This window comes from Oryctolagus cuniculus, chromosome 7 (assembly GCF_964237555.1).
Source record: "Oryctolagus cuniculus chromosome 7, mOryCun1.1, whole genome shotgun sequence".
NCBI classification, from domain to species: Eukaryota; Metazoa; Chordata; class Mammalia; order Lagomorpha; family Leporidae; genus Oryctolagus; species Oryctolagus cuniculus.
In genome coordinates, this window is record NC_091438.1 from 28,032,861 (window position 1) to 28,177,039 (window position 144,179).

The 144,179-nt window shown below is 41.1% G+C and overlaps 2 protein-coding genes and 1 long non-coding RNA gene across 3 annotated transcripts; 2 read left to right on the plus strand and 1 right to left on the minus strand.

Moving 5' to 3' along the window:
- Window positions 1-777: 777 nt before the first annotated feature.
- LOC138843112 (ubiquitin-conjugating enzyme E2 D3) lies at window positions 778-2,680 on the minus strand. The gene has a single exon (XM_070076871.1). It carries the CDS (start codon window positions 2,505-2,507, stop codon window positions 2,064-2,066), a length of 444 nt encoding a protein of 147 aa, XP_069932972.1. The 5' UTR covers window positions 2,508-2,680; the 3' UTR covers window positions 778-2,063.
- Window positions 2,681-6,550: 3,870 nt separating this feature from the next.
- On the plus strand, window positions 6,551-33,969 carry NTMT2 (N-terminal Xaa-Pro-Lys N-methyltransferase 2). Its single transcript, XM_002715210.4, has 4 exons — window positions 6,551-6,822; window positions 20,202-20,377; window positions 31,113-31,362; window positions 32,079-33,969. Exons 1-4 carry the CDS (start codon window positions 6,669-6,671, stop codon window positions 32,348-32,350), a joined length of 852 nt encoding a protein of 283 aa, XP_002715256.1. The 5' UTR covers window positions 6,551-6,668; the 3' UTR covers window positions 32,351-33,969.
- Window positions 33,970-67,779: 33,810 nt separating this feature from the next.
- On the plus strand, window positions 67,780-104,229 carry LOC138850387 (uncharacterized). The gene is made up of 2 exons (XR_011390099.1): window positions 67,780-68,175; window positions 99,110-104,229. It is a non-coding gene; the product is annotated as an uncharacterized lncRNA (long non-coding RNA).
- Window positions 104,230-144,179: the final 39,950 nt, after the last annotated feature.

Below are 144,179 nucleotides of genomic sequence, written 5' to 3' on the forward strand. Positions count from 1 at the left end.
TTATTTTGGTGCAAAATTGTTTAGAAATTCATTCATTTTTTCAGAATATGCATTTTCCATGAACTTTTTGAAGATCCGTACCTCAGATGATGTGAGATAGGAATCCAATTATGCCCACATCAGATTACAATTGAAAATATCTTTATTGCAACACTATTAGTGTTTTATATCAACTTACCATGTATGAATAGATTTGTTATTCTATCCCTGGGCTAAAAATACACTTAAGTTTATTTATTTTTACTCATTTGAGAGAGAGAAAGAGAGTGGGAATATCAGTCAGACCAGGAGAGATATTCTATCTGCTGGTTCACGTTCCAGATGCCCACAGCATTCAGCGTTGGGTGAGGCCAAAGTCAAGAGCCTTGAACTCAGTCTGGGACCAACTCCTTGAGCCATCACCAGTGCTTCCTAAGGTGTGCATTAACAGGTTTCTGGAATTGAAAGTGGAGCTGTAACTCCAAACCAGACACTCTGATATGAACACAGGTGTCTGAAGTGGGGACTTAACCATTGAGTTTAATAATACTTTTAATCTTCTACCTGAAGTAGATTTTTTTCAGTTATTCTTCCAGTGAGTATCTGTGGTTGGTAAATTTTCTCTTTGTCTGAAAATATCTTAATTTCTTTTTTTTTTTTTCAATAGCATTTTATTCATTCATGTTAAGTCACCTGAAATGATCTGTTTTAAATGCTCATTAATGTAAATGGCTGAACAAATCCATTTCAATGGATACTCAATATCCCACATAGTTAAGTCACTTCAACACAGCCTCATGACAACTCCCACACCAAAACAGTACTTTATTTTGTAAATTTTGACCCATTATTACTCCCAAGTTATGTTTTTATCAGCTGTCAAGTGTACAAGGTGAAGATAAGTTTTAGTTAGATGGGGCTACACCTGGAAAATAAATTTCTTAAAACTCCATATACACGCTTCAAAACTGCTGGGTCCCAAGTCCATCTATGAACTCCAGGGCTGCCAGTATCACGGTGCAGCATATTAAAGCTACACTATCTGAATAGCTTATTAATTCTGCATAAATCAGGTCAAGCAATGTGTCAACCTGTAACAGACTGTGCACTCTAACTGAACATGGCAAAATATTCATTCTTTTGAACTTTACATCATCATTTGATGTCAAACAATGAAGCAAATCCCAACAGTATATACAAAAAACAGCTTTGCATTTACAAAAGATTGTTTCCTATACTGATTAATCCAGGCAGCTAACTCATTGGTTTATGCAACTTTATTGAAGAAAAATAAATCAATTACTAGCAGAGCTATTAGTTGATCACTCATCCATTGACAACTTGCATCATTTATTCAGTGCTATATTAAACAGTGTATTGGAAGATAGATTAACTAATAGCTCCAAGCCTCCTAACAATTTAAATGAAAATTACAAAATGTTTGAGACCCTATTTTGGAATACAAAGGGTGTTTGACTTTCAATTTCCATTCTCTGTAGAACAAGAACAGGTCATTCCTTTATTGACATGCATAAAATACATCACATTTTCTGTTCTGCTGATGCTATAAATTCAATACCAATTCTCCAGCCACATCAGTTATGAGCATAAAGTATATCATGTAACCTCAAATCTCTAACAGTGGAAGGCTTAAACAAGAATGGATGCTGCTAGAATAATGCTGCTTCCTTTGATGTGACAACTGAGCATCCATCTCCCTCCCTCTCAGATGATTTCTTCAGCATGTTAGAGCAGTGAGGAATGGTTTTAGTCTCATAACCAAGTTAGAGTGAAGACATTGGCCACATAATACACATGCTCCATTTTTTTAAAAAATTCTGAATCTTGGGCAACTGTTCTCTTGTAACTACTTTACAGTTTCTAAAAGCAGTTATTGTCCAAAGCTGGAAGAACTTAAGTCTTCTCAGATGAGCATGTGAATGAATGGAGGGAGGTAAACAAAAAATAAAATTAAAAAAGATGAGGTCTGATAGGGGAGCAGCCGGATAAGAAAATCAAAAAAGGAACAGTAATTTAAAGTTTATTCCAGCTATAATGCAGGTTATTCTGACTTTAAGGTAGCATCACATGGCATACTTCTGAGTCCATTCCCGAGATATTCTGTTGTACTTATCTCTGTCTGTTTTATAGATCCGTGCAATCTCTGGCACTAGGGGGTCATCTGGGTTTGGATCACATAGCAGTGAACAAATGGATAAAAGAACTTTAGAAATAGTTAAAGCAGGAGACCACTGTGATCTTAGAATATCGAGACAAATGCTGCCATTACTGTTAATATTTGGATGATAAATTCTTGTTGTAAATGCAACCTTAGGTGGTTTGAAGGGGTAGTCTGTAGGAAAATGAATTGTCAAAAAGAATACACCGCCTTGATATGGGCTGTCATTAGGTCCCATAATTGTGGCTTGCCAGTGAAACATATCATCCCCAACTGGACCTGCAGAACATTGTGCTGGAGGGTCACGGGCCAAATCACTAAGTTCCTTATTAATCCGTTTCAGCGCCATAGTCTGTGCTTTTAGTCTGGCTCCTCTCTCCCTCTCTCGGTGTATGCTCAGAGGTCCGGCCAAAACTCTTGATTATCCGGGCGGCGGGGAAGGATTGTCTCTTGGTCTCACGCCGGCTCTGCCAGACACAGGCGCTTGGTATGGAGGCGGCGGGTATCGCGAGAACGACGTGGACGGCTCGAAAATATCTTAATTTCATCTTCACTCTTGAATATTGGTTAAAAATGCTGTGGAGTTTTAGTTTGATAGGAATTTTATATTGAGTAAATTTCTCCAAATATTTAGCTTATCATACTACTGAATCGGTATGCTTTCTAATTGATCTTTGTCTTCCTACCTTCTGAGTCTCTTTTCATGACAATTTGTTTTTAACAGCAGTTAACTTCACAAAGGGCTCCATTGTGAGAAAGCAAAGGAAGATGGATAAATTCAGTTTCTACCTTCTCTTGCTGCAGTCATATTTCTTTCTTCTACATTCATTGTTTTCCTTTCCTGCCTGGAAGTTGGGTGCCTGTGGCAGACTTGAGATCTATATCACAACCTTATTCATTCCCTGAAAATTTGGCCAAGAATGGTGTGAGGTGGAAGCAAATAGAGCATTTCAGCTGTGAGAGAAAAATTATTGGCGTAAGGAAACAAATGTAATGAGCCAGAAACTGGATCAAGCTATACCAGCATGAGAAATAGTCACAACATCTAATGTGACCCGCAGAGATAAACAAGATTTGACAAAGGCATTTTGTATGCACCAATCAGTCTTTCAGCTTATTCAGGAATTAGGGCCTGAAATATAGAGATCTTAGAACACTCAGAATCCTTGACCAGACATAAATAATGAGTGCCCATTTACAGTGGAAGAAAATTAGTTCTATAAAACTGAGAGACTTGCCAATATTAGCTGCCAAATTAACAATATTGAGGAGCTCGATTCAGTCATTGCCAGTCTCTCCACCAGGACCAAACATCCTGACTTTTTCAGCACATGAGGGGTTATCAAAGCATTACCAAGATGTTGGCACTAAGAACCAGCCTCCTGTTAGATGCATTAACTCATACAAGTAACAAAGGAGGATTCCTTAGCCATCCTCTTCCATTTAGTTTTCCCTGAAGCAACGAAAATTCTAAAAGACAGATGAATGAGCTCTAATAGCACATTTTGTTTAGATTTATTTTCATTTCAATTCTTACATGCACCAACTACAAATCATCTCCTGCATAGGTGGTGAAATTGCTTGATTATAAGCCAGAAAGAACCAGCTTGCTGTAAGATATTTTGAAGTCCTATGACGTATCATCACCCTTCTAACAGGGATTACAATAATAGCTGGTACTTACTGAATCCATATTGTGGGCTTGGCACTGTGGCATTTAACATAGGGTGTTTGATTTAATCCTCACAACAGTCATACAGCATGTACACTACCATCATCTTCATATTGCAGAAGAGGAAGGTGAGGTTCAAAGAGTCTAAGGAATCAATTTGTCAGGGTTACTCTATGTAAAAGTGGTGGAAATGAATTTATAACAGTCATATCTGTTTGATTGCAGTTAAGAGTCTTCCATGTTAACATCCTGAAATAATTCCATGAGAAGTTCCCTGTTCTGTTTGAGATCATCTGCTGTGTTTCCATTCTCATCAGAATTTATTGAGTAAAAGTGATGCAGGGTGGCGCCTGCATTAGAAAAGACTCCATGTTGCTCGCACAGAAAACCTAACTGAAGCTGGCAGTAACAATAACAGACTTGGATGCTGTTTTCCCACTCCTAAATGAACACTGGAGCCTGGGGAACATCACGTATTTATTGGCTCAGTCCTGGAGGGTGTAACCCTCCATGAACCACACGTTGTGGCAGGGGGAAAACTGATTCAGCCTGCAATCTGGGAAATTCCTGAACCTTGGATGGGGACCAAAATGAATGCCTGTCCCTTCAGATGGGGACGGGGCAAATGGGAAAACAGAAGCATAGGAAAAGGAAGGAAAATATATCAGTTAAGCAAAGGAATCCTGACTTCCTTTCCAGGTAAAAGGTTAATACACAAATGAAACTTGAAGAAAGAGTAGGGTTAAATTTTACATCTTAAACAAATTTCACAGATGATGGGTAAATTAGTTATCCACTGTAGCATAGCCTCAAAATTCAGCTGCTTAAAAGAACAAACACATTTCTGCGGGTTAGTAACCTGGGTGTGGCTTAGCTGGCTCAGGTCTCTTGCAGTCTGGAGAAGGATTTGCTTCCAGCACACGCCCATGCTTGTGGGCAGAATCCACATCTCTTGGGCTCTTTGACTAAGCACTTCAGTTCCTTGGTGTGCAGCCTTCTCCATTAGGTAGTTTACAATGGGTAGCTGGCTGCCCTCAGAGCAAACAGATAAGAGAGAGAGATAAGATGCCCAGGACAGTCTGTATAACCTCATATTAGAAGAGACATTCCACCACTTCTGCTATTTTTAGTTCTTCAGAGATGAGTCAGTAAGTGCAGCCAACACTCAAGAGAATTACAGAAAAGTGAGAATTTGGGGATTTTTAGGACCTGCTTGGACTGAATGCTTATGTCCCATCAAAGTTCTTGTATTGAAATCCTAACTCCTAATGTGATATAATTTGAAGATAGGGCCATTGATAGGGCCCTTATGAACAGGATTATTGTCCTTGTATGAGAGACATAAAAGCTGGATGTCACTCTCTGCTGTCTGAGTATACAATGAGAAGAGAATCTGCAAACCGAGAAAGGGGCCCCATTAAACACGGGGTCTACCAGAACCTCGATCTTGGACTTCCAGCCTCCAGAACTGCGAGAAACAAGACTGCCATTGAGTTTATGGTAACACAGCAGCCTAGACTAAGAGGGTTGGCTCATAAGCTGCCTACCACAACGTGTGCATCTGAGTGTATGTACACGTGTATACGTCTGTTCGGAGGGTCAGTGGCGGCACACTGCATGGGATCAATAGTGTAGGGAGCTGTCATATAGCCTCCTGCTAGGAGCTGTACAGGAGTGAGACAGTAGTCATGCTCCCTGCAGGGCAGAGATGGCGTTCACAAGTTGGGAATTTGACTTGGTTTAACAAAGGGGCTATTTACAAACATAGGGCCAAGTGTATAGCAGTCACAAGGGCTAGGACTCACAGCAGCCGGCAGAGGACTATCCTTGGGCCTCAAGCAGTGAGGGAGAAATTCAGAAGCAGGAAAGGATATTTGTGTGCAGAGACTCCAGACAGCAGCTATTACTTTCAGTTAAGCGTGCAGTCAGCCTATGGCATCTCCACAGGGAAAGAGCCAGGGGAATAAATACCTTGACCTCGCTCTCCTCCAGGCTCCTCCTGGCTCCATCTGTCCATGGGCTGAGCCCAGCTGGAAGCCAGAGGGAAATGGAGGCAGCACAGGTCAACCTCCTGGGCCACACAGTAATGTGGAAGGGCTTATGAGGGAAATCAAATCCACAATAGGCAGAGAGGAAGAAGGAGGCGTATGCCAGCGATCACAGTTTGGAGAAAACTAGATGGAAGAGTTTGCTGGTACAAAAGAGTTTTTAACTTCAAAATGAGTTTTCATATAATTGCATCTCCTGAAGTTCTTTAAAAACAGGAAACATGTATCCATCTCTATGAAATGATTTGAGAAGAATTGTACAGATGAAAGGAATGCGAGTGGCTAAGACGACTTTGAAGGGTCGTTGTAACCTGAGGATTCAATGTTACAGGAGGAGTGATGGAAATCAGGGAACAGGATCTCCTGCAAAATATTCACAACTCTTTGAAATGGAAATTTGGCTATTCCAATTTAAGAATCAAATTAAAGCAAACATTCAGGGTGTTAGCAGGCCATGCTCTGTGCCTGTTTGAAATGGCAGTTGAAGGAGGGAGGCGTGCTTTTTCCTGGATGAAGCAGGATCTAGCTCAGCCTGTTTTCATCTTTACTTAGCACCTGCTGGCTTGGAGTGGTGTCGCCCAAGCAATCAGACGGTGGGTGTGCCAAGAGCCTGACCTCCCCATGGCTGCTGCCCCTCCCCACACACCCCATGACAGCCTGTCCTGATATAGATGGACAGGGGACTGGTTTAAAATGACAGTCTCAAGTTCATTTAGGAAGAGAAGGCTAATTCACAGAAGCAGCCAGGCAAGCTTCCTTTCTCAGTAGGAATATTTCTACCCTCCTTCCCATGGCCCACCTGGGAGCCCATTTTGCCTTTAGATCCCGCTGGCAGAAGACCGACGATGAACTCTGTCGACATAGCATGTCCTTTATCCTGCACAGAGCCATTCGCAATGACTTCTTTCAGAGCTACCTCTACCTGCTGGAAAAGATTCCTCTGGGTAAGTGAGTCAGAGATACCAGATAAGGAGCAAGAAAGGACTGAAAATATTGCATGAGCTTGTGGGGTTTCTGGAAGAGAAGCTAGAACAACGGGCACTTTTCAGACAGAATCCTCAACCAGTGCTGGTGGCCTGAAGGGCTTCAATGGCATTCTTCTAGGGAGAGTCAAAATCAAATGCTGCTTAGCAAGGCAAGATTCTATTTTGGGATTTCCATGCTCCCTCAGGCATAGTGATTTTCTTCTCTGGGTGTCAGTTGCCTATCAGGCATATAGAAATTCACTTCTTGAGCTTAGAAGGACATTTTTAATATTTGCAAAAGCTTAAGGTTGGTCAGGGTTAGTAACTCTAAGATGAGAGAATTAGTGAAATACCATATTAAGTGAGGTACAGTGGTAGAATTAAAACGTAAGACTGCACAATAATAGATCAAAATGGGACTGAGGGGTGTGTGTGTGTGTGTGTGTGAGTGTGTGTGTGTGTATAAAATCTTCTCTGGACTTCTTGAGTCATAAGAACAGTCAAAAAGCCTAAAATGACAGATTTTAGTTTACTCTTTGAATATTAAGGAAAAAAACCTGGGTAGTAGTCTGCCTCTGCTTTCGTTATTTCCTCTAGTTTTCAGGGAATTGGACAATAGAGCAATAAAAAGCTTATCTGGTTTGTCTACTTTTCTCAGCCTCTGTGAAAGGAGTTACTTCAGGGCATTCTAAGCAGCACTGAAGAGGAAATAACTCACAATTAAAGGGTGAAGGACCCCCCCTTAGATTTGTATTTTCCCCAAAAGCAGGAACACTGTGTATCAGGCCCGTCTATTTTCTTAAGTTCACTTCATGTGGCCGTAGTTTCCAGCTGTGTAAAGAGCTACATAATTCTTGGTTATACATTCAAGAAACTGGATGTTAGCAGCCTACAAAAGTCTTTTTTATGAATACATTTCTTTTGCATCTTTAATTCTAGACATACAAATATCTTCACCTCACATTTATACAGCGTTTGTGTAAAAACTTTCTCATCTATGATTTTATTGATCCTTACACCATGTATGTGATAGACAAAGTGTCATTGTTCCTCCCCACCCCTGCCACCCTAATTCCTCATCCAACCATTTACTTTTTCAAATGAGGGATAGAAAATTCAGAGATGATGCTAGCTCATGCAGATATAGTAATCTGAAATCAAGAACTAAAGTCCTGGGCTCTTTCTGGTAGATCAAATTGCCCATAAGTAAATCTTTTAGGACATTTCATCTTTATCAAATGGACAAATTAGAGCAATTTATCTGGTAGGTGATTATGTTCTAGTTGTTCCACACATGGGCAGAGCATTGCTTTTCTGGAAATATTCTTTGGACCATACGTCACTGAGTCGTTTGGTAGTCGTCTTGTGTTAGACTGGATTAAAGATCAATGAAAATAACTGGGAAGAGACTAGGAAGCAGACGACTGACAAACTTTAAAAATAATTATTAAAGAGAAAAGGAACTCCTCCCTGAAAGTCTAAGATGAATTAAAAATTAAGAATAAAAATTAATAAGTGGGGCCGGCGCTGTGGCGCAGTAAGTTGATCCTCCACCTGCGACGCCAGCATCCCACATGGGCACTGGTTCTAGGCCCGGCTGCTCCTCTTCCAATCCAGCTCTCTGCTGCGGCCTGGGAAAGCAGTAGAAGATGGCTCAAGTGCTCGGGCCCCTGCACCCACATGGGAGACCTGGAAGAAGCTCCTGGCTCCTGGCTTTGGATTGGCGCAGCTCTGGCTGTTGCGGCCATTTGGGGAGTGAACCAACGGAAGGAAGACCTTTCTCTCTGTCTCTCCCTCTCACTGTCTGTAACTCTACCTCTCAAATAAATAAACAAAATCTTTAAAAAATTAATAAGTAAGAATAAAATATTTCTTCTGAAAACTCACTTGAGACAAGTAGACTATAATTTGAATTTGGCTTCAAACCTTCTATTATCTTTTCGACTTTGTAGTTCTTTTGATTTTATGTGGTTTTCTCTTTTCTGAATGTGCTAATGGTTTATCAATGATTTATATCTACTTAAAACATTATTGTAAAAGAAAAATCTTTTGACAAACTATTCCATGGATGCCCAATGTAAAACATAAGAAGAAGTGAAGCTTCACTGGGGGCAGGGAACTTTTCTGGGTGTATCCTGTTATCCTCATCAGTGACTCCTGGGGCATTTCCAGAGCACCTACCCAGTTCTATAAACGTGGTGTGGAAACGATTAGTCTATCCCAAGCCAAAGTCCACTTCATTTTATTTCGTTGCAGTTTTCCATAAAGAGGTGCTGCTTATTTTTTCTACCCGGATGATTCAGCCTGGGCCTTAGATTCTCCTGAGAGTCAATGTGCTAACCACATCCACAGTACTTTGTTGTTGATAGAAATCGAGGACTCCATTAGTTGGTACAGACTAAGCTATGCAAGAGTAACAAATAAGGCCAGAAATCTCAATGGCTGAATAGATCAAAGTTTATTTTCTAGTCTTGTTGTGTTGTCTTCTGCATGTGTTATTGGTGGGGGCCATATTCCACATAGGCATTCAGAGATCCAAGAGGATAAGAGTCTCTACCAGTGGAACATCACCAGCCCCCAAGGCAAGGTGAGGGAGCAGAGAGTACTTGGCTCTGAAGGACTTACTTACCTCTGTGTAGAGATCATTGCTCAGCACTATCAGGCCCTGGGTAATGTGAAGGGCACACTTGCACATTTGGTCACTAGTCAATGTTTCTACCACAAGGGAAACACATTGCTTTTCCATCTCTTCTTTCTGATCAGTTTAGCAATATTTCATGCCAGTGACATTTCTGGAATTTCAATTATTGCACTGCAGAAAACCTAAGCCTCCATAAGACAAGTCTATCTTCTTTGGGATTTTATAACCTGATAAAGGAGGTAAATCAACAAATAATTTTTCCTTTATCCTCAGAAGCTTTTTAAGTTAAGGGTGCTGGGAAGACAGACTATCCTCTTCTATGTTTACCACCCGGCTCTTTTGCAGCTCTTTCTTGTCGTGGCAGACACTGAATGTTTAGAAAGGAAACCGCATGTAAGTCTCATCTGCCAGGGTGACTTATTCCCATAGAGGTTCCCCCCAACTCGGCTTACCTCATTAAATTCTTGATTCCTCCACCCCTGGAAGTTATAACATATTTATGCAATGTATTTGCCTGTATTTGTTCCTCTTTTGGAGTCTAGTTCCCATGAGAATAGAGATGCCTCTATTTTTCCACTACCAGAGTTAGTTGTTTAGGGTTTACCATGGTTCCTGGCACATAAAAAGAACTCAATCACTATCTTAAATGAATTAAATGACCTCCCATTAATAAATAATGGCGTATCAGCAAAGTTCTAGTTCAAAATCTTCCATTGCTACTGCTGGAGAGGTGATGTCTGCAAGTTACTAAATGTCTATAAATATTATTTTCCTCAAAATTGTATCAGGGCCAGTTGAGGGAGTAAATGCAGGTATATACGTGAAAGTAAGCAGTCAATTCTCAGTGTGTGTCTTCTTTTCCTTCTGACCTGGGTCTGTGTTAGAGTCACCATGTATCCTCTCTAGACCATGAACTTAACTCAGTATATGAGTTTCAGGCTACAGCAGACACCATGCTTCTCAGTTTGGAGATAATACTCAGCCAGCAGAGACGCTCCCTCTGCAGCTCTGGTGAAGTGCTTTAGAGTTGGCTTGCCCTACTCTTGATGATTTCAAGACTTCATAGAAATGAAGCACTTCTTTCAAAAGCCTTGGGGAACCTTGGTAGGGCCTGCACAGAGAGTTTGTTGTCTGGGGTAATTGGAAGGAAGGGTGACTAACTAGATGCTTTGATTTTGTCTTTCCTTCCTTCCTCCCTCCAACTTCTTGCCTTAGACAGGCAGTTTCAGCCAGCAAGTAGGTTAATATGATCTAGTTACACCAGCCCAACTTCAGTTGGCGGCTTGGAGTGAATGAATTTTCCAAAGGTGACAGTTTGTGAACAAATAGGACACAGACTAGGAAAACAAATCAGTGTAAATCTCCAGTTTATACATCAGTGCTCAAAGTCTGTACACTGCCGAACGGGAGATGATCACATAGGTTAAACCTCAATAATTCTAGGACTATTCATATTTCTGAATACATAGAAGACAATGAATATTTTTAATTATATTTTCGAGAAGGAATCTAATACTCCTGGACATTGTTAAAGGCTTAGCCTTACTTCACATTAGAATAGTGGTTCTATGTAATTTAGCAGAATGATCAAAAGCATTGCATTTGAATAGACAAGGGCTCGCCTACAGCACTTCTTTTCTGTGTGATTTTTCTGATTCTTGTATTACTCATCTGGCAAGTGATGATCATAACTCCAATCTTGCAGAGAAACTGTGAAGATCAAAAGAGGTAATATGAAGAAATGATATGAAAGTGCCTAGGACAATGCTTGATATATAGAAAATATCCACATGTGAGTACTGCTCTCTCGTTGGTCCCTTTTTGGAAGAATCAGTCTCTGGGAAGAAAATTGAGAATAGTGTCTACCTTTTGCCATCACAAGTAAGGCCAGAGTTCATTAAAACATTTCCTCTAAAACATTTGGAATTCCCAGAATGAAACTCACCCTACGGCTAGTGGCATTTTTCAAGTTCATTTCATCCCTCTGGCAGGTTATTGTTGCACAACTCATTGTACATGATGTTTACTGTTCCATTTATAGTGAAAATTCTATAAAATAATTTTTCTTTTAAATAAATAAAGAAGATATAAGTTTCTTTTTAACTTAGCAGATACACACATATTTTCTGGTACCAAATGTGAGATGGAAGAGCTATGAGTACTGGATTTAAATTGGACGACAATCCAGTTACCTTCTTTTTTTCCTGTTTTTTTTTTTTTTTTTTTTTTTAAGATTTATTTTGTTTGAAAGAGTTACAGAGAGAGAGGGAGAGACAGAGACAGAGTCACACAGAGAGAGATCTGCCATCTGCTGGCTGACTCCCCTAAAGCTGCAACAGCCAGGGCTGGGCCAGGCTGAAGCCAAGAGCCAGGAGCTTCTTCCAGGTCTCCCACAGTGGTGGCAGGGGTGCAAACATTTGGGCCATAATCCTCCACTTTTTCCAGGCCAGGCCATTAGCTTGATCAGAAGTGGAGCAGCTGGGACATGAATTAGTGCCCATATGGGATACTGGCATCACAGGCAGCAGCTTTACCAGCTATGCCACAATGCCAGTCTCTTCAGTTAACTTTTCTCTTTTTTTAAAAAAAAATTTATTTATTTCTTTGAGAGGTAGAGTTACAGACAACGAGAGGAAGAGACAGAGAGAAAGGTCTTCCATCTACTGGTTCACTCCCCAAAATGGCCACAGCAGCTAGAGCTGAGCTGGTCTGAAGCCAGGAGCCAAGAGCTTCTTCTGGGTTTCCTGTATGGGTGCAGAGCCCAAGGACTTGGACCATCCTCTGCTGCTTTCTCAGGCACATTAGCAGGGAGCTGGATTGGAAGTGGAGTAGCTGGGACTTGAACTGGCACCTACATGGGATGCTGGTGCTGTAGTCCAAGGCTTTAACCAGCTGTGCCACAGCACCAGCCCCTCAGTTAACTTCTTAATGCCTTAGTTTCTTCTTCTGTGGAAAGATATTTAATGTTTATCTTAGATATGCAGTTAGATAGAAATGCTTTGCATATGTATTGCATATATATGTTTGACCAATGATAATTACATAATGTATTATTTATATATGTTTGATCAAAGATATATTTGCATATATTATGTTTGATCAATGATAATTTTTAATTATTTGGATATGTGTAATTAGGAGGACAGATATTTCATGAACCATACCAAAGGTCTGACTTCCGTGTTCTGTGTTAATTTTCCCTACAATTGTTCACCACTTTGTGGAACCTATATATTATATTCAGAACAAAAAGCTAGCACTTATTACATGAATATCCAAAGAAGTTCTACTTTGAGTTAAGTATAATGGTAAATTCTGAGGTTACAAGGAAAATAAGGTATAACCTTATCCTGAAGTATTTATTGTAGAAGGGGGACTAGTACAGATAATCTGTTTTTAAAATGTAAGAATATAACAGAGATGACCAAAGGATTCGACAGAAATGCAGAGGAGACATGAGGGCTGTTGAATCCGATTCTGACTGTAAGATGCAAAATCTCACCATAAAACTTTGTATCTTGTATTTTGTCTTTGGTAAATTTGATAGTAGATCAAGCAGAGTGTTCAAGAAGCAACAGAGAGTTAGGAAGATACTCATCAAGCAGGTAAGGGATATGATGTGTGGTAGGATTTTGAATGGATGCCTTTCTGAACTGGGGAAATTGGATCACTCTTCTATCCCCACACCCTGTGCACCCCATCTTTTCCTACCTCATCTACATTGAATCCTGAAATGAAGTCATGAACACTGAACTAGTCCTTTGTTGAAACGGAAAATGTGTCCTGCAAGTTCAGGGTTGTACCTTATTATGAAGATGAGAAATACTAGACACCTAAAGTCTGTAGGAAACAAATCAAACATAAAGGGCTTATTTGGGAAATTCAGAGATTTGATAATTAAGAGTTTTCTAGCATCCTGGCATATCCAGATCTTTGAGTTCCACCAGGAAAACCAATACAGTCCTGCCTACCCGCCTAACTCTGTTGGTGAAAAATCAGAGTAAGGGAGGTAACATTTATTGAGCCACTACTCTAAACCAAGTATATTCTCATGCTTTTACACAAATTATCTCTTTCAATAAATGCAAAAATCTAGTACAATAGTTTCATTAACTCATTTTACAGCAGAAGAAACTGAGGCTAATGTGTTATCATACAATTAATTAGTGTTCAGACCTTTCAGGGAACTCCCCGGATGTCATACTCTAAGATACTATTTTTTCCCTCCATTCCTTCTTCCTCTCTCACTTTTCCTTCCTTCCACCCTTTCTCCTTCTCTCTTCCTATTTTTTAAAAGGATTTTATTTATTTATTTATTTGAAAGGTAGAGTTACAAACAGAGGAAGAGACAGAGAGAAAGGTCTTCCATCTGTCGGTTCACTCCCCAAATGGCTGCAATGGCCAGAGCTGGACTGTTCCAAAGCCAGGAGCCAGGAGCTTCTTCTGGGTCTCCCATGTGGATGTAGGGGCCCAAGTATTTGGGCCATCTTCAACTGCTTTCTCAGGTATTATCGGAGAGATGGATCAGAAGAGGAGCAACTGGGACACAATTGGCACCCATATGGGATGGTGGCACCACAGGCGGAGACTTAGCCTACTACACCACAGTGCCAGCCCCTTTCTTCCTATTTTAACTGTTATTAGGGACTTCAAAGTTTGTGAAAAGTTGAATTAAAAGATAATTTTTGGTGAAAAAAATTGAAATGCATGCATAGTTGTTTCATAATTTACATTTTCAATAAACTTATTGATGACTTATTGTACCTCTTTAGTTGCTAAATTGAGAAGTGCCTACTTGCAAATATATTTTTTGAGAAGTCTTGTCCCTTTATAACGTATCTCTTAATTCGGTATTTTTTTCTCTTATAAATAAATGAAAGATCTCTGTGAGTGAGATCCCAGTGGAAAGAACAGGCCATCCAAGAAGGAGGTACCTTTCTCTGAAGGGAGGAGAGAACTTCCACTTTGATTATGGCCTTGTCTAAGTAAGGTCAGAGTTTGAGAACTCAAGAGGCTTCCATAGCCTTGGCAGCTCATGACAAGAGCCTCTGGTGATTACTGACGCCATAAATAAGAGTGTCAATTGTTAAATCAACAACAGGAGTCACTGTGCACTAACTCCCCATGTAGGATCTCTGTCCTTATGCGAATTAATGGTAAAACTAGTCTCCAAATAGTACTTTATACTTTGTGTGCCTGTGTGGGTGCAATCTGTTAAAATCTTTACTTAGTATATACTGAGTTGATCTTCTGTATATCAAGATAATTAAAAATGAATCTTAATGAAGAATGGGATGGGAAAGGGAGTAGGAGATGGGATGGTTTGCAGGTGGGAGGGCGGGCGGTTATGGTGGGAAAAACCGCTATAATCCCAAAGTTGTACTTTTGAAATTTATATTTATTAAATAAAGTTTAAAAACAACAACAACAACAACAACAACAACAAAAATAAATAAAGGGCTAGCTTGACCCAATATCTTCAGCCTCAAATCCTTTAGAAATTGCTGCCTAAAGCTAGTCTAGTCACCTTCTGGAGACTTTCAGATCAGTTTTCAGTGGACAAGCAGATGTAACATCTGGATTAAAGAGGCTGAAGTAGCTCTATCCATCCCATTAAAAAAAAGCCTCCCGGGCTGGCGCAGTGGCGCAGCGAGTTGATGTCCTGGCCTGAAGTGCAGGTATTCCATATGGGCGCCGGTTCAAGACCCAGCTGCTCCTCTTCTGATCCAGCTCTCTGCTATGGCTTGGGAAAGCAGTAGAAGATGGCCCAGGTCCTTGGGCCCCTGCCCCAGAGTGGGATACCCAGAGGAAACTTCTAGCTCCTGGCTTCGGATTGGCGCAGCTCTGGCCATTGCAGCCATCTGGGAGTGAACCATCAGATGGAAGACCTCTCTCTCTCTCTCTCTCTTTTCCTTTGTAACTCTGACTTTCAAATAAATAAATAAATCTTTAAAAAAAAAGCCTTCATTTTATCAGCAACTTGAATAATATTGGCTTGACTTTTGGACCTGTCTCTGGTATTACATCAATATCTCCTTTCAGGTTTATATTAAGACTTTTGCATTTTTATTCTGTTTGTCTCAAAAGTTTTATAAGAAAAGGTAGTACAAATCATCATCACTTCAAGGTAAACTCCATTTCATTTTATCTTAAAGTCAGAAGTTCAGAATTTGAACAGAAAATCTCTTGCTACCTGAAAAAACTCTCTCAAAGGAGACATTTGAGAATTCTCTCAATTTTATCAACATTTCCCCCCCCCCCCCTCTCTCTCTCTCTCTCTCTCTTTTTACTAGCCAAAATCAAAAGCATGCTTCATGGCTCACACTTTTTTGAAAGACTTTCCCTAATGGTTTTTTCTATTTACAGGTATCTGTTGGACTCCCTGGCATTTGTTGTTAGTCTCATTTTTGGGCATGAGTTTAACTTTCCCTTGTTAGGTTTTATCTCTGTGAGAGGTTGTCTTTATGTTTCTTGTTTCTCTCAGTGTACACTCACTTGGATATTCAACTTCCCAAGAACATCCACCAGATCTTTGTTCTCCTTCAGGGAAAATGCTTGTAGTCTGTTTTTCTTTTTGCAGTAAATAGAGTTGGAAGGTCTATAATGTAGGTAAAGAAGTAAGTATCATAATATGTAAGGAACTAATAGAGAATTTAGTCTCTATTAGATTACCCCATGTTTCACAGGGACATCGCTGTTTTATGGGAACAAACCAGTAGACTTATTTCTATAATAAAGACATGGGTTGCTGACTGCTTTATCTGAGTCAGCATGCACCAACGTAGGAGCTATCAGGAGGGAGAGAATCTGGGGCTGGCACACACCTCGTATTATTTTTTAGCGAAATGTTGCTGTCAATTAGGTGAAAATGAGAACTCAAGCCTGTAAACCATAAAAGTCCACCTGTTGAGTCTGACACCTGCTGAGCCTGGCATTCACTTGTGGTCTACATGCTGCTGGCATAATGGACTATTCCTGTTTCCAGATCACAGAGTTTTCATAGCCTACATCAACCAGTTGACCTAAGCAGGTGATGATGAGTGTGGCTGCTCTGTTGCTTTGGTTGGATCAAGGAGAGCACTGGGCTGTGACTTGCCCGTGTTCCCAGAGCAGTATTCAATCCTTGTAAGACTCTGTGATCTGTGATTTTCTAACCTCATTTTCCTAGACATCCAAAAGAATTTAGGACAATCATATATTTGAGATGGTGATACCTGATTTTTGTCACCCTTGTTGAATTTATAAGCATTTGAGTCACTTCCTATTTAAAGACACTTTACTAAGTGTGAAAGTCAGGGTGTTTACCAAGTGGTGTGCATCAGGGCTTTCCAGTGTTTTTGAATGTGAAGATACTACTTTAAATGTTGTGTTTCCTCCATCAGTGTATTATTTGTGTATAAACTGACAAAAACATCTATGTATTTATTAAAACTTTTTAATAATTTGTATTTTGAAAATAATGATCTATATATAATAGTTGGTATGTGTGGGAACATAGTATATAATATTGTTAGTCTTCAGAAACTGGTATACATGGAAACTGATCCTTGAATCCATTTCTGCAAATTCATGATCATTTAAGGTCCAAACACTGACTCTAGTGTCTTCAAGTTGAAGAAGGCATGAGTAACTCTACAGATATAGTCAGTACATGCAGTGATGTGTGTTGGATTTTAAGCTTTTACAATCAAACTACAGTTATAAAATTGCTGTCTAATTTAGAGGCAATATCAGATTTAGAGTTTCAATATCAGAATCTTGATGTTATCTAAAGAAAAACGTTCCTAGTTAAGATTAAATGATTTAAAATGATTCTATCTTTTAGATTCTTTCTACTCAAAATTATGCCACATTTTACTTTTGTTTTCTACATGACATTACCACGTCATATTTGAACCATGGTATTTTTCTTGGAGCTTTGGATTATTTATTTATTTTGGTGGTTGAGATTAAAAATATGTCTAACTTCGAACATTTATAATATCCCCTTGTTTCTTGCTTACTCTGCCTATTGCATTGGATCCAGTTCATTCTACTTTTTGTAGACACTGTTTTTGTAGCCTGTGCTTTCTTTTGTTTTAAAAACTGATTTCTTCATATGTCTGATAAATACTTGTTATTCAGGGATTTCTTTTCGCTGGATTTCTTTGTTAATTGAATCTTCATTAATCATGCATATTCTCTCATTTTCCTATGTTTTCTCTTATAATATAAACTAATTTCTTTCTAGATCTGATAAATAGCTGTCATTTTTGGATTTCTTTTCATTGGATTCCTGTGTTAATTGCGTCTTTTTACATCATGTATCTTCATTGGGCTGGGATATAGCTTCAAGAAGCTTCTGAAGAATGAATCCATGGGAGGTAAATATCTTTGGCAGTTTGGGTATCAAACTCAGCTTCAAAATAATTTTCCATCAGACTATAAATGGCAATATGTCATTGTTTTCCAGTGTTTCTGATGAGATCTGTGTTATCAGCCTGATTACAGTTTTGAATATAGGGTTGCCAGTAAAATATAAGATGCCAGTTAAAACTCAACTTATCATAGTCAACACATAATTTTTAGTATTAGTGTATCTCATATAATGTGTAATATTTCAGATGTACTTATACAAATAAATGAATCATTGTTTATCAGATCTAATTGTGAGTTCTGTATTTTTATTTGCTAAATCTGGCAACCATATCTGAAGGTCAACCACTTCTCCCCCTTGAAATAACTTTATGATCTTATTACTCTTTCTGTTTTGAAATTTCTTAAGGATATGTGTAAATATGATTTTTTAAAAAATTCATGCTGCTCAGTTCTTGTTGAATCTTATGATCCCTTTCAGTTCTGTGAAACTTTCTTCTACTATTTCTTTAATAATTTTCTTACCCCATTATATTTCTTTTCTAGAATCTTGCTTAGCTTGATGATGGACCTCCTAAATTCAGTCTTTATAGGTCTAGTTTTTTTTTTAATACTATTTTCCATATCTGTGTTTTTGTTTTATGTTCTGGAAATTTACTTGGTCTTATTTTCCAAAGTTTTTGGTAATCAAAATGTCAATTTCAGAGAATTCTTTGTTATTTTTTTCCCATCTTTTCAGTGTCTTATCTTTGGTTAATAGATGTACCTGTTCTCATATTTCTTCAAGGATAAATTAGCTTTCTTGTTTGTTTAAATTCTCATCCATTTCCTGAATCATTTCTATTTCCTTTGAGGTCAATTCTGATTGTTTATCTCAATCTTTTCTTTCAGGCTGCTATTTTACTCTCATATTTTGAGATCATTGTTTATCCACATTTAAGAATAAAGGACAAGGTAAATGATTCTAGGTGATGAATAAGGTTTCCTCTGTAATGTACTTGTTCCCTAAATAGAAAGTATAACAATAATCTCTACATGTTCAAGTAGATCTTACAAGGCTCTGATGAGTGTGAGTTCTTGGACTGAGATGTTGGAATCTTCTATATGGCAAAATGAGTAGAGTTATAGGATCTCAGTGCTAATGACCTAGTTCTCCATAGTCGTTTTATTTATATACTTAGAGAAGAGACATATTTTTCTTTTGGGATTGTAAATGTGTTGCCGCTTACTTTCAGAAGGGTGCACTTGTCCTCTTGTATGGTTGTCCTGTAGAAAGACTTTTGTTTGATTTTCTCATTTATTAGACTTCCATTCTCTTTTGTACACTGCCTCCTATTGACTCTAAGTGGAATGTAATTTCTTCTTGCAACTATTGTGGTTCGAAAATATTTAGCTTTGTTCTTTCTTTTTCTTAACTTATTGAAATTTATTGACATCATGAATGTCAATCAATGAGTCTCATTTTCTTCATTGTTATTGGATTTACTCTTCAAAGCATTTTTAGGGAGTATTGGGAGAGAGGGATGACAAATGCATGTCCTTAGCTTATAGTCTTGAACCAGAATATCTTCTTTTTTATCCACTTCTTACCATTTCCTCCAAAGTATTCTTTTAATGAAAATAATTTGTATCTGCATGATGGGTTTCTGGTTATAAACTATAGTTAAATAAACTTTCATTTACTCCTCAGAAGTTGAAATGCATGGTTTTATAAAAATAAATGTCTTAAAATAATTTCATGTTTTGAAATAATGAAATGATTCAGTATATTTGAATATGCTTAGTACACTACAAAATACATAATCTCTACTCAACAAATATTTTGTCTAATTCTTTGTAATACTTTATTTTCAGGAGATAGCGATCAAGTAAATTTCTGTAATATTGGTATAAAGACATTGGAATTTGTTTCATTTTAAAAAGAGATGAAAAATAGCTATCTCTACTTTGTTATTAGAAATAAAAATTAACTTTAAAATCCTCATAAAACATTTGGAGATCAGAAATAAAACTCTCCATGAAGCATGACATTTTTTATTATACTACAGCAAACATTGTTCAACTTTTATACAGTGGTAAACTATAGGTTTACTAAACTATAAAGTTATTAAATAAAAAATGCTACATGACTGTGATTTATAGCTGAGATCCTTGAAGATCAGAGGAGTTAATAAGTTTTCCCAGTATTACACAGTAAGTAAGTTGGTAACCCAGGATTCAAACTAAGATCTTCTGATTTCAAATCATTGCCCTTTCCTCCATAGCACAAGGTTATGAGCTTTTAAAAGGAGATACAATGCATGATAAGATTGAGGTTGTTCTACCATATAAATAGAAATAACTATTAATATTTAATTTGCAGTGAAACTCTATGCTTTAACAAGCCAAGTTATCGATGGTGAAATGCAGTTCTATGCAAGAGCCAAACATTTCTACCAAGAAGTACCAGCCACTGAAGAGGGTATGATGGGAAATTTCATTGAACTGTCCAACCCAGATATCCAGGCCTCTCGAGAATTTCTAAGGAAATTTGTTGGGGTGAGTTATCCAACTGCTGCTTGATGAGAAGACAAAGTTCTTACAAACATTGAGCTCACATGCATCTGTGTAATCACTTAAGTCAGGTTAAAGCCATATGGCTCAGCCAAGAGTTCAACCTAAAAGCCTGTTTTAAGATGTTCAGAAAGGATGGACCACGTCAAACCACTGGTTTATCCCACTTGACATTTTACCCTCCTAGCATCGGCTAGTCTTACATGCTTCAGGGGAAGATGAACTAGCAGTGCTTATATTACCATTTAGGGATTAAGAAGATGTCTCTTTTAGAGTCTCATAGATAAACAGTTGACACCCAGATGACTGATGAGCGACCATGCCCTTTGGGATCTTGAATGATTTATTGATTCCCTGTAATACAAATTAGATGTAGTAAGGAAATGCTTGCTTATGTTCACTATAAAAATGATAGAAATGGTAGAGTCCCTTTATATTATTTAATACATCGCTCAGATTTTGCCTTGAAAGAATGTGATCCTTTGGTGTTGGTGTTGGATGAATGAACCCTCACTTATTACTTTCATGTCATGTGGGAACAGATAGTAGAGTATAGGGACTGAAAACTTTCACTTCAAAGTCATCATTACACTTCTACTTAATGTGTAGGCAAAATTGGGCTTGTTACTCAAATGCAGTAAGACTCAATTTTCTCACCTGTGACTAGGACAGAGTGGCATAAAAGTTACATCATAGGAGAATGTGAAAATCAAAGAGATAATTCATGTTGAGTATCTGCTCTAATGAGCAAAATTACTACCCAATGAATCTAATTTATTGCTACTACTACTCATAATAAGTTTTCCTATAAGAAACTTATTCAGTTGTTGGGATAGGCTTAACTCACATAATAAAGCTGCTGGTGGTCCTACTGAAAACATAAAGTCCTAACTGGCAAAGAGTTTATTCCAATCCATTGTTAAGTAGGTTGTTTTAAAATTGGAGCTTAATTTATTCAGATAAAGGTACATTATAAATATTGGGATTTGGGGTTAGCCTGTCAGCCTGTTTAGAAGTATACTATTTAGAATATCCCTAGTGTTTTAGTAAGGTTCACTTCACATCCAAATTCCTTGGAGCACCCAGTGCCTGAATCTGTAGTCTGACAATTGAGAAAATATGATCAGGTTGGGATATCCACAGAGGCTGAAGGGTCTGGATCTCAACTGTAGTCACAAGAGACTTGGGGGCTCCAGCAGTGTTTACAGGTCAGGTCCTCCTGGAGTATTTCTACATCAGTGTTGCTGACTAATTTCACGGAAAGCTCAAACTGACATTCGCTCTGCTACACACTTTTGAAGTGTTGTTTCATTTGCTCTTCAAAATATTTATTGGAGCTAAGTACTGCTATTAGCTCTGTTTTTATGGTTGTGGAAACTGAGGCTTGGAGAGGTCAAATAAGTTGTCAAGATCCCACATTTGGCAAGAGACAGAGCTGAGACTTAAGCCTAGCCAGGTCTGTCTGACACCAAACTCCTGCTATTAACCATGACATGTTTTTTCCATTTGTCTCATGAAGCAGAAAAATCCCTGCCTTGTGCGTGCCTATGTGTGCGTGTGTGTGTGTGTGTGTGTGTGTGCACCATAGACCTCAACTCTCCTTCAGTCTGGCTCGGAGCAACCCCTCCTACTTGCCTCATGGTGAGACCGACTTTGATCCCAAAGCATTTCAGAAGCTTAGTTAGTAATCCAGCTGTCTTGTCACTCTGTGTGGAATGCCAAGCTGACCACAGGGATGCTGGTCAGACAGAGCTCGTAAGCACGCCCACAGGCCAAGGAAAGGAAGCAGCCCTGTGCTTGCATATTTATGTTGGAAAAGATGCTGCCTGCTCCTTTCAAACAAACGTAAGGAATCCTTCTGAGCAGACAAGGCTCACTTGTGAAGCTGTGACCTCTAACTAAGAACAAACACAGTCTTTTTAAAGAAATGACATTTTGGTTCTTTGACCTTAATAATCTACTAAATTAGTATCCAGGTCAAGAAACAAGGAGTTAAAGAATATGGATATCTGACATGATTTATTCTTGTGTCAATTGGGAAAAGGCAGGTAGTTTAAAGTTTTACCTTCTTGCCAACACCTAGTAACATAGGACAGTGGGAAAAGGTATTTAAACTAGTTGCAAATGTGTGTATTTTAGTAAATAAGCAAATGATACCAAGATGATGTCAGTGGCATAGCAAATAATTTCCTTCGGTTTTAGCAATTCATAAATAGTAATCAATATTTGAAGGTATTTATTTTAGGTTTTTCTCAAAGATTGGATGACTGAAAAATCTGGGCCTATCTTGCCAAATTTCATGGTTTTTAAATAGTGGCATTAAATTATTTTATTTCAGTCTTCAACTCCACTGAATGGGTTTTAATATTGTTCAAAACAAAATAACAGAATAAAATCTAAAATGAAGTTATAGTAATATTTTATATGAACACAAGATTTTATAAATGAATGTGAAGATGAAAAAAATCTCATTTTGGAATCACGCTGGTCACATTAATGTAAGGGCATTAGATTTCAACATAATCACAGCTTCAGCAATCCTGGTATCCAAAAGGCCATAGCTGTTGTCCCTGGGATCAGTCTTTTTTTCTTCTTTTTTCAGATTTTTTTATTCTATGTAAAAGGCAGAGTTACGGGGGGAGAGAGAGAGAGAGAGAAAGAGAGAGAGAAAGAGAAAGTTCTTCCATCCACTGATTCACCCCACAAATGGTTGCAATGGCCAGAGCCGAGCCAGACTGAAGCCAGGTGAGGTGCCAAAGGCTTTTTCTGGGTCTCCCACGTGGGTGCAGGGGCCCAAGGACTTTGTCCATTTTCCAATGCCTTTCCAGGTGCATTAGCAAGGAGCTGGATTGGAAGTGGAGCAGCAGGGAATCGAACTGACAGCCATATGGGATGCCGGTGTCACAGGCAGCAGCTTAACCCACTGTGTCACAGACTGACCCAGAGGGATAAGTCTTTAAATACCCCTTCTTAGAGGAGCTGTAGGTGAATGAGAGACAGGGAAAAATCGCTGGTTCCAGGATATGGAAGATACTGCCAATTTGTAGAATTAAATGGAATGGAGGGAATCAGGCTATAGTGGAGAGAGGCTACAAGTACATAACATTAAGTGAAAGATTTCTTCTGTGTTTTCAAATAACAGTGATTTCAAGAATAACTATAGGCCGGTGCCGCGGCTCACTAGGCTAATCCTCCGCCTTGCGGGGCTGGCACACCGGGTTCTAGTCCCGGTCGGGGCGCCGGATTCTGTCCCAGTTGCCCCTCTTCCAGGCCAGCTCTCTGCTGTGGCCAGGGAGTGCAGTGGAGGATGGCCCAAGTGCTTGGGCCCTGCACCCCATGGGAGACCAGGATAAGCACCTGGCTCCTGCCATCCAATTAGGGTGGTGCGCCGGCCGCGGCGGCCATTGGAGGTGAACCAACGGTAAAGGAAGACCTTTCTCTCTGTCTCTCTCTCTCACTGTCCACTCTGCCTGTCAAAATAAATAAATAAATAAATAAATAAATAAAGTTAAAAAAAGAATAACTATAGACAATTATCACATTTTTTAAACTGGTGAAAAATACTAACTAGACAGAATATTCAAGGAAGTTCTATTTAAAATATTTCACCTTTCTGGACCTCATTTTCTTTGTCTGAAGAGCAAGGAATTAGATATCAGTGACTTAAAAATGCCAGTTTTTTCTGGGACTTTTTCTTAGGATTTGTTTTTATTTGTTTGAGAGTCAGAGACAGAATCCTTCATCTGCTGTGTCACTCCCCCAATGCTTGGACTGGGGCCAAGGCTGGGATCCAGGAACACAATCCAGGTCTCCCACATGGGTGGCACAGACCCAGTGACTGACCCATCACTGCTGTCTCCCCAGGTCTGCATTGGTGGGAAGCTGGAATTGGTGGGAGCCAGGAATGAAACTGAGGCATTCCCATGTGGGACAAGGGTATCTTCAGTGCTGAGCTAAATGTCTTCTTTCTTATTGAGGTTCCTTAAGGGCTTCCTTAAAGAATGATGGAAAGGTTGTGTGAGTGAGAGCCTGCCTCATTTTAACCAAAACAGCTTCAAATTTATTTATTCATTGAGAAAAAGGAGTTCAGCTGTTGTGACCTTCTTGAAGTCATCTGGCATAAATCTCTATGGTCTCTTTGCTTTATTGTTCCATGTTTCTACTTCTAAAACCACTTTCTATACTAACAAGAATAATAGGAGGCTTTTGGGGCCAAGAAATGATAAAAAGAACTTGGTAGGGGAGGGGCCAATATGGCCTTAGAGCAATAAGGTGTTCTGAATCACGCATGGCAAAATAGATAGTTAATAAGGAAAGGGGATAGAAGCCAGTGACAGATCCGTAAGAATTTCACACAGAGAAGCCCAGGAGTCCAACAGAGGCTGAGTGGGTCCATGCTGAGGGAGCAAAAAGTGGCATGGCAGAGAAGCTGAACAGGGAGACTGACCCCTGCCCCCACGTGGACCAAATGAGACATGAGGTTGTGAGTCCACGGAGCTGTAGAGAGCAGTGGGTAGTAGAACCTGGTGAACTGTGTTTGAAGTTCCAAGTGGGACAAATAGGGAAACAAACAGAAGGTTGGGTACACCCCTGTCATCTATGTCTCCCCTCTCCCCCTAACCAGACCTGCAACTGGCTGGGAGAAGCCCTATTTTTTGTTTACATCTTTGAATGTAAGCAGGGGGCTACTGCATTTGCCACCCGGGCACACACCTGTCAATTGTGGGGCCACTTCACAACACCCCCATCCAGGAACAAGGATCACAACATTTCAGAGTAATTTCCACCCCCACCATGAAACCTGTACAAAAAGAAGTCCTAAATATCGAAATCCCGAGCTCGTTTCATGCAGCAGTGAGAAGTGAGCCGGCCCCACTAGGCAGAGCTTAATGCAATAGAGCTCTCTATCTCTATCCAGAAGTAAGCAGGACTCCTGGAGCCTGGGCTGCATGCTTCCACTTGTAACACACAGACACATGGCAGAGGGAAATCTCACCACAAGCACCAAGACACATATTAAAGAGAAAGTAACAGGAAATGCCAAAAAAAAAAAAAAAAACAAAACAAAGGAAAGAGCCTTAATAAGAATAAAGAAGACAGTATGAGCCCCCCAAAGGAATACTACAGTTCTTCTTCAATAATAGAAGCTGAAGAAGAAGAGATTGAGGATATGCCAGAAATGGAATTCAGAAAATTAACTGTCAGATTACTTAAAAACAACCAGAAACAAATTCACAATCTAAATGAAAAGTGTTCCCAAGAAATTGAAATATTAAAGAGAAGTCAGAATGAAATACTATAAATGAAGAATTCTACAGATCAAATAAAGAGTGCAGTAGAGAGCCTTAACAGTAGAATGAGACAGAAGAAAAAGTATCAGAACTGGAAGACAAATTTCTGGAAATAATATAGTCAGAACAAACTAGATCAATTTAGTATATATTAAGTAAAGAGTTCATCAGTTTGCACCCACACAGAAATACAAAGTGTAAAATACTGTTTCAGTACAAGTTATAGCATTACTTCACATTGGACAACACATTAAGGACAGATCCCATATGAGAAGTAAGTACACAGTGACTCCTGTTGTTGACTTAACAATTTGACACTCTTGTTTATGGCTTCAGTAATCTCCCTAGGCTCTAGTCATGAGTTGCCAAGGCTATGGAAGCCTTTTGAGTTCACCGACTTCGATCTTATTCCGATAGGGTCATGAAAAAATGTTCAAGATCACTAGCAATCAGGGAAATGCAAATCAAAACCACAATGAGGTTTCACCTCACCCCGGTCAGAATGGCTCACATTCAGAAATCTACCAACAATAGATGCTGCAGAGGATGTGGGGAAAAAGGGACACTAACCCACTGTTGGTGGGAATGCAAACTGGTTAAGCCACTATGGAAGTCAGTCTGGAGATTCCTCAGAAACCTGAATATAACCCTACCATTCAACCCAGCCATCCCACCCCTTGGAATTTACCCAAAGGAAATTAAATTGGCAAACACAAAAGCTGTCTGCACCTTAATGTTTATTGCAGCTCAATTCACAATAGCTAAAACCTGGAACCAACCCAAATGCCCATCAACAGTAGACTGGATAAAGAACTTCTAATATCAATATCATTCACAGTACCTAAAATAAATCAAATATCTTGTAATAAATTTAACCAAGGATGTCAAAGATCTTTATGACGAGAATTACAAAACTTTAAAGAAAGAAATAGAAGAAGACACAAAATAATGAAAAAAATTCCATGTTCAGGGATTGGAAGAATCAATATCATCAAAATTTCCATTCTTCTGAAAATAATTTACAGATTCAATGCAATACCAATCAAAATACCAAAGACATTCTTCTCAGATCAAGAAAAAAATGATGCTGAAATTCATTTGGAAACACAGTAGACCTCGAATAGCTAAAGCAATCTTATACAGCAAAAACAAAGCCAGAGGCATCACAACACCAGATTTCAAGACATATTAAAAGGCAGTTATAATCAAAAAGCTTGGTACTGGCACACAAACAGATGGATAGACCAATGAAATAGAATGGAAATGCCAAAAATCAATCCAAACATCTACAACCAACTTACATTTGACCAAGGATCTAAAACCATTCCCTGGAGCAAGAATACTCTGTTCAACAAATGGTTCTGGGAAAACTGGATTTCCACATGCAGAAGCATGAAGCAGGACTCCTACCTTGCACCTTACACAAAAATCCACTCAAAATGGATCAAAGACCTAAATCTATGACCTGATGCTATCAAATTACTAGAGAGCATTGGGGAGACCCTGCAATACATTGGCACAGTCAAAGAATTCCTGGAAAAGACCCCAGAAGCACAGGCAATAAAGGCCAAACTTAACAAATGGGACTGCATCAAATTGCAAAGCTTCTGTACAGCAAAAGAAACAGTCAGGAAAGTAAAAGGCAACCAACAGATTGGGAGAAATTATTTACAAACCATGTAATTCTGAAATTATAAGTAATTCTGATAAAGGATTAACAACCAGAATATATAAAGTGATCAAGAAACTCCACAACAACAAAACAAACAACCCACTTAAGAAATGGGACAAGGACTTAAACAGACCTTTCTCAAAAGAGGAAATCCAAATGACCAACAGACACATGAAAAAATGCTCAGGATCACTAGCCCGTCAGGGAAATGCAAATCAAAACCACAATGAGGTTTCACCTCACCCATTCAGAATGGCTTTCATACAGAAATCAACAAACAACAAATGCTGGAGAGGATGTAGGGGAAAAGGTACCCTAATCCACTGTTGGTAAGAATGCAAACTGGTAAAACCACAATGGAAGACAGTTTGGAGATACTTCAGAAATCTGAAGATAGTCCTACCATACAACCCAGCCATCCCACTCCTGAAATCAGCAAATGAAAGAATTATCTGCACGTCCATATTTATTGCAGCTCAATTCACAATAGCTAAGACATGAAATCAACCTAAATGCCTATCAACAGAGGACTGGATAAAGAAATTATGGGATATGTACTCTATAGAATACTACACAGTGGTTAAAAAAAAACAAAATCTGGTCATTTGCAACAAAATGGATGAATCTAGAAAACATCATGCTTAATGAAATAATCCACTCCCAAAGGGACAAATCCCATAGGTTCTCCCTGATCTGTGATAACTAACAAAGCACATAAAAGGAAATATGTAGAAATGTAATTGATGCTATAAGAAGCAATAACTTGAACATCCCTTGTCTTGACTGTTGAGGAACAGTTTATTATTTTTTTATTATTATTTTCTACTTCATACCATTGTTTGAACTTTTACTTAACATAAAATTTATCATAGGTGTATTAAGTCAATTGAAAATAGATCCCAGTAAATAATAAGAGTGGGAGTAAGAGAGCTATATAATAATAAGCTGAATAATAAGCTGTACAGTACACATTCCCAGGAACTTACCCTGAGGGTAAAGCTAAAAATTTGCTGTGGGATTCCAAATCCCATTAAGGTGGGTGGTACCAATGCCATCTTACGTGTTAAAGTGATCATATTAAGTGTGTGATTGATCATATAGATAGGATTAAGTGTCAAAGACCACATAAATAAGCCCAAGTGTCTGGTAATAGCAATAGATAGAATTAAAAAGGAGAGAAAATTCCAACATGGGAAGCAGTCCACACAGCAGATTCATAGAATGACAAACGCCCTAAACAGCACTCTGACCTCAGAATCAGCCCTTAAGGCATTTGGATCTGGCTGAAAAGCCCATGAGAGCATTTCAGGCATGGAAAGCCAAGAAACTGTGTCAAAAATCTTCTACATGAAGGATCTCTATGAGACCCCAGTGGAAAGAAGAGGCCATCAAAGAAGGATGTACTTTTATCTGAAAGGAGGAGAGAACTTCCACTTTGCTTATGGCCCTGTCTAAACACTGATGGAGTATGTGAATTCAAGAGGCTTCCATAGCCTTGGCAGCTCATGACAAGAGCCTCCGGTGATCACTGACATAAAAAATAAGAGTGTCAATTGTTAAATCAACAACAGGAGTCACTGTGCACTAACTCCCCATGTAGGACCTCTGTCCTTAATGAGTTGTACTATGATAATTAAGTGTAAAACTTGCTCTCAAATAGCACTTTATACTTTTTGTGTGTGTGCATGTGTGTGTGTGTAAATTGTGGAAATATTTACTTAGTATAGAGTTGGTCTTCTGTATATAAAGTTAACTAAAATGAATCTTAATGAAGAATGGGATGGGAGAGGGAGTAGGAGGTAGGATGGGAATTGGGGTGGGAGGGCATGTATCAGGGAGAAGAAGCACTATATTCCTAAAGCTATATCTATGAAATTTGTATTCCTTAAATAAAAACTTTCTTTAAAAAACTTGGTAACTAAGAATCTGTTTTTATATACAAAATTTCTTTTAATAAAGTCATTTCTAGTAGCTTAAATGAATTTCCTTACATTTAAATATACTTCGAAGATGGTGCCTTCTTTTCTTTCTCTCTCTCTCTCTCTCTCTTTTTTTTTTTTTTGGTATAGCACTCACAAAATAAACCTTTAGTGTAGGCCTTTATCTGAGTTAATTTAGATTAAATGAGTTGAATGAAGAACTGGCATAGTGTAAGTTATAATGGCAAACATATGCTAGTGAACTACTACTTACCCTCCTCATCATTGAGGCAGGCATCACTAATCAATCACAGATCTCTTTCTTGCTGAATGAATGAAGCTGTAGAATTCCTTTTAACATAGTATGAGACAGACACTACTAAGGAAATCAGACTTGCACTTGCAATGACATCTCTAAGTTAGAACTGGCTTTGGCTTTGAATTCAGACAATTCTCTTTCGAATTCTAGCTCTGCAGCTTGCTATGTATGATTAGAAATCTGAGTTTTTGCATCTCCAAAATGGGGCTAATAATCATTATCCTGTGGAGTTTTATTATTATAATAATTATTTAAGACGAAAAGCACTTACTCCATGTAAGCATTCACTGCTCATGGCTATTGTCCTACTTGAAAAGAAGCCAGAGTTGCCTCTCTTTTTGTTCTTCATGTATCTTTCTAGCATGAGGAAGGCCTTTGGGTGGAATGGAAAGCAGCTTTTTTGATGTTTCCCTTGCTTGTGCTCACCTTTGATCCGCAGCCAAATGTTTTCTTTTTCTTTTTTTTTATGCTTAGTTCCTGAGAAATCAAGAGTAAGCTTTCTCCATAAGATCTTGATTGGCAACTTCAAGTATCTTGTTACTGTAATTTCTAGCACGAAACCTATTCAGCAGCCATTACAATTATGGCCAAATAATTTAGACCAGCTGCATCTTTGTAAATCAGAAAACGTTTTTAATTTTATAGAAGCAAATTTGAGAAAGTTTGCATTGGCTGATTTCTCTCTCTACCAACCACCTCCCTATTCCCTCAGCCCTAGTTAATTCAGTGCACAGACCTACTTAAAATGACAATTTTCAGGGTTTTGAGCCCAGCAAATCATGTCGTTTCTGGTACAAAAAGCAGAAAACAATTTTTAGCATTAAAGGAGATTGCTGAAATCACCATTTATCCATGTGAACATGTTGTGTGCCATCAGGTAAGGATATGAAATAGAGGGCTGGCCCAGAGAACAGAGCAATTAGCATTCCTCAGCTCAGGTCCCCAAATTTACCAACCAGACAAGAGCAGGAGATAATTGAGAGTGCCCAAGTTCTGTTTTGAAAAAATATAATTTCAATTTTCCAAATATGGATTTTTAAAACTCAAATTTGAATGGATTTTTAAAACTCAAAAAAGTGTGACTGGTTATACATTTTTAGCTATGTTTTAACATACAGTACAGATTCATTTAACTGTGTATTCAACCCAAACTTACGATCACCAGTTTTACTTTCATAGGGTTACCAATGGCCCATTTCTTGGAGAAATTTTCCAAGTGCTTGAATCTAAGATACTATTTTTAAAAATTATTAGTTTACAGTTCTTTCAAAGACCTATATTTGTATAAAATAAGGTAGGTGGAATGAGTTTTTTTTATGTTTTTTAAAAAGGTGATTGAATGTGGAAGTGGGTACATGTCTGTAGACATTTGTCCAAACATTTAACTGTACATTTCAAATGGTGCATTTCATTATTGAAAACCGATGTAAATAAAGTCGGCTTACAGAAGTAATTGGAGGGTCCAAGACTCAGGGAGGGCTTCCGTGCTTGAAGTGCTCCACAAGGTACCTTTCTCCAGGGGCCTGGGAAAGCTGGAACAGACTGCGCCTTGGACTGTGGCTCTGGTATAGGACGAGTCAGCAAGAACGTGCTGCTGCCTGTTTTCAACAGTGTGGAACTGGTGGACATGATGGAGTCCTTCCTCCTCGAAGCCCAGAACTACCTGCAGGTCGAAGGTGACAAGGTGGAAAGCTACCACTGCTACAGCCTGCAGGAATTCACACCCCCCTTCGGGAGATACGATGTCATTTGGATTCAGTGGGTTTCCGGTTAGTCCTGCTTGGCATCCCTCTACCCTCTCCTCTTCTTAGCTAGAGAAGACAGCTGTGGGGTCTGCCAAGGACACTGGGGGAGATTTAGGTGGAGATGGGCTTAGAACAATTAGCTGGCCTCTGGTGTCACTGCCCTGGTCCAGTTCCTCACATTTTCCCCCTAACAGCCTCTGTACAAACCTAATTCTCACCCTAGTGAAAGAGTGAATACCTTTGGACCAACCTAAATCCTTGAAATTATGTAAATACTTGGTAAGAATTTAAAAGGTGGGGCTAAAAGAGTTTCATCCTCATTTATTGACAGAGCTAGATGTTCTTATATTTAAATCTCCAGGAAACGAAATGGCAGGGAAGTAGGTTTTGTAGTGTGTGTGTGTGTGTGTGTGTGTGTGTGTGTAAGAGACATAAAGGAGTATTATAATGCAGTTGGGTTATCCAGGGGACATGAAGGGACTCCTGGGCCGACAATCATTTATCTCGTGCTTGTGGGTAGATAATGCTGGCAGTGTATCTATTTCACAGACAGGGCACTGAGCCTCCTCAAAGAACATTCACGTTCTCTTATCTAAATTCTCAAAGCAACTAAAACAAGACCATTACTTAATTTGCGAATGGGTGAACACCTGACCCCTGGATCCTTCCCTCTGTGTCCTTCCCCACTCCTTTCCCCTCTGTCTCATCCTGTTCCCCCGTCTACTTGGCCCCGTTTGTAGGGTACCTAACTGATAAGGACCTTCTTGCGTTTCTTTCCCGGTGCCGAGATGGCTTGAAAGAAAACGGCGTCATCGTGCTGAAAGACAATGTGGCGCGGGAGGGCTGCGTCTTCGATCTCTCGGACAGCAGTGTCACTCGGGACATGGACATCCTCCGGAGCCTCATTCGCAAGAGTGGGCTGGTGGTGCTGGGCCAGGAGAAGCAGGAGGGCTTTCCAGAGCAGTGCATCCCGGTGTGGATGTTCGCACTGCACAGCCACGGACGATCCTGACCGGCGGCCGTGGTGAGGACCGGGTGGGACAGCGGCGCTTCGGGACAGGGGTATTTTTCCTCGGAGGTGCCCCTTGTCATGCTGACGGCAAAGGAGAGAAGGGATACAGTGCAAGTCTGGAAATGACTGATGACGTCATAGGTACAAATTTTCACTAACGATATCATGTCCACATTCTGAAATGCACACACTTAGATGTGCACGGACTCTATTGAGACATGTATATACTTCGTGGATTTTCTGAAAGAGGGAGTGAAACAGGAAAAGTACTTTAAAGAAATTACCTGGATGTATCTAGATTGTATGGGGCGGAGAGGGTGGGAATCAATGTCTAGAAATTCTAAGCTGTCTTGGTCCTGGCTGATGGGTGTTACAGCGGCATCCCCGATGGCTGGGAGAAAATCTAGACTCCATTCCTTGCCCTCATCACATTTCCTTCTTCTTTGGTACCATTTCTCTTGAACAAACTTCTTCCCCTAATTAAGAAGGCACTAGTCAAAATAATCGTATGAAAGCAAGTCCATTACTCATTTTGTCTTAGTCTTTCTCTTGGCAGAAAAAGTATATAGTTTCACTTTCTACTTTGGGTCTGTTTCACTGCCTAATGATGTGATATGGATTCAGTTTGATAACAGGAGTCTGACTTGCGGTGATGAGGAAGTGTCTCCTTTCAGGAGAAAGAGTGGAGTACCAGAATTTCAGCCTTGAACATATAAGCTAATGTCATTGATAATCTAATTTTAGTTATTAGCTTCCAACACTGTGTGCTTCATTGCAGCTGCTCCTAGTTGCTTGATTGAAATGACTGTGCATTGGAAAGAGAAGCAGCAGAGGAAGTGATAAACCCGACAAAGGAGCTGGATTAACACAAGGCTTTTGTTTAATTAAAAATAATCTAAGAACTTTCAAAATGCAACTCAATTTATTTTAGAAGAATGTTTATGTGATCCCTTTGACTCCTAGAACTATCATTATGATCAATTGTGAACAGAAATTGATCACCGGGACTAGAGAGATGGCATTGGTACATGCCACCTTGATGGGATTGAATTGAAATCCCCTGGCACATTTCTAAGTCTACCATTTGAGGCAAGTCAGATTGAGCATGTCCCAAACTGTACATCTACTCCCTCTCTTATTCCCACTCTTATATATAAGAGAGACCACTTTTCAGTTAAATTTCAGCACCTAAGAATAATTGTGTGTTAATTACAGAGTTCAACCAATAGTATTAAGTAGAACAAAAGAAATACTAAAAGGGATAAAGTATTAAGTTGTACATCAACAGTCAGGACAAGGGCTGATCAAGTCACTGTTTCTCATAGTGTCCATTTCACTTCAACAGGTTTCCTTTTAGGTGCTCAGTTGTCACCGATCAGGGAGAACATATGATATTTGTCCCTTTGGGACTGGCTTATTTCACTCAGCATGATGTTTTCCAGATTACTCCATTTTGTTGCAAATGATCGGATTTCATTGTTTTTTTTACTGCTGTATAGTATTCCATAGAGTACATGCCCCATAATTTCTTTATCCAGTCTACTGTTGATGGGCATTTAGGTTGATCCCAGGACTTAGCTATTGTGAATTGAGCTGCAATAAACAATAAGGTACAGACAGCTTTTGTGTTTGCCAATTTAATTTCCTTTGGGTAAATTCCAAGGAGTGGGATGGCTGGGTTGTATGGTAGGGTTATATTCAAGTTTCTGAGGAATCTCCAGACTGACTTCCATAGTGGCTTTACCAGTTTGCATTCACAGCAAACTCAGAATGGCAGATGTCTTAAACAGCATTCTGGCCTCCGAATCAGCCCTTAAGGCATTTGGGTCTGGCTGAAGAGCCCATGAGAGTATTTTAGGCATGGAAAGCCAAGACACTCTGGCAAAGCAAACAAACAAAAACAAAACAAAACAAGAAAAAAATAAATGAAAGATCTCTGCAAGTGAGATCCCAGTGGAAACAACGGGCCATCAAAGAAGGAGGTACCTTTCTCTGAAGGGAGGAGAGAATTTCCACTTTGACTATGACCTGTCTAAATAAGATTGAAATTGGTGAACTCAAAAGGCCTCCATAGCCTTGGCAACTCATGACAAGAGCCTAGGGAGATTACTGATGCCATAAAGAAGAGTGTCAATTTGTTAAGTCAACAACAGGAGTCACTGTGCACTTGCTCCTCATGTAGGATCTCTGTCCTTAATGTGTTGTTCAATGTGAATTAATGCTGTAACTAGTACTCAAACAGTATTTTACACTTTATGTTCTGTGTGGGTGCAAACTGTTAAAATATTTACTTAATGTATGCTAAATTGATCTTCTGTATATAAAGATAATTGAAAATGAATCTTGGCCGGCGCCACGGCTCACTAGGCTAATCATCCGCCTTGCGGCGCCAGCACACCAGGTTCTAGTCCGCTCAGGGCACCGGATTCTGTCCTGGTTGCCCCTCTTCCAGGCCAACTCTCTGTTGTGGCCAGGGAGTGCAGTGGAGGATGGCCCAAGTACTTGGACCCTGCACCCCATGGGAGACCAGGATAAGTACCTGGCTCCTGCCATCGGATCAGTGTGGTGCGCCGGCTGCAGCACACCAGCTGCGGTGGCCATTGGAGGGTGAACCAATGGCAAAGGAAGACCTTTCTCTCTGTCTCTCTCTCTCTCACTGTCCACTCTGCCTGTCAAAGAAAAAAAAAAAAAGAAAAAAAAAGAAAATGAATCTTGATGCAAATGGAATGGGAGAGGGAGTGGGAGATGGGAAGGTTGCAGGAGGGAGGGAGGGAAGTTATGGGGGGGAAAAGCCATTGTAATCCATAAGCTGTACTTTGGAAATTTATATTTATTAAATAAAAGTTAAAAAAATTAAAAAAAGAAGAATGTTTAAATATTATTGCTGTTGTCCCTAAATGACTTCAATATCTATATATTGAGGTCCATATTTGTTTTGAAATATATTGAATTTTCCATGAAATGCAAATTATCAATTTAAGTAAAAAGGGTTAGTGCATGGGTATGCTATCATCATAAAAATCACATTTTCAAGTCAAAACTCTAACTTGAGAGGAAAGCAATTATTTAAAAACACTACCACCTCATTGTCTTTTCAATGGAAGATTCTGCCAGCACCTCTGTTTCAGCACTCTGCTATTGTATGGTACTCACCATGCTCTAGGGTAGGTAAGAGAGTGTGAATCAGAGCTTGCTGTGACCTGAACTAAACCAAATGGCTTACCATTCTAAACAGACTCAGTGCAGCAAAAGAAGGCTACTCATAGTTTAGTTTTTTATAAGTCTTGGAGAAAATTAGAAGAATCCTCTTTTCAGGCCCCTCTTGAGGAATTTTCTTAACATTTTTAATCTTCAACTCCATTGGGTGACTGACGTTGATCTTGGTCACTTTTCTCTAAGTCAAGTCATTTGCCATTCTCCTTAGGAACTTTCCGAATCTTTATTATGCTACAAAATTTCCCAACTCCATATTCATTCTTAATTTAACTGAGAAAGTAAAAATTGGAAAGGGAATTCTATTAATGTTCTCCCTTTGATGTTGATAATAACAGATGTAAAGAACAGAGTATCTTGAGAAGAATTGGCGATGGATCACACAGCCTAATAGACCATATTAAGAGTTGGCCATGTTATTTGAAGAAGTGGAAGTTCTTGAAGGGTGCAAGCCAGGGACTGATTTTTCTGGCCCTGAGAGTAGATCCATAGATGCTATGGAGGGAACAAATTTGGAGTGCAACCTGCTCCAGCCGTCTTCAATCTAATTCAATCAGAAGAACATGCTGTTTCTGTTTATCAATGCATCTGGAAGCTAGTGGTATAAGTGATGGTCTAAATTAATTTCCCAACTGTAGTCCGTGGTTTAGCTGCCTCAGAATCATTTGGGTGGATTTATGAATGGAGATTACCAGGCTCTTTCACAGTGTGAGTTTGGTTCTATGACATGGGATCAGATAATTTGTATATGTTCAATAACATCTCAAACTGACTTTTATCATTAGTTTTGTTTGATGACAATGATAAGGAAAAGGGTATGGAGCTGGGCTCTTCAAGACACAGAAAGATAAGGCAGGGTAGGCAAGAATATGGCCTGGGTCCAGGCAAACAGCTTCACGGAGAAATCCCTTCTCCACATTGATGCCAGTCTTTCTGAAACGTATCAGTCATATCGTGTATGAATTTTCAATGACTCCCCAATGCCATAAGGTGACTTCCATCTCTTTCGAATGACATGGAGCACCTTTCAGGGCTACCCTTGCTTTGCTCCCCGGCCTGCTTTACTTACCCCTGCCGCTATTGTGCACTATCTGTAGCTCCCTGAAATCGTGACTTATGGCCCGGGACATTTATAGATGGTCCTTCCTTAGCATAACATGCCTTTCATTCTTTTTTGTCTGGCTAAGAATGCTTAGATGCTGCTGACTCTAGAAAAGCTTTCCTCACTCCCCAGGCTCTGGACTAAGTGCCCCATTTCATCATACATGTCTCATGGCTGCCTACATGCCATTCTACACGCTTCTGTTATATTCTGAGCTCCCTGAGGGAGTATTCACGGTTAGCATCTCAGTTTCCATCATATACCTTAGTACACTACAGGAGCTCAAAACTTCAGTGGAAAGAATGCAAGGTGATGTTAAAAACAGAAAGATGCAGGGGACAGTCTGGATTTCTGGAGGCATCAGACAGGAAGCTGTGTGAAGCAACAGGAAAAACTTAGGGCTTTTGAAGTTCTGTGAGCTCTGAGAAGTGCAGGTTCAATGATCAAACAACATCAAGTGGAAAAAATCATGAAATGCGCAGAAACAAGAAGGCAATGATTTAGGTGTCAAGCAGATATCCGAGTTTGTAGCAAGATTAGTTCCTGAAATAAAACCCTGCCTAGTTAGGACTCTCTTCCTTTCTCTCTAAAGAGGAGCCTATCCAAGGATAAGGTCACCCAAAGTCATACTTTCATTAGGTCATTCTGTGTACCTGATCAGAGAGATATGTTAAAATTGTGAGTAGCTTATAACCAAACAACTCCTAATCCTCCCCTATTTCCTGCTAAAAGCAGGTCTGATTGGGTTATAGATGAAGTTAACCCTTCAGTGAGTGTTGAATAGAAGTAGAAGGTGCTCATCTGTACTTCATAGGTGACTTAATTGCAAACATGCCTGCAGTTCTAGATGAACTTTGGAGAACCTCTTGGTTTACACAATGATTTATGAATGGGGGCAGTCTTCACCTACGTCCTCTTTCAAGAACCTGAGCCACCACTCCTAAGCACCAACATAGAAGCATGCAAAGTCCTTGGGGGCCAGCCGTTTAATAGATTTGGGGCCATCTTACAAATATGAAAAAAATGAATAAGATCATCCATGTGAAAGATGATCTGCTTTGTGTTACAGACACCTTTTGGCCCCATCTTGTTTTTTTTTTTTTTTTTTCTCTGCACAGTTTCCTGTAACTGGTCTGTTTTGAGTGATGTATTGGGGAGAAGGCCTATGTCAGATATATTCAGCTGCCTGTCATGAGTAATTAAAACCAGTTGTATTATTGCTTTCCTTAGTTCCAGCTGACTCTTTGATGCTTTGGTGTCTATGCCAGAAAACTACCTCTTATAATCATCAGAGGCCAGTGTTTTTGCAGAGGTCACTGCAAGCTAATTAAGCAAATATGTGAAAAATAGTTTTAAATTATCTCAATTAGTAAAGTGCATGGATACATATATTTGAGGTGGGGGCTGGGTTGAGGAGGACTTTTTAAACAATAATTGACTTGCAGAGGTAGTGATTTGATGTCAGAGAACTATATGTATACAGCACCTTTGTCTACTCATTATATTGGTTTTGTTTGACTTTTTGCTATGCGATAGACACTATATTATTTTCTGCAAGTAAACATATTGAACTGTTCAATACAATCATAGCTTAGTAATGTGAATGACAAATACATGAACAGTAATAATTCAGAATATAAAGGACTAAAATTGTGATGCATACAAAGATCTAAAATAATACAGAAAGAGGAATAACTCATGCCATTTCTGAGGTTTGAGGAAGGGTATGTAGATTCATGCAATCACCACATGCTTTTGAATACCCACAGTGTGTCAGGCACTACTCAAAGATCTCAGGCCATATCAAAGAACAAAATCCAGGGTCCATGGCCTTGTGGAGTTTATATTCCAGGAGAGATTAAGAGGTAATAAATGGAGATATCAACACAATACATTTTATGTTATGAAATAGTAGAGTTTTGGAAAAAAACAGAGTAAGGAGGATTGGGAGTTCTGGGGGAAGATTATAGTTTGAAGTAATAGTCTGTATTGCTTTCATTGAAGAGGTAGCATTTGTGCAAAGAAGCAAAGAGGATGATGGCAGGAACTCTAGGGATATCTGTGCAAGAAGGAACAGTCAGTGCAAGTGCCCCAAGTCTTGAGTGTGCCTGGCTTTTTTGAGAGACAGCCAGGAGTTTCAAATCAACTTCAGTGGAGTGGATGAGGGAGAAAGTATAGTATGATATGAGTCTCATTGATATGACTGGGCCAAAATCATATAGGGTCTTGTGTGTCATTGAAAGAACTCTTTTTTGTCGCTCCCCCTCTTTGTGGAGGAACGACACAGGACCCTGCCTAGGCTTCATATCCGAGTCACGGCACCATTATGTCACTCCCCCTCTTTGTGGAGGAACGACACTAAACCCTGCCTAGGCTTCATATCCGAGTCACGGCACCATTATGTCGCTCCCCCTCTTCGTGGAGGAACGACACAGGACCCTGCGCTGTTCTTTCGTCTGCTCGGCCCTCCCCGGGTTTGCTGCTGGTTCTTCCCAGGTTGGCTACTGTCCCTTCCACCTCCGTGGAAGGGCAGTTCCCCCTGGCCACATTCCCCACTTCCGCAGGGGAGCGGCACACCGCCGGCCGGCTCTCTCGGGGGCTGCACAGGTGTTCCTTCAGCTAGATGTTCCCCTTAGATGTTCCTCTTAGATGTTCCTGGTGCATACCGTCTCTCTCCTCCTTTATAGTCCTCCTCCGCCAATCCTAACTCAGCTGCCCACACGCCGAGTACGCTGCTCTCCTCCAATCAGTAGCAAGTCCTACAGTTTATTGGTTGAACTGGAGGCAGCTGTGCGGAAGCTGTTTACTTCTCTCCCAGTGCCCTATTGCGGGAGAGCAGATGCATAGAATAAGTCTTAATTCCAGTAACCTAGTCTAGTCCGAATTGCTCCCCACATTTTTTTTTTTTGACAGGCAGAGTTTGACAGAGAGAGAGACAGAGAGAAAGGTCTTCCTTTTCCGTTGGTTCACCCCCTAAATAGCCGCTATGGCCAGCACGCTGCAGCCGGCGTACCACTCTAATCTGAAGCCAGGAGCCAGGTGCTTCTCCTGGTCTCCCATGCGGGTGCAAGGCCCAAGCATTTGGGCCATCCTCCACTGCCCTCCCAGGCCACAGCAGAGAGCTGGACTGGAAGAGGAGCAACCGGGACAGAATCCGGCACCTCAACTGGGACTAGAACCAGGGGTGCCGGCGCTGCAGGCGGAGGATTAGCCTAGTGAGCCTTGGCGCCTGCCAGAACTCTTTTATTCTGACCAAGAGGGGAGTTGTTGCAGTGTTGAGTGAAGAAGTGACATGATTAGGCCTGTTAAGGATTTCTCTGGCTGCTTTGTTGAGATAAGGTAACAGTGGATCAAAAATGGTAGCAGGGAGACCAGTTAGACCAGGGGTTGGTAACTGTGGTTGGTATTCCAAAGTGGCTTGTTGCTATTTGCAAACTTTATTGGAACATAGCTATGCCTATGTACATTACAATAAGGGAGGTGAGTAGTTGCTACAATGACTATAAGACTGACAAAGCAGAAAATATTTGCTACATAGCCTTCAATAAGCTACTATGCTGATGCCTAAATTAGAATAATGCAGTAATTCAGTAGAGAGGTGATGGTCATTCAGACCAGGGTGGCAGCACTAAAGGTTATGAGTAGTGGTTGTATTCTGGATATGGTTTAAACCAAAAACAACTGAATTTGCTGAATGTTTGGCTATGGGGTGTGTGATAAAGATAAATCAAAGATAAGTCTAAAGTGTTTGTCCTGAACCACCAATGAGCATATTTTGTATTATTTGAGAGAAGAACCAGGAATTTAGAATAGCCTAAACTCAAAATTTATGAGTTTTAAGATGATACGAAGTGAAAAAATGTTGAAGAACAAATTAAATAGGCAAATCTGAAGTTCAGGAGAGAAGTCTGTGCTGAAGATGAAAAATTAGGAGTCATTAGCCATAGATACGGTATTTAAAGTCATGATTCTGCATAAGATTACCAAAAAATGAGTGAAAACAGGAGAACAAAGAATGATCTCTGAAACACTTAAACATTAAGATTTTGGTAAGAAGAGGAAAGACTAGCAGAGACTAAGGAGGAGTAATCAGTAGAGTAGATCAGTAATTTGAACCAAGAGTGGGACATGAGTGTCCTAACCCACTGGCATCTTAATTTCTTGGCCAAGTGCCCATCTCAGCATTGACTTTAAATAAAACCATGGAAGAATTTTCTCTAGAAGCAGGTGGGAAGTCAAGCTTTATGTGTGCACATTCTGAAGGTAAGATGATGATGGTGGTGGTGAGAGTCTATGGACTCCTTTCTTGTTTGCTTTAATTCTGTTCATTAAATAAGAAAATAGATCATCTGTGAGTGAAGACTGAGCTGTTGCATTGGGTTTGAGAAGGAGAATGAACAAAATGGTCATCAAGTGTGTAATAGAGTGAATAGAATAGAACTGTTTGGTGTGATTATCAAGTAGAAGATGAGTTCACTTAAAGTTTATAATATCTATTTAAAAGATTTATTTAATTATTTGAAAGAGTTACAGTGAGAAAGGGAGGGAGAGAGAGAGTGAACCAGGGAAGGAGAGAGGGAAAGGGAGAGAGAGGGGGAAGAGGAGGGAGAGAGGGAGGGAGAGGGTTCACTCTCCAGATGACTATAATGGCTAAGGCTGGGCCAGACCTATGCTAGGATCCAAGAAACTTCATCAAGGTCTCCCATGTGTGTGGCAGAGGCCCCATGTGTATGGCAGAGGCCCAAATACTTGGGCCAATTTCCTCTCCTTCTCAGGCCAGGACTTGAAATAGTGCCAACATGGAATGCCAACATTACAGGTGACAGCTTTACTTCCTACACTACAATGCCAGACCCAAAGGTTATAATCTTGTGTATGTCTTCAGTTCATTCTTCTGTGTGGTTGCAGGCATAAAGATGGATTAATTAGGTTTGTGATTTTTTCACATGAGTACAGCAGGGACAAGGAATTGTGAGTGTATACAAAGAAGTGAATTGTGAGTGTATACAAAGAAGTGAATACTCTGATTAGCCATGGAATTTAATATGACTATTAGAGGTAACAGAGAACATTAAAATCAGAGACAATGAAAAGAGATAGGGAGAACAGTGGATTGGAGATTCTTGTGAAGTTGGGATGGGGCAGTAGAGGGAGTAAACAGTCAGATGGAAGAATGGAATGAATCAAATTGAGATGATCAATATGGTGTGATAACACCTAGGGTTATGGTTATTTTACTTATTTTTATTTGAAAGAGTTAGAGAGAGAGGTAGAGATACAGAGAGGGAGAGAGAGATCTTCCATCTGATCCACAACGGTCGGATCTGAGCTGATCCAAAGCCAGGAGCCAGGAGCTTCCTCTAGGCCTCCCATGTGGTTGCAGGGACCAAAGCACTTGGGTCATTCTCCAGTGCTTTCCTGGGTGCATCAGCAAGGAGCTGGATTGGAAGTGGAGCAATCAGGATTCGGATTTTTTATTTTTTAATTTTTTGACAGGCAGAGTGGACAGTGAGAGAGAGAGACAGAGAGAAAGGTCTTCCTTCTGCCGTTGGTTCAACCTCCAATGGCTGCTGCGGCTGGCGTGCTGCGGCCGGCGCACCGCGCTGATCTGATGGCAGGAGCCAGGTGCTTCTCCTGGTCTCCCATGGGGTGCAGGGCCCAAGGACTTGGGCCATCCTCCACTGCCTTCCCGGGCCACAGCAGAGAGCTGGACAGGAAGAGGGGCAACCGGGACAGAATCCGGAGCCCTAACCGGGACTAGAACCCGGTGTGCTGACACTGCAAGGTGGAGGATTAGCCTAGTGAGCCACGGCGCCGGCCTAGCAATCAGGATTCGAACCAGCATCCATGGATGCTGGTGCTGCAGGCCAGGGCTTTCATCTGCTGTGGCACAGCACTGGCACTGATGGGTTATGAACATATAGATCAATGGCTCATGCAGTGTAGAGGAACACATCACTGGAAGAGAGGAATTTAAGAAACTGGGAGTCTAGGTCATTGAATTGAATCATCTGACGTGTACATTGCAATGTTACAGGAATTAGACAAAAACAGAACTGGACAGAATGAAACTGTACCAGGAACTAAAATCATGGGAAATAAGGGAGTATTAGATACGATTGGATTGGTAATGCACAATGGAGAATATAATTTAGTTATGTAGATTCAAAATGGCTTAGGGAGGAGATAATGAGAGAGAGAATAGTTTGGAAACACAATCAGGAGAAAATGTGAACCTACAGCAACTATGAGCTAAATTTTTGCCTGGCGCTTCAAGGATTTTATTGAAGTGGAGAGGCTGGGGAAAGAATATTTCAGGCAAAGTGAAATGGCTGGGCACTGAATTGCCTTTGTAGAATTGGAAATTAAGAATCGGTGAATATGACAATGTAGCTGAGGTGTCGCTCCCCCTCTTCATGGAGGAACGACACTAAACCCTGCCTAGGCTTCATATCCGAGTCACGGCACCATTATGTCGCTCCCCCTCTTCGTGGAGGAACGACACAGGACCCTGCGTTGTTCTTTCGTCTGCTCGGCCCTCCCCGGGTTTGCTGCTGGTCCTTCCCGGGTTGGCTGCTGGTCCTTCCCGGGTTGGCTACCGTCCCTTCCACCTCCGTGGAAGGGCGGTTCCCCCTGCCACATTCCCCACTTCCGCAGGGGAGCGGCACACCGCCAGCCGGCTCTCTCGGGGGCTGCACAGGTGTTATTCGGATAGATGTTCCCCTTAGATGTTCCTGGTGCATGCCGTCTCTCTCCTCCTTTATAGTCCTCTTCCACCAATCCCAACTCTGCTACCCACAACGCCGAGTACGCTGCTCTCCTCCAATCAGGAGCAGGTCCTACAGTTTATTGGTTGAACTGGAGGCAGCTGTGTAGAAGCTGTTTCCCTTCTCAGCGCCATATTGTGGGAAAGCAGATGCATAGAATAAGTCTTAATTCCAGTAACTTAGTCTAGTCCGAGTTGCTCCCCACATGAGGTATCAGTGTGGGGCATGGTGGGGATGTAGAGATGCTGAGACATAGTGAACATAAAAGAAGAAAATCAAGGCGTATAAACTTGTTGGTTGGGAGTCAACTGGGGTAAATCTTAACATGTTCAGATTTTCAACAAGAAAAGGGACTGCCTAAGGTTTTAGTCAGGGCGTTGATATCAGATTTATTCCACAAAGGTAATTTTACTATGATGTAAAGAAGGCTGGAGGCAAAGAAGACAACTATAAAGCTACAGAAGTGACTAAAATTACTGACAAAGGGGCTTGAACTTAGACAGTGTCCATAGGAGTAGAGGAAATACTCAAAAGGTAAAATCAATAGGAATTGGGGATTGTTTGGATGTTATTAAGTAAGGGAAAGATGGGAATCCAGGAAGACATGAAGGTTTTTGGCTGCAGTCACTGAGTAGAATATGTTACTTTGTTCAAGTTTATGAAATAAAAACAACTAAGATAGACTGGTAGATCATGGATCTTTTATTTGATAATAACACATCTGAGTCTTCAGAAGTATACTTAGTCTGTAGTTTGAAATTTATTTCTTTCATAAGACTTAACATTCCTTAATGTATCTTTGATACTGCTGAAGATTCAAAGGAGCCAATCGTATTCTTCATTTAAATGGTTTAGGCAATTTAGAAATAGACCCAGGGATCAGTGATCAAATATTAGTTTATTATGTGTAAGGCAAGATTGGATCTTCAGCCCTAACAAGGTTTACTCCCGTGCCCTGCCTCTCCCTACCCAAACAAGCCTAGAGCTTGACATATGATTGCCTCCACCTGCCCACCGCATCCCAGCTCTACCCCCTATCAGGAGAGTCAGTTCTTAAGGGTCAATATTTACAGAGACAAATACAGGAAGAGTTACAATTCCCTTCTCCCAATGTGAATGAGAGAAGTCATTGCTGTTTCTATTATTGACTGGAAGTGGAATGGAAATCCTTGCCCCTCAAGTTTCCCTCTATGGAACTTGAGGAATGCAGTAACAAGCATCGCCCTAGACAAGAAATGACTCATCTGAATCTATGAAAACTGGAAATATAAATTAAAAGAAGGTAGTTCAGTCATATGTGGGCCCTCAGCAAAGGAATGTACATACAAAGTGTAGGGCCAGGGCACTAAGGGAAATAGAATATAGAGAATTCAGATAACACATTCAAGATGAAGAAAATCAAGGTGCTAGAAAAAAATGTCAGACACTCAGTCTATAATCACATCGATGATTAGATCACTAGTCTAATGAGGTTAAAAAAAAAAAGGAATATTAGTACCTGAATGTCAGGGTAACATATAAAGCTCATTGATGAGAATGATAATAGAATTGAGAAAGCTGTTAGGGTCCAGGAGGTAGAACTTCTTTATCTCTGAATATTCACTTCATTTTTCTCTTTTCCTGTGGGTGGCATTCTCCACTCCCTAGCCCAGAAAAAACAAATACCCTCAGCTGTCCAATTCGTGTGTTCTGGATTCAGCCACAGGAGTGGCTGTTGGAGAGATGGGCCCTTTCTTGCTAGCTCTCACTCCTGTCCTCCATTCTCACTTCATTCTGTTACAGGTCAGTTTCACATCTCACTCCTTGTCAAGTTGGCTGTGGCCAAGGAGTAAGGTCACCACTGTACAATATGACAGTATATATCTCATTCTCTCACTTCTAAGAATGGGTTATAGGGGAGGGATACAGTTAAAGGAGGAAGCAAGCTGGGAAGACACTTCAAAATTGTCTTCACTGAGTTTCTTCAATGTCTTTAATGGCAGAGATCAGGAAATACTAAGAAAATTTTAATTTGTGGAATATGTTTATGCTATGCACTATAGAGGTTATTAAATAGTCTCTTAAAAGGAACTCCTACAAACTGCTTCTTCGGGAAGCAGTATACACTGGTGCTTGGAAACTGAGCAAGAACAAGAAGGCTTCAATTTCCCTGCACCATTGGATTAAATATGTTTATTGTAAGGATTTGGGTTATTGTAAGAAGAAAATATGTCATGAAGGAATGCCTGGTTCTCACCCACTCTCGGAGTATTTGTCAAGAAGGAAAAAGAAATGTGACATATAGGCCTTCTCTGCGTACCAGATGTTCTCTGACAATATGCATTGGTAAAGCAGAAACGCAAATTACGAGAGACAGACCCATTAAATAATGAACTATCCAGTGGCATTTTGAGCTCCATTCAGTAAACCTTTTTGGGAATGGCTCTGATCTACCTACAATTTCTTTCTTTTTATTAATTGTTTATATTTAAGGTATAGGACATAATGTTGTATCATAGTGAGATTATTATTTATTTGAAAGGCAGAGTTAGAGAGAGAGAGAGGGAGAGAGAGAGAGAGAAATATTGCATCCACTGATTCGCTCCCCAAATGGCTGCAATGGCTAGGGATCTGCCAGGCTGAAGCCAGGAGCTTCTTCTGTATCTTCCAATGTGGGCTGCAGGGGCCCAGGCACTTAGGCTGTCTTTGGTTGCTTTCCCAAGCATATTAGCAGGGATCTGGATCAGAAGTGGAGCAGCCAGGACACAAATTGGGCTATATGGGATGCTGGTGTAGCAGGTAGCACTTTACCATCTACACCACAATGCTGGCCCTGACGTATCAATTTTTTGACACAAAATGCAAGTTTATCTCTGGAATATTAATAACTTGGCCCTTTCTTTGAAACAGAGGTATATAAGAAGTATTTTCCCCTGTCATTTCTTGTTTCTTATTTTTTGTTAAAGATTTATTTGTTTATTTGAGAAGCAGAGTTATAGAGAGGCAGAAGCAGAGAGAGAGAGAGAGAGAGAGAGAGAGAGGTCTTCTTCCATCTGCTGGTTTACTCCCCAGATGACTGCAATGGCTGGAGCTGCACTGATCCAAAGCCAGGAGCCAGGAGCTTCTTCTGGGTCTCCCATGCAGGTACTCCAAGTACTCCCATGAACCCAGGTACTCCAACATGGGATGTGGTCATTCCAAGATTTGGTTTAGACGCTATGCCAAATGCCCACTCTTAATTTAATATTTAATTCTGTTTGAGGAACACTTGTAAGGAAGATAGCAAGTAGAGTTAAGTAAACTTGATTTATTAATTTTCCTTAGTGTGTGTGGGTAACAGTAGTGGTACATCCCTTCTCTTCCTAACGAGATCAGTGTCTCACTTATATATAATGTCAGACAATTCCTTCACAGAGGAATGGCAACTCTGAAGAGCCCTGGGCCTTAAGCTGGAGTCTGGGATGACCCACAGCCAGCAGCCCCTGATTTGGAGGGCCAGCCCTCCACTGGATAGGCTAATCAGGAGAGGCCAGGCTTCAGACCCTCTAGGGGAGGCCCCAGGCAAACATTCACTGTGGGAGTTGATGGTTAGAAAGACCTGATGGCCTTCTGCTGGTCAGGATCTAAACCTGTCCATGGCGTTTGCTTCTCAGCACTTGTCCTTACATAATTTATCATTTCCTCTTTATTAATTTAATGTATTAATTCACCTCCTTGAATCTGCACTTAGTAGGTGCTTAATAAGCTTTTTATGATTTTTTGTAGCTACAGTCCATTTAACTAATTTTAGAACATTACAAAAATTGTGGCAATGCAATTCTTTCTTTGTCTATAGAAAATGTGTGTGGCAATTAACTTAGCCACAGAAACAACTTGCACTTTAGGTTTTCTTTTTGTTGGTTTAACCACTCTGTCTCAGGACACTACAGAAGAGTTGACTTTCTGTATTTTTGGAGCTTGGAATCTGATGAAAAATATAAGCCTCCTTTCTGGATAAATACATATATGTACATACACGCAGAATTTTGTGTACCAATTCGAGAGAATTGCTACAGTACAGATTATTGCACTGATAAATTATCACTATTTAGATTGAATTTCTTTTCCAAATTTATAAAATTCCTTCATTTTACAAATGACTTTTGTGTTAGAATAGAGAGGTGGAGATGGCTTTAGAAAGGTTCCAATCCAATGTCTGATTCAGTCTTTTGATGCTAAATAAAAAGAACACATATTTATTGCTGTTTACTTAGCACTTCTGTAAATTCTTTAAATGCCTTAACTCATTAAAAACTCATAATATTCCTAGAAGGTAAGTATCGTCTTTATTCCCATTTTAGATACCAGTAAAATGAAGCTGAGCATGTAAACAACTTACCTAGAACTAGAGTTGAGGCTGGGCAGTGTGACCCTCTGAGCTTGTCAGTACCGTACTACAGTACAGAAGAACTGTACCAAAGACCTTCTGGAAGAAATAACCTCTGCTCCAACAAGTCTCTGAGGCTTGCTGCTCTCTCTGGACCACTCTGGTATTCCCATATTTTACCTGGGACAACTCTTCTTACTTCCATACTCAAGCTTTACAATATGAAGTTCTAAAAATAAATAATAGGTACAATATATAAAGCAGCAAAAACTGTGATAGGATGAATCATTTCTAGATCTTGCTTTTTGATTTTCATTCTGGGCGAAGAGTCTCAGCTCTGCTAGGCAGAACCTAAGCACTTTTTCTTTCTCAACTCCAGAAGACTGCTCTCTGTTGGTGGCAGATGTGGGCACAAATGAGGGCCTCCTTCACACACCTTTTGGAGTGATGAAAGACCACTTGGTAGTGAGAGTGTGGTAATGACCTCTTTGACTCAATGTGCTATGCCTGGGCGAGGTGAGAAGTCAGGGACAACTGGTCTCAGAGAGGCAGCAGCTCTTTAGCTGAACTTTGTATGGGTCAGGCGCTTCATTCCTCATCACATTTCAGTGTGCTAATGCATGGACAGGGTCCAGACAGAGATTAATGAGAAACTCTAGCCTTCTCTGGAATGTGGGCAGAGACTTTGGCCACAAGGCTTGGCTCCAGAAGAACTGCTTTAAGAATCTAGGAGCCCAAGTTGTCTAAAATAGGATATTAGACTCTTGGCTAAGGAAAAGATAAGGACTCTTAATGTAAGCCTTGGTCTGGGTTTGGTGAACAATGCTCAAATCACTGTTCCACCTTGCAGGTTCAACTCTTTGTCGATCAGGAAGAAGGGTGAGACCAGATGACTGAGTGTACAAATAGGTATATTGAAATGATATTTTTCCTGGGAAATTAGGATGGGTTACTTTAAATGCAGGATGTGATCATAATGGCCCCTCCTCCAGAGAAGCATGTAAGAATGTGAGTTCCAATCTTTGATGCCCTTCTCCAAATCAATGATAAGAACTTGATGCATTTGTTGAACTGTTTACTTACCCAAGTAACTAAACATTTCTTCAATACCTAATACATGCCATGGATTGAGCTAGGCACTAGAGACACAGCCGGGAGCAAAACAGATTTAGGTAACTTTAAAAGTCACTGAAGGGTGGAGAACAAGTGAACATGTCTTCAAATAAATGCATGACTTGAATCATGGTAAATGCTATGAAGCAAGCACACAAGAAAGAGAACAAAGGGGATGGGAATGTCTAGTTTATATTCAAGGTTCCAGGAAGGTGTTTCTCCTTGATGAATAAATATTGGATTCTTCAGGAATTCCACCCAGGGGTCATTTATGAAGTGAGGGCTGCACTGAGATTCTCAGCATGGGTCCTCATATAAAACCAGGGGATGAAGCTGGGTTTTTAAAAGGGAACATTTTCCTTTCTGTCTGCTTATTATCCTGCACTGCATAAGCCAGGTATGCAGTATTCACATTTTCATTCTCAACATCTAGATACAATGACCAACATGTGGTAGTTGTTCACGAAGTGTTGGTTGAATAAGTGGGTGGTGTAAAAGCTGACATCCCTAGACTTTTCTATTTCTATTTAAGCTTGCAGGGTAAGGATGGAAGTCAAGAGGCAGGTTAAACTTTGGGAGACAGATTCAAACTGGGATATAACCTACAGAGTAGGGGAACAGCTCATGGACAGTGTCAGAAAACGATCTTCAAGCCAAAGACCAGTGGAAGAAGAAAAGAGTCATCTATTATTAAGGCCTTAAGGACAGGAGGCACTGGCCCTGTTAGTGAGGCCTTTTCTTCCAGTCTTGGTAACATTCATCCAGGCCTTCATACTAGGGCGGCCGAGATGCTCCTTCCTCTGCACACTTGTCAACAGACTCAAGTTCCAAGGCTAATACGTCCCAGGGATCTAATGTATAGCATGGGTGGAAATGAATGTGTTCATTAATTTGGTTGCGGTATATCAGAGTTTGGAGGAAAATGAGAATGTCCTTGGTATTTTGATTGGGAGCATGTTGAGTCTGTAAATTGCTTTGGGTAGTGGGAACATTTTGATGATGATGATTCTTTCAATCCAGAAACAAGGAAGATTTTTTTTCCCATTTTTATGTCTTCTTCTATTTGTTTCATTAATGCTTTGTAATTTTCATCTTTTTATTTCTTGGTTAAATTTATCCTGGAGTATTCCAATTTTTTTGGTAGCTATTTTGAATGGAAGTGATATTATAAATTCTTTCTTAGCCAGAGCATGGTTAGTGTATGAAAATGGTACTGATGTTTTTCTGTTTATTTTGTATCCTACAACTTTGCCAAATTCTCTTATCAATTCTAGTAGTCTTGGTGGAGTTGTTTTGGTTCTCCTATATAAAGGATCATGTCAACTACAAACAGTGATAAACTGACTTCCTCCTTTCCAATTCATATCCCTTTGCTTTCTTTTTCTTATCTAATGGCTCTGGCTAAAACTCCCAGAACTATATTGAATAATAGTGGTAAGAGTGGGCAACTTTCTTTGGTTCTCAATCCTAGTGTAAACTTCTTCCTATTCAATATGATGCTCACTATGGGTTTGCCATATATTACCTTGATTGTATTGAGGCATTTTATACCGAATTTTTTAAGGTTTTTATCATGAAAGATGCTGTATTTTGTCAATGCTTTCTCTGCATTTATTGAGAAAATCACATGGTTTTTACCCTTCATTTTGTTGATGCATCACAACTGTTAACATACATAAAATCATCACATTGGACATTTTGAATATATACAATCTTTACTTGTCAATGAAATATTTTTGAAAAAGAGAGAGAAAGGAAGTGGGGGAAACTTCTAACTCTGGAAAGACTGATGAGTCAGGTAATGGCAGGATGAGGGAGAAGAATTAGCAAGAGTTCAGTGTGGAGATCAGTGAATAAAATGTCTTCCCTCTTTTCTTTCCTAAAAACAAATTTTATGGGGTAACTAAAGCTTATTTCAGTTAAAATTTAGAAAACCCCATTGCTATGGCTAAGTTTCCACACTAAAATCAACAGAATGATTGTGCAAACCCTGAACAAAGGGACAACGTGGATGCAGCCACTGCCTGGAATCTGGCATCACAGCACTTGCCCTGCCTCCCATCTAAAAGTGGTTGTTAATTAGCTGCAGTGGGCAAAGGTCTGCCCTCTCTTCCCACACCCATCTCACCACACACCCTCTGTGGTCACTTGCTTGGGGTCACAAGCGGGTTAATTTATATCCTTCCATCTCAAATTCAACTTCCCATGAAGTAAGAATAACCCAAGTTCTCTCCCATCCCACTGCTCTCCTTCAGATTTAATTTTAGGAAGATTTGAGTTCGTGTGCACGTGGGGCCTTTACCTCTCTGCTGTTCCAGGAGTGACCAAGCACACCCTTGCCTCTGGGATTTATTTTTGCTATTTTCTCTGCTTGGTAAGACCCTTTCTCATTGGGTCTCTGCTACAAAACTGCTTTATTAAAGAAGCTCTCCTTGTTTCTCCCCTTTCCTCCTCACTTTTTTTTCCGAAGTATTAGATGTATCTGACATTATGTTGATGACATCCCATGACTATGCCTGTTTATCTCTGTATTCTAGACTGTTGGCCCTTGAAGGCACTGCCTTTGCTCTTGTACTGTCATATGTTGCCACAGAGTAGCTGATATACCGCAACCAAATTAATGAACACATTCATTTCCACCCATGCTATACATTAGATCCCTGGGACGTATTAGCCTTGGAACTTGAGTCTGTTGACAAGTGTGCAGAGGAAGGAGCATCTCGGCCGCCCTAGTATGAAGGCCTGGATGAATGTTACCAAGACTGGAAGAAAAGGCCTCACTAACAGGGCCAGTGCCTCCTGTCCTTAAGGCCAAAGGAATAAATGAAATACAACCATCTGGTGGTAAGAAATCAAACACTCTGGCCTCAGAATCAGCCCTAAAGGCACTCGGATCTGGCTGAAAAGCCCATGAGAGTATTTCAGGCATGGAAAGCCAAGGCACTCTGGGGAAAAGATCTCTGTGAGTGAGATCCCAGTGGAAAGAACAGGTCTTCAAAGAGGGAGGTGCCTTTCTCTGAAGGGAGGAGAGAACCTCCACTTTGACTATGACCTTGTCTAAACAAGATAAGAGTCGGAGAACTCAAGGGGCTTCCATAGCCTTGGAAACTCATGACTGGTGCATAGGGTGATTACTGATGCCATAAACAGGAGTGTCAATTTGTAAAGTCAACAACAGGAGTCACTGTGCACTTACTCCTCATGTAGGATCTCTGTCCTTAATGTGTTGTACACTGAGGCTTAATGCTATAACGAGTACTCAAACAGTATATTTCACTTTGTGTTTCTATGGGGGTGCAAACGATTGAAATCTTTACTTAATGTACACTAAACTGATCTTCTGTAAAAAAAAAAAAAAAAGAAATTATCAATTCCCAACTTGACTCTCACTGGGATTAAACATGACAATAGGTCTGATCCGATTTCATCATGATTTAAAAAAAAAATCATCTATTATTTTTCACTTTATGTTTCTGTGTGGGAACAAACTGTTGAAATCCTTACTTAAGGTATACTAAGCTGATCTTCTGTATATTAAGATAATCGAAAATGAATCTTGATGTGAATGGAAGGGGAGAGGGAGTGGGAAAGGGGAGGGTTGTGGGTGGGAGGGACGGTATGGGGGGGAAAGCCATTGTAACCCATGAGTCGTACTTTGGAAATTTATATTCATTAAATAAAAGATAAAAAAAAAAAAAAAAAAAAAAAAAAGAAATCAAACCAAAGCAAATTCAAACAAAACAAAGATTCAAAGTTTTGCTAGAGAGAAAAAAGATACTAGCATTAAGACCAAACACATTTAGTTGTATTTTACTTCCCAGTTATCAGGTCTCATCATGATTCCTTTATTCTTTCTGTTGTTAAGCTCTACCAGCCGTGCTGCATTTCCACATATACTCCAACTTTTGAAAGCCTGATCTATTGCTACAATTCCAGGAAGGACTGACAACACAATACATCTGGTGACCCATTTAAAATGGGCCACACTTAAAGTTGTCCGATGTTAAAGGAGATGGCTCCGAATAGACCACCTTGCATGATACATTAGGCTGTGTCTTTCTGCCAGTAAGCTCAAAAGTGTTTTATAAATAAAAAAGATGATGTTGGAAAGAAAGGCTCTCTCTCTCTCTCTCTCTCTCTCTCTCTCTCACACACACACACACACACATACATACACACACTCCTCAATTCACAAAAAGAATTTTGTTATACAAATCTCGGTCATATGTGCATTGACAAAGCAGTTTGAACCCAGGGAGAGGATTCCTTTTGTTCAGAATATGCCTAGCATGTTCTGTTGATGCTAAAGATCAAGCTTCAGTTCTTCGGAAAACCAGAGCAGACTAGATCTTTCTACAGAAGAGGGAAGATCCCCTAGGCTTCACTTCCTGGTTCTTAAAGGATTTCTACTGGGGCCCTTAAAGGAACATCAAGAGAGAAAGGACACTCGAGCTATTTTACAGCTGGTACAAAGATGTAGTTGTTGAATATCTCCTGACAAGGGGTTCTGTTGTGCTTTGAAGAATAATATGAAAATTCAAGCTGAGAATGAGCTTCTGTAACTCCACCCTAAACCTTCCTCCGTATCTGAAGCCAAGTCTTTTTAGATGTGCAGGAGGGATCTGTTTACTTTGTATGGAAAATCATTTTCTTTTTATTAGCAAGCTCCAGGGTTTCCTAATGATCTAAGGGGTTGCTGCCTCTCCTGGGGCAGTCCTGGGGCATTCTTGACATGAACAGAGGCCAGAAAGACTGGAAATCTTATTTTGTAACATTTGCTGCCTGATTTTCAAAGTCAAAGAAGACAAATGGTTCCGATAAGTGCAGCAGTACCTCTGAGGTTGAATTGCCTCATTGTCCTGAGCTGACCTGGAAAGGTTAAAATCAAACTAAACCAAAACAAAAACTGAAAGCAACACACCATGAGCAGCATTGGCCTTTCTCAGCAAGGGTGTTTAGCTCAGGGGAATGCAGTTGCTCTGGTCTTGTTATCATCATTGCTTCCTTGTTGGACTCATGGTGGGGTAGAGGTGGGGTAACGATGGGTGTATGGGTTGCAGGTGGCTCAGTAGGCTTAGATATATTTACATTTTAACCTTTGTCTTGATATTATCATACTCACTATTACCTTTATACTATTGTTCACCTTTAACAAGCAACTCCCCTGATCTTGCCTTAGCTCACCGTACATCCTACAAGAGGCTCTGGCAGGTGTGCCTTGAATATTCTAGCCCACAATGATCTCCTAGCCTCTGAATTATAGCAGGGACATTCTTTAGGGCCACATGCACTCTACTACTGGAATCTACTTTTTTTGTTTTTTTGTTTTTGTTTTTTTATCCTCCTACCTCACCAGTTAAATCAAACTGTTCCCATTATCCTGATAAGATCACCTCTGCATTCCCTACCCAGAAGCCTAAATCCTTCATTTTAGTAGGCTGTAGGCTCCTTGGTTTAACCACAGCTTTACCAGTGTTTTTTTACTTCCTGCGAGTTCTTTCTGTCAAGTCCTCTTTAATCCCAACACCCCCTTTCTCTTTACCATCCATTCACAAACATCAAATCTGCTCTTTGTTCATGTTTCCTAGCCTCCAGCCCTCCTAGTGCCAATGTGGCCCACTTGTTGAGTGATCCTGTCAGTCAACACTGGCTTATTACAAAATGAGTATGCCCTAACCCCACACTTCCATATGGCCTCATGATATTATTGTAATTGCATTCCCTGTCTACAATAGGCAAAATGAAACACATGCTGTGAAAATTGGTATGTTTTATGTTTGTTCCCAAGGCTGATTTTAAAAGAAAACAAGTGAAGTCTCTTTTAGAATCTTTTCCACCAACTGGCTCCTTCCTTGAATGAGCTTCCTGATAGCTAACATATTTCAGGTAATGTAAAATGCTCGCTTCCAGATCTTTATTTGTAGGTCTTTAGACTACACTGGTGATGACGTTGAGTGGGGACTGTAATGAAACTTCAGCAATGTCTTTGATGATCCTGTGTTTTACAAAGTTTGAGGGAAATTGAGGATATGAGTGAGAATGGATGGAGATGGTTTAATGGAGGAGCTAATTTAGGTGGAGCACTAGCTAGTTATTCTATATATATTCTCTTTTTTTCAAGTTTCAAGAAGATATGACTATATTTTTATAAAACTGAAATCAAGACATGTACATACATTTGAAATTTTGGAAAACTTGCCACTTGATGGGAATTGTTTTCAAAATGCCAATATTTACTTTTTGTCTTAACTCTTACACATGGCAAGAGACTTTCTCTCTCTCTCTCTCTCTTTTTTTTTTTTTTTTTGACAGGTAGAGTTATAGACAGAGAGAAAGAGAGAGAAAGGTCTTCCTTCCGTTGGTTTACTCCCCAAATTGCCGCTACAGCTGGCGTTGCGCCGATCTGAAGCAAGGAGCCAGGTGCTTCTTCCTGGCTTGGGCCATCCTCCACTGCCCTCCTGGGCCACAGCAGAGCTGGACTGGAAGAGGAGCAACCAGGACTAGAACCCGGCGCCCAAATGGGATGCCGGCACCGCAGGCAGAGGTTTAACCAAGTGAGCCACGGCACCAGCCCCGGCAAGAGACTTTCAATTCATTGGTTTCCCTAGATCAGATCTTCAAGAGTTTATTTCCTCAGTTGCTATTTCTCTGCAATTGGTATTTTAGAACATGAGCCCCAGAAACTGAGAAATGTGGTTTAAATACTCCCTTATTTTCTTTGGGTAAATGTATTAAAATTTTACAAATCGAGCCATCAATTTGTTAGCTGTAAAATATGGTAATGACAATGCCTGCTTAATGGTATGGATGTGATAAGTACATAAAATATTCAAGATACGAACAAGATGACTGCTAGGTATTCAGCAAGTGAGAATAGTGGTTATAACTTTTACCTAAATACTAGTTTCTGGTAAGGTGGAGAGGCACCCTGAGTCAAACTCCTGGGCATTAAAACTTTTTTTTTTTTTTCAGACAAAAAGTTAGGTAATGATCTGTGAAGATTCTGAACACCTCTGGACCTTTGGGTGCTCAGTGCTAGAGAAGAAAAGTAGAAGGGAAAGAGTAAACATACATTCACAAAGCTAGACACACACACACACACACACACACACACACCCCATACGCTGTTCAGTCCTTTGGATGGGGTTTTTAGCAGTCAACCAAGGTTCACTTACAGAGCTCCCATAGCAAACGAGCATCTGGTGAGCATTTGACAGAAGGAAATGTGCATCCTTCAAGGAAGCCTGTGCATGTTCTTTGGATTCAGAAGAATGTCTTAAAATGAGAAGAAGTTAGAAAATCAGGGAAATGCTTATTGGTTTATTCTTTGCTAAAGCAGACAACATCGAGCAAGACTGAGTTTTATTTCTACCTTTACTCCTCTGGGCTAAGATGTCTTCTTCCATACTACAACCTGGAGAAAACAGAACCACGTTCCCTTTAATCCATGACCACTGTAGATCAAGTTACCTCTCTGAAAGGACTTTTCTTTCTCTGGCCAAGTAAATGAATTGAAATGGATGTACTTAATTGTTTTCTAAATTACAAATTTTCTCCCACAGATGTTTTTTATCAGTGTTGAGCCCAATGGGCTCCGTCCGTCACACAGGGAGATGAAGTCATGTGGCAATAAAAGAGAGGGGTGGAAAGAGGAAGGGAAATGCCATACAGTATATTGTCTAATTGAAAAATGTGCCACATAAATGCTGAAATTGAAATCTCTCCCTCCCTAAGGGCTGCTCACAACAAACAATGCACACATCTTCTGCACTGGAAAGATTAGACTTCTCCCCTTTCACCCTTATTAATTCAGGCCAATGCAAGAGTTTCCTTCCTTTGCCTTCCTTGGGTGAAGTCACTCTACTGGAATTGCGATGCCAAAGTGAAAGCTTAAATGCAGAGGCAGTGACATCAGAGCCAGAGGGTGGGGGTCAGGGAATGATGTGATGAAGGATAGCAGGAGGCTAAATTCTAACTCTGTAGAGGGAAGATGAGAACAGCACTATCCATGGATGGGTCTGAGAAATGGCTGCTAATGATAAAAAATAAAAAAACCCCAAATAGAGGGAAGCCTAGTGGGAATACGGCCATTGGGAAAGTCAGAAAGTCTCAGGCTTTACTGCCAAGCAAGGCAAGCAGTAAACATAAGCAGTGTGTGGGAAAGACAGACACAATGGAAGGCCACACACGTTTCTCAAAGCAAGAGGGAGGACGCAACAGATGTACCATGTCAGCCTCTGAGAGAGACAGGAAGACAAGGAAAAAGCTAATGCTCACAAATAAACCCAAGGAAAGGAAAGAACCACCTTCCCAGTGGCTCCACTGTGGTAAACAGTTAAACATTGGCTGCTGGAGTTGAGCAGTTGGCTTCGTGGGTAAGAAGCTGTTTGGGACACGCGCATCCTGTGTCAGAGCGCCTGCAGTGAGTCCTGACTCTGCTCTGGGTTCCAGCTTCCTGTTAATGTGAGCTTGGGAGAAATCAGTATTGGCGTAAATGATTGGGTTCTTGCCTCCGCTGTGGGGACCCAAACTGAATCCTTGGTTTCTGGCTTCAGCCTTGCATTGCAAGCATCTGAGGAATGAACCAGTAGATGGCAGTTCTCTGTCTCTCTTTCTGTATCTTTCTGCCTTTCACATACAGAATAAAAATCAATAAGAAATTTAAAAAATGAAAACTATTGATCTGAAAAGTCTTTTGAGAGACCTTTCTAGGTTTCCATTTGTCTTCATTTGCTGTGCACTTCAGTCTAATTTCTGTCAAAACCTAGTCTGAGTTTTTAGGTTCCCGTGAAAAGTGTTTTGTAACACAAGGGCGGGTAACTGACCAGCTTTATCAGCCCTAACTAAGAAGATCTCCCTCTTATACCACAAAAACTATTTCTTTCCACTTGTCTGGTCACTGAAGAAAAAGAAGAATACTTGACCTTTGGAGAAAAAAATCCACTGAGTCATTTAGTTTAATTTTTACTCATTTAATTTAGACAGACATCACATTAAACTAGAACAGGGATTCAAGTTCTTTGATGGTACTGGGATCTTAATGAACCAACTGCTCCTCCCTCCCTCCCTCTCTCTCTCACTCCCTCCCTCTCTCTCTCTCTTTCTCTCCTTCTCCTTCCTCTCTCCCTCCCTCCCTTCCCCCCTCCCCTCTCCCTTCCTTCCTTCCTTCCTTCCTTCCTTCCTTCCTTCCTTCCTTCCTTCCTTCCTTCCTTCCTTCCTTCTTTCCTTCCTTTCTTTCTTCCTTTCTTTCTTTCTTTCTTCCTTTCTTTCCAAAAATTTATTTATTTATTCTGAAAGTCAGAGAGAGAGATCCTCCATCCACTGGCTCACTCTGCAGATGGCTGCAATGGCCAGTACTGGATCAGGAGCTTCATTCGGGTCCCTCTTGTGTGTGGCAAAGGCCCAGACACTTGGGCTAACTTCCACTGCTTTTCCCAGACCATTAGCAGGAAGCTGGATAGGAAGTGGAGCACCTGGGACCAGAACCAGTGTGCATATGGGATGCTGGCTTCACTAACTACCCGACAACGGCAGTCCCTTATCACAACCTGCTCTGCTTCTGATTCAGGTTCCCAATATTGCATCACAGGAGGCAGAAAAAGCTGGTCTGCCTGCTTGAGCCACTGCCACTCATGTGGACGAACAGAACGGAGTTCCTGGCTCCTGGCTTGAGCCTGGTCCAGACCTGGCTGTTGTGGTTGTGCCATTTGGAGCGTGAATCATTGGGTGAAAGTTCTCTCTTTCTTTTTCTCTTTCTCCCCCTCCATCCCTTTAAATAAATAAATAAATAAATAAGATAAATCTTTAAAAATCTGAGACATGAGACCAATGCTGTGGTGTAGTAGGCTAAGCCGCAGCCTGTGGCACTGGCATCCCATATGGGTGCTGGTTCATGTCTCAGCTGCTCCACTTCCAATCCAGCTCTCTGTTATAGCCTGAGAAAGCAGCAGAAGATGGCCCAAGTGCTTGGGTCCCTGCACCTATGTGGGAGACCTAGAAGAAGCTCCTGGCTCCTGGCTTCAGATTGGCCCAGTTCTAGCCATTAAGGCCATTTGGGAATGAACCAGCAGATGGAAGACCTTTATATCTCTCTCTGTCTCTGTCTCTGTTTCTCTCTCTTTCGGTAACTCTGCCTCTCAAATAAATAAATAAAATATTTTTAAAAATATGCGACTTATTGCCCAATGTTTATAATCCTTGTTTTCTAAATAGTAATTATCTTTGTAGTGATATTTGGAGTAATCAGATTCAAGCTGCATGAGAATGATTCAATCATGCATAATATAAACCTTTAGAAGGAAAAAAATCATTGTTCAATTAAGGTGTGGATGATTAGCGTTTTGTGTGGCCTCTAAAATGTACCTTGGCCTTTCTGTTTCCTGGTTTCTCCACCAGACTGAAGTCATTGTCATCATCATCATCATCATCATCATCATCTTTTTTCTTCCTCTTACCTTCTTGTTCCCTCTTTTTTTTTCTTGTCTTTCCCTTTCCCCGTCTCATTTTCCTTTTTTTTTTGCCTTTCCTTCTCCTCTTCCTTTTTTGATGGTTTCCTTTTACTGCTTCCCTTTCACTTTTTTCTTCCACCACTTCTTTTTTTCCCTCTACAAATATTTGAGATTTTATTCTGTGTCAAGTGTGAAACATTTTACTTACGTCATGTCATTTTATCTTGTTAGAAGATCTAGATATTATTTCTAAGCATGTATTTATTTTCATTGTATTTGGAAGGCAGAGAGACAGAGACAGAGATCTCCTGTTTGTTGGTTGCCTCTTCAGAATGCCTGCGCCGGCCAGGGCTGAGTATGAAGCCAGAATCACAGGACTCCATCCAGGTCTGCCTTGTGGGTGGCAGGTAGCCAAGCATTTGAGCTATCTTTAGCAGCCTCTCGGGTGTGCATCAACAAGCAGATGGATAGAAAGTGGAGTAACTAGGATTCAAACCCAGGCACTCTGGTTTGAGAAGCAGACATCCTAAGCAGCATCTTAACTCTCCCTAGATATTGCTTTTAGATTACTAAATGAAGTATCTGGAAAAATAAATAATATATTCATTAATATGGCTACTAAATGTGACTGCATCTCTCTCTGGCTCCAAATTCATGCTTTTAGCCAGAGTCTCTCTAGGAAGGAATGGTAAAAACGGGAAGAGGGGGCAAAAGTGTGAAAGTTAAAATAAATTTTAAATTTATAATTTGAGAAAACAAAACATAATTTTGTATTTCTGAAATTTTGGAGTTAAATGAAATAAGTTAAGTATATTTATAATGATAAATAAAGTTTTTAAATAAAAATCTATGCAAGTTATTTTTAACAGAAAAAACGACAAATAGTATAAAAAGTTGTTCATACTATTTGTTGAACCCTTTACTTAGTGTAGAGTTAATCATATGTATAGAAAGTTAATTGAAAATAGATCTTAGTAAAAAATAAGAATGGGACTAGGACAGGGAGGAGGGAGAAGGGTGGGAGTGGAGGCAGGAGGGAGGGTACAGTGAGAAGAAGCACCATGTTCCTAAAGTTATTTTTAAGAAATGCATGAAGTTGGCTGGCACCGCGGCTCACTAGACTAATCCTCTACCTAGCGGCGCCGGCACACCGGGTTCTAGTCCCGGTCGGGGCGCCGGATTCTGTCCCGGTTGCCCCTCTTCCAGGCCAGCTCTCTGCTGTGGCCCAGGAGTGCAGTGCAGGAAGGCCCAAGTGCTTGGGCCCTGCACCCCATGGGAGACCAGGAGAAGCACCTGGCTCCTGCCTTCGGATCAGCGCGGTGCGCAGGCGCACCGCATCAGCTGTGGCGGCCATTGGAGGGTGAACCAATGGCAAAGGAAGACCTTTCTCTCTGTCTCTCTCTCTTACTATCCACTCTGCCTGTCAAAAAAAAAAAAAATACATGAAGTTTATATTCCTTAAATAAAGTTTCTGGAGGAAAAAAATATATAAAATATTGGAGACAAAAAAAGAAAAATATATAAAAAATAAAACATTTTGGAGACAAAAAAAAAAACAAGAAAAATCCATCAAAAGAGAAAAATGGGTGTGATAATACTTTGAAACAGAAAAATCTATGAAAGGGACAAAAACAATATAAATTTATGATTTCATTTTAAAATCTTTTTAGAAATGTATAAAGTAATTTATAGTGGGTCTATGGTTGCCAGGAAATAAGGGGGTGGAATATTAAGAATCAGGGATGGGAGAAGAAGGGAATGAACACAACAGAGGATGAGAAAACTTTTAGGGATGATGGATGTACTCACCATCTTGATTTTTGTGATGATTTCCTATATGTGAATTTATGTTTAATGTTAAACTTTACTTTAAATATACACATTTGATTATGATCCCAAAAAGTCTTTATAATAAAGAATTATTTATTTGATATCATTAGATCTCATAGGGTTCTCAAGAATGACTTAATGTGCTATTATGAAGAATCTGCATTCCTTGCAAAATATATAATTGCTGTTAGGTTTGGCTATCAAGAAATAGAACAAATTATGTAGTTTCGTGCTTTACTTACCGAGATCTTTACTAAAATAGATAGATTGTTCCAGGGCAGTCAAAGCTTCTACAGTCTCTCTTTTTACTCTATAATTTTCAGTATGTTGGATTTTATTTCTTAGTTATATACTTCATTGTGCTAAGATGTTTGTCATAGCTCCTAGCTCCTAGTATCACATCCTCACCTAACTACATCTTTTCCTTATGAGGTTGTGTGTGTGTGTGTGTGTGTGTGTGTTTAAAGGAAAACAGTTTCCAGAAATTCCTCCAACTCTGCCTCCCAACAAGGCTGCTCCATGTCTAATCCAGCTTCCGGCAAATGTGCATGGGAAGGAGAAGAAGATGGCCCAAGTATTTGGGCCCCTACAACTCCCAGTATGGAGTTCCTGGCTCCTGGCTCTGGCTGGCCCAGACCTTGATGTGGTAGTCATTTGGAGGGTGGACTAGCAGATGGAAGATCTCTCTTATATTTCAGTAGCCTGCACTGGGCCACACACCCATCTCTGTTCACTGGCAAAGGGAATGGCATGGCGAATGGTGCCAGAGAAAGACTAAACTTAAAAAATATGAAATCCCTACTTGTGACTTAAACATGGAGTTTAATCAACAAGCAAGAGGGGGAAATAAGTGTGGGGTGGACAAATAGTTTCGTTATACTGCCTTATTTATTTCACATGAAAGATGTCTTCTTTAACCTCTCTTGAGAGGAAAGCTCTATGAAATATTTTGCCTTAAAGAAGCAAAGATGGCAAGGAGGCAGCGTTCTATGAAAGATGATAGTGGATTTACTTCTTCCTTTTAAACTTTCAGACATCCTGTTAGTACTGTAATCTAAATACCAAGGAGAATTTTGAGCAGGAAAATAAAGGAGACTGATTCAAAATTAGAGAACAAGATGAGCTTTATTTTTTTAGAGGAGGATATGGACAAGTGAGGGATAGGTATTTAAGTAAGTAAACATGTGTCACTGAAGATAAATGAAGCTTTACATGTGACTCAGCACATGAAGGAATAGTTAGCTGCAATCATGACAAGAGTGTGAAATAGGGCTCTGGCGACGTCTGTAAGATTCAAAAACAGCATCCTTATTTTTTTATTGAACCTGGCACAATACGTCAATGGCCTTAGAGAGAGTCTAATATCTAGATAGTCCATAATAATAAGAATAATGTTAATATGTAGTGCTTGCTACATGGCAGCCACTGTTCTTAGCATTTGCCAATATTAAGTTAAAGTTAGAAGTTCCCGGAATTTCACTATGAGGTAGTCTCCATTATTGTCCTGTTTATGAAAGGAGGAAACTGTGGTGCCGACAGGTAAGGAATATTTCCAAACTTACACAGCTAGCAAAAGGCAGACCTGTGACTATTTTTTTTTTCTTTCACTGGTGACTTACATTATTCTAATGTGTTATCTATGCATATCTACTTTATGCACAATGATTGGTCTTTCAAATAATCTTATTAGAAAGTCTTTTAAAAACCGACTCAGGGCCGGCGCCACGGCGGCTCACTAGGCTAATCCTCCGCCTTGCGGCGCCGGCACACCGGGTTCTAGTCCCGGTCGGGGCAACGAATTCTGTCCCGGTTGCCCCTCTTCCAGGCCAGCTCTCTGCTGTGGCTCGGGAGTGCAGTGCAGGAAGGCCCAAGTGCTTGGGCCCTGCACCCCATGGGAGACCAGGAGAAGCACCTGGCTCCTGCCTTCAGATCAGCGCGGTGCGCTGGCCGCAGCGTGCCAGCCGCGGCGGCCATTGGAGGGTGAACCAACGGCAAAGGAAGACCTTTCTCTCTGTCTCTCTCTCTCTCTCACTGTCCACTCTGCCTGTCAAAAAATAAATAAATAAAAACAGACTCAGGAAAATTAGGGTATGTATTTCACCCATTAGTATTCTTTGGAAATCATCATTAGTTTAATCAAGGAGCTCTCTCAGTCAAAATCAGATATTTCAAAATAAATATCACTTGAGTTAAAGCAATATAAGCAGGCTGAAATAAACCAAATGGGTGCAAATAATCGATCTATGTATTTCACTTGTATTAGAGCAATAATTTGAACAGTGACATATTGTAGTTATTCCATAGCCCCTTAATCACAATATAAAGAGCTTTTTAACATTCAAGATTCTACTGACAGTGGAAAAATAACCAACATGATCCAATGGGTGTTTATCTAGTGGCTCATTTTTTTTAAAAATCTACTTCTCCTTTTTGGGGATCCTTTTTCAGTTTATAGTCTGCCAGGAACACTCTGATGACGTTTTCAATTGGCATGGAGCAGTGTAGCTTCCTGGAGGGAAGGCATGGCTTCTTATCAATATCTATGCTTTGATTGTCATGGTTCCTTCAACTATTTTCCTAAAACCTATTCAATGGATAATGAGCTTGGATCAATTTTGAAACTGCAGCCAAGAATTTTAAACCTGGCCACCATAACTTTGCCCTTTTCTACTGCTTCAATCTATAATTTCATTACATTATCACCAGCTGGAGTCTTCACCAATGTAGTTAAAATATTTTTGGATATTTTGTCAAGGATCCTTTCATTGTTAGAATTATCTATCTGGCCGGCACCGCGGCTCACTAGGCTAATCCTCCACCTTGCAGCGCCGGCACACCGGGTTCTAGTCCCGGTCGGGGCGCCGGATTCTGTCCCGGTTGCCCCTCTTCCAGGCCAGCTCTCCGCTGTGGCCAGGGAGTGCAATGGAGGATGGCCCAAGTGCTTGGGCCCTGCACCCCATGGGAGACCAGGAGAAGTGCCTGGCTCCTGCCATCAGATCTGCGCGGTGTGCCGGCCGCAGTGCGCCGGCCGCGGCGGCCATTGGAGGGTGAACCGACGGCAAAGGAAGACCTTTCTCTCTGTCTCTGTCTCTCACTGTCCACTCTGCCTGTCAAAAAAAAAAAAAAAAAAGAATTATCTATCTGATCAACAATTTCTGGTGGTAGACTAGGACCTGTACCAAAAGCTCCTGATTGGGTAGGTACAGGCTCATCAGCTACAGGCCACTGATGATCTACTGTAGCTGTTGCAACCTTGTCAAGGCCAGAGCTAGAATTTAGCTTGGCTATACAATTCACATTCTTAATCCCTAGACTACATTATCTATCTAGAGTCTATGGTTATGTTTTCCCTTTTTTTTATTGAGAAAGAGAGCGAGAGCAAGCAAACCAGTACTACCATTTGCTGACTCATTCCCCCAAGTGCCTGCAATACCTGCTGGCCGCTGGGAACTCAATCCAAGTTTCCCATGTAAGTGGCAGGGACACAACTACTCTAGCCATCACCTACTGACTCCTAGGGTTTGAACTATCAGGAAGCTGGAATCAAGAATGGAATCAGGACCCAAACCAGGTACTACAATATGGGAGGCAGACATCTCAACTGGTGCCTTAATCTGTAGCCAAGATGCCTGCCTCTACGGCCTATGTTTTAATCATTCTATGAAAGCAGAATACTGAAGTCGGAGCAGACTTGTAAGTGGTAAAAGTACAGCTAATAGCAGGGACCACTCAAGACTGAGTTACAGTATTGAGGAGGAAAGGACACAAATGACGATGATGAAATTGGATTATTTGAGGGAAAAAATGTTCGATGAAAAATTTGCAAAGGAATCATCAGATACTCACTGAGTTGTAAAATTATCTCAGTGTGTTTTTTTTGTTTTTGTTTTTGTTTTTGACAGGCAGAGTGGATAGTAAGAGAGAGAGAGACAGAGAGAAAGGTCTTCCTTTGCCGTCGGTTCACCCTTCAATGGCCGCCGCAGCCAGCGCACTGCGGCCGGCACACCGCGCAGATCTGCCGACCCGGACTAGGACCCGGTGTGCTGGCGCCGCAAGGCGGAGGATTAGCCTAGTGAGCCGCAGCGCCGGCCTTATCTCAGTGTTGATGGAGACTGCTGTTCTAGATTTCACAACGCAGTAGCTTCTTCTGTTTGCTATATGGCAGTGCAGATATATTTTCAGAACTTTGTTTTTATAGTCTGGTAGTGAACTAGTATTTTGGGACAGCTGTCCTGTTATTCACATTTCCCGAGGAAGCAAGTTAGATGGCAGTTGCATACACACCTTGGCCTAAAGGTCAAGTGGAAGCTTGGGAATCCATGACAGGTCTGCAGCAGATCCCAAGTCCACCTGCACATAGCCTGACAACCGTAACCTCATGGAATCAGAGATCTACAGCACTTCAGTCATTTTAAGGTAATGTATCTCATTCAGATATTTCTTTTTACAGATGACAAAATAGTCCTGGATAGGTGGGATGCTTCACCACGTTAATACAAAGGTGGCTAGTGAAGTGTCACCTATTGCTTGACTTAACAAAAGTCAAGTTTTCTTTTCCATATGCCTACCTGGGTTGGCTCTATAAGAATTTCTGGACATGGGAAGGATGGTGACCACAGGCACAGGCAGCATAGAAAAGGAAGCTGAGAAACTTTGGTGCAAAGGGCAGAACGAATGAGTATGACTCAGCACTTTGTTGGAAACCATGGCTTATTGATGTTAAATTCCAAGAGGCTCCATCCCATTGATTGAAGCACTTTTTGATGGAGGGGTTTACTCTTCTCACCCACATAAAAGTAAAGAATTCTTCCATAAGCACTTAAGAACTACCATTAAGTGAACTGAAGAAGTCATTTACCAAATAGCTTTTATACTCTTCCCACCAAGAATTCATTGCTTTAATTCAGGGGAGTAGTTTTATAGGGAATTGGCTGGCTAAGTATTAAGCTGCATTCTAAGCTTCAATTATGTGCTTTCTTTCTTTCTTTCTTTTTTTTTTTTTTTAACCATTCCTTCCTCTTTATCACTCTCTGGGGTTTTAGTTTATCCTTAAAATTAAAAATTGCTCTATAAAGGTAATGGTTCTTTTTAAATAACCCCCCAAATCCAAAAAGCTATGTAATAAGAAGAAAAATTTCCATTTGAATTCTGACCTTAAGTAGTTATCTTCTAAAGATCACACCTTAATGAAACTTCTTCAGTTTTCCTAGTTTATGTCTATTTAAATATACATTATGATATGGTTCCCTATTTTGCACACACGAAAGCATATTGTTCTCATTGTATTGTAAACCTTTTCTACTTAATGGTTATTAACCTTTTAGTATATACAGATTTATTCCTTGATTCCTTTTAATTACCTTAAATTTTTTTTATTTAAAAAATTATAACAGACATATAAAATTGTGCCTGTTTATGGGATGTTATGTGACGTTCTGTTACATGAATGCATAGTATAATATCCAATGTGCGTAAATGTATTTATCCTTTCAAGCATTTAACATTTCTTCATAGTGAAAGCATCCAAGATCCTATCTCCTAAGTTACTTAGCTTTAAAAAAAAGTTTTGATGAAACCTATTCCATTTTATTTTGTTTTTCCAGTGCCTGAAACTGTGGCCAAATTCCAGGAGATGAGTTGAATACAGGATGACGTTGATTGGCCCCAGCAGACCTGCTGTTGCAGGTCCCCAGGTCCATTGTGTGAGCTTCCTGGGTGAGTGTCCGACATTGGAATCAGCTGTCCTGATTGACATGGCATGGAATCAGCTGTCCTGATTGGGACGACCTTCCCAGTCCGGTGCAGAGGAGAGGCGGTGGGGTCCTGAGAACGCACACTTGCCTCGCTGCTGTCTTTTTGGCTTCTCGGTGGAGGAGTACTGCTCTGCTGCTCTGAGATTTCTCCGAGGGGACATTGGGTTTTCCTGGCGGGCAGAACTTCGGGCTACTCAGCGGAATGTCTTCGGTTGTGCAGCTCCAGGAGGAGCCAGGAGGCTGTGCTTCCAAGCCAAGGGAAACACTGCTGCAGACTCCAGACCACGGCTTGGCAGAGCCTCGGGCCCGCCGAAGTCAGGAGGGGGCTCTCGCACACCCCTTGCTTACTTGCACCGTGCTTTCCCACAGAGGAGGACGGAGTGGCACAGGAATCTGGTGATTCGCTAGTCCGCAGCAGCTGCTGGGTGAAGCGCGTTCCCGGCTGATTTCGGTGCGAGGAGAAAAGACGAGAGTCTCCTCCTCTACCTGGCAAGCAGGCAGCAGGAAGGCAGCATCGAAATCAGCCATCTCAAGGCTCACCAGCAGTCTTGGTCTGTGCTTAGACAAATAATCTTGAGGCGACCCAAATCCCCTGTTCGCTGCGAAAACAGACAGTGCCGGAGTGAAACAGAATTAAATTGTTTCTCTTTCATGGCAGCTGAAGTGTAAAACCCATTCTGTTTCGACCCTGTGGTCAGAATATCCTGACACCTCATAAATTATCCTAAGGGCTCTGGACTGGGGAGGTTTGGGCAGGCTGGAGGCTCGCTTTGCCCGGGGCCTCTCTCCTGCTCTGACAGGCATGCACCTATGTGGAGGGTGTGGAACAATGTCCTTGCCTCCATTGGCTTTTTTTTTTTTTTTTTTTTTTTTTTTAATTTCAGACAGGTGTTTTCCCTTCTTTTTCTGTTTTAGAGATTGTTTGGCCACGGGGCCTACCTGCATGAAGAGTTTTAAAGGAAGCAGGGAAAGTGCACACTGATGGCTCCCACAGTGGACGGAGCTGCGGAATTGGTTTTGTCTCTTAGCGCGAGCAAGGGGGAGAGGGGAGAGGAGGAGACAGACATGCACACTGAAGAGGACGAGCTGAGAGAAAAGGTGAACAGAAGAGACAAAGCAGCAAGGGGGTAGTGAGGGAGAAATTGTCTCAACCCAGCAGCCCCCTTACCCTCTGACCCCAACGCTGACCCATCCCAGTTAAAAGAAAACAAAGGCACCTGCTCCACTAGAACTCTGGGATTTCTCCACCTCCTGGTGAGTTTCCTTTTGCCCCTATATCCGTCTGTGCCTTACACACAGTAGGTGCTCTATAAATGTTTGCCTACTGATGAGGTCCGCAGGGATTGGTCCTCAGAGAGGGAAACAAATTAATTTTGGGAAACTCCAAGTATGCAAAGCAAACTCCTCTGGAGCCAACAGTATTCCTATAGCCCGAGCCCCTACAAGGTTGAAAGAATCTGGGTATTTGTGGGTGTGTCTGGACACATTGTGTGTGGGAGCATGGGTGGGTGGTCTGGACGGGTGGGTAATAAGTGACAGGAGGGCCCTTGAAAATAGAAAAGGCTGAATAACTACTGTAAAAATAAAACTAGGAACAGTGTGCCCAGACCTCCAGCCATGCAGTGACCAAACCTGACCTTGGCAGAGATGAATAACATTGTGGAGATGGATTCAAAAATTATTAGTCAATGTTTTTGGTCCCGATGGGCTTTTTTTTTTTTTTTTTTTTTTTTTTTTTTTTTTTTTTTTTTAGAACTGCTGGGTGGGTTTTTGGCATAGCAAATGACTGTAGCAGCTTGTAGAATTCCTGAGCATTTTCAAACTCTCTCTAGATTCTTCTATGCTAGAGCTTTTTTATTTTATTTTTTAATTTGGTTCTTTTTCTCTGATGAGGTTTATCCTCTGGTTCCCTGTTTGGACAAAGAATGTAATTTCTCACTCGCCTTTGCTCTTAATTCCTTTTTTCTTGGAGCTTATGTGTTGCGAGTTCCTCATGGATAGGCAATCATCCTGATGCATCTGGTAAAAGACTGCTAGAAGCCTGTTTCTGGGCTGGGCTTTTGGCGTAGTGATGAAGACCCCTGCAGCCCATATTGGAGTCCCAGCTCTGCTTCTTTTTTTTTTTTTTTTTTTAAAGATTTCTTTGTTCATTTGAAAGGCAGAGTTACAGAGAGGCAGAGAGAGAGAGAGAGAGAGAGAGAGAGAGAGAGAGAGAGGTAGGTCTTCTACCCACTGGTTCACTCCCCATACGGCTGCAACTGCTGGAGCTGGGCCATTGGGAAGCCAGGAGCCAGGAGCTTCTTCCAGGTCTCCCAAGCAGGGACAGGGCCCAAAGATTTGGGCCATCTTCTACTGTTTTCCCAGGCCATAGCAGAGAGCTGGATCAAAAGAGGAGCAGCCAGAACTCAAATGGGCGCCCATATGGATGCTGGCACTGCAGACTGGGCTTTAACCCACTGCACCCCAGTGCCGGTCCCATCAGCTCTTTTTCTAATCCAGCTTCCTGCTAATGTGCACCTTGGGTGGCTGCAGGCGATGACTCAAGGGCCTGGATCTCTGCTATCCACATTGAGAGACTCATTTAATTCCAGGTTCCTGACTTTGGCCTAGCCCAGCTGTGGTTCTTGAGGGCATTTGGGGAGTTAATGAGCAGATGGAAGATATCTTTCTCTGTAAATAAAACAAAAGAAAACAAGATCCCCAAACAAAAACCCTGTTCATATCAGCATTCAGAACAAGTCTCAGTATTTTGTTTTCAGCAGCTGTCCCAGCACATACATGTATCCTCATTGGAATATAAACTGTGTGAGTGGTGAAGGGAGGCAGGGCAAATGGGGGCGTCTGTGAGTTGCGGAGGGATGTGGGCCTGTGACTTTAGATAACCCAGAGTGAAGTCCTGTGTTTGCCATACCATATTGTATATACCTGAAGGTCTCAAGTCCTTACATATCTTCATACATATATCTGCTTTCACACTACAGCAAGTTCTCGGGTATTTCACTTAGGTGTTTTTAAAATAAGAGAAATAGCAATGCACAAGGGTTGTGAACACATCCTTAAGCTTTGTAGTTGTTTTGGATACTAGAGGTAGGTAAGGCTGAGAAATAAAATTTCTTACATGTGGGAGATTGCGGACTATAGGTTTAGACATCAAGGAGTGTTATAAAACTGAAATTTTCTCTGCAAGTACATTGATAACTAATCCCTGTTTCCTTTACACATCTTTTTGAGGTTTACCTAACCATTCTATAACTAATCAACCTAATTCTTGAGTCCATACGACCGTCTCCCTCTTGTAATTGCTGTGCACATCTGTATGTCTTTATGTTGATTTTATGTATTTTATTTCTCTCCCATTAGACTTTAATCTCCTTGAGGATAGGAATCAGTGTAATCTTTATTTTGTATCCCCAAGTGCCTGGGGTTGTTTTGTGAGTCCTACGTATAGTCAATAAATGAAGTACACATTCCACTCTCTGAGGAGCATTTTAATGTTAGACGGGCTTATTTTACTAACTTCTTCAACTCTCTACTAGTCAATGCATGCTCAAGAAATGCTGAAATCAGCCATGGGATGACACAATTAGGAAAAAATACACTTTTAAAATTACATAATGCACTTCAAAGTCAAGAGTAAATTACTTCTGAATTTTCCATGGCTTTGTAGGTAGCAAGATGGCATTTAAATTGTGGGTATAAATTTCGGATCCAAAGCAATTACCCATCTTTTAATCAAATGTAAACTTTCTCTCTAGTTCCTACATATTTTCAAGTATTTTTCTCTTGAGGTATTCTCTTTATTTCTCCCTGGGATGTTCTGTTAGACTCCTCACCATCATCCCTGAATTTGGAGTCTGGTCCCTAAGTATAGGGAATCACACATGGACCATCAACTAAAGAAATTTGATTCAGTTTTGAACAAGGTTTCATGAGTATGTCTTCTGGTACTACTATCCAAAACAACTGATTCTGCATTCTAGCACTTAGATAATGCAAAATCATTGCTCTAGCTCATGACTTCCACCATCTCCTCAGAATCTTTCAGTGGATTGCACAAGGATTCATGTTTCAGCTCCTTTTCTCCTACGGTAATATTTGGTTATGTTGGTCCTGAACACCTGAGGGTAGGCTTTTCTTGAGCTTTCCTCCTATTTTGGACTGTGTAGGCACCACATGGCACTGTTGGCATACCACATGTTTGCTCCTGCATGGGCATTTCCCACTTCTCTCAATTTCCTTCAAACCATATTGAACTTGGTGCTCTCAAGAGCTGTCTTCATGGAACTACTGAATACATTTTTAGTTAAGTAGCAATAATATATTTTGGAAATAGGCACTCCTCTTTTTATGACGTGAAATACAAGATCTTCATCCTCATGCTCCAAAGGCATTCACCTATCCATCAGCCTGGGAGTAGATTATAATTTATTTCATACAGAATTCAACAAGAAAGATAGAAAATACCCAGCTTCTGCCATCCAATATAGATTTTGAACAAAACAATAGGCTTGAGAGCCAGCCAGGCATTTTTTGAGAGTTTCTCCTAATACCTGGGTGGCTCCCTTTAACACACCTCAGTTTGAGGATTCTGAGAACACCCCTCCAGAACAGGGGTGATAAGTCTCCTGCTATAATACCTAGGTCAGCTGCATGGCAGCAGAGAGGGATGATGTAGGGCCAGTGAAAGAACGGCAGATACCTCTGTTGGCTCCAGAGACTGTGAGATGAAAAGGGGAGGAGAGGCCAGCGCCGCGGCTCACTAGGCTAATCCTCCGCCTTGCGGCGCCGGCACACCGGGTTCTAGTCCCAGCTGGGGCACTGGTTCTGTCCCGGTTGCTCCTCTTCCAGTCCAGCTCTCTGCTGTGGCCCGGGAGTGCAGTGGAGGATGGCCCAGGTCCTTGGGCCCTGCACCCGCACGGGAGACCATGAGGAAGCACCTGGCTCCTGGCTTTGGATTGGTAGAGCGTGCCGGCCATAGCGGCCATTTGGGGGGTGAACCAACAGAAGGAAGACCTTTGTCTCTCTCTCTCTCTCTCACTGTCTAACTCTGCCTGTCATTAAAAAAAAAAAAAAAAAAGAAAGAAAGAAAAGGGGAGGAGAGAAAATAGAAAAAGACAAAATAAGACAAAAAAGAAGCAAGTAAGCAATCAGACATCTCTCTTACTCTTTATTATTGAGCAAATAGTGAAATTTTTATCAGACACTCTTTCTTCCCCACAGAAACCTTTCATTTAAGGAGTACAAACTTCATACACTTCATAATTACAACGTTAGGAACAAGGTGATTCTTCCTACCGTACCTGCCCTCTCACCCACTCTCCTGCCCCTTTTCCTCCTCCCTCTCCTATTTCCATGCTTATTTTTTCACTAGATTTATTTTCATTTAACTTTATACACATATGATTAACTCTGTTAAGTAGAGTCCAACAAGTAGCATGAAAAAATCTTCCTCAAAAGTTGAGACAAGGGCTATTCAAAGTCATTGCTTCTCAAAGTGTTAATTTCACTTCTACAGATTGCCTTAGTTATCACAGGTCAGGGAGAACATATGGTATTTGTCCTTTTGAGACTAGCTTATTTCACTGAGTATGATGTTTTCTAGTTTTATCCATTTTGTTGCAAATGACCAGATTTCAATTTTTTCCTGCTGTGTAGTATTCCATGGTATATATATAGCCCATAATTTCTTTATCCAGTCATCAGTTGACAGGCATTTGGGTTGATTCCAATATCTTAGCTATTGTGAATTAAGCTGCAATTAACATGGGGATACAGGTAACTCTTCCATATGCTGATTTCATTTCCCTTGGGTAAATTCCAGAAGTGGGATGTCTGGGTCATAGGGTAGGTCTGTATTCTGATTTCTGAGGTATCTCCGTACTGTCTTCCGCAGTGGCTGTACCAGTTTACATTTCCACCAACAGTGGATTAGGGTATATTTGCCTGCACATCCACTCCAGCTTTTGTTGTTTGTTGATTTCTGTATGAAAGCCATCCTAATGAGGGTAAGGTGGAAACCTCATTGTGGTCAGAGAAATGCAAAACAGATAATGAATTTGAAGAACAGGTTGGGACTAGGGTGGAAGCCAACTCATAGACTACCTTAAACAAAACTGGGTCACCGTCACACTAAGCAGAGAACGTGAGGATCTTAGGAAGAGGCAGCTCTGAGGCCTGCCCTTTCTTGTGCCTAGCTTGCTTCCCCTGTGCACTACACGTGTTCTGGAAGAGCTGGTAGCCTGGCTAGGAAAGTTGACAAAGGGAGTGCCACTGTACTGGTGTGCAATGGTTCTGTATCAGGAGTTACAAGACAGACTCCTCAAGCCAGCACCTGTTGCTAGTCACACCATACCTCAGGGGGACCTCTAACACCAACAGGAGCTGAGGTGAGGCAGTGAGGCATTGGTCACTACCGGGCATTGCCAAGCCTAACAAGATGGAAACTCAGACCGCCCACAGCTGTTGGCTGCCAGCAGAGTAAGCAGGATGCCAAAGACAGAGAATACTGCTCCCAGGAACCCTGGCTCTTCCCTGTGGACCTTGAAGTCCCAAGAGTTGCACTCCTCCTCATTCATGAACACATCTCTGTCTTAAACAGGGAGAGGGGAGGCTTCTAAAGAGATTGGGAATTTTTAGCAAAAAGATGTTAAATACTTCTCATGTAGCCTGTTCACATTATTGGATCAAACTGAATTTTTACTTTGAACCAGCTTTTTTTTTTTTTTTAAAAAAAAGATTTATTTATTTACTTGAAAGGCAGAGTTAGAGAGAGAGAGAGAGAGGGAGAGAGAGAGAGAGAGAAATCTTCTATTTGCTGGTTCACTCCACACATGGCTGCAATGCCCTGGCCAAAGCCAGGAACCTGGAACTCCATCCTGCTCTCCCACTTGGGTGGCAGGGTTCCAAGTATTTGGACCATTCTCTGCTGCTTTCCCCAGGGAGCTGGATCGGTAGTGAAGCAGCTAAGACTTGAACCGGCGCTCATATGGGATGTCAGTGTTGCAGGCAGCAGCTTAACCTGCTGTACCACTGATAGTCCCTTAAATTAGATTTTTGGTAAATTTTTCATACCTATCATTTGAGGAATAAGGTTTTTTGCCAACAAAATGCTCAGCTTTATGTCTTTACATTCTTCTCATTTTCATAATATGAGTTACCACATAATGACTGGCAGAGGTGTATAATTTGACTTTCTTAGGATATGATCATCTTAATATTCATTGATTCTAAGGGGTTCAATGATATAAATTGAAGGATTTAATGTTAAATTTTATAGCAGAGTTTCACAAACCACAGCCTATGGGCTACATCTAGCCCACTGTCTGTTTTTGTAAATAAAGTTTTATTGGATCACAGACATGATCATTTGTTCACATAATATCTGTGTCTGCGTTAGTGTTACAATAGCAGAGTTGAGTTGTTACCATAGACCATATGTCTTGTAATGCCCAAAGTGCTTATTATCTGGCATTTTATTGGGAAACTATGCCAGCCTCTGATATACAATAATACATTTTTATTGAGTATTTTCTCCAGTGCCCTTTCAAGATGGATGAGACCCCTGAGTTCCAGAGATGCACATGTCTAAAATCACATGAAAAGTAAGAGGAGGGCTCAAGATAACAAATCGTGGAATTTTAAAAGTGATGGAAGGCAAATGGGGAATCTTTACAGAGTTGGGCTCTTTTGAGGAGTTGAAATTGCAAGATTATTATGAACTAAAATCAGTAGTAAGCTCTAGAGAAAATTTTAAATAGTAAATGAAAATTCTCTTCAACCTGTGAAACTGCCTGGGTTTTATACAATGATTAAGACTCAATTCAATTAGTGCCTTTGTGTCTCCAATACACGTAAGACCTGCATTTGGTGACATTCATATTTCCTTGTATGTTATGTACCTGGTGGCTATGGACATGGCTTGTCCTCCAAGGACCCGTGTGTAGGGAATGTCATCCTCAGGGGTCGCGGTATTGACAGGTGTGGATTCTTTAAGAAGCGGGGCCTAGCGGGAGGTCCTTTCATCACTGGAGCCTTGTCCTCAGAAGGGAGTAGTGTTCTGGAATGAGTTCTCTCAGGAGCAAGTTGTTCTAAAAGCCCAAGCATGACCCCATCTCTGTCTCCTGCCTTGTCATGTGATCCTAGCCTCACGCCTGCACTCGTGTCACTGTGATCTACCATAAGTCTCTCAACAGAAACCCAGTCAATGGAACTCACTGATCCTGGGCCTCAGCTTTCAAAATTGTGAGCTAAATACACTCCTTTTCTTTATTTTTTAAAAATATTTATTTATTTTGTTTCAAAGTCAGAGTTACACAGAGCGCAGAGGTGGAAAGAGAGAGGTCTTCCATCCTCTGGTTCACTCCCCAGTTGGCAGCCATGGCCAGAGCTGCACTGATCCGAAGCCAGGAGCCAGGAGCTTCTTCCGGGTCTCCCACGTGGGTGCAAGGGCTCAAGGACTAGGGCCATCTTCTACTGCTTTCCCAGGCCATAGCAGAGAGCTGGATCTGAAGTGTAGCAGCTGGGACTCTAACTAGTGCCCACATGGGATGCCGGCAATGCAGGCGGCGGCTTTACCTGCTACGCCGCAGCGCCGGCCCCATTTTTTTTTTTAAGATTCCTTTTTTTTTATAGTTAGTCTGTCTCAGGTATTTTGTTATAGCAATGAAAAACTAATACAATAACCTAATCACAAAAGAGTCTAATGTATCGCATCTCTTAGTTTAGGTATTTGGAAAATAATCTTAGAAACTGATTATTGGAATCCAGAATGAAACTCCACCAACTGGATGTCCATAAACCCCAGGTGTTTTAAGAGGCTGTGGAAGAAGCAAGCACTGCATAATTTTGGGCTGATTTTAAGTTTCTTGTCAAAAGATTGAGGAACAGAATACAGAAAGATCACCATGTTGTAATCTCTGTCTCTTCTTCCTCGGAAGAATTCTCTGTACCTGCTCTTTCATTTTATTCCCTAAACTTACATTTCCTTTTTGACTCTTATGATTGGGATCTGGTCCTGCCGCTCTACTGGAATTGGAGGGCTTCTCAGCCCTGACTGCATCTGACCCCTCTGAGATACCCGACATTTTTGCCCGCACCCTTTCCCAACAGTGGTCCCTCCTCCCTTGGCTCTGGGATGTCCTGCTCATGTAATTCTTATGTCTTGTTCCTTCTCTGGCTCGTCTTTCATTTGCTTTCCACCCTCAAGTGTAGACTATTTCTCAAGGTTCCAGGCTCCATCCTCTGTTTTGTATCCTTATATATCCATCTAGGAAATCTCATTTATGGTTATGGCTTCAAGTTCCAACAGATAGATTTTCTTCTAAGTTTGCATTAAGTCCATTTCTCCTCTTTCTCCTCCTCATCTTCTTCTTCCTCTTCTCCTTCTCCTAAGATGTTATCTATTTGAAAGAGTTGTATAGAGAGAGAGCAGACAGAGAGGAAGATCTACCTGCTGGTTCACTCTCCCAAATGGCTACAGTGGCTGGGGCTGATTAAGGCAGAAGCCAGGATCCTGGAACTCCCTCCAGGTCTCCCAAGGAGGAGAGTACTTGGACCATTCTCCACTGCTTTCCCAGGCACATTAGCAGGGAGCTATTTCAGAAGCAGAGTAACCAGGACCTGAACCAGCCACCCATATGGGATGCCAGTATCCCAGGCCTGTTGCTTAGCCCGCCGTGCTGAAACACCAGTCCTGCATCTCTGTTCTTAGCATTAGAATTCATGTCCACTTACCCACAAAACATTTGCACTCAGTTTGCCACAGGGATCTCAAACGCAGAAAGACCAAAACTGAAACCATAATCTTTCCCTTCAACTAGTATCTCTCTGGTTTTATCACTGTGTAACCCCCTCTACTCAAAAGCCTTGAGTGAGTTCCTGTACAATACAAGAATAATGTTTCTAAGTTCCACAAAGCCCTCCATGACCAAGCTTATGTTAGCCTCTTCTCTTACTTGGCCTCTACTCTCCTCATCTGTTTGCATCAGCTTTTCATTATTATAATAAAATACCTGGTGCAGGATAACTTTATAAAGAAAGAGATTTATTTTGCCTCATGATTCTGGAGGTGCAAGGCTTAGGGCCTCATCTAGTAATGCCTTCTTGCTGTCAGAGTCCTGATGTGGTCCAGGGCATCACAGGGCAAGAGATAAGAGGTATGTGTGTCTATCTAAGTCTGTGGTATCTCTGCCTCTCCTGATAAAAGTCAATCACAAGGACCCCACCCTAACAAGCTGACCTAAACTAATCTAATCACTTTCTAAAAGGCCTCACCTATAACACCAGGGTTGTATTACATTCCCACCCTCTTAATACGTTTAGCATAAAATCTCGGAGATTAACTTCTGCATGAATTTGTGGGGGCGGGGTAGGAACAAATCATGTGCAAGCAGGAACAGTACTGGTTCATTTGTTCTATACTGAGAATTACTTCCCCTTTCTTAGTTCAGTGAGCAGCTCCTCAACTTCTAAGATTCAGTTCAAGCCCTGCCTTCTCTGTAATCGCCAAGCAAGACACTGGGCCAGAAACGAGAGAGGCCGGAGTCCTTCTTTTCTCATCTTCGGACACTGGTGGTCCTTGGGACTCATCAGACCAAGTGACTGTGGTGGCAGGCCTGCTCCTTTTTGGGCCAGACTCCAAGCTGACCACAGTTTGTTGTGGAAGTCTCCAGTTCTCCCACCCACTAGGGATTATCTTACTAGCATAGCTTTAACAAGTGCGGGCCAAGTGAATGGTAATCCTTGGAGTAGTTGAGTCAGAGTGCGTCAGTGCAAATTCTTCTGGAGAAAACAATAAGTAACTAAAACTGGGAAAATATTGTTAGGAGCATCATACAATTCACTATTAAGCATTAAGTTCATTACAAAGAAGTAGCACACTGGGGTTAAAGGGCTTGGACTTTTGAATCCCGAGTGCCTGAATTTGAATTCTGACTCGACTAGATTTACTATGTTTGTGATTCTGGACCAGTTTCTTAGACTCTCAGTGCTTCAATATCCTTACCTATGAAATGAGGATGGTAATAATTGTATCCTGTCAGGTAACATTGTGGTGAAGGGTATATGAAAGTGTATATAATGTATTTATATATACACAGGCATTTGTCACTTGGAACAGGGCCTTCTATACAATAAGTATTTCCTATTACTACTTTTTAACATGTCAAATGACTAGGGATAAAATCAAAGTTCAGTAGCCATGAGAAAGATCATTTTCAACCAGGGGTTTGGTAGTCACCCTCCTTTTTACCAGTAAAAACAACTACCAAACTCTCAACTCTCCAATTAAACCATACACTGGATAATAAGGCTATATATCTTGTGCTTGTTTAGTCATTTATACTAGGCAAATAACTTTCACTTACTGTTATATTAGGTAGCAGTAAAAATAAGAAAAAAACGAAAGGCTTTTGAACATGCTATTCTTTATTTTATGTGCAAATACTTTAATGAACGTCTCTTTAAATAGTTTGAGCAAGCAATTACAGAAACTTCAAACACCAGGGAACCCTGCTAACACGAACTACTGTGCACCTCAGTATATGGATTTCTATGCATTTGCTTCTCACAACAACCAAATCCCAAGAGATAGGATATATAGGTGTTATTGCCCTTATTTTATGTGCAAGAAAACAATCAAAGAGTAATGCACAAGTTCTATTTTCTGACTTCCTATATTATGCACATTTCATTATTGTTTCAGGTTTTAACTTTAACATGTCTGGTATATATTTTCGAAGTGTCAGGCCTTGGTGAACTAATTCCTACTTTGGAAGCCCTTAAAGCCTGTTTGATAGATTTTTCTAAATTCAACAAATTCTCTGGGATGATTATGATATTTTTCTTGTTGCTGACTCTGATGAAGGAGCCTCATGATATAAAATAAACTAAGGAGATCCAGGAGGATAAGAAGTACAAAATACTTCAACAAGAAAATGGACTTGCTACATGTTTGCCTGTTCCCTTTGTTGTATGAATTGGCTGTATTTTCTACATTTCTCCATAACTGGCATCCCCAAGAAGCCTGTTCCATGCTACCATGATGTCTTGCCTGGATTGCTGTAATGCGCCTTTTTTTTTTTTTTTTTAAGATTTGTTTATTTATTTGAAAGGCAGTTACAGAGAGGCAGAGGCAGAGAGAGAAAGAGATCTTCCACCTACTGGTTCACTCCCCAGATGGCTGCGATGGCCAGAGCTGCACTGATCCAAAGCCAGGAGCCAGGAGCTTTGTCCAGGTCTTCAATGCCAGTGCAGAGGCCCAAGGACTTGGGCCATCCTCTACTGCTTTCCCAGGCCATAGCAGAGAGCTGGATCAGAAGTGGAGCAGCCAGGACTCGAGCCAGTACCTACATAATGCCCTTCTAACTGATCTCCCCACAACCACTCAGATACATTGCTACTCTCTATTATGTTGCCAAAGTTACTGTTTCAAACTATAAATTTGATCATGTCACTACTCTACTTAAATCCCTTCAGTGGATTTCCATTGATCTTGAGGGAAAGCCAAAATTCTTCAACGAGGATCAAAAGACTCTGTATCTGCCTGCACTTGCTTATGACAGAGATTACAAGTTATTCAATACCATCTGTTCCTCCTGCTTCTGTGACATAGATGATTCACGCTTCTCAAAGTCCCCTACCGCTACAGGTGACTATGTGACCAGGTTGAGGTAATGCAGTATAAACATAATGGAATATGAGCAAAAGTGATATTGTGCCACTTTCAGGCCTGACCCGAAAAAGCCTCCAATAAGCATTATTCAGGATTCTTCCAGGTGACAGGGATGAGGACATTCACGATCATTTTGACAGCTACATGTTAAAGATGACAGAATGTTATAAGTGTGAATCTCTGACAGTGTAACCTACAGGGTTTTCTATTACTACTCCTGATCTGTAATTGCCTTGACATATTATATGACACAGAAGGAAATATTTATTGTGTTGATTATAGTTGTTGTATAACTGACATGTCACATCTTCTGTCTTACCTACCTACAAAAGTGCTCACTTCTCACTTCTCCATACCCACTGAATACATCTTTTCAGTCTTATTTGCCATTCCCTGTAACCCATGGGATCTTTATCTTTATGAGTTACCTTTCCATGAATACTTTCTCGTTAAATCCTGTTCATTCTTCAGAGCATAGCTAACGCATTGCTATGGGAAGGAAGCCCTCCAACTGTAGGCTCATCTCTCCATGCACATCTCTCTCCTAGATCTTGTGGTACTTGAGACTTTGCATTTGTTTGTATGCTTGTTTAATTTCTTTATATGTCTTTGCTAGAGGAAAAATTCTGCGAGGTCAGGCATAATATCTGTTTTTGTTCATCCAACATCCATATAAACAAATATCACATAAACAAATAATTTTTGTTGAACAGATGAATCAGATTGCTGATTCACACCAAGAAGAAAAATTTTTTAAATGTTCTTAGGTACAATTTATAGCTATAAATTATGATCCAAAAATATTTTTTCTCACATGAAATGTTAGCTTGCCACTTTGTTTTTCAAATACTTTTTCAAATAAAGCTGACAGCTTTAAAGCCATGATGCCAGAAAGATCTAGGCCATTGATGTACCAACTCTTGATGTGCCAGCCGTGTGGTTCCGCATTTCACATTCAATGAGAGTTGGTAATCAAAAATGGTTTCTGGACTGTTTCTTAATGAAACTTCTGGTTGGGAAAAATATTAAGCAATAGAGTATAAAAGTGTTAAATAATGTTCAGGGTATAATTGGGTGCAGTGAAAGTAGGAAGAGCCTGGGCTTTGGATGAGATGGATTTGAGGGCTTGATTTTTTGTTAAGGTCATCAGATATATAAGTATGTCCCATGCAATATTTTGGAAATACTTATTCTAAGGAGTTATTTGCTGTTTATCTGCAATTCAAATTGAACTGGGAATCCTGTGGGTTTTTTTTTTTTTAAGATTTTGTTTGTCTATTTGAAAGGTAGAGTTACAGACAGTGCAAGGGAGAGACAGAAAGAAAGGTCTTCCATCAGCTGTTTCACTCCCTAAATGGCTGCAATTGCCAGAACTGAGTCTGAGTCTCCCATACTGGTGCAGGGGCCCAAAGGCTGGGTCCATCCTCCACTGCCCTCCCAGGCCATAGCAGAGAGGTGGGTCAGAAGAGGAGCAGCTGAGACTAGGATGCCAGTACTGCAGGCGGAAGATTAACCTACTGTGCTGGAGTGCTGGCCCAGGAATCCTGTGTTTTTACTTGCTCAATGTGTCAACCTTATTTATGCTTCTGCCTCTTACCAGGTTTTTCACCTGAGATAGAAGTTTTGCCTTGAGATGATCAAAGAAGATATACTTTTGAATAGCTTAGCAGTGTTAGGTACTAGGTGCTGACATGTACTGTTCAAAACATGTTTATTCTGTTTTTTAAAGCCTACATATATTTGTAAGTGAGGTCATGCAGTATTTGTCTTTCTATGTTGGTTTATTTCACTTAGAATAATGTTCTCCAGATTCACCCGTGTTGTTGCAAAAAATGTTCAGCTCACAGAAGTGGTGAGAAGAATGGGGGATGATGGGGAAGGGGGTTGTTGGTCAAAGAGTAGAGTTTCAGGTAGATAGAAAGGAGGACATTGCATTGTGCCCCATAAATGTGTACAAATATTATTTGTCACCTAAAATTAAGAGGCTGGCATGACAATTCCAAGTCCTACTACTGTGCTTCTGATCTAGTTCCCTGTTAATGCACCTGGGAAAGCAGCAGAAGATGGCCTAAGCCTCTACCACCTGTGTGGAAGACCTGAATGGAGCTCCTGGCTCCAGCCTTGGCTGTTGCGCCCATTTGGGATGTGAACCAATAGATGGAAGATCTTTTTCTCTGTTTTTCCCTCCCTCTCTGTCACTCTGCCTTTCAAATAAATAAAATAGATATTTTTTTAAAAAAAGTAACATAAAATGAAATAAAAGAGTTCCAATGGAAAAATAAAAATAAAATGAAAGCTACCTTTATTAAAGTAATCAATTCAATTACCTGTAGTTATAAGAGTTGCCCTTTTTTTTAAAAAAAATTATTTACTTTTTTTTTGAAAGAGTTACAGAGAGAGAGAGAGGCAGAAACACAGAAACACAGAGAGAGGTATCTTCCAACCAACCATTGATTCATTTCCTACATGGCTACAACTGGCAAGATGGAGCCAGGCCAAACCAGGAGCCACGTATTTTTTCCAGGTCTCCCATGTCAGTGCAGGGGCTCAAGGACTTTCTTTATTTTTTCACCTTTTATTTAATAAATATAAATTTCCAAAGTACAGCTTTTGGATTACAGAGGCTTCCCCCCCGATAACCTCCCTCCCACCTGCAACCATTCCATCTCCCACTCCCTCTCCCATCCCATTCACATCAAAGATTCATTTTCAATTATCTTTATATACAGAAGATCAATTTAGTATATAGTAAGTAAAGATTTCAACAGTTTGCACCCACACAGAAACACAAAGTATAAAGTACTGCTTGAGTGCTAGTTATACATTTAATTCACATAGTACCACACATTAAGGACAGAGATCCTACATGGGGAGTAAGTGCACAGTGACTCCTGTTGTTGATTTAACAATTGACACTCTTGTTTATGACATCAGTAATCACCCTAGGCTCTTGTTGTGAGTTGCCAAGGCTATGGAAACCTATTGAGTTCGCCAACTCTGATTTATTTAGACAAGACCATAGTCAAAGTGGAAGTTCTCTCCTCCCTTCGGAGAAAGGTACCTCCTTCCTTGATGGCCCGTTCTCTCCGCTGGGATCTCACTAACAGAAATCTCTCATTTAGGTGTTTTTTTTTTTTTTTTTTTTTTTTTTTTTTTTTTTTTTTTTTGCCAGAGTGTCTTGGCTTTCCATGCCTAAAATACTCTCATGGGCTCTTCAGCCAGATCCAAATGACTTAAGGGCTGATTCTGAGGCCAGAGTGCTGTTTAGGACAACTGCCATTCTAGGAGTCTGCTGTGTATCCGCTTCCCATGCTGGATCATTTTCTGCTTTTTAATTCTATCACTTAGTATTAACAGACACTAGTCTTGTTTATTCGATCCCTTTGACTCTTAATCCTATCATTATGATCAATTATGAACTGAAACTGATCATTTTGACTAGTGAGATAGCATTAGTACATGCCACCTTGATGGGATTGAATTGGAATCCCCTGGCACGTTTCTAACTCTATCATTTGGGGCAAGTCCGATTGGGGCTCAAGGATTTTCAATACTTTCCCAGGAGCATTAGTAGGGAGCTGAATTGGAAGCGGCACAGCAGGGACTTGAACCAGCGCCCATATGGAATGCCAGCTTCCAAGGCAGCAGCTTAACTCTGAACACCACCATGCTGGCTCCAAAATTACCATTTACCATGTTTCCTATTATGTACACCTATAGTCATAAATCCTTCACATGCATGATTTTATTCATTTCCTCCAGTGATCCCAAGAATAAGGGGTTGTGTTATCAGCACTGTGTAGATGATACATGAAGAGCTTGCTCAGTGCCGTGGACTACACCATTCAATGGTAGTGGTGCAGCCTTGGCCCCAGCATCTGACTCCAGAGCTACTATTTCTGCACCTTACAAATGAGCCTGAGTCCATCATGGGGGAGCGTTCTTTCATATTGAACAGAACCACTTTTCCTTTGCCCCCCTCCCTGGAACTCTGGGGAGTTGATTTTGCTTCCCACCTGGTAAATCACCCATCCCTTTTGCACCCAGAGCTGACTTTATAGAAATCTAAATACACTTTACTAGATTTGCATGTTAACACTAAAAGAAAAAGTTCCCTGTTTGCCTTTTAGTTGAGGCAACCCTTTGGTTTTATAGGCTCGTTTCAGTAAGTAATTATTCTGGTAATGCCAAGGCCTCCTTTATTGAGTCATAAATGCATTCTGGACAACTTGGAATAACAAGCAGGCCCTTTCTTTTGAGCCTAGCAGGCAACACTGCTTAGCTGAATGTGGGCTGGCTTGCCTGCCCCTGCAGGTTTCTCTCATTCTGGGGAAACCTCCTATGTAACCATGTGAAGGGGGAAAGAGGATCAGATAATTGGGATCTTTAAGATGGTTATTATGAAAAATGTTCTGGAACCAATTCAAATACCAATCAGAAACCACATTGTTCAAGTAAATCACTTTCAGATGCCACATAAGATACAAAATACAATTATTTCCAGTTTAAAAATATAATGTTCCTTTAAAAAAACACAGTATTTTATTTTATTATTTTTTTAAAAATATGCCTTGGCTCAAATTCAGGCCCGTCACAGATGATGTACAGACAGGCTTTGTGCCGTTCCCTTTAGATTCGGGGCCTATGGCCCTCACTGTAACGTATTTAAAGTTCCTTAAAATGGATGTGACGGCTGTTTTCTTTGTGTATTACAGAAATATACAGAGTTCAGAGGCTCCATGGCTACACTTTGGGCATGTATGTCATTAAAAGAATGAAAAAAAGATGATGGCCAAATGCTGTATTAAAATCCCATTAGAAACGCTGGGAGGAATTCATGACTCCAATCTCTTTTATCTGACAGACGTCAGTTTGGTGAAACAGTTTTCCTTCCTTCCTTCCTCCTTTCCTCCTTTCTTTCTTTCCTCCTTTCTTTCTTTCCTCCTTCCTTCCTTCCTTCCTTCCTTCCTTCCTTCCTTCCTTCCTTCCTTCCTTCCCTCTTTCTCTCTCTCTTCCTCTCTTTCTCTCTTTTTCTCTTTTTCTTTCTCCCTCCCTCTTGCTCCCTTCACTTCTCCCCTCCTCCCTTCCTTCCCTCCTTCCCTCCCTCCTTCCTTCCTTCCTTCCTCTCCCCCTCTCTCCCTCCCTCCCTCCCTTCCTTCTTCTCTCTTCCTTTCTTTTCTTCTCTTCCTCCATCTCTCCCTTTCCTTTTTCTCTTCCTTCCTCCTCCCCATACTCTGCCTCTCTTATTTGTCCTTTTGGTTCTGTACTTGGTGTCAGGACATTTGGGAACTGTCTTTGCCACTGCAAAAGCAAATATCAGGATTTTGTCATATTTGCTCCCCTTTAGTGTCTCCTTGTGGGAAGATCATCCATCCCTTGTCCTCTTCTTCATCTCCAGCTGAGGAGCCATTAGATCCAGATTGCTTATCTGAGCCGTCATCACTGTGATGGTGAGCAAGGAAGTTCACACACTGTGTGACCTCAGGAATGATTGCTGTTACAGTGGATTTCATAAGATCCATCAGACTCTGAACATGAATTTTAATGGGTTCAGAACCACTTCCCTAGCCTGAGGCCTCCCGCTCTCAGTCTTCACGGCTGACATGGAGCCTGGAGAAGTTGTTTGCTCTGTCAAGAGAGGTACGGATTTTTGCTTTCCAGTCTCTAGGGCGTGCTGTCAGCCTCTGTGGAACAGGAACATAGTACTAAACCAGTACTTTGTTGAGTATAGAGTTACTTATGCAGCAATGTAGAAAAACTCAGTGCAGCAAAGAGCCGCTACAAGGTCTGCAGTGGGAACAGTGGGGGTCTGGAGGTTGGGCTGATTCAGCCTTGTGACTTGCAAGCTGTGGAGTCAGGGGCCAGTTGCTTTATCTAAGTTCAGTTCACTTAACTGCAAAATGAAGTCTGGTTCTGAACACCTCTGTTCTGTGAAACCAACTCAACAAGGGAAGAGGAGGAGCTAAAAATATTGCTATGAGATATTGCAAGCAAAGTTAGGCAGTAGCTACCCCCCCTCCCTGAAGTGTTTGGTAGTAAGAGAAGTGTGATTCTGTACTTCAGAGAACTCAGAGTCATGGAGAGCACATGAGTCCCCTTCTCCAGTGTCCTGTGCATCTCTATATAACCAGCCTGAAGGCCATGAGGATGTGGACAGTACCACCCAGCTCTGTATCATCAACTCTGGGTGGGTATGTTGAGTGTGGAAGCAAGGGACCACCTTAGGTGAGACTCCTAATGAGGAGAGGGGAGGAGTAAGAGAAGACCAGAAGACAGGAAGGAAACCAGGGGAGCACCCTGTCACTGAAATCAAGGCTGGAGAGCAGCTGAGAGGAGCAAGTGACACCAGCATTGAATGACAGAGACCAAAAATGTCACAGAGATACTGGCAAAATGCCCTTTGACTGGAGGATGTTAATGTTAGTTTATGGAGAATGGAACTGTTGCTCTATTATCATTGAATTTTGTGACTTTAAAAAAAAAACACAGATAGGCTTTTATATCTTCGCTTTTTAAAGATCATGACACAGGGGATTGGTGGCACGCTGTAGCAGGAAAAGCCATCACCCGTGATGCTGGCGTCCCATATGGTGCAGATTTGAGTCTTGGCAGCTCCACTTCGGATCTAGCTTCCTGCTAATGCTCCTGGGAGAGCAGAGCAGAGGATGGCCCAAGTGCTTGGGCCCCCTGTACCCACATGGAAGACCCAGATGAAGATCCTGGTTGCTGACTTCCGCTTAGCCGTGCCGTGGCACTGTGGCCATCTGAGGAGCGAACCAGCAGATGGAAAATCAATCTCTCTCTCTCACTCTCTCTCTCTTCTTCTCTGTAACTGTGACTTTCAAATACATAAATGATTTTTTTAAAAATAAAAATATCAAGACACAATGCACAAATACTTCTCTATATCTTGTTTTTCTTTGTTTTTTAAAGTGCAGTGGCATTCCTCCAGGCCAACTAGGAGAGCTCTAACTCAATCTTTTTACTTTTGTTTTTTATTTAAAAAATTTAAAAAGGTATTTATTAATTTTTTTAAAAGGCAGAGAGAGAGAAAGAGAGATTTTCATTCTGCTGGTTCACTCCCCTAATGACTGCAACAGCCAGGGCTGGGCCAGGCTAAAGCCAAAAGCCAGGAATCCCATCCTGGTCTCCACAGAAGTCCCAGTACTTGTGCAGTCTATCATCTGCTTTCTTCCCAGGTGCATTAGCAAGAATCTAGATCATAAGTCAGGCACCAGAACTCAAACCAATACTCCAACAAGGGGTAATCTGGCATCACAAGCAGCAGCTTAGCCCACTGTGCCACAATGCTGCCTCTCTAACTCAATCATTTTACAAAAGTATTTAACTGGCAAATAAAATCTGTATATATCCAAGGTATACATTGTGTAATGATTATCACAATCAAATTGATTAACACATCATCACCACCCATAGTTACCATTTTGTGTGTATGGGGGAGGGGAAAGTGAGGACACTAAAAATCTGCTCTTTGATCAAATTTCAAGTAAAGAATCAGTTAAAATGCTTTACTATAATCTTCAGAAAACAGGATGACAATATAAATACTTAAATTTGAGTAACCAGAGTATTGCAGAGGTTAACCTTTCACCAAATTTTACATAGTAATAGAAGATATGTCAGCTATACATACTCAGTCTGTTTCAGTTTGCATTCCCTCTGGACTGTATTGTACACTACTCACTAGCATAACATGAACTAGTTAGTGGAAAGAAACAGAATAGTCTAGGAGATGGCTGAGGTCAGAAGAAGCATCTACACACCACCACAGAGTTATTTCCCATGACATCCTTGAACCAAGTGAAAGGAAGCCTTTGAACTGCTCTGTAGTGGAGAATTACTTAGAAAAATACCAGGAGATTAGAATCAGTAGTGGGTGGGAGATGGGAAATAGGAAACTCGATGACCATTATGTTCAAATGAGTATCTCAGCAGAGCATTCTGTAGCTGCAGGAAGCACTGGCTCAGCTAAAGCTATTCTGGCAGAATTAAATAGTAACTTCAAATTAGAGAACCAGCTCCAAGACAGGGAAATAAAACGGTTTTAGGCAGTAACATTTAGACAATTTGATGTCAGTTTTGGGGAATACCAAAGTGCATTCTGAGGGAAAAAAATTGGAAATACCCAGAAGGGTAAGAAAGCCATGAGCCAGAAGTATGGGTTTCTGTAGGAAAAATTGTGCCAGGAAAATTAGATTCCTTTTATTTAGAGAATAAATTTATAATATTAGGGAGAAATGGAAGTAGAGTGGATGTTATTTATTAGAATTTTTATAGACCACTTGGTTCAGAAATTGCAAAATTATATTTTCAATTCAGTTTGAGGGTCATTTTCAATTGGCATAGATTTAAATATGTTGTAAAGGCTTCTTGTAGAAGAACCAAGAAAAAAAGAAGTCAAAGTGTTGGTGTTTTGAAAGCAATATGTTTTACATGTCTTCCTAACAAATACTTTTATTGTTTCTCTGGCAGAAAAATAAGATGGAACATTAATAAAATTCACATTTAAATTCTTAGTTGGAGAGTGTTGGGTGAACACTACAAAATGGAAAAATTAAGAGGTGAAATTTTTTCTCTTCTTTCTCTGGATTCTATGAAAAGCCAAAAGAAAAAAGTTAATTCATTTATTTATTCATTCAAGCATTCATTTTTCCATAATCCTGCTGATGACATAAAAAATGCAGTGGGAAAATGCGATTCTATAGTGTTTCAGTTTTCCTTATTTTAATTTCCTTCTCTGTAAGATAGAGATTATAACAGCTAATTCTGAAGATTATTATGTAAAGTAGCACATTGCTTAGCATATAATGTCAACAGACCTTACTGAGCACTTACTGTGTATTAGGTGTGCTGTTAAATCTTTCTGTATACATCAATTCATCGGATGCTCTCAGCAACCTGTTGGGGGATGTAGTCAGCTTCATCTCACTGTGTGGATGAAAAAGGTGTAGTGTAAAGAGTTTAAGTAAGCTGCCCCAGTTTGTAAATAGTGTAAGTGAAATTCAAATCCAGACAGTCTGACTCCATAGCTCATACCTGGGAACTATTATATCTATTACTACAGCTTCTAGGCAGAACTGAAATTGCAACAATAGGAATTTATATTTAGGACTGAAATTCTTAATTGCAGAAATTATAATAAAAATGCAATTGAAGTTTTAAAGTGTGACAATACAGATTTTGAAGTATATCCGGGTAGTTAACTGGAGTCTTACTATCTCCTGGAGACAGGTTAATTTGATACAATTCCAATTTGAACTGATTCAAGGTCAGACTTATCTCTACAGTTTCTGTGAATTTTCAGTGGCTTTCTCTGCCTCCTCTTAGATTCATCCTGTATCATGCAGATACAAATTCTGCTTTCCACAGATATAACATTAGTTTGGTGATTTTGCCGAAAATCGGAGAGGTTATGGGATAACTCACTTCTCACCCAATTTTACCAACTTCCTGGCTTTATCTCTACTCATCCTCATTTTCCATTAGAGCAAATATGCTTGGCAAGCATGCCAGTTCCAACCAGCTAGTAAATGGCAGGGCCAGGACTCCAGGCCGGATCCTGTTGGCACCTGGGCTGATGGCACCAGTGCAAGTGAGGAGGGAAACCTCTTCTTCCTTGAAGCAACTCCATTTAGTCTCTGCTGCTTCTCTCCATTAACATAAGAAAAGTAAAACAGGAACCATTAAAGTCAACGTAGCCCATTCTCCATTAACTCTTCTTTAAAGGTTAAGAGGGCAACATCTAGAAGAATTTAGATTTAAAAGAATAAGATTAAACTGAGAGTTGGAGATGTTTCTGAATGTTGCAAAGACTATGCTGAAAGATCATCTGACTTCCTGGAATCCCTGGCAGGAGAATTGAAAGAAAGAAGAGAACTAGGCTCAATTATTTATTACCTCAACTCCCTTTTAGGACACTAACCTGAGACAAGAGGCCTGGTCAATTCCAAGGAAGAAATTGGCAAGAAGAGGGATCCTTGCACTGTCTGATGCCCCCGTGGGCATGTAAGCAGATGTCAGCATTGTCAACTCCATACACAGTTCCTCTTAACCTTGATACACAAAAATCATGTGTTTTTTTAAAAAATTATGCTGAAATAAATCCTAGAAACTGAGTGGGAATTTTCTTTACAATAGTTCCTTGTTCTTGCAAGCAATCTGTTTAAAGAGTGCAGATTTCAGTGCAGCAAGATCTGAGATCCAACTCAGGGGCCGTACCTACTGCCTTAATGTGCGGAAGGCTTACACACCAGTCATTGGTGCCATCAGTCATCTGGCATGTCATTATTAACTGTCTGCTTGTATGAGGCCCTGGGCTCGGCCCTCTGGACAGCAGTGGACCACAGCACACTCTCTCAGAGTGCTCATGTGTTAGGGAGAACAAAACCTCTAGAATACGCTAAGAAGAAAAATGGACCAGAAGACATGCAAGGGCAGGAGCTCTGGGACAAGGCAGTTGGAACAGAATGGGAGTGGGCCATGTGGAAATCCAGGGCAAGAGTGGCCTAGGCACTCTGAGACTAGAGTCGATCAAGTGTGTTTTAGGAACACTGCAAAAGCCAAGAATAATGGGAGCTGACCGAGGCAGCAAAGGGTAATAGTGAGATCAGGGAAGTAACCTTTGTTCTTCTAGAAAATTAGAATAATTTTTACTTTCCTCACTGGATTTCTGTGAAGACTTAAAAGTTTGAGGATAGTATTTGTAGAGTGACTAATAGATTGTTTCTTACATAATAAGTATTGGTGACACTGAAGTGGAGCTGGGCTCCCAAACTGATCTCTAAATCAAGTGAATTTTCTTGATTCTGTTAGAGGTAATTTTGTTTAGCCTCAAATTAGTTTCCAGTCTTGTTTATCCCATTTTGGTTTGTGTGGCCCTGCATCTTTTCTCTAACCTTCCATTATTTCTTTGGATCCATGTTTCAGCTAGGGTAGTCCTAGCCACTAGAACATAAAGAACTCTTACAGATTTTTAAAAGAAGTTTTTCACTTTTAGAAACTCATAAAAGAATTAATTTCCTTTTCAGATTATTTAAATGGATCATAAAACAGCCTCATTTACTGAACTTACCTTTCCTTGTGTCCCAAAAAGGCAAGAGAGGGTGTATGGTCTAGGGCACTAAAGCATTTATGCACACTGGTGGTCTGAAAGGTTTAATGTCTCTTCCTGGAGTGATTAATTTAAAACAGGGCAAGACTGGCTCAACGTTATTATTTCATCTTAAGTGCATATGGAAATCCAGAGAGTGAGCCCTTGTTAAACTCTGTGGAAGGAAAAGACATGCATGTTCATAATTCTAACCTATAACGAGGACATTCTACGATTGCTCTGCACTCCCAGGAGGCACCCCTAATGATGTTACCCTGAGCAGGAGACAGTGGCAAAAAATCATTTCTGTCTGTGGATGAGGCCTGGGCTTAGGGGGCAGGATACATGGGGGATAGTGAGGTCTAGAGCTTCTTTAATTTCGGGAATCAAGTAAAAATCTGAAGGTTTGTTTAGAGAGAGAAAAGAAGTCTCAAGAAATATCAAAATTTAAAATTTGGCCAATATGGAGGACAGGCATCCGACACAGAAGTTAGGACAGTGTGTGGGATGTCTGCCTCCCGTATTGGAGCGCCTGCATCCAAGACCTGGCTCTGCTCCAGATTCCAACTTTCTGCTAATGCACAGCCTGGGAGGCAGCAAGTGATGGCTCTAACACTTGGGTCTCTGCTACGCATATGAGAGACCTGGATGGAATTCCTGCCCCCATGCATTTGGCAAGTGAACCAGTAGATGGACTCTCTCTCTCTTTCTTTCTCTCTGACTCTCAAACAAAAATACATAAATAAAAATTTCTTCAAAGGTTGGCCAATACTATAGATATCACAAAATCAAGAGAAATAACATTTTAAATTAATTAACTACCTGACATACTTACTTTCTTCTGTATACATGCTTTCTGCCTATATTTTTCACTGGATAACCTTTGCATTTTTAAAAAGATTTTATTTATTTACTTGAGAGGTAGAGTTACAGACAGAAACGGAGAAACAGAGAAAAAGGTCTTCCATCCTCTGGTTCACTCCCCAGATGGTTGTAATGGCAGGAGCTGGCCGATCTGAAGCCAGGAGCCAGGAGCTTCCAGGTCTTCCCGGAAATGCAGGGTCCCAAGCACTTGGGCCATCCTCCACTGCTTTCCCAGGCCATAGCAGAGAGCTAGAGCAGCCAGGATACCAACTGGTGCCCATGTAGGATGCTGTGCCACAGACAGAGGCTTAGCCCACTATGCCACAGCGCTGGCTCCTGGATTTTTATATTAAAAAGATCATTGTAATATTTTTCTTTTAAAAAAGATTGAGTTATTTGAAAAGTAGAGTGAGTGAGAGAGATATAGAAATAGATGATAGAGATGGAGATGGAGAGAGAGAGAGAGAATCTTCCATCTGCTGATTCATTCCCCAAATGGTCATAATAGCCAGATTGGCAGAAGACAGGAGCTGGAGACTCCATCCTTATCTCCCACATAGGAGATAGGAGGCAGGGCTCCCAGCACTTGGACCATCTTCTGTAGGCTTCCCAGGCATATTTGCAGGAAGCTGGATCAGAAGCAAAGCAGCCGGGACTGGAACTGGCACTCCAGTGTGGCTTGCTGGTGTTGCAGGTGGCGGCTTGACCCACTTTACTATAAATCCAGCCTCACTGTAATATTTTCTGCAGAGAAAACAGAAAGATACCTCAGTCTTCCCTTTCATATAGTTACTTGAAATTTATCTTTGATTATTAATATCTTACTTGAACGCAATTATGGGCTATGATACAAATATACTGGCTGTTTTAATAGTGCTTCCAGGTTGTGCTCTATGTGTATGGAGATTCAGATGACTCCAATATTCTATTTCCACAATTTCTATTTATTTGGAAAAAATAATTTATAATGTGTTTATAAGTATACATGTTATATGAGGTATTTCAAAAAGTTCATAAAAAATAGGATTAAAAGATAAATTTATTTTGGTGCAAACACTTTTGAAATGTATTTTTAATTTTTTAAAGATTTATTTATTTATTTAGAAGTCAGAATTACAGAGAGAGAGAAGGAGAGCAAGTGAGAGAGAGAGAGAGAATCTTTCATCTGCTGGTTCACTCCCCAGTTGGCCACAATGGCTAGGGCTGGGCCAGGCTGACACCAGGAGCTGTGAGATTCATCCGGGTCTCCCTCAGGGGTGCAGGACCATCCTTCACTGCTTTCCCAGGCACTTTAGCAGGGAGCTGGATTGGAAGTGGAACAGCCGGTCTCCAACCAGAGCTCAGATGGGATGCTGGTGCTGCAGATAGCTGTTTAACCAGCTGTGCCATAGCACCGGCCCCTAGTTTTTTTCTTAATATGCACTCTTCATGAACTTTATCAAGGCATCTCATATTTTATTCCTGTTGGAAGGGAATACCCTTCTTGACTGGACAGCTATGAAAAGCAAATCATTGAGTTTATGCAGTGGTGACTGGAAGAATGCTCTTCAGAATGGCTTATGCCCTCACACATTTCATTCTTCCTTTCTCCTCCACGTCCCATGTCCTTCTACCACCAGGGCTATCAACAGGTTCACACTGCTGTGGGATCTCCAGCCCTGCACCTTGTGTAAGGAACCTGGAACTCAGCACAGGTTGCAGAAGGGATCACTCTGTATTTGCTGTCTCACTCTCGCTCTCTTTCTCTTTTTGACAGGCAGAGTTAGACAGTGAAAGAGAGAGAGAGAGGGAGAGAGAGAGAGAGAGAGAGAAAGGTCTTCCTTCCGTTGGGTCACCCCACAAATGGCTGCTAGTGCTGGCGCGCTGTGCCAGTCTGAAGCCAGGAGCCAGGTGCTTCCTCCTGGTCTCCCATGCGGGTGCAGGACCCAAGCACTTGGGCCATCCTCCACTGCCTTCCCGGGCCACAGCAGAGAGCTGGACTGGAAGAGGAGTGACCAGGACAGGACCGGCGCCCCAGCTGGGACTAGAACCCAGGGTGCCGGTGCCGCAGGTGGAGGATTAGCCTAGTGAGCCATGGCACCGGCCTATTTGCTGTTTCTACACTGGCATGGCTGCAATCACTTTGCACACATGATGTTGACTGCAAACCTCATCATTGGAGGCAACTAAATCTAAACTAGATCTACCCAAACTCAATTTCCCCTTGGAGGAATTGCCCAAGTGCACACTGCCCTTCCTCCAACGAGGGAAGCATGTAGGAGGGAAAGTCAGAATGGAAAGAATGGTCCCAAGTGACTGTGGTTAAAAACATCTTACTCATGCACATTTTACAGAACTTATGACTGTGACCTCCCATGGCCTGGGATGGAGCCCATGTAGCTGACCAGCCATCTAGAAGCTTCAGTTTCATTAACTTCTTTGCAGTGGTAGGGGGACTACAAGGATAGGGTTTTATTCTCTTGACCTATTTTATCAAGAGCAATAGAGAAGAACCAAACAGTCTACCAAAAATAGTTCTACGTTGAAATCTAGTTGGTAATAGCTTCAGTTAGCTAATGAAATCAGAGATTACCTGTAAATGTATCCCAATAGTTTATTCAGAAAATAAATAATTCAGTATCCATAGGTGACACTTTCAATGTGAGTATTTTAGGGGAATGTTGAATGACTGAATTAAAACAGCAATAGGATGTAGCCAGTGCTGTGGCGTAGCAGGTAAAGCTGCTGCCTGAAGCACCAGCATCCCATATGGGCGTCGGTTTGAGTCCTGGCTCCTTTGCTTCCGATCCAGCTCTCTGTTGTGGCTTGGAAAAGCAGTGGAAGATGGCCCAAGTCCTTGGACACCTGCACCTGCCTGGGAGACCTGGAGGAAGCTCCTGGCTCCTGCCTTTGGATTGGTGAAGCTCCGGCAGTTGTGGCCATTTGGGGAGTGTATCAGCAGATAGAAGACTTTCTCTCTCTCTCTCTCTCTTTCTCTCTCTGCTTCTCTATAACTGTGCCTTTCAAGTAAAATAAATAAATGTTTTAAGAAAACGATAGGAAAGGATAAAATTAATTTGCCTTATGTCTATTTAACTAATGATAATGACAGAATTCCTTTGTAGAGATAGTGTAAAAACACTATCATGGTTTTAATTTCGATTTCAGGTTCCGTGTATTCCTCTCCCTTTGCTGTTCTCTGTTCCCTTCTCAATCAAGTGTTAGGATTCTTTTTAAGCAGTGGTTTAGGTTCAGGAACATTCTGAGAGAGCTAGGTCTTGATTTTATGTTACCGCCGGAGCAAAGCCCAAGAAAGGTACAGCAAATCACATAGATTAGAGGACTGAGCTTTGGGGCACCCTGTGCTTTGGGGAATCTTTCACTGCAGAGATTATGATATGGATGAAATGGAGGGGAAATAAGTCCCCCCCTACACACATCCCTGGATAACACAGGTAGGCATCCCATGGGTTCCCAGCCTTTGTGCTGTCATGGCTGGATCTGATTCCCTCCCTTCTATGAGTACTCTTTCAACCATTTTGGGTATTTTCCTTTCCTATGAAGTCTGTCCAGAATGCATATTTTGACTTGATTTCATTTAGATGCAATGCTAATGTCCTGTTGCCGGGTACCATTTTGTCCGCTACTGGCATTTGCTCAAACACATGGGAAGCTCAAAGTTAATTCACTCACTTGAAAACACCCAACGTGCTTCTTGACAAATGTGTTACCTGTGAAATCCATTTATATTTTGTTGCCATTTCATAAATTTAGGTCTACTTAGATCAGAAAAAAAAAATGGGCCACTTTGAATTTTTAAATTATTCAATGAGAGAAGAAATGACAGTGTGTATTTCTTTAAGAATATTATTTTCACATAGTGCTTGCTCTATCTCTCTGAATCCCTTGTCAGAAATATAAGGTTACAAGGCAAAGAGAGAGAGAGAGAGAGAGAGAGCGCGCGCGAGCGAGAGAGCTTCTTTGTTGCTTTTGACAGACTGTATTTCTTTGTGGACTTTATTTTTTTGTTTTATGATTTTTTTAACATTTTCCACATTCACGTCAAATGTAGACATTATATACACACACACACACATATAAATACACACTTTTCATGACAACAGAGATGTTAATGTCACAGAGTGAGGGATGCACGACAGTGTTCATGACGTGGGGACAGAAGAATGTATTGTCATTTATATGGTATGAGTCAGTGATGCACTGTTTTTAACTCAACATCCAATGATATGACACCCACACAATTTTATACTCTCTAAATATTAACTTCCCAAAATATTTGAGAGGCAGAGAGATAGAAAGATGGACAGATGCACAGAGAGCTCCCATTGGCTTGTTCACTTCCCAGATGCCTACAGTGGCTGGGGCTGGGCTGGGGCTGGGCTGGGGCAGCCACAAGCCAGTAACTCCATTCAGGTCTCCCACGTGGGTGGCAGGAACTCCATGATTTGGGCCTTCCTTGGTCACTGTCTGTCAGGGTCTGCATTGGTGTAACACCAGACCCAGGTGAGAAACTGGATTCTGGTGTGGGACACGGGCATCTTAACCTCTAGGCTGACCATCACTTCCCCTCAACTTTTACATTTCTAGATTGACATCTAAAATGCTTATGCAACTTCAAAGAATAAAATGTTTTGCATAATTAAATTGAAATTTTAAAGTGAATCTGTCACTTTGCTTTTAAATGTAGTTATGATGGTACTATATAAATTATCTTCTATTTTAAAAAGCATGTGAATATTCTCTTTAACAGACTTTTTTTTAAAAAGATTTATTTATTTGAAAGTCAGAGTTACACAGAGAAAGAAGGAGAGGCAGAGGCAGGGAGAGAGGTCTTCCATCCGCAGGTTCACTCCCCAATTGGCTGCAACAGCTGGAGCTGTGCCATTCTGAAGCCAGGAGCCAGGAGCTTCTTCCAGGTCTTCCACATGGGTGCAGGGGCCCAAGGACTTGGGACATCTTCTACTGCTTTCCCAGGCCATAGCAGATAGATGGATTGGAAGTGGAGCATTCAGGACTCAAACTGGTTCCCATATGGGAAGCCGGTGCTTCAGGTCAGGGCCACAGTGCCGGCCCCACAATTAGAAATTTTTAATAATTCTCCTTTCTCCTTGAAATATTGACATTCTACTTCCTCCTTAGAATTCTATAACAATGTAATATATATTTTGCATTTTAATACTTGTTATTGATTACCTTTTTATGTCTATACAACAGAATTTTAAAATTCCATTTTTTTCATAATTGCCCCAGGCAAAACTTTCACATCCAAATTGAATTCCCTTTGCTATAATTTTAGCTCTGTGTAGTCATCACATGAAGATTTTCTGTAGCCCCAGAGTTAGACAAGCCACAATTTTCTTCCATGTTGTTGTTATAGTTTTTCCTTTTTTTTTTTAAAGGCTTATTTATTTATTTGAAAGTCAGAGTTTACAGAGAGAGAAGAGACAGAAAGAGATGTTCCATCTGCTTCTTCATACCCAGATGGCCACAACAGCAAGTGCTAGGTCAAGCTAAAGTTAGGAGCCAGGAGCTTCTTCCAGGTCTCCCACATGAGTGGCAGGGGTCCAGGAACTTTGGCCATTTCTGCTGCTTTTCCCAGGCCGTCAGCAGGGAGCTGGATCAGAAATGGAGCAGCTGGGACCCAAACCTGCACCCATGTGGGATGCCAGTGTCTCAGGCAGTGGTTTTACCTGCTATGCTACAACAGCAGCCCCATTACAATTATTTTTCATAAGCAAGTGATCAAGACAATAAGCATAAATTATAATCAATAATTTTTATAATTACTAAATAGCAAAAGTAAAATTATATTAGAGATGCATTTCTCAGTGTGGTATGTGCTGAGGGCTTATGGTGCCTTGATTAAATGAGGCGGAGCAAACATGCCAGAGGTTGTTCCACCTTGAACAACGCCTGGTTCTGATAAGGGTGGGGAGCAGGTGTGCCTTCCTTTTGTCAGGGGGAAGATGGGCAATGCGAAAAGGGAAGCAGGCAGGAAAAGGTCTATGAACATTTTGTGAAAGGCATCTAACAAGTCACATTGCCTTCATGAGCAAGTGGATATGGAAGTCGAGTATTTGGGAATTGATTTCCTTAAAACTGCTCCTATCTCGTGTGTTCTGAGAGGTTCTGGATATTCCCAAGAGTAAGTACACTTGTTTGAAGAGGCTGTTTCATATGATTCTGGCTTTTTAAAAATTTATTTATTTATTTGAAAGAATGACAGATGCAATTGTTAAATCAACAACAGGAGTCACTGTGCACCTGCTCCCCATGTAGGACCTCTGCCCTTAATGTGTTGTACTATGAGAATTAATGGTAAAACTACTACTCAAACAGTACTCTATACTTTGTGTGTCTTTGTGGGTGAAGTCTGTTGAAATCTTTACTTAGTATATACTAAGTTGATCTTCTGTATATAAAGATAATTGAAAATGAATCATGATGAAGAATGAGATGGGAGAGGGAGTGGGAGATGGGATGGTTGTGGGTGGGAGGGAGGTTACAGGGGGAAAAGTTGCTATAATTCAAAAGCTGTACTTTGGAAATTTATATTTATTAAATATAAGTTGAAAAGAAAAAAAAAGAATGAATGACAGATGGAGACAGAGTGGGGAGAGAGAGAGAGAGATCTGTCTGCCAGTTCACTCCCCAGACGGCCACGATAGTCAGGGCTGAGCCACGCCAAAGCCAGGAACCTGGAACTCCTTCTGTCTATCCTGTTGGTGGCAGGGGTCTTTGGCCGCCTTCCCAGGCACATCCTCAGGAAGCTGCAGCAAAAGCAGAGCAGCCAGGACTTGAACTGGAGCTGTATGGGGACGCTGGCACTACAAGTGGCTGCTTAACCTGCTTTGCCACTGCACCACCATGCTTGCATCCATATGATTCTTAAAATAGTCCACAAGCATAGGATCTCAGAGTAGTAAGAAACACAAGTGCAGCCAAAGGTGCGAATGGGAATGATGACCAAGACCTTTTTGTACCATGGGAGTGGTGGGAGGGAGTGGGAAGAGGCTTCTTTTGGATTTTTTTTATTTATATTTGAAAGGCAGAGTTACAGGGCTGGTGGGGTGGGAGAGAGAGGTCTTCCATCCACTGCTTCACTCCCCAAATGACTGTAACAGCTGGAGTTAGACCAGTCTGAAGCCAAGAGCTAGGAGTTTCTTCCAGGTCTCCCACGTGGGTACAGGATCCCAGGTACTTGGGCCATCTTCCACTGCTTTCCCAGGACGCATTAGCAGGGAGCTGTACTGGAAAAGGAGCAACCACGATTCAAACCGGTGCCCATATGGGATGCCAGTGCCACAGGTGGTGGCTTTACCAGCTACACCACAGCACCAGCCCCTAGATAAATTTCAAGTAGGGGGAATTTTGAACCAATGATATTTTGACAGCTATATAAACTTCATTTGGTTACTGTTGCCAAAAATTCTTTGCCTTTTGAAAAACAAATGCCTTTTAAATTAATCTATTTAAGTTTAGTGGAGATACCTGAAGTTTTTAATCTCAGGCTCAGTGACTGCTCCTAATTTATGCTTTCCCAGGAGGCACTGCAAATTATGAAACATCACAGACCATCTTAGAAACAAGAGACGAAGATATGGAGGAACCTCTGCAACAAGAAGCACTGACAAATGTCCCTCACTTAAAGTCATTGCTAGAATCTGCGTGATTTACTTCAAAACTCTTAAATATATGAAAGTGCTCAATAATTCCACTTGTTTCAGTTTATACAGTAAGTAAGCCCTGGTTTGACCGAGAATTAAGCTTTTTGCTCTTCATTTCCTGAGTGGAAAGAAAAAACAGTGAGGTCTGAAAACCAACTATTTGTTTTCAGCTTAGCATGAGGTCTTAGATATTTTTAACTCAAGTTTTCATTCTCTCAGAGCACTCTGCAGAAAAATTCCTGAGACACTGAGAAAAGTTGCCCTTGGAGCTCTCCAGCAAGTAGAACTTGACTCCAAGTGTGTTGGGTGACGTCTCACCTGGGTTTCAGCTCAACCTGGAAAGTTCTTTCCTCCTTATGGGAAGCAGCAGCCTTACCTAAGTGAAGCTGGCAAAGTCAGGGTGTGGTCCACGGCTCAGAGAGGTTTGTGGAAAGGGTAAAGGAGAAGAAAACAAAAGAAATGAAAGGAGGGAGAAATAAATAAAGACGGGAAATAGGAGAAGAAACAGAGACGTTGAGAGAAAGAAAAGCAAAGCTGTATGTGATTGGGAAGGACAGGACACTACCATGCCTTGGTCTTCGAGCCAGTGCCACCGTTTCCTAACTCTATTTAGGGACTTTCCAAAACACAGAAAAGCTTTGTGGGTCTGGCTCTTAGCACTTATGCAACCAATTGTTTTGGGAGCGGGCTGGAAATTTCACAAGAGAACTGACTTCCCAAGAGATTGACAGACCAAAAGATCAAAAGTTTGGTGCAGCGGGGGCTAATTTTCAGAAAGCTTTCCAAATTGTGAAGCTTTTTCTCCTTGTTGTGGCAGTTAAGACATACGAAAATAGCAATTTGAGGCACTTCTAAGCAGCTTTCTTCTTGGCTCACAATGTTCCACGAATGTCAGAGCCCTCCAAACCCATGGGAACAAAGCAGGCGACCAGGGTGATTACCCCCAAACCATTGATAAAAGGAGAGAGCGGTACAGGGATATGCAGTGATTTGTTTGGGTTGCCAAAAAAACCTGAATGGCTGGATTTACAACTGTTATTGCCTTCGGTTTGACAAATCACATCAGCAGTATTTGCTGTGTGTGGGCAGTGAGGAAGGAGCAATGGCTGGGTGAGATTGAGCCGTGCTTAGGTTGGGTCGTGATTTGGTTATTTGAGACGCTAAGGGCTCCAGATAACATTTATCAAACTAATTAGAAGATATGAAAACCATACCATTAAACTACTCAGGAAACTCATCTCTTGGTATCCCCAGAGGATTGGATCCTGGGCACTCTAGCGATACTAAAATCCTAGGATGCTCAAATTCCTTATACAAATGGTGCACTTTTCACTTATAACCTATGAACATTCTCCCATACACCTTACCTCTAGATTACCTGCAACACTGGCCACAATGTAAATAGTTGGTATACAGTGTTGTTTAGGGGATAATGTAAAGGAAAAAAATCTGTACATGTTCAGTACAGATGCAATTTTGTTTTTCAAATCCTTTCCATCTGTGGTTTGTTGAATCCATGGATGTGGAACTCACAAACACAGAGGGCTCACGATGATGGTTAGCGAGATTTAATAAACAGGAGATGCTGAATATTTAATATTTATTTGGAGATTAAAGTCTGGAAGCAAAAATTCATTTCCCCCAAAATTTCATAAATCGTTGTTTTGGCTGCAAGGACAAAGTCAGAATACGGGACCCAGAAATCTTTCAACTGCACCAAGACTTTCCGGTTCATTGTTACTACAGTCTGGATCAGGCTTCACAGCCATACCTGGGACTTATTAGGCCAGGAAGTCAAGGAGTTGGCATGTGTTTTTATTATATATGGTTAAACTTATCTGGATTTAAAAGGCATTAAATATCTTCTGATTTCTTTCCTCTCCTTCAATTGTACAAGAATTTTAATTGGATATTGTAACTGCAAACGCTTACTCTGCACGGATCACCTGTGGAGATCTGTTTTCAACCCTCTGAAGATTTCTAAGTCCAGGCCTTCCCCTTGAAAACCCTTAAAGTTGGATCTTTAAGCCTGTAAAGACCCATGAGCCCAAGATTTCCTGCGTGAAGTACTTTTGGCTTCAGTCACCCAGGTTAGCTCTCTCCATGGTTCAATTACCAGATAACAGCTAGACCTGGTTTTCTCTTGTGCCTTGTGGATAGAATCATCTTTACCTAAACTGCAGAAATTGCAAGTTCAAATGGTTTACATAGACATTCATTCTGGTACTGTCTCCCCCATAATTTAAGAAGCTTAACCTTGACCCAGAAAGTGCATTCTGAGGATGAGTGACCAATCGGAGTGGAGTATAGGAGTTTGGAGAACAAAAGAGCAGCTCAGGACAGCGTCAGGTAATTGTCCTCACCTAAATTTCACCTGGATGAACACCAGTGCTATTATCCACTTCCCCTGTAGTTAAAGCAAGATGGTTTTTCCAGAAGGAGAGAGCATTCAGACTTAGTACATTTACGTCGGAGACTTCCCAAATGACATGTGTTTCTCTTCACTGGCTCCACTCATAATTCCAATTAGGAACACACTGATTAACCCCAGAGCACAGTTTCTAGGAGAATCTTACTTCTATTATCCTAATTTCATGAACTCTGAGAAAAAGGAAGAAGCTTATAACTCATTATGGTACATTATGCAAAGCTCACCCTCTGACAGGCTGTGTCTATAAAAAGCTATGAGATGGGCCCTTTCTGTGTCTGAAAACATGGGGGAGCTCTGAATTCACAGAGTGAGTGAACTGATTGCTTCAGGATGGCCGTGTGCTTTCAGTCCATTCAAATAAGAGAAGATGCTAACTGGCTGGCTGGCTTTTGTCAGTCTGATACAGCATTCATCATAAAAGGATTTAAGAAGAAAACTGTGGCCACAGTTCATCAGGCAACATGCACATGAATGCAATAAAAAAAATACCGTGGGGTTGCAATTCCAAGATACAACAGATACTAATTTCCCCGAAGGTAAGTCGCATCGTGATGCTCATCCATCTTGAATCTGAGCATCTTTTCCCCATTTTCCATCAATACAGCCTTGGCCAAGTCACCTCTCTGAAGTCTCTGCTTCCACCTGCGCACCCTGTAAAGCCATTCTCAACACAGCTGCCAGGGTTTCTGCTTTAAAAAATTGGATCATGTTACTCCTATTGAATTAAGATTTGTCAACATGCCCGTTGCCCTTTGAATGAAGTGCAGATTACACTCAGATGTGCTTCCTTGTCCTGTCCTTCTCCACCGTTATTTTTGTGTACCACAGGCCTCCCTGCTCTTTCTATAAAATATTGTTCAGGCCATTAGGATACCTTGGCCCGGGGTTATTTGTCACCGTTGATCTAAGATAGTATAAGTAACATTTACCCAGTTTTCTCAGCTTCCTTTGTAACTACAGCTGGTCATGGGGCTGGATTTTGCAAGGTGAAACTGAACTGGAAGCCCACTAGGGAAATATTTGCTTTCTTTTTTTTGACATGAAGACAGGCATCGGTGGTACTATTACCTCCTTCTTCCCGAAAGAAATGTGGACAAAGTGGTTTGTGATGAAGGAGCCACCTTGCACTCTTGAGTGAGAGCCCTGCCATCTTCAAGCCACTGAAGCAATGCCAGAAGCTGCTTACCTGAAAGCATCACATAGCAACTTCAGCCACTACCTGCTGCTGCAAGCATTCCTAACTGCGGCAGGTGCATGTGTACGTGTCTGCGTATGCGTGTGTGTTGACAGCTAGAACATTTAGTGATGGTGGCAGTGACCTATTTTTTGCTTGTCCCCAAAGTTAGCTGGTTTAATATCACCTTATTATTTACATAGTGAGAGTAGGGATTGATTGTTAATGTATTTAAGGTCACATTTTAAACATGGTAGAAGTCAAGGATATGGAATTTTCTTTTTGAAGACTTTATTTATGTGAAAGGCAGAGTTATGGAAAGATAGAAAGACAAATACATATAGAGAGAGGTCTTCCATTCTCTGGTTTACTCCCAAATGGCCACAATGGCCACAGTTGGACCAGGCCAAAGCCAAGAGCCAGGAGTGTCTTCCGGGTCTCTCACATGGGTTGCAGGAGTCTAAGCACTTGAGACATCTTCTGCTGCTTTCCCAGGTGCATTAGCAGGGAGCTGGATTGGAAATGGAGCAACTAGGACTTGAACTGGCACCCATATTGCATGCTTGCATTGCAAGCAATGGCTTAACCCTTTACACCACAAAGCTGGCCCCGAGAATCTGGAATTTTAATTTCATGAATTAAATCTAATATTCCAGATGCAAGTTTCTCTAAAATTTTGGTTAGGCCGGAGTCGTGGCTCACTTGGTTAATCCTCTGCCTGCAGTGTTGGCATCCCATATGGGCACCGGGTTCTGTCCCCGTTGCTCTTCTTCCAGTCCAGCTCTCTGCTGTGGCCCGGGAGGGCAGTGGAGGAGGGCCCAAATGCTTGGGCCCCTGCACCAGCAAGGGAGACCAGGAAGAAGCACCTGGCTCCTGGCTTAAGATTGGCACAGCACCGGCTGTAGCAGGCATTTGGGGAGTGAACCAACAGAAGGAAGACCTTTCTCTCTGTCTCTTTCTCACTGTTTATAACTCTACCTGTCAAATACATAAAAAAATAAAATTTTGGTTATATTTTATTGTGCAGAAGAATAGCATGTATATTATCAAAAGCAAGGTTTAATAGGAAATCTGCTTTTCATTTTGAATGTTAACCTTGTTTGCTTCTTTTTATAAAAAACAAATATATTTTGGATATTTGAGTAAAAACAATCATCATTTATAAAGTTACATTTAAAAAACCTTATTTTAGACTTTAAAAATTTGGTGTAAGAGAAAAATGGATTAAAATAGAAATAATGCTTCAATCAAAAATGTTTCATTGTGTTTTATCATATAAAATGCTCTTACTATATAAAATAAGTTCTTTTAGTATAGAATTTTTAAATAATACTATTAGAGTAAATAATTTTTAAAAATTCTTCTTGTGACCAGTGTCTGCTAATAATAAGGGATAGAATTAAAAAGGAGAGAATGATCCAACATGGGAAGTGGGATACACATCAGACTCATAGAATGACAAATGCCCTAAACAGCACTCTGGCCTCAGAATCAGCCCTTAAGGTATTCAAATCTGGCTAAACATCCTATGAGAGTATTTCAGGCATGGAAAACCAAGACACTGTGGCAAAAAATGACCTAAATGAAAGATCTCTGTGAGTGATATCCTGGTGGAAAGAAGGAGCCATCAAAGAAGGAGATACCTTTCTCTGAAGAGAGGAGAGAACTTCTACTTTGATTATGGCCTTGTTTAAATAAGGTCAGAGTCTGTGAATTCATGAGGCTTCCATTGCCATGACAGCTCATGAAAAGAGCCTCGGGTGATTACTGACATCATAAATAAGAGTGTCAATTGTTAACAACAGGAGTCACTGTGCACTTACTCCCCATGTAGGATCTCTGTCCTGAATGTGTTGTACTATGATAATTAACAGTAAAACTAAACTTCAAACAGTACTTCATATTTTGTGTGTCTATGGGGGTGCAATCTGTTGAAATCTTTACTTGGTATACAGTTGTTCTTCTATATATAAAGATAATTAAAATGAATCTTAATGAAGCATGGGTAGGAGAGGGAGTAGGAGATGGGATGGTTTGTGAGTGGGAGGGGGGTACGTTTCTGAGTGGGAGGGTGGTTACAGGGGGAAGAACCTCTATAATCCAAAAGTTGTACTTTTGAAATTTATATTTATTAAATAAAAGTTTTCTATAAAAATTTCATCTTGGGATTTGATTATTGTTTATAGCCCTTGAATATACTCCTGAAGAACAGTGGTGTTTCTACTTATTGCTTGTTAAATTCTTTATTTAGTGCAGGATTAAGCCTGTACTATAAAGTAAATTGAAAATATATCACCACAAAAATTAAAAGAAAAATAAGAAAGGAAGGAGGAGGGAAGGTGGGAACAATGGATGGATGGAAGAGAGAGAGAAGTATCATTATGTTCTTAACACTGCATATACAAAATATATGAAATCTGTTTCTGTTATATAAATAGAAAATTAAAAATTTTAACAAATCATCTGTAACCATAAAAGACCCCAAATAGGCAAAGTAATCTCAAGCAAAACCAAGTAAAACAGACAAAATAAAACTAAAGCTGGAAGCATTATACTCTCTAAATTCAAAATATACAAAGCCATGGTAGCTGAAACATCATGGCATTGGAATGAAAACAGAAACATAGACCAATGGAACAAAATCAATCCGCACACTTTTAATCCACAGATTTTCAAAAAGGTGCCAAGAACATACAAAGGGGGAAAGAACAGTCTCTTCAATAAATGGTGTTGTGAGAACTACATGTCCACATGTAGATTGATGAAATCACACTCTTATCTTCCACTATATACAAGAATCAACTCAGGGGCTGGTGCCATGGCTCACTTGGTTAATCCTCCGCCTACGGTGCCGGCATCCCATATAGGCGCCAGGTTCTGTCCTGGGGTTGCTCCTCTTTCAGTCCAGCTCTCTGCTGTGGCCTGGGAGGGCAGTGGAGGATGGCCCAAGTGCTTGGGCGCCTGCACCCACATGGGAGACCAGGAAAAAACACCTGGCTCCTGGCTTCGGATCGGCGCAGCGCTGACCATAGCGGCCATTTGGGGAGTGAACCGGTGGAAGGAAGACCTTTCTCTCTTTCTTTCTCTCTCTGTCTATAACTCTACCTGTCAATTAATAATAATAATAAAAAAGAATCAACTCAAAATGGAATAAAGACTTAAACACTTAGAATTATGAAATTACTAAAAACACTCAGGAAAACTTCCATGAATTTGGTCTGTTCAGTGGCTTTTTCTGGACATGGGATTACATCAGATTAAAAATCTGTACCGTGAAGGAAGCAATCAACTAGTGACCTTGCAGTTCTTAAAATGGGAGACAATATTTGCGATATAGCTGATAAAGAGTTAATATCGTAAACGTATAAAAAATTCAGCAACTCAATAACAAGAAAATGAACAGCTGATTAGAAAATGGGCCAAGGACGACAGCACAGCAGACTTTTTTTTTTTATTTTTTGACAGGCAGAGTGGACAGTGAGAGAGACAGAGAGAAAGGTCTTCCTTTGCCATTGGTTCACCCTCCAATGGCCGCCGCGGCTGGCGCACCGCGCTGATCCGATAGCAGGAGCCAGGTACTTCTCCTGGTCTCCCATGGGGTGCAGGGCCCAAGGACTTGGGCCATCCTCCACTGCACTCCCTGGCCACAGCAGAGAGCTGGCTGAAAGAGGGGCAACTGGGACAGAATCCAGCGCCCCGACCGGGACTAGAACCCGGTGTGCTGGCGCCGCAGGTGGAGGATTAGCCTAGTGAGCCGAGGCGCCGGCCGACAACAGACATTTTTTAAAGGAAGGCATTCAAATGGCCAAGAGGTACATGAAAAAAAAGCATGTTAAAATCACAATGAAATATCACCTCATATTGTTAGAATGGCTTGTATCAAAAAGCCAAGATAACAAGTGTTGCTGAAGGTATCCAGAGAACCTTTGCATATTGCCAAAGGGAATGTAAATTACTGTAAGCATCATGGAAAATAGTATTATGGTTCTTTAAGAAGTAAAAAAATAGAAATTTCATACGATGAAACAATCCCACTTCTGGGTAGATAGCCAAAGGAAAATCACTATGTTGAAGAGATATCTGCACTTACTCCTGTGTTCATTACAGCAGTATTCACAGCCAAGATGTGAAATTAACCTGTGTGCCTATTAGTGAATGAATGAATAAATAAAGTATGGTATTTACACATAATGGAATACTATTCAGCCATAAAAAGAAAGGAACCCTGTCATTTGCAACAATATGGATGAATCTAGAAGACATTATGTCATGTGAAATAATCCAGGCACAGAAAGACAAATAAGATGATCTCAATCATAATTGGATCCTAAAAAAGTTGGTAGAGAATAGAACAGGTGATTACCAGAGGCTAGGGTGGTTGGAGGAATGTGTTCAGGAGATGTCTGCTTGAGAACACACGGTTTCAGTTAGATAGAGGGAAAAAATTCAATACAACAATTGTACAAAACGGTGACTATAGTTAACAATATATTGTTTTCTTGAAAAATGCTAAGTGGATGCAAAGTGTACTCATCACAAAAATGTTATAACTATGTAAGATAATGTATGTGTTAATTAGCTAGGTTTATTCCACAATGCATATAGATTTCAAAACATCATGTTGTATGGCAAATACATGTAATTTTATCTTTCAACTGAAAAATGTTTTAAGTACTTAGTTAACTGATAATTTGCATAGTAATAAGTAATATTTACATAGTGTGGCTTTGTACCAGATCTGAAATCTTTATATTAAGTCATTTAGTCTCATTAACTCTATGGGTTTGAACAAGATGCTTATGTTTAGCTAAAATTGGAACCAAGGGAATCTGTTCTCTTATTCACTATGCTCTGTTGTCCCTCAAGTTACAGCGCTCATATTTCCCATAAGTCCAGACACTTTGCTATATAAGTTATTCCGAGCTACACACTTGTTGGCATGTTTCCTATTCATTCATGTATTTAGGTATTTGAATTTTTTCCCACTTATTATCTCATATTGGAATAAATTGACTTACCCTACCCCTCCCAGAAAGCTAACGAATTAACAGATGAGTCACTAGTACCACTGTGTGCTTAAATAGCACTGAGAACAACAACTGCATCTGAAGTGAGCCCTGAACCGCAATTATCATCGGCAGTAAGAATAAAGTATTAGTTTTTAGGGACAGGTTAGGAACCATTGCACTAGTCGTGTTTAACTTGCAAAATGCTATCTCAAGTGTCTATTCATTTCACATTGCAACCTAGATTTCAAGGGGTTTTGTATCTCACTCTATCTTTTGGGAGAGCCACATGATTTTTTTTTTCTTTCTTCTGCCTGTTGTTATAACTTAGAAAATGTGGACAATGACATGGGCTACTGACCCTCACTCTGTAAGGGGAACAAAAGTTTCTTAAAGGAATTGGTTCAGAATCTCTCTAAAGTTGTGATTAGGACAGCTGTGAAGTGAAGAAAAGACGAGAAAAGTGAAAGAAGTATTTAATGGGATACAGAGAAGTGTGGAGTTAGAGAAGAGCAAAGAACTCAAAGAGCTTGGAGCTGGTGGGTGCATCTGGTATACGAAGGGTGTTGAAAAAATCTGCTCTGCTCAGTTTCTTACTTGTAGAAACCACAGTTTTAAAGGAAGCTGCCCGGAACCACCTCTCTGCTTGGATGCCCCTTAGACATCAAGGAAATAAACAATGAAGACTGACTCTGGCCACATCCTTTTCCTTCTGGCATTTGTATCCTTTTTCCCTTTCTCCAAGGCTTTGATATTATTCCTAAGTTAATTGCTTGCTTTCTCTTTGTAAGGGCCCATCCCTACAACTGTTGCTTTCACTCTTGCAAACAGCTCTCCATTAGGCATTCCCCTTGGACCCGATCATAATACCTGGGAGCCACTGTTCCCCTTACAGGAAAACTGCAAGAAATTTCCTAAAATGGCTGTCCCAGCGTGCACCCCACAAGTAGGTTCTCTTTCTCTCCCTCTCACCTGCAAATTTTTCCTTATAGTTCTGTAAATGGAACTTAGCTAACAAGAAGATCAGGTTGGGGCAAACTCCTTAAAGGAGTGAAATCTCCCTGGTCCATTAAATAGCTTCTTGTCCCCACTTCCATCTTGTCCCATAAACGTTTTTAATAACTGCCCTGTTCATGACTCAGGTGGTAAGTATTCAGTCCTTTTGTTAAATGAATACTTTTGACTGCATCTTTCCTCCATCCCTGACTCCTCATTCCATTATTTTCTATCCATTCCTTTTTATTTTTTTCACTAGTCTCTCTTCTTCTGTCTCCCTGTGGCATCCTGGTGGTTCTGCTTCTGTCACCTCTTTCCCTTCCCCATCATTTCCTTCCGTTCCTTCTCGTGCTATGGGTTGAAATTTTTTTTTTTTTTTTGACAGGCAGAGTGGACAGTGAGAGAGAGAGACAGAGAGAAAGGTCTTCCTTTTGCCGTTGGTTCACCCTCCAATGGCCGCTGCGGCCGGCGTGCTGCAGCTGGCGCACTGCGCTGATCCGATGGCAGGAGCCAGGTGCTTCTCCTGGTCTCCCATGGGGTGCAGGGCCCAAGGACTTGGGCCATCCTCCACTGCACTCCCTGGCCACAGCAGAGAGCTGGCCTGGAAGAGGGGCAACCGGGACAGAATCTGGCGCCCTGACCGGGACTAGAACCCGGTGTGCTGGCGCCGCAAGGCGGAGGATTAGCCTAGTGAGCCGCGGCACCGGCCACTATGGGTTGAATTTTATCTCAAAAGAAGATAGGTTGAAGACCCAACTGCTGATACCTTAGAAAGTGACCTTATTTGGAAATGGGATCATTGCAGATGTAATTGGCTTAGTTCACATGAGATCACAATAGAACAGGGTGGGCCCTAAATCCAACATGGCCAGTGTCCTTAAAAGACTACATACAGGACTTTGGATATAGGAGCACACAGAGGGACAGAGGCCATGTAAAGACAGAAGTGGAGACTGGAGTTGTGCTGTCACATCAAGAATACCCTGGGGTATCCAGAAGCTGGAAGATCAAGGAAGGTTCTTGTGCTGGAGGCTTTGGAAGGCTCATGGCTCAGCAAACACCTTGATTTTGGGCTTTATACCTCCAGACTGTCAGAAAATGTCTTCCAGCTGTTTTTAGCCCAAATTTGTGGTACTTTGTTCTGGATGACCTAGGAAATGAATACTCCCCTTTCTTTCCTTCTCTTCCTTCTTTTGTCATTTCTTCTTTATTCCATGGATAACCATAATATCTATTTCATAAATTCTGTTACCACAGATATCCTGACAACTCTCAGATCTCCTGAGTTGAATTTATTGTTTCCTATTTATCTTCTTCCAGGTGTCCTGCAGGGTATTAATGTGCAACACACCCAAAACTAGGATTCAGACTCATTCTGCTTTCTGTATCCTATGACCAATTGCATTTTCCAATGATGACTGCCACAATATATCTCCCCTGGGGGCAGGAGTGTGCGTTTGTCTCCTACCATTGACCCAGGAGGACCTTTGTGATTCTCCTAATCAATGAAATGACTGGAGTCAGAAGTGACTTTATGTACCGCCAAGCCTAGATCATAAAACTTCACTCAGTTCCACCTGACTCTCTTGGCATTTGGGCTGTGCTGCTGGAATCCAGGTGCCATGTGGTGAGAAAGCCTGGGCCACGGAGAAAGGATACATGCAGGTGATCAGAGCTCCAGGCAGGGCCCTATTTGAAAGTGTAGGACCCCAAAAGCGGTGTCCTCTTGTGACGACCCCAGAAACACAGACTCCGGACCAGACGATGCAATAGAACAGGAGGTAATTTTATTTCATTTGTACAAATGGGCCCTCTACTGCTGCAAGCAGCAAGCAAGTGAGAGGAGCCCCGAGCAGCTATCTCACACAGCTTTTAAAGGGCAAAACCACAAAATTAACATATTATAGGCTGGCGTAAGTTCATTGGATAATTTTCAGTAGCGGGCCTTGTATGGCAGTCTAAAAGTGGTAATGTCGGTGGAAAAGTACTAGGTCAAAGAGATACATTAGGGGAGGGGGTCTCTAGGAGAGAGGAATAGGTTGCTACGTGCCTTGCAGCTTTCTTTGTTAACCTTGAGCAAGCGTAGGGAAGGGGCTTATCTACAAGGCAGGTGTTCTGTGTATCTCTGGTCAGTAGCTGACTGCTTTCTCTGTGAACCGGTTTACTCCCCATTTCCCAAGGCCGTCTCTGGAACGGTTTGTCTCAGGAGCCCCATTTTTTTTTTATGGTGGCTCTTGGCTCCTTTCAAAAGCCAATGAGAACCTCCAGGCTTGTAAGTGAGGAAGCCTTGATATGATTCAACCTCAGCCACCTCTGACTGCAACACCTGGGAGATTTTAGCAACAGCCATATAGTTCAGTCCCATCAAACTTCAAAACCACAAGAGGTGATAAGAAAATGATGGTGGTATTTTAACTTACTAAGCTTTGGGTTGAGTAGCCATGCAGTGATAGGTAACTGGAGATATTATCCCTTTTATTTAATAAAACATTTACCAAGTCACATATGTTTGACATCTAAGTCATTTGTGAGCCTTACTTTTTCTCATTCCATAAATTTATCAATTCTATAATTTCTGCAAATTCTCTCTCCCTTACATATTTTGGGTAAATATACTCCCATCTTTATATGCCCTCTTGCCCTGCTTCATGGAAACCATTGTGATATGCATATGAAAAAGGACAAGGACTTAAACTAACTGATATTCCAGACTTTAATCTCTATCTAGTTGGAGCCATGCTTGTCTTTATGTAAGTGTGATCTTTTAAAAATATAAATGTCCATGTCACATCCCTCCCTGAAACCCTCCAGTTAATTTAATATGAATATATTCTTTATGCAAGGTCTTCAATGTGCTTGTTCCCAAAACCACTTTTCAGCTTTAATACTGAAGGCAGAGGCAGACAGACAGAGAGAGTGTGCTTACATCTGCTGTTGACTCCTCAAATCCCTGCAACAGAAAGCACTAGCCCAGGCCAAAGCCGAGATCTTGGAACTCAATCTGGGTCTTCCACATGAGTGCATTAGGAGAAAGCTGGAATTGGGAGTGAAGATGGAACTCAAATGCAGGCATTCTGCTATGGGATGGGTGAGCTTGGTACCCATGTCCATTATATTCTTGCCACATCAGTCTACTCATTTTGTCCCATGTAAACATCTTCCATGCTGCTGAATCTTTGCTCATGCTCTTTTATCTTCCTACAATGCCTTTGTCAGCTTTCTTTTCTTTTTATTTTTAAGATTTATCTTTGAGAGATAAAGTTACAGGCAGAGAGACAGAGAGAAAGGTCTTCCATCTGCTGGTTCACTCCCCAAATGGCCACGTGGCCAGAGCTAGGCTGATCCAGGAGCCAGCACCCAGGAGCCAGAAGCTTCTTCTGGGTCTGCCATGTGGTTGCAGGGGCAGGGGCCCAAGCACTTGGGCCATTTTCTACACTTTCCCAGGACAAAGACGAGAGCTGGATCAGAAGACTAACAGCCAGGATATAGAACTGGCACCCATATGGGATGCTGGTGCCGCAGGTAGAGGCTTAGCCACTACACCAGAGTGCTGGCCCCCTGTGTCAGCTTTTAATGCCAAATACACTCTGCCTTCAAGATGTAGATTACATATCACTACTAGAAGAACTTTCATGAATCACCCTCTTGTTCCCTAGAAGTTTCTCTATTTTTCTCTGCTCCAATAAAACCTCATGATACTTCTCTCATTTTATTATATTTTTATATATTAAAAATATTTATTTATTTGAAAGGCAGAGTAACACAGAACCAGAGAGAGAGAGAGAGAGAGAGACAGAGAGATCTTCCATCCACTGATTCACTCCCGAGATGACTGCCAAATAGCAGATCTAAGTTAGGCCAAAGTCAGGAGCCAGGAACTCCATCTGGGTCTCCCACATGGGTGGCAGAGACTGAAGCTCTTGGCCATCTTCCACTGCCTTCCCAGGTACATTAGCAGGAAGGTGGATCAGAAGCAGAATAGCTGAGACTTGAACTGACACTCTCATATAGGATGCTGGCGTTATAGGTGGTGGCTTAACTTGCTGTGCCACACACTGGGTCATATATTATTTCCTTTTAGCTTTCTCTCAAATTAGTTGGAGAAATCTCTAGCACTAGGACTACATGCTAGATTCATTACTCAATACTGGTGATTCTAGGAATACATTCATTTATTCCTTAGTTAGTTATCAATGACACTCTATTCCTGAGGAAATGGTGAACATGAACCTTTCTTTATTTAATTTAGAGTCTAAAACTGAAGCCATTGTTTTTTGCCTACGGAGCTCACAGCAAATTTGGGGAACAATTTCAATAACAGAAATAAAACACATGTTTGTGAAATTTAACACTGCAAGAGCTGCTTTGTATTTATTGTTACACTTAACCTTCATAAAAATACTAGAAAGTAGATTTTTAAAAGAAATTTATTTAGTTATGGAGGGGTAGAGGAAGAGAAAGAGAGAGATACCATCTGCTGAGTCACTCCCCAAATGCTCACAACAGCTAAGGCTGAGCTGGGCTGCAGTCAGGGTCTGGTAACTCAATCCAGGTCTTCTACATGGGTGGCAGCAGTCCAGTTACTTGAGCCATCACTGCTGCCTTCCCAGGGCACATATTAGCAGGCAGCTGGAATTGGGAGCTGGAGCAGGTATTGAACCCTACACTTTGATATGAGATGTGGGCATCCTGACTGGCATCTTAACTGGCAGACCAAACGCCTTGACCTGGAAAGCTGATTTCATTGTTGAGTAAGCTGATACACAGAATGACTCGCCATGTTTATGTTTAGTGAATGGCATTGCTAAGTTTGTGTCTAAGTCCACTTGATTCTAGCTTTCATCTTCTTTTCATAGTAGGTCCTACTTTCTTTTCCACATAGCACCAGTGGTCATCTTCTTAACTATTGCATTGTCATTGTTTCCAGATCACTCAAGTATCCATCTACTGAAATATCTGAGCTCTGTCAGCTTTTCCATCTAGTTTCCCAAGTTTCAATTTTCCAGGGGTGAGCTATGTTTTTTAATATTCCACTCAACTCTTTTGAGCAATTAGGAGCTTTAGTTTTAATGAAGATGCTCACAGAAAAATTCAATTAGTCAAAGATGTATTTGGGACATTCTAATTTGAGACAATTCTGTGTTCAAATAGGGCATGTAGGGGGAAAGTCACAGCTGAGTAAGTAAGGGCTGTGGGTGTGGTTGTGGCATCTGTGTGTGGGTCTTTGTGTCTCTGTGGGTGTGAGAAGGCAATCACATCTGCTGTCTGCAAAATAGGCCATCTGTGTCTGGGGTGGCTCTGTTGCAACTCTGTGTTTTTATTGTCTGCCCATCCATGTGTTGTTAGGTGCACATGTGGCCAGCTTCTCTGTGGGTGTGCCAGTTATGGCTGTGTATGGCTTTCTCTGTGCGCACATGGGAGTGCTAGAGGAAGAGCTAACTTTTAAATAGCTTTTCCAGACTGGGACCCAGGTCTCTAAGTGAAAATGATGTCAGAAATATAAATGAAATTAGCTACCGATATGTTGACTAGGAGGCATGGGAGAGAGAAAATGGAAAGAACACTCCATTATAAATCCTTTTCCTCCTTCTATTTCCCAGTCTTAAAATAGCCTCTTCCTCATGTCTAGCTCATCCCTGTCCAGGTGAATTATTTTCCATTCTGTATGTCATTAAATAGAATGATTGTTTCTGTGTTTCTGCCTTTAAAAGGAAGGGGAGAGCTTGGAGACCCAGAGAAAGATTGGCAGGACAAATGTCTAGACAGAGGGCACAGGGAGCCAATGCTTGCCCCACCATGTTGAATCATTAGGTTGACTATATGCCAGGTAGTGTTATAATACAATCCCACCTCTTCTCTGATGTCCCCAAGTGATAGGTTAACACTGAGATAGAGGGGGTGAGAGATAAAGTAACAGTTGAAATTATGACAGGACATAAAACAAGTCAATTAGCTAAGTGAATTGTGAAATATAAGTTCTATTTTTGCTCTATGAAAGTAAAATTTGCAAAACAGTTGGCCAAGATGGAAAATTTATGGAAAAAAAATAAGAGGGAAATATCTATGGAAACCACTTAATGGAGAGCCCCTACTAATAGTTGAATCAGACCTAACCTTTCTCCAAACATTTTAGTATCTGCTTTGGTGATTCTGATGTTTAAAAAATGAAAAGCTCTTTATTTTTTAATTTTAATGGCTTTTGTGTAATTAGAAGAAATGGATTTGAGGAAAAAGAGAGAGAGAGGATCAATTTAATATGCCTGACAGATATTGATAGATTTTTATTCTTCTGTTGAATTATAACGATATAATAGGGACATTAATGAGATGCTTCCTGCTAAATTGGAAATACTCAAAGTAAGTTTTTCCATCTGTGGGAGTAATTAGGCCTAAAGACTGTAAATATGTGCCTGAAGTGTTTGGAAATGCACAAAACTCCAGTTGAGGTCACCTGGCTGCAATTTCATGTAGGCAGTTATAGAATGTGATTTTAATTTTGTAATTGGAACCCAATTGTGTTTCATGTTATATTGAGAAACAGTTGAGGCACAGAAGACAGTCAGTCTGGGTAAATAGTAAAGGGAGCCCACAGGCAGGCACTCCAGAGACAGGAGAGTATGGACACAAAGACTCCACTCGCTTCAGGGTGTTGTGGGGGCAATGGTTTTTCACCACAGCACCAATGCTAGCACAGACACCAAGTTTTGCTTAAGGCCATACATATTCCCATTTCTTGTTATTCTCTGCGAAATGTTATTTTCATCATGAATTGTTGTGCTAATGAGAAGGTGGCACTTGGTGATAAGTCATTAGTTTAGGCCCTGGAAGAAGTATGGCCCTGGATAGTGTAGGAAGGAGTTTTGTAACTGGATGGATAAACTTCAGCCTCCTGTTGAGTTTGATTTGTCTGAGGCAGGCTTCCAGGATTGATGCTAGAGGAGAAACACCTACAGGGTAAGAACTAGATTCCAATTGTGTTGCTTGTGAGGTTCACCAATAGGTGGACACGAAGCTGGTCTTCCCCCTAGAAAGCATTGTGCTGTTAGTCACATTAGATATTAAATACTACTGCGTCTTTACTTAGAAACAGCACACATAGAGTGAAGTAAATAGGCATTGCATTGGTATAAGAGTATTTCCAACCCCTTTCCTTCCCTGATACTAAGGGGGTTCTTGCTCCACTTCAGACTATTTCTTTTCCTTATGCTGCAACTAGGGTCCTGATTTCCTTGAATGGATTTTGTGATTTTGTGATAGAGGGTTGAGAGGGAAGTAGGGAAGGAGGAAGCACAAAGTATGAGGAGGTCAAACCTGAGTGGGTCTTTGTAGGGATTTTTAAGGGGATTTGCTATGATCTGTGGGAGATATATATTGGGAAGAGGAAGGAGAAGAAGTCTTGAATGACCGTGTATCAACTTCATGGAATTTGGGCAAACACAAGTATAATATGTGCTGTCCTGGAACTCTGGTAGTTGTATTGGAAGCAATCTTTTAAATCCAATAGCTATGTAGGTCAAAACTACATGGACTATAGCTCTGGGAACAGTACACATAAACTTCATTACTTATTGTTCTAAATTATTTGCTCTAGAAGTTTGTGAATTGATACTTGGGTTTTTAGGCTCAGGGAGCCTTCAGTTTTGCTCTATTAACTCAGCCTTTGCCTTTGCTGAAGATACCATGTGTCAGACCAGACCGTTCAAACTAACTGCCCCTTTCACTTGGATATCCCTTCAGCATCTCAGACTCAAATCATCATAGCCATCGTACTTTCTAAGACTTTTCTCCTTTGGTGCCCCCATCCAAGTGAATGGAGCTACTTTCCCCCAATATTGCTAAATCAAAACTCTTAACAGTACGTTCTCTGAGAGCCACCTCCCAATTTGTTCACTTGTAAAATCTGCCCATTTGTCACCAATCCACTGCCATGACCTTGGATCAGATCACCACTGTTTCTCACTTGTGTCACTTCCTAACTGGTTTCTGTACCTTAGGGCCTTCCCTGATCCGTACCCCTAGATGAAAATCATTCTACTTGTTTGTTTTATTCTTATATGGACTATGCCTTTCTTATATAGTTCTATTTAAGTATTTATTTTGAAGCTTCTTATTTACTTTGTATGTGTGTAGTTCATGTTTGGTGCATGTCTAAAGTTCTTCTGAGATCTACATTTTAATATCTATCCTATTTCATTTTATCCACATTTTTCAAAACAAAATAAATCAGTGCTATTTATTCCTTGCCTCTTGCCCCCACAATACACATATACATAACTATATTAAGGAATTTTTAACAAATTGCCTGGACTAGTTACACTGCTCCTACCTGGGGCTCCTGCTGTTTTCCTACATTGGATATATAGATCTAGATCTCATGTTTTCCTCTTTCTTGGTTTATTCCAATAAGTCATAGTTTATAAAAAGGTGAATGTGAAGCATAATTTTGGAGTCTTTCCTGCCTCTTAAAATATGTTTATTCTGCCCTCATATTGATAGTTTAGCTGGTTATAAAATCCTAGTCTTAAAAAAGTGATCCTTGAATATGAAGAGATTGTTGTGTAGCATATGGTTTTATTGACAAGAAATTTAAGTTTCCTCTGAAATTTTTTATGATCCACTCTTTTTATTTTTTTAATGTCAAACAATTTTACAATGATTTTCCTAAGTATGCGTCTTTCTCATTTATATTACTTTGCAATTGGTATAACTGGCCATTTTAATTTGCCCTTTGCTTTGGGTAAGATCTTGTTGTTTTAATTTTCTATTCCTCTGTTTTCTCTATTCTCTCAGCCCAAAACTTTTATTGGTTTGATGTTTGGTCTTCTGGATTCATCTCTTAAATCTCTTATTTTTCCAGTGTTTTTCATTTCTCTTTGTTTTTATTACATGTTCCAAGAAACAACTAGAAGATATCTTCCTGTCCTATTGAAATTACTCTTTTGCAATTTTATTTTTAATTTTGTCTGATGTCTTTTTGCATCCTATCAATGAAATTAAAGGTCCTATTCTAACTCTGGACTTTGTTCCAAGCATTGCCTGTTAAGCATTTTCTGCTTGGCTTCTGCTCCCGTGGCTTCCTTTCCAATCTGCAGTCCTATTTATCACCTTTGCTTTTGGCACAGGAAAGTTCTGAATACTTTTTATGCTACTATGAAACAGCTCTTCAGACCTCATGAGGACTTGGCACCATGTGAACTTCTATAAGCAGTGCTGCTATCATGCACATTTGTTGTCAGGAGATCATAGAATGGAAGAATTTCCCTCTAATGTTCCTCTATAGATTTTTGTGTTAAAATGACTCCTTTTATAGAGTGAATACCCATTTGTAAATTACATCATGTCCCCTAACTTTTCTTTTGCTGTGGAAATAGATTGTCTTGAATCAGATTTCTTGGTGATGTCCATGGGCATCTCTAATATGTGAAATAAAAACCATAAAGAAAAATAACGGAAACTTTCATGACTACTTTCTTTCTGATCCTGAGTTAACAATGTGTAGGCTACAGAGCAGGAAGTTCTTTATAATGTTGTAAACTCTGTCAGAGCAGAGATGGTGTGTCTTAGCATAAGGTTGAGCTAGTCATTTCTACTAAAGGCTGGATCAGAACAATTACAGTGAAGTTGACAATATTAGCTGCATTGAGGAAAAGGGCCACATCCTATGATGTACACATGTTGAAGGTGACAAAGCAGACTCAGAAAAGCCTTGCCAGAGGTTACACATCTAGCAAATATCATTGCCTTGTGTGTTCCTCCTGCTGTTTATACTTTTTGGAATAACCTCCCTTCTCTTTGCCATTTTAAAGTCAGTAGAAATAGAGCACGGTGGTTAAGGGCCTGGGCACTAAAGTCAGACAATTATGGATTTGAATTTCTGGCCCATCCCTTAATGACACTGATCTACTTAGTGACCCACTCCATCACTGTAACCTTGGAAAGTGACTGTGCCCATCAGATCCATGCAGCATTCACTCAGTGTTGCTCTCTGTGTCAGTAGTTTGATCTTTGTGGATTTTATCCACATGCTCCTTGGACCTGGGGCTTCTGATCAATTTTGACTCACAGGGAGCCTTAGCATACATTTGGAGCATAGAGTCAGAGTGAGGAAAGGGCGTTTATTCTTCCACTATTTCCCTTAGATTCCTTTAGGCTGACTACATCCTTCTTCAAAACAGGGTCCTATCAGACAGTTCTTTTCCTGCCTTTTGGTAACTATGCCCTGCCTTCTGCCAGGGTTAGTTATGAGGTTGGCTTCAACATTTTCAACAACAGGGTAGTGCATTACTTCTTGTGGTTTTGTTGCGCATTCTGCTTATACTTTGACATATAGTCCTTGGTAAATCCTCCTCCAAGTAAACTATTTTTGAGTGGACTGTTTCCGTTGGTATCTCATAAATGTATCTTTATAAGACTAAATTTCTCTTTATAAAATGGACATGAGAGTATTATTTTCCTTACAGATTTCTTGTGAGAATTAAATAAGATAATAGACCCAAAACAATAGGCATAGTCCACAGGAAGCACTAGATAAATTTCAGCTATTTCTCTTAATAGTAGAATCAGTGTCATTTATTTTAAAGTAAGGTCAAAACTCATGTAACATTGATTATACTTCCAAATATTATTCTCCCAACATTTGTGTGTGTTTGTTTTTTTCCCTCAATTAAGCAATGGTAAAGAGTTGTTTATTTCTCATGCTTTTCTCTTTCATGTTTTGCCATTTCAGCTCTCCAATAAGTTTCTGAAATACTGAAGCAGCATTCGTTAATGAGTAGGCTAATAATATGTATGATTTTAATGGAGATATGAGTTCCTATTGCTAAAATATGATAGCCACATACACAAAAAGTTAAAGATCAGAATAAAAATGAGTGCCTATGGTAGGCAAGCATACTCAAACTCTACCAGCTTAGTGAGTTAATATATTCTTCATCCATTGAATAGGATATACAATATAGTTAAAAATAGAATAAATTCAAACTTGTTTAGAAGCTCTATCAGCAGCTGGTTAGACTAACTAGCTAACTTCAGATTTCTTTTCTTTCTTTCTTTCTTCTTCCCCATCTCCTTCTCCTACCCCTTCCCCTTTCTTCTCCTCCTGCTTCCCTTTCCCCTCCCCCCACCTCCTCCTTCTTCTCTTTTAAGAGAAATCTATCTACTAGTTCATTCTCCAAATGGCCACAATAGCAAGAGCTGAGCCTGTCTGAAGCCAGGAGCTTCTTCCAGGTCTCCCACATGGGTGCACTGGCACAGGTACTTGGACTGTCCTCTGCTGCTTTCCCAGGAATATTAGCAGGGAGCTGGATCAGAAGTGGAGTAGCCAGGACTTGAACTTGTGCCCATATTGGATGCTGGAGCTACAGAGTGCGGGTTTTACCCGTTATGTCACAACTGTGACCCCCTGCTTCAAATTTCTTAATCTGTAATTCTAGCATTGACATTGATCAAAAAAGCAAGTAGAAACCTGGGAGCAGGCTGAAAGTCACAAGTACCCAACACCATCAAGTTTTAGTCTGTATTGATTTAAGTGCAGAGCATAGCTTCATATGAGCAAGAGTTTTAAAACATCTCGGGAACAGATGTAAGAAAGCACTCTTTTTCTTTTTAGCAAAAAATGTGGTTACTGTAGGCCACCACAGTCAGAAACAGAGGACACCATGCTGGCTAACGGAAACCAGATGCTCTGGTAAAGGAAGCCATGGATAACTATGAATTATTTTCAGAGGAATGACCTTCAATTATCTCCCTGAATGTCGGTCCCTGGTTCTTTGCCATAATCTTTCTTTGGGTCCTTATGGTAGAAAACAACAAAGGGGCACCATTAGAGAGTGATTTATGGAGGACACATCCAAGGGTCCTCTGTGGTATGTGAGAGAAAAAGAGGAGAGAGGAGAAAAGATGGTGAGAGTTTGAGAGTATGTGTGAGAGACTGAGAATGAAGTCAGGATTAAAAATAAAACAGGAAACAGGAGTCTAGTTGTGTGGAGAGAGTCCTGGCTGAGAGCCAGAAGTCCTGGGTTCCAGTCTTTGGTCTGCACTGACTTCATTGTGACACACTGAACCAATTCAAAGGGCATTTATTATGAATCCAGTCACTTTGCTTAATTATGGCGATTCTCTCACCATTGCAAAATGGGGCTAGTCTCTGCAGATTTCTTAATTTTCAGGAGTACTACAGGACTTGAAGGTAAAAGGGTCCATTTTCCTTTCCCTCGGCTCTATAATCCCAGTGTTGATTCCTTTATCTCTTGTGCTGAGGCCTTTGGTTAAACATTTGGAAGATGCCAAGAATGAAGAGTCATCTTCCTTTTCCCATCCTTTTTCCCAGACCTTGTTCCTGATCAGCTTTAGTTTACCACACCACTTTCCAGCTTACTGACTTTATTTGGATAACTATTGTATGCTCCAAAGCAAAACAAAGCAAAATGGTAGTGGGGGTGCTCACGGGAACTCTTCATAGGAAGTAAGCTGTTCTGAGAAAAACAGTCTTTAAATGAAGATTCACCAGCAGATTTACTCCATCTCGTCCTCTGGATTTTGCTAAAATTTTCTTAATAATTTCAACACCCACAAGAAAATCCCCACATAGGTGTCTCACCAAACTTAGACTTCTCCTCAATAAAGTAGAATTCATCTTGCTTATTTTTTCTCCTCTCTTCTCAGCTCCTCCCCCCTGTTTCTCTCTTCCATTTTGAAAACCATTTCTCAGGGCAAGTGTTTAATCTAGCTGTTAAGACGCCAGTTAAGATGCATTCCACATTGAAGTACTTAGGTCCAATCAATGGCGCTGGCTCTTAATTCCAACTTATTCTTAATGTATACTCTGGGAGACAGTAGTGATGGCTTAAGTGGACGAATTCCCATCACCCATATTTAAGACCTGGATTAAGTTTCTGGCTCTGGCTTTAGCCTGGCCAACCCCAGCTGTTGCTGGAGAGCGAACCATTGCTAGGGAATGAACCACTGGATGGGAGTTCTCTCCCTCTCTCCCTCTCTCCCTCTCTCCCTCTCTCCCTCTCTCCCTCTCTCCCTCTCTCCCTCTCTCTCTCTCTGTGTGTGTGTGTGTGTGTGTGTGTTTGTGTCTGTCTGTCTCCCTCTCTTGCTCTGCTTCTCCCACAAATAAATAGAAATTTTTAAATAATGATTTCTGTTTTCTATCAATTTCTCTTAACAGTTTCCAATTGTTTTTTTCTAGAAATACATATTTGGGAGTTTTTCTCCTCTTTTTCATTAAGTTTACCAACTCTACTATAATAGCTCCTAAGAAACAAAGGAAGATTTATATATATTAGGATCTTTGACCAAGGCCTGTAGGTAAGAGACGCTCAAGGAAATGAATAGTCAAAACCAGACACTATCCACTTTCATTTTCAAAATGAGCATCTTTTCCATTGATTTTTTTCCTCTCTCTTCTAGGTAATAATTTCCCCCTCTTGATTTTCCTTAAAAATTTATAAACATGCATCTAATTCCTACATCTTAAAAATCATTTACATTAATTTTCTAGGACTCCCATAGCAAATTGCCACAGAATGCGTTGCTTAAATACTAAGAATTATTTCTCACAGTTCCGGAGGCTGGAAGTCCAGGATCAAGGAGTTTGCAGGTTTGGTTTCTCCTGAGGCCTCTCTCCTTGGTTTGAAGTCAGTGCTTTCTCGCTTTGTCTTCACATGGTCATCCCTCCATGCACATGCATCTCTGTTGACTCCATGCATCCTACTCTCCTTTTCTTATATGGTCATCATTAAAAAATTGCATTAGGCCTACCTCAGATCCTCATTTTAACCTATTGCCTCTTAAAGACCCTATTTCCAGAGACAGTGATCTCCTGAGGTACTGCAGTCACCATGTGTCCCTCCTATGAATTTGTGGGGAACATAATCAGCCTGTTATATAAACTAATAGCAATAACCAAAAAGAGATCTCTGAAATTCTCTTTTTTACTTCATTTCTCTCCCCTACTACCATCTCATTTCTTGCTCCTTTTACAGAAAGGCTTATCAAAAGAGTTGTATATACTTGCTCTCTCCAATTTTCCCCTTTTATTCTGTGTTAACACCACTCAATTCAGCTTTTTGCCTCCACCACTCCACAAAAACTATTCCAGTGCTCAAGGTCACTAAAAACCTTGATGATAAATCCGAAGGTCATTCTTGTGCTCGTTTTAATTGAAAAAGAACCAGCACTTATCACAGTTGATTGTCCCTCTTCCTTGGTACTCTCTACCTTGGTACTCTCTTTCTGCGTGTCTTCTTGGTTATATTGTCTCAGTCTCTTGCTTTTCTTGCTCAGTCTCTTGCTCAGTCTCCTTTTCTTCCAGAGTTATTAATAATGGAAAAATTCAGATTCTCCTGCTTTCAACATCCGTTCCACTAGTAAACTTAGACAATCTCAAAATTTAAATATCATCATTCTGTTGAATTACATAATTTATATCTCTGATTTCTATTGAGTTTAAAAAAGGCCAATGTATTATCTCTGTAAATTACCTAATGTGTACAAAATTGATTTCCTGGTCACCTTTCCCAAACCTGCCCTGTTTGTAATCTTCTCCATCTAGAGTTTGAGCAGCTCTGTCTTTCTGGTTACTCAGACCAACAATTTTGAGTCATCCTTAATGTCTTTCTTCTCAAATTCCATTTCTTATTCACCATGAAATTCTGTTGGCTCTACTGTCAAAATGTACTTAGAATCACATCACTTCTCACTCCCTTTTTACTGTTAACTGAGCCAAGTCATGCTCTACCCTCACTTGGATTGTTGTAATTGACTCCAAATTTGTCTCTCTAATCCAATACTTGACTTCCTAAAGTCTGTTTTCTGCACAGCAGACAGAGAAATATATTTAAAATATGAGTTAGGGTCTATCACTCTTAGACTCAGACTCCTCTACATAATCTTTGGAAAAGCCAAAGTCTACAAAGAACTGAAGATCCTTCTTGATACCCTTTCTCATATCTTTGATTTTGCTTTCTTGTATTCTCCCCAATTATTGTCCCAACACATTGGTCTCATTCTTCTTTTTAAAAATAATTTTATTTATATGAATGGGGGAGGGAGGGAGGAAGGAAAAGAGGAAGGGGCGGGAGAGAGAGAGAGAGAAAGAGAGAGAGAGAGAATTTCCCATCTGCTGGATCTAGAACATAGCAAGAACATTCCTGCCTCAAGACCTTTGGATGAGTGGTTCTATCTGAGGCATTCTTCTGTCTTTTCCCATGAGCCTTTGCTCAAATTTCATCTTTTCAACTAGGTCTGTTCTTATCACCTTTTACAAATTGTAAATTGCCTCAAATCCAGCTATATCCTGTGATCTCTTTGACTGTGTTCTATTTTATCTCTGAACAGAACTTATCAGCTTCTAATAAACTACACAATTTGCTTAATTATTATCTTTGGTATTTTCATTTATTTAATCTATTATAATGTAAACTCCATGGGGATAGCATTTTTTCTTTGTTCCCAAAGATATTTTAAGCAGCTATACTAAGTTCTGGCCAACAGCAGTTATAAAGTAAATTCATTTTGACTGTCTGAGTGATTTGAGAGGCAAGGTCTCCAGTGGAGGGAGTCCTTAAAGCTGAGTTCCCATATCATAAAGAAGATATTCAGTTGTTGTGATCTATATTATTGACTTGGTAGATCAAGAAAGACCTCACAGACTCTTTAAAATCTGGAAGACACAACTATGTTGGAGAAATTGGAATCTCTAGAAAGCCATGTTTGTTTGAAGTCTCTCGTCAGAGAAACACTCATTGGAAGAGACCCCAGATCCAACGTCTGTCCTACATTCTCTGACATTTTCTCTACTCATACCATCCTACTTCTTTTAAGAAGCTCCATATGAGTTAAGTGCACGGGTTATCTTGCTCCTGCATGTTTGTTCACACCTGACACTGAAACCTTGCAGCCATTCCCCACCTCAGTTCTATTCATACTGGCTGCCCCTCAAGTTTTCCATGACTCATTTTCACATTTGCTAAAAATGAGCAGCAATATTGGTCACATTCAATAGTATTGCAATGGTTCAGATGTTTGTGTATCTTCTCCAAATATATATTTTGAAATCCATAACCCCGGAGCCAGCACTGTGGCATAGAAAGCTAAGCCTCCACCTGCAGTGCCATAATCCCACATGGGCGCAGGTTTGGGTCCTGGCCACTCCAGTTCTGAGCCAGCTCCCTGACATCATGCCCAGGAAAGCAGCGGAAGATGGCCCAAATACTGGGATGAAGCTCCTGGTTTCCGGCTTTGGCCTGGCCCAGCTCTAGCCATTGTGGCCATATGGGGAGTGAACCAGCAGATGGAAGCCTTCTCTCTCTCTCTCTCTCTCTCTCTCTCTCTCTCTCCCCCTCTCTCTCCCTCTCTTTCTCTCTCTCTCCCTCTCTCTCCATATATATATATATATATATATATATCTGCTTTTGAATAAGTAAGTAAATCTTTAAAAAAGATCTTTTAAAAAAAGAAGAAAAAAATCCATCATCTCAAGGCATTAGCAGATTGGCTCTTGTGCTAGGACTAGTGCCCTTATAACAGATCCAACAGAACTCTCTTATCTTTTCTGCCATGTGAAGGCAGAATTAAAAAGTGTCATTTCTGAACCACCAAGCAGGTCCTCATCAGACACAAAATCTGATCTTGGACTTCTCAGCCTCCAGACTTCTGAGAAATAAATTCCTGCTTCTTATAAGCCATTTAGTTTATGAGACTTTATTATAGCAGACTGTATGGAATAAGGCAAGTATAGCATTCTAGTAGTCATATCCTTCCTGAAGACATTTATTACATTTTATAGATGTCTTTTGTCTTTTCAGTGACCTGCAAATTCTCCTCCCATCCCAGTCTTCTTCACCTAACTTACTCTTTGAATTGTTTCTGGAGGAAGAGAAAATACAGCTGATATCAGTGTACCCTGAGTAGTTCCCTCAAACTGATGATGAAGTTCAAATCCCACAGCCCATCTCTTCATTTCTCACTATGTTCCCAGGCATACCTCAAACACCAGACAAGTGGAGCACCTGATGCTCACTAAGCAGATCCAGAATCTTCCCTATGTCTATGCGTTTCTCACCATGTTAGTCCCTCTGGAGTGCTCTTCGTCTTGTATTCCTTCTACCTTTGACTGAGCTAAATATCTTCTATGAAATTTCCCTGAAACATCTCACTGAAGAGATGTTTTCTTTCTCTAAGCTTTCACAGCAGGTTTTCAGATCTCTCCCCCAGCAATGGTCATTTCTACCTTTTATTATATTTACACATGTAATTGTCCTTTCTTTTATCCTGCTGCCTCTGTCCACCCCAGACTGTAAGTTCTCCTTCATCTGGTTTAATTGTGTTCATCTTGGTTTCTTAATTCCATGCCTAGCTCCTCAGAGACCCACAGTTATGAGTCTGTTGAATGTTTCTAATTTTGTCTATTGGTTGTATAACTCTGTACTCACTCCTTTCCTTTTACAATACTCTTCTGTCATCTGTTCTTTTTCCTCCCGCTGGTCCCTCTTGGCTCTCGCTTCACAATACATCTCATGCTTTAAGCCATTCAATAAAAAAAGAACATAAATAAATCAGAGAAGGCCTCAAATCATTATTTCTTCATGTGTACACTCACCAAATTGGTTCACATATTTTTAATGCAAAAATACATGATCTGTTTATAGCCCTTATCTCTGCATTGTGAGTTATAAAAGCTTTCAAAGTATTTTAATATTTGTTTTCATAGACAACTGTCAAAGTCCAACTGGCCATTCTTAAGAAACAAAGCCTAATTGTTCTGACTCTTTGGAAAGCAGAAGTAGTAAAAAACAAGCATCTTGAGTAATCCAGGATGCTAGTATTTTCAAAGATCCTCTCCTGGTATGAGACTGTGTATACCAGTTTGGGCTTCTGATATTATGGTTGGTGCGGTAAGCAATCCTTGTGCTTTGATCTCTTTTTGCTTGTGAGTGCTTAGAGTCTTTTTTTTTTTTTAACAGGCAGAGTAGACAGTGAGAGGGAGAGAGACAGAGAAAAAGGTCTTCCTTTTCCGTTGGTTCACCCCAAAATGGCCACTGCGGCCGGCACGCTGCAGCCAGCGCACCGTGCTGATCTGAAGCCAGGAGCCAGGTGCTTCTCCTGGTCTCCCATGCGGGTGCAGGGCCCAAGGACTTGGGCCATCCTCCACTGCACTCCCAGGCCACAGCAGAGAGGTGGACAGGAAGAGGAGCAACCGGGACAGAATCCGGCGCCCTGACCAGGACTAGAACCCAGTGCGCCGGCGCTGCAGGTGGAGGATTAGCCTATTGAGTTGTGGCGCCGGCCATGTGCTTAGAGTCTTGAGGAAAGGTGTGGATGGTTCATATCACCAGATACAGCAAAATGAAACAGCGACTGGTTTTGCTGCCATATATTCATTTGCTCAGCCATGTGCTAAATTAGAAAGACCTTGAGGAAAAGCATTACATTCATTCATTTTTATAATCATTCTCTCCCACCTTTATAGGGGCCAGTTTAATATACGCATTAAAAATGTATTGACCAGGGCCGACACTGTGGTGTAGTAGCAGGTAAAGTTGCAGACTGCAGGGCCGGCATTCTATATGGCCACCAGTTCAAGTCCCAGCTGCTCCACTTCTGATCCAGCTCTTTGCTATGGCCTGGGAAAACAGTAGAAGATGGCCGAAGTGCTTGGGCTCCTGCACTTGAGTGGGAGACCCAGAGGAAGCTCCTGGCTCCTGGCTTTGGATTGGTGCAGCTTTGGCTGTTGTGGCCATCTGGGGAATGAACCAGTGGATGGAAGACCTCTCTCTCTCTCTCTCTCTGCCTCTGCCTCTCTGTAACTCTGCCTTTCAAATAAATAAATAAATCTTTTTAAAAATGTACTGACCCTTTGAATTGGCACCGCACTAGGTACTGGGTATATGAAGATGAATGTGTGTGGTATCTGCTTTCAAGGAACATTTAATGAAGGAGGAATAAGGAAGAAGCAAAATGATTACAACGAGGCAAGGATGATTCTGTGACAGCTGTCTTAAGGGTGTGAGAAAGCAGGTATAATGGCCAGCTCGAGTGTCACTCCTTTTTGGAAACTTTTCCTTTACAAAATCATACATCAACTTGTCCTGAAGAATTCTCTAATACACATTTTAGGGTTAAAACTGTGATAGCTGCCTGGATAGATTTGGGGATATGTGACACTTTGATCTGTGAACAGAGTATATATTGATATCTTGTGCAGCTATGAACCTTCCATTGCTACTCTTTGTGGGACTCTGGGATATAAATCTTGAATGAGTGTGGCAAGAAAGCCTGTAAAATGATCTTCCTATGATTATTAAAAGGTAGTGAAGTCTCTAACCAAAAGATGAGTTCTTTGCATCTGGGAAAGAGAGAATTGGATTCAACTCTGTGTCATCTATCATAAACAGCTAGCGTTGGTCCAACAGTTGAATATTTATTACAAGAAATTATGGAAGAGGCAAGACGAGCCCAGTTCAATTTTCCAGATCGAAAGCTGTGTTTTGAACCACGACTTAGAAAAATGCTTTGACTTAGCACCGAGCCAGCTTGATTTGGAACTGTCACCACCAAAGAGGGAAAATGTCTGGAATAGTGCAGTGTCATTTCTGGGTAGTCTGTCTTTTATGACTTGTCGTGCATTACTAAAGGGAGACAAGTGAATATTATGTAAGATTGGGAGCTACATGAAACGATTAGTGCTGTCAGAGCAGGCAGAAGCAAGACCACCGGGCAAACACAAGACCACCCAACACAAAACATGAGCTCCCATTAGTAACATTGTTGCGACTATACGCCTTTGACATTTGCATCTCAGAATGTTGAGCCACCAAGTGCGCTGTAGGATAATTATTGCTCTGTGATGATATTTAGCAACTCTCACAATGTGGACCACCAATTCTGGTTTGGGTTTCTTCTTTTTATTAGCACCATCTGAGAATGTCTGTGGTAGAGACTTTGGTGAATTTCGTCTGTCTTGTGGCCAAAGGAATGAAATGAAGAAGAGCAACTTCGTTTGTTAATATGGAAGAATTCAGAAAAAAAAAAAAAAAAAAAGCCCCAAGACACATGTCAGAGAGAAGCTTCATTGAGAGCTTTCTTTTTTTTTTTTCCAAACAGAGCATGCCAGAATATTTTACTATTGCTTGTTAAAGTACATATACTCTATCTGCAAATAGTCTTTTGCTGATTTCAAAGCCATAGAGGGGGCTTTTACCAATAAGCATTCCTTGTCAATATTTCCCCTAGACAAACCTGGCTGTGTCCTTATTAAAAAAACAAGCTAGAGGACCAGCATTGTGGTGGAGCGGGTAAAGCTGCTGGATGTGATGCTGGTATCCTATGTTGGCACCAGTTCGAGTCCCAGCAGCTCCTCTTCTGATACAGCTCCCTGGTATGGCCTGGGAAAAGCAGCAGAAGATGACCAAGTGTTTGGGCCCCTGTCAGCCACATGGGAGACACGGTAGAACCTCCTGACTCCTGGCTGTTGCCTGGCCAAGCTCTGGCTGTTGTGGTCATCTGGGGAGTGAACCAGTGGATGGAAACTCTCTCTGTCTCTCTTGCTCTCTCTTTGCCTGTGTAACTCTTTTCAGAATAAATGAATAAATGTTAAAAAAATATTTTCCCTAAAAGAAGTCAATATATTAAGATAAGTTCTTTATTTTAAAAACTTTCTGTAAAGGAAAATATCATCCTAATATTTTTCCTTTATTCACTTTTTTTTTAAAATTTTTTTTGACAGGCAGAGTGGACAGTGAGAGAGAGAGACAGAGAGAAAGGTCTTCCTTTGCCGTTGGTTCACCCTCCAATGGCCGCCGCACCACGCTGATCCGAAGGCAGGAGCCAGGTGCTTCTCCTGGTCTCCCATGGGGTGCAGGGCCCAAGCACCTGGGCCATCCTCCACTGCCTTCCTGGGCCACAGCAGAGAGCTGGCCTGGAAGAGGGGCAACTGGGACAGAATCTGGCGCTCCGACTGGGACTAGAACCCGGTGTGCCGGCGCCGCAGGTGGAGGATTAGCCTAGTGAGCCGCGGCACCGGCTCCTTTATTCACTTTTATCTCAGTTTTTGTTCTTGCCTTTATTTCATTTTATTCCTCTTCTTATACAAAATATCATGATCAAATTTTAAAGCTTGAATTGACCACTTCCTGTCTGACTCAGGTGTTCCCTGATAACAAATTTCCTGCTGAACCAGTGTGTATGTGTGTGGCTATTGTTGACATATTTTTTTCTCATGCTATAGTTCTCTCGATAAACCTATTATTTAAGTTTTCTTCTAGATTTCCCCAGGCATTTACAATCCATTAATCAACTGCATATCTCACTCACTCTTATTTATTTATTTTTTGACAGGCAGAATTAGACAGTGAGAGAGAAACAGAGAGAAAGGTCTTCCTTCTGGCCGGCGCCGCGGCTCACTAGGCTAATCCTCCGCCTTGCGGGGCCGGCACACCGGGTTCTAGTCCCGGTTGGGGCGCCGGATTCTGTCCTAGTTGCCCCTCTTCCAGGCCAGCTCTCTGCTGTGGCCAGGGAGTGCAGTGGAGGATGGCCCAAGTACTTGGGTCCTGCACCCCATGGGAGACCAGGATAAGCACCTGGCTCCTGCCATCGGATCAGCACAGCGCACCGACCGCGGCGGCCATTGGAGGGTGAACCAACGGCAAAGGAAGACCTTTCTCTCTGTTTCTCTGTCTCACTGTCCACTCTGCCTGTCAAAAAAAAAAAAAAAAAAAAAAAAAAAGGTCTTCCTTCCATTGGTTCACCCCCCAAATGGCTGCTACAGCTGGCACGCTGCGCCGATCTGAAGCCAGCAGCCAGGTGCTTCCTCCTGGTCTCCATGCGGGTGCAAGACCTAAGCACTTGGGCCATCCTCCACTGCCCTCTTGGGCCAGAGCAGAGAGCTGGACTGGAAGAGGAGCAACTGGGATAGAATCCGGCGCCCCAACCGGGACTAGAACCCGGTGTGCCGGTGCCACAGGCGGAGGATTAGCCAAGTGAGTCGCGGCGCCGGCCACTCATTTTTATGATTTCAGTGCTTTTTAAATTCAGTTTTTTGAGGGAATTTTCATTTTTGTTCAAAATTTTGCTTTCAGAATAGTTTGAATAATTTTTACCTCAGCAATTCAGCATCTTTGTTTTCTTATTGGCTCTTATTTAGATCGGATCTTATTTAGATAGCAGATCTTGTTGCGTAATTTATTTAGTATATTATTGTTATTGTTTATAAAATCAAACTGTAATGGTAGCAGCCAAGAATCAGTTTATCAACATAAGTAGAGAAGTTAAAATTCATATCTAGTGTATGAATCTCTTGGTTTAAAGTATTTGACAAAAATAAATCAAAATTGTTTATTTTCCACTGGACCAAATTCCAGAACAGGGTTGCGGGAACAACGGCTCTTTACATTCCAGTCTGTGGCTCTGAAATAGCAATTCTGCTGTGTTACAGGTAAGATTCTGACCCAATCAGCAGTTATTCAGAAGGATGCATCTTCGAACACTTTCCAGTTCAACAAGAACAGAGTATGTAGGCACACTATAAATGGTTGATAAATGAGTGTCAGGAGGTAAACATAACCAGAGAACGCTGTGAGCAAAAAAAAAAAAAAAAAAGGCAGAATTGTGAAAGGACTTGATCTGGAAGAAGATCTTCACGGAGGTCATGAGTTTTCAAGTTTAGACCCCCCTGTTTCATCTCTGTGTATGCATAATCTGTTTTGGGACTCACCCTATGTGCTATTATTTCCACTAACCCATCCCAATTGGAATTCCACCCTGGAATGTTGAGGTTTCCAAATATTAAACTATTTACCAGTTATAGAAACAATGCAGATTTCTCATCTACTTACCCGTGCCTCTTCTGACTATCATGTCCTTAGTTGCCTTAAAAAAATCAGTTTCTCTCCTGTATGTAAGCTCTCTGTCTTTACTTGCGTGAGTTTGTCTTCCTCCTCCTCACTCGAGCGATTCCTCTGCTTTCCCATGCCCTACACCATTCTTTCGTCTCCTGGGGCTGATCTGTCCATTTCCTGTGGGGTACATGCTTGGCCCAAATGTGTGCAATCATGAAGTTTCCTTTGGGATCTGGGTGGGTGGGAGGGGATAACTCTTGGTGCCTGGTGCACAGAGCTTGTGTCTCAGGAGAAGAATCATAGAAAACAATTAAGTGAGCATTTGTCAAAAATGCTGGCACGTGCACATGTCTTTCGGCTCCCAAAAGACTTGCCTTCTGGATTGCTAACCTCACGACGCTGGCTAGCCCGATGGAGAGATTGCCAAGCGCATCCAGCTCGTGCAGCCTGAAGGCCAGTTCACTTGACTCTCTGGAAATCATTCTTTTACTCACTTGGGAGGTTCTGGGGCCTCTTCATTTCCTCAGAAACAAGGCCCACCCAAATGATTTCAAGAGCACGTCGCAGCAGTCTCCGCAAGCAGACAAGCTGTGAAAGTTGGAAATCTGTAGCTCTGCTCCTTTGCCAGTTAGCGAAGCACATTCTTTTCCCAGTCACATAGGTTTACAGCCTCCCAAGGCTTTTCCCATGAAAGGTAATGGGAGTCAGTGTCAAGTTCAGTTAAGATGAGTGATTAGGGAGATCTGTTGTGACTAAGAATGAGGTTCTTAGTTAAGGATCAGCAGAGACCACAGGAGATGAGGGTTTGCCTCTCTTCCATCTGTTTTTAGGAATAATGGAGAGAAGCAGAAGTCTGTGCTTTGCCTGCTAAATTCCCAGCTTCAATTTCTCAATATCAGCAATGCATAGGTTGAGGATGAAGCCTCTTTCCTTTCTGGTGGTGTGACAGTGAGCTGACCACAGCCGGATGAGAACTAGAAGGGAAATCCCTGAACTGGATCAGTGGCCAAAGTTCTGCTGTGTCAGTGCATGGGCACAAGAGCCCCGTCACCCGCAGCACTGTTCCATGACATCCATGCGGAAGTCACTACACCAATGGGAAAATAAATCCCACTGTATCAGTCCTTTTTCAATTGTTATCATAAAATACCTGAAGTTTGGTATTTTACAGATAAGAGGTTTGTTGGGGTATTGACACTGCGGGCGGAGGCTTAGGTTACTATGACACAGTGCCAGCCCCTAGGTTACAGTTTTAGAGCCTGAAAGTCAAAGAGTGAGTAGTCCAACCATTAGGTCTGCTTGACTGCACCACAACGTGGCAGGTGGCATCATGGTGTATGACAGCGAGAGATCACACAGGCAGAGGGACCCAGGGTTCAGGATCACTCTTTTATTACAAGCTATCCTGATGAGAAGTTACACGAGTACCTCAAGAACTACATTAACTTCTTCCGAGGGAAGTGCCCCGGTGAGCTTGCTACCTTCCACCAGGTGCCATGCAATGTTCCACTCCTTACCAACTAGGGACCAAGCCCTTTAGCACATGAACTTCTGGGGAACCAACCACATACAAACTACAGCACCCATCATTCATCCAAGCCTTTCCCCTGCTTACCTCGTATTAACATTACCTTTATTTATCAAGCAACTAACATGCAGAAATGTGACTGGCAAAAGGCAGAAATTTGGTGGAACTACATTTATGCTTGAATGTTAGTTTCTCCTCATTCCTTATATTGCTGCCTTTCCATTACTTAAATTGGATATAGTACTTCAGTAATGATGTTCCTGATTTATAACTCTCACTACATCGCTCTCTTGCTTTAAAATTTCCAATGGCTATTTAGAATAGGTAGTCTTTAGCATGACACCATTCCCCTGAAACTCAAGCCATGCTGAATTATTGTAGTTTCCAAAACCATGGGGCCCTTTAGAGTCTCTGTCACTATTTGGAGCCACTCTCCTGCCTGGGCCATTTGGAAAACTGCTGTTTGAAAATGAAGGGGAGACACAGGAGAAAACATGCTACCTGTGGGGAATCGCAGGTTTCTGTTTGGCAATGGATTAGCATGAGGGATGAGATATGATGAGAAGTGAGCACATTAGATCAAGGTATCCGTTTATGATGATTACTAACACCTATTCTGCAATCCATGCATCAGGTTCTTAGCATATTATTTTTTAAACTTTTTTAAAGGTTTATTTATTTATTTCAAAGTCAGAGTTACACAGAGAGAGAGGAGAGGTGGGGGGGGGGGTTCTTCCATCCGGTGGTTCACTCCCCAATTGGCTGTAATGGCCGGAGCTGTGCCGATCCGAAGCCAGGAGCCAGGGGCTTCTTCCAGGTCTCCCATGTGGGTGCAGGGGCCCAAGGACTTAGGCCATCTTCTACTACTTTCCCAGGCCATAACAGAGAGCTGGATAGGAAGTGGAGCAGCTGGGTCTCAAACCAGCGCCCATATGGGATGCCGGCGCTTTGGGCCAGGGCGTTAACCCTCTGTACCACAGCGCTTGCCCTTAGCATATTATTTTAAAAACTTACAACTACCCCATGGAAAAAGAGTATTGTTTAGCCTCTATCTCTCATTTCAATTCAATTTTATCTAAATACAGGTGGTGGCTGTATAAGAGATTGGCACTATACTTTATCATGGCTAGCATTGGAATGTAGCGGTAAAGCCACCATCTACAATGCTGGCATCCCATGTGGATGCCGGTTTGTGTTCTGACTGCTCCACTTCCAATCCAGCTCCCTGATGATGGCCTGGGGAAAGCAGTGGATGATGGCTCAAGTGCATGGGCCTCTGCTACCCACAAAGGACACCTGGAAGAAGCTCCTGTGTCCTAGTTTTGGCCTGGCCCAGCCCTGGCCATTGTGGCCATCTGGAGAGTGAACCAGACTCCCCAGGAGTTGAGTTTAGCTGCCTCTGCAGAAGACTAAAGGTTTTAGGAGAGTTCCTTTAGCATCTCTCACACTTTCCTTCTCTGGGAATGAATTCGAGAGGTTCCTAGGTATTACATGATCCGGAGCCTTCAACTGTGTTACAATAAATTTCTTGAGCAGTTGGATGCCAGATTAAGTAAAATGTGAACAAGTAAGCAGAGGAAGCAGAACTGAAGTACAACTCTGCTCACAACAAAGAAGTCAAGGCAAACCCTGTGTTCTCTGGCTAACTCATCAAAAGATGTGAGTTTTGGAGTTGCCTAGGGCAGAACGGCAAAGTCTGAGACTATTTTAAATTCTAAGAACTTTCAAATTAGTGGTTGGAAATTTACACTGAAAGCTGTTGTTAAGAAGTTCCAAGAATCCCAGACTCTGTGCTGGAAAAGACCTTATGGATCTTGTACTCCAGCTTCCATGCTTTGTGGGTGTGGGAATTGAGATCAAAGAGTCAGGGTCTTGCTGGCATAGATGGAGGCGAGTTCTTTCTGCCTGCACCATATTGTCTGCTGATAATTTGTGTGCTTCTCTTCTGTTACACGATTTCTCCTCACTTGGCGAACAGGGTACTCAGAATTGCATCACACTTCTTTAACAGTCTACTGGCCTGTCATGTAGTTGTTCATTTATTTTTTCCAACTATTTGTTTATTTTAACATAAAGAGAACAGACTTAATGTAATTCATAGATACAGTTCTTAAAAAAATATCGTTAGCTCTTTAAGGAGTTGGAAAAACTCCATGGAGGGAGAAGTGAATTCAGTCAGCAATTCCATCTTAGCTTTATTGTTGCTTTTTTCTTAATAATTCATACTGGCCGGCGCTGCAGCTCACTAGGCTAGTCCTCCGCCTCGCGGCGCCAGCACACCGGGTTCTAGTCCCGGTCGGGGCACCAGATTCTGTCCTGGTTGCCCCTCTTCCAGGCCAGCTCTCTGCTGTGGCCAGGAGTGCAATGGAGGATGGCCCAAGTACTTGGGCCCTGCACCCCATGGGAGACCAGGAGAAGTACCTGGCTCCTGCCATGAGATCAGCGCGGTGCGCCGGCCGCAGCGCGCCGGCCGTGGCGGCCATTGGAGGGTGAACCAACGGCAAAGGAAGACCTTTCTCTCTGCCTCTCTCTCTCACTGTCCACTCTGCCTGTCCAAAAAAAAAAAAAAAAAAAAAAAGACTCAAAAAAAATTCATACTGGTCTCTGGATCTAAGGGGTTCAAAACGATTTGCCTGTATGAGGGCCATCATTATGTTACAATATGTGGAAATTATTACTGATGATGTAACCAAAGATCAGATAGACTGAGTTACTGGCTTACCTTCAGATTGCATAGGAATCACGAGAATCTAGTTTTTAAGAATCCTCATTCGGCACTGGCACTGTTGCACAGTAGGTTAATCCTTTGCCTGAGGCATCCATATGGGCGCTGGTTCTAGTCCTGGCTGTTCCTCTTCCAATCCAGCTCTGTGCTGTGGCCTGGGAAAGCAGAAGATGGTCCAAGTCCTTGGGCCCCTGCATCCGTGTGGGAGACCGGGAAAAAGCACCTGGCTCCTGGCTTCGGATAAGTGCAGCTCCGGCCGTAGCAGCCACTTGGGGAGTGAACCAACGGACAGAAGATCTTTATCTGTCTCTTCCTCTCACTGTCTGTAATTCTACCCCTCAAATAAATAAACAAAATATTTAAAAGAAAAAAAGAATCCTCACTGACAGCAAAGATCACCATTAGTCAGAATCTCTCCTAGGAGAAGGCTTGTGCACTGATAGGGAGAAGATGGGGGAGATCCTGACAGGAGGTCTCACAAAGTGCCTGGAGAGTCCCCAGGGAAGCTTTCAACAGCACTTCTCTGATGAGCTTTTAGGGGCTGCAACTATGGCATAGTAGCCTAAGCCAGTGCCAGCATCCCATATGGGCACCGGTTCAAGTCCTGGCTGCTCCTCTTCTGATCCAGCTCTCTGTGATGGCCTGAGAAAGCAGTAGAAGATGGCCCAAGTCCTTGGGTCCCTGTACCCACATAGGAGACCTGGAAGAAGCTCCTGGCACGTGGCTTTGGATGGACCCAGCTTCTGCTGTGGTGGCCATTTAGGGAGTGAACAAGTGGATGGAAGACCTTTCTCTCTCTCTCTCTCTCTGAAACTCTACCTCACAAATAAATAAATAAAAATCTTTAAAAAAAAGGGTAAGCTTTTATAGGGGAACTTCATGACCTATCTTATTGTGCTTGATTCAGGGCTTTTCTCACCATCATTGACAGCGATACTTTAAAAAAATGAAAGACTTGAATTGATGGAAACTAACATGGAAGCATCTGGTATAGTATAAAGCAAGGAAGAAACTCATTCAGCGCATATTGATGGAAAGAAGGAAGAAGAAATGAGAAGGTGGGAGAGGAAAGATGGGAAGGGCTTTTAAAAACAACTATTAAAGAAGAAAACAATGGCCCTAAAATTCAAATTGCTAGGTGGCCTAAATATAATCCATTTGCAACATTTGGACAGAAAATCATTCTATTTATGGAATTTTGTGACTTAAATTTGGAACTAAGTTTTGAACTTAACTTCAAGGAATATCTGAAAAATATTTTGTTGGGTTTTCTTCCCATATAATTCTATAATTGAAATCACTTGGCATTTGGGCCACAATGTTGTATAATAGATGATTTATATGTAGTGACACAGATACAAGTGCTATATCTACCATTAAGGAAGTACATAGAGCTAGAAAAAGATTTTTCTTAAAAGATAAATCTTGATTGGCAAATTTTACTTGTTATGAAAATTATTAAGCTTAATTACAATATGTTGTACAAAATCTATGGCAAAAGTACTATATAGTTGTAAAACCCATAACACATGATCTTTGAGAAATTAATGTTTTGTCAAAAATGTTTATGATTAAATTTTAAAAATTAATACTTATATGCTAGAAATAATGATACATGATGAAAATATCTTCCTATTTTGTGTGGCGGAAGGGCTGGAGATATGGCAGAATATTTTCTCAGAGTCAATTTCCAGAGAACACTTCGAATCAAAATAAGCAGCATCACCAATTTCTTCCTAAAGAGGGCCGAATTCTTGCTTAAATAAAGATACAAACGCCACAGCGCCATTCAAGGCCCACCACTGATTACCATTCTAGATTTGTGGATCCTATGGTTTAAACTCTGGGTTTGCACATAACTTCTTGTCGCTCAAGTACCTCCTCAGCATCTTCCCTCTCTCATGTCACCCACCTTCTCTGCCCTCCTCCTATCTGCTGGCCTTCCACACCCACAGCAATTTCCATCATGAAAAAAAATTACTTGGGGCTGACATTGTGACATCGTGTGTTAAGCTGCCACCCGCAGTGGCAGCATCCCATATGGGCACCTGTTTGAGTCCCTGCTACTCTATGTCTGATACAGATCCCTGCCAATACACCTGGGAATGTTACAGGGACTCAAGTGCTTGGGTCCCTGCATCCATGTGGGAGACCCAGATGAAGCTCCTGGCTTTGGATTGGCCCAGCTCTGGTAGTTGCAGACATTTGGAGTGAACCAGCGGATGGAAGATCTCTCTCTATCTCTTTCTTTCTCTCTTCGTCCCTCCTTCTCTCTATGTAACTCTATCTTTCAGAAAAATAAAATAAATGTTTTAAAAAAATTACTTGTCTGGCCAAATGCTACCTCCTCCATACTGACTGTACCATTTGCTAGCTAGGTAATTCACTTCAATTTTTTGAAATCCCAAAGCAATTCACAGTCAGTACCATAGCAAAGGGAAAATGTTCTATTATGCAGTATAGTCCTTGCTTGTACTTTTCTTTATCTCTTCTATCAGACTATAAGCTGCTTAAATTTTTGAAAAAAAATAAAACTTATTTAGTTTACTTATTTGCATGGGAGAGAGAGAAAGAGGGTAGAGAGGGATAGAGAGAGAGAGTCTGAAAAACAGGTCATCAGAAAATCTGATTGCTTTCTTTCCTGAATAATGATGGCAAAGATGAAAATAACAGTAGCAGCTGGTGCTTATTGATAACTTGTTTTAGTCAGTGTTCCAATCATGTGACGCATGTTGGTCACTAGTACCTGGGGTTTGGGTGCTATTATGATCTTTCTTTTACTGGCAGGGAACCGAGGCAGAGAGGGAATGTTGTACAGGATGCAACTGAGAGGGCCCAGATTAAAGCCAGGCAGGCTGTCTCCAGGGCCCTCACTCCTAATTTCTTTGCAAACATCTCACCCATTTCAGCCTTGACCTAAGTATTCCAAATAAATGAAGTCTCATGCGGGCACCTCCTTTTCCAGTTAATGAAAATATTCATGGCCTCTCTTTAAAAGACCGCATGTGTGGCAGTTACCAGCAGTGAGTGAAACTTTGGCCATCCTCAAAGAAAGCCACAGTGTCTGGTTGATAAAAGCCATAATTTACTTGAGCTGCTCTGGGACTGGACCCCTTAAAGAAAATGCAGGCAGACACTTGGCAACTGGGCTCTCCCAGACGCTCAAGCGCGGGGTTGTGTTGGTGTTGGCAGTGGGGGACGATTTGCTTCCTCCCTGTTTCATGAACTGTCACATCAGCCTCTTTGATCCTCCAAGGGTCTCAAGTGTGCCAAAATCATTATTCCACGTTATTGCTCTGTTTCAGATAATTGCCAGAGAAAATGCTAAGGTTGGTAATGACCAAGGTAGGGAAATATGGCTCCTTGCATGGTATAACATTTATATATTACATACTCAAAAAGGCTCCAGAGTGGAGGCATTGCTTATTTTTATTGTCCCAAAGCCATGAAAGGAAAAAAAGGGAATGAACAGAAATTGATACATCTGGAACATGAGCCAGGCATGATTTACTCACATTTTTACCTGACCTGAAATTGCTTATTTAGAAAAAAGAAACGTTATAAAGCCTCAGGAAAATGTCATGAATCAGAGCCAACATGATTTCACATTGGGGCTCCATAAACTGTGTGCTTTTTTTTTTTTTTTTTTAAGCAAAGAAAATGTCCAAGAAAATCAAATTGAGCCAAAGGTAGCCCTGCCACCATGACCATCACCATAGCAACAGTTGCATAGCTGGCTGCCTTCTGATGACACAGCATGGAAACCCCAAATACTCTGACCGTAAACCTGCTGGGTCTTTATAGGCCGCCCTTACTACAGACAGAAAGACAGAAAGTGAGCACTGATTTGGGAAAATAACAGACAACAGACAATGGACTTGCCCTTTAGGTTACTGGCTCGAAAATTGCTATGGGCTAACCACATAGTACATTACTGAAACACATGACTACAGGAAGTCAAGAGACAGAGAAATAGTTGATTAAAGCCTTCTATCCTACTTTAATGGTTCCCTTACCTTGTTTGTTCTTGGCACCTTGTAAGTAATGTGAACACAGTTTTGAAGCAATTAGATAATAAACGCTATTCTTATAGCTACCAGCTGTAAGATACTTTAGAAACCATCAATTTTTTAAAATTAACTGAACTCCAGACTTCATTTAGTTTTCATCTGTTTTTCCATTAATGCCCACTTTCTGTTCCAGGATTCAATCTAGGGCAGGATACTGCACGTAGTTATCATGTCTCTCCAGTCTCCCTGTCTCCTATGATCTCTTACTTTCTCAAACTTTCTTTTTCTCTCTCTTTCTTCCTCTCTCTCTCTTTCTTCATTTTTCCTTTCTCTCTCTCTCTCTTTCTCAACTTTGACAATCAGGAGGAATGCCAGCAAAGTATCCTGAGGAATGTCTTCCAATCTGAGTTTGTCTGATGTCTTTTTCATAGTTATACTGGGGTTATAGGTTTTGAGGAAGATCACAGAGGTGAAATGTCTTTCTTGTCACATCATATTGAGGGTGCATGGTAACTTTAGGACATCATTGGTAATATTAACCCTTATCATTTGTTTTATGTCATCTTTACCAGATTTCTCCAGTGTGAAGTTACTATTTTTCCTTTCCATACTCTACTGTTTGGGAATAAGTCACTATACCCTAGCCCATTCTCAGAGTCTGTATAGAAGAGAGTTCCCTTTTTGGAAGGGGAGATCTGTAGGTATTTCTGGGAATTCTTCTGTACAGAATGTTTGACTCTTTTCATTTTGTATTCACTCATTTATTTACATTGGCTCTTACTCATGATAGTTATCTTACATTTAAAGTTATAATCTAATGCTATGTTATGTATTTTGTTGAACAAATTTCTCCAACTCTGCCCGTTGGGAACTCCTTTAGATTAGCCTTTGTGTTCCTTTGATTCATCCCCACTCATTTGTTAAACATTCCCTTTCATTTCTACTACAAGATGCTTCAGGCTCATCTATTTAACCTGCCCAAGCCCCAGCACCAGTTATTTCTTCAAGGATTCTTGGTTATTTTTATTTGAAGAATGGTGTCTAGAGACTAAGGAAATCATGAATTTCTTGATTCTCCTTCTTTTATCGAATAAAGACACTGAAGTGCAGATAGCGAACATAGACTATCTGATATATTATCTGATGTTGAGTTAATGCTATGCATAGTCTGACATCTAGTTCAATGGTCTTTCTTATACTTCTGTCTTTGTTATATTTCTATGCTTTCCTAGCTCTCCTGTGTGCCCCTTAAAGGTAGGAAGTATGCTTTCTACTCTTTGCAAAGTAGCCATTGTGCCTTAGATGGTGCTGAGCATAGAAAATAAGTACACGAATCAGCTCTCTGAGGCAACCTCTTCTCCAGCTTCATCTTTATTTGACAAGGTCAGACAGTTTTTAATTCCTACTCTAGACTATTGCAATTTCCACTAACAGTGATTTCCTCTTCCTTAATCTTTCCTACTCACCATTGCAAGATCAAGGATAAAATTGCAGAGTTTTGATAATCTCTTATTTAACTTTCATTTTAGTAGAAAAAAATTAAATTGCCAACATTCAAAATTATTCACTTTTTAAATTCTCCCGGATCTTGAACAGACTCTATGATTATCTTAGCAAATAGTGCTTATCATATGTTGCTCAGAAAGGAAGGAGCCTCAGACATAATCTCTCCTAGTTTTCTTGTCTTCTATCACTAATCCCATCTTTGTCTTCTATCAACCTTACCTTTTTCCTTCCTGTTCCAAAATCAGTATGTCTACTGTTTTTGTAGGTTTTAACTAGTGTTGTTGAATCTAACTTCTCTAGAATAGTGCCCTATTAGTTATTACTTCTGAAATTTACATTTCTAATCTCTTTTCTATTGTCTGATTTTGTTGAATATGTTTATAGACTGAATTATTTCCATTCTAAAACAAGACAAAACAAAACTTCCCTTAGCCTTTCTTCTTTACATCATGCTATTTCTACTTCCATTCATCCATATTACTCAAAAGAAAAGTCTCCAGTCTCCAATCACAGCATTTCCTGTCCTGTGCACAAATAATTAACTGATCCTACCTGGATTTAGATTCCCTTATTCTTTTTTTTTTTTTTTTTTTTTTGACAGGCAGAGTTAGACAGTGAGAGAGAGAGACAGAGAGAAAGGTCTTCCTTTTCTGTTGGTTCACGCCCCAAATGGCTGCTACAGCCAGTGCACTGCGCCAATCTGAAGCCAGGAGCCAGGTGCTTCCTCCTGGTCTCCCATGCGGGTGCAGGGCCCAAGCACTTGGGCCATCCTCCACTGCCTTCCCGGGCCACAGCAGAGAGCTGGACTGGAAGAGGAGCAATGGGGGCAGAATCCAGCGCCCCAGCTGGGACTAGAACCGGGGTGCCGGCACCACAGGCGGAGGATTAGCCAAGTGAGCTGCTGCGCTGGCCTAGATTCCCTTATTCTAATTAACTCTTTTCAATATTCCTAAAATGTCATAGTGGCCTGTTAAATGATTTGTTTTTCTATCACTCATGCTCCTGGTAAGAAACAGTACATTCAAATGGTATAATTTCAATAAAATGGATCTTAGTGAAGCAAAGTAATTATTTAGGGAGGTAAAAGGAGCTGACCAGGGGTGCTGAGTTCCAGGGATCAGCAGAAGCTGGATAGCAAGTGAGGAGGAGTGGTCCCAGAAATAGGCAAGAGCTATAGCAGCCTGATATAGCTCTGTTTTCCACAGAGGAAGATCAGCCTCAGTGAAAAACGTAGCTCAGCATGGAGCTGGAGGGAAGAAACATCTTTGCTTTTCTGTTCTCTTTTCCTTTGATATCCTGCTGATAACTGTCGCTGGGTAACCCTACCTTAAGACAGAGGCCAGCCGGTGCTGCGGCTCACTAGGCTAATCCTCCGCCTTGCGGCGCTGGCACACCGGGTTCTAGTCCCGGTCGGGGCGCCGGATTCTGTCCTGGTTGCCCCTCTTCCAGGCCAGCTCTCTGCTGTGGCCAGGGAGTGCAGTGGAGGATGGCCCAAGTGCTTGGGCCCTGCACCCACATGGGAGACCAGGATAAGTACCTGGCTCCTGCCATCGGATCAGCGCGGTGCGCCGGCCACAGCGCGCCGGCCATGGCGGCCATTGGAGGGTGAACCAACGGCAAAAGGAAGACCTTTCTCTCTGTCTCTCTCTCTCACTGTCCACTCTGCCTGTCAAATAAAAAAAATAAAATAAAAATTAAAAAAAAAAAGACAGAGGCCAAGGAGGGTCAGGGAAAGCAGTTTGTGGAGGTCAGCCTTCTATGGGGAGAGCAGTGCAGAGAAGGGTGGGTAATAGAGGGAAGACGTGTGCGGTGGAGCGGCGAAGGGAGAAAAGCCAGCATAGTTACTTACCTTGCTTAGCATTTAGGAAGGTTTTTCTGCTACTGAGGTATCTAATGCTATCCTGGTTTCTTTCTGTGAAAAATACAAATGAGCACCTACTATGCTGAGAGGGCTGTGGCAGAAACACGAGAAGCAGTGGTGTAAGGACAAGTGCTCTCTCTTCCTTCAGGAACGTTCTATTCCTTTCCAGTCGCCTCCACCAGTTCTCCTGTTCTCTCTCTCTCTGCTGTTGGCATCCCTCCGAATTATCTCCTGAGGCCTCTCCTCTCTCTGGGAGCTCTATTCACCCACAAAACTTTAGTTCTCCTGTGTGTTCAAGGACTTTCAAATCCATATTCTAAACTCAAACTATCCAGCTTGTTAGCAAGAGATTCAAGGACTTGAACTGCTTGTTAGTCAAGGATTCAAGACTTCTATACACAGGCCTGAATTCTGTTCTTACTGTCTCTTATAGTCTCTGTGCTTCTCCCTTCCACCAAAAAAAAAAAAAAAAAAAAAAAAAAAAAAAAAATCCAAGTATGGATTCTTTCTGTTTTGTTGTGCTTTAATCTGTTTTTTTTTTTTTTCCCATGATGTATCACAAGCACCTGTAATAGTATCTGGCATATGATGGACACTCAATAAATAAATATTGAATAGTAACTGAATTGCTTCCAGTAAAATTAGGTAACTCTCTACTCCCTGAACATATGACCTCACTTATCCCACAGGATTTTCTTCCATCGTCTCTATCTGTAATCCAACTTCTTCCAAGACCCAACTCAAATATGCTCTGTATGTGCTCTCTTAGATATCTCTCATCAAAATTAATCCATTCTTCATCTGTTCTGACAGTGCATCTTATTTATGTTTTTGTTTCAGCACCACTATGATGCTATACAGAATAG

Excerpts from the sequence above, each read along its gene's own strand:
- LOC138843112 (XM_070076871.1), bottom strand. The coding sequence starts at position 2,507 with ATGGCGCTGAAACGGATTAATAAGGAACTTAGTGATTTGGCCCGTGAC.
- NTMT2 (XM_002715210.4), top strand. The coding sequence starts at position 6,669 with ATGGCCCACCTGGGAGCCCATTTTGCCTTTAGATCCCGCTGGCAGAAG. Across the intron at positions 6,823-20,201 it reads GCTGGAAAAGATTCCTCTGG|TGAAACTCTATGCTTTAACA; the intron begins GTAAGTGAGTCA and ends TTTAATTTGCAG. Across the intron at positions 20,378-31,112 it reads TTCTAAGGAAATTTGTTGGG|GGGCCTGGGAAAGCTGGAAC; the intron begins GTGAGTTATCCA and ends ACCTTTCTCCAG.